Source organism: Emydura macquarii, unplaced genomic scaffold (assembly GCF_026122565.2).
Source record: "Emydura macquarii macquarii isolate MOO-44397 ecotype Brisbane River unplaced genomic scaffold, CSIRO-AGI_Emac_v2 contig_1390, whole genome shotgun sequence".
In the NCBI taxonomy this organism is placed as follows: domain Eukaryota; kingdom Metazoa; phylum Chordata; order Testudines; family Chelidae; genus Emydura; species Emydura macquarii.
Window position 1 is genome coordinate 16,346,790 of NW_027131527.1, and position 144,179 is coordinate 16,490,968.

Genomic DNA, 144,179 nt, shown 5'->3' on the forward strand with positions numbered 1-144,179 from the left:
TTTACAGTGTTTGAAAAAAGGATGGTATACAATCAGCAGAGGAAAGCATGTCAAACTATCTGTAAATAATTCAGGCAGCTGGCAGAGTGCAATACTCTCTGCTCTATAGATACTATGAACACTTACCATTTTATTCCATTTCTGTCATCCACTTTTACTTTGGTTTGGAGACTCACTGCCTTCTTGAAATATGAATCTGACAGCGTTGCCAGCACATGCTCTTCTTTTCATCAACTTTTTTCATTTCTTCCATAGTGAGCACAGAACCTGAGACCATGACTTCTGCCAGGGCAATCCTAGTAATTTCTTTTTCAAAGTGGATTTAGATTTGATACAGCACAATATTAAAAATACCCGATTTCTTGGCTTAGTGGTGAATTATTACAGCTAGCTTCACTTGGCTCCATTTCCAATGGCTGGAGGAAGCTAATCAAACTGGCAATCTGATTCCAACATCTGAGACAGAACATCTGACTCACGTTACAGCTCCATATAGCCAAATTCTGTTTTACATAAGAAGAAAAGTCATAGAATTCTACACTTTACTATATAGTGAGTCAATGACTGACAGATTCTTGTTCAGGATTTTTCAGAATTGCTATTAAAGAGATCAGCTATTTCACGTTAATCAGTTCAAATTTATTGTTTCATTGTCCTGCAGTGATTCTCATGTCTTATACCTTTTTACATTAAAGCAAATTCCAGCTACTGTGTTATAGCAAGGGCCCACAAGAGTTTATGTAAACTAGCTGTTATATCACTGATGATATCAGTTTTTTTGTTTTTGTCTCATGGCTCCAAAGGAAGTTTTAGGAAAATAATTTCCCTCATAAGAAGGGTATGACTGCTGTTTAATATCACCTGACTTTGAAGCAACTTTTGGGCTATCCAAAAAAGGATTTAAGATACAGATTTTTAAAGTGATTTAGGCACTGCTGAATTCAGCAATGGAACATCTAACTGATTTAGAAGACTCTCTTTTATAATAGGGATTTAAGCGCTTGGGAATCTAAATCCCATCAACTGATGAAATGTAGGCCTCTTAAGTGCTTAAATCACTTCAGAAGGTTTTTTAACAGCAATGTGCTAAGTTGCCTAAGTCTTTATACCATCAACAGCTCAGCAACATGCTTCAGCTAAGCATTTGCCCACTTTTGTCACCTGCAGGGTGTTCTCAGAAGCTGCCTACTGGATCAGGCCCTGCCCAAAGAACAATGGAAGCGGTAGTGATGACCCTCATGTACTGTTTGATTGGAATGCTCACCTGTGTTGTGGGATAGACCTGGGTTCAAATCCCCCTATGGTTGATTCAGAGCAGGGACTTCTAGTCTCCTGTATCCAAGTTTAGTGCCCTCACCATCAGGCACCACTCTGGCGTGTGTCTAAATCAGTCTGTCCCACTGAAGCTTTGTATTACTACTTAAATATTCATTGGAGGAAGGACAGGAACCTAGGACTCCTGGATTAGTGCTGTAATCACTGGGCTATTGTATATAAAGGGGCACCGGTAGCACCTCTTGCTCCTTGTGTGGTGTTTTTTTGTGTTTTTTCCCCCCAAGAAACTACTGACCTTTCTAGCAGTGGTTACATGGCTGTGAATCGTGAGTAGAGGAAGGCATCTCCTGCCAGCCCGGAGTAAGATGCCTAACTCTCTTCCACAGGCAGGTCTTAAGCCATAACCCTCTTCTCAGCATTTCCTACTGTAAGGCAGGATTATGAATTGGACATTTTTTATGAGCCATTTTGTTTCATGAGGCTTCATTTTGTGGTTTACTTTCTTCATGGACAATTGGTCCCCTTTTTCAAACAAAAGTGGGAAAAAGTTTCAGTGGGAAAGAGTCATGTGACTTGTAATCTGCCCAGAGACCAGTGACTATGTAAAGGCTGAGCAGACAGCTCTCAGGGCCATCCATCTGAGAGACAGGCATCCATATTTATCCACAACCATTGGATCAAGACTGAAGAAACACGATAGACGACAACTCATCTGCTTCCTGTAGATCCTGCCTGGTTCCTTCTCCTCACTCCATCATTCCTGTTCCTGTGTTTTCTTGTTGATATCCTAATTCCTGGTCCTCGATCCCCACCCGTTATTTTCCTGTGATTGTCACCTAGAAGGATGGTGATGTATTTGCTTATGATTATTGTTTTATCCTGGGGTTTGTTTTATTCTTTATACTGGGACCTTGTGTTTAAGCCTTTTGATATATCCCCTGGGCTGTTTTGTTAATAAAATCATTTAATTGTTCACAGATATACTTGTTGTCTGCTGTATGGTTACGGGGTAGATTCCACCGGTGATAGAAATGGGATTAAGGGGTGGACCTGTGGGAGGGAGGGTTCCTTTATAAATATGACCCTCCCCAAACACCCAACACTACTGGCTATCCTAGGCAGATCCCCACTCAGCGTACTGGCTTTTGTGAATTCCATTCTTAGCTGCCTAGCTCTCCCCATGCATTGTATTGGACGTGTGGGAGGCTGTCTCAGGGCTGTGGATTCCTCTAGGTGACAGGGTGCCTAAACATTAGGTGTTGCAATGATAAGCCTAAAGGCTATGTCTACATTGACCCCACTGTTTGTACTTAGAGGTGTGCACAGCAGTGTGCACCGAAGGGTCATGGTGTAACTCCCTCATGTGGATGCTTTGGGGTGCGAACCAAGAGGTTCCCATTTCACAGTAATGTAATCTTCTTTGAAGAGGATGTGAACTGGGCACCTTTCAGTTCATGCCCAGAGCATCCACACAGGGAGTTACCACACAGCACTTTGTTGCATATTGCTACTCTCACCACCATGATCTGAACTGCGGGGCTGTGTATAGAAACCCTAAATCCCCTGTATAGACCTAACCCATGGTGTGTAAATCTAAACATCTTTATTTTAAAGGTAAGGTTTCCTTTCACTAATTTTTTTTTTGAAGATTCATTTTTACCTGATTTCTCACCACTTTCCCTACATATACTACCCATTTCTACACAGTCATTTTCTTTCTCTCCTTTTTAGCATTATTACATAACTATAGTATATTTCTGTCTAGTTTAAACTTTTAAGTAAGCAAGGCTTCCTGTGAATGGCTGCATTTAATTATGCTAAGTACAGCAGTGTAATGACGGCCCTTCTTAATATTCCAAATGGAGAGGAATGTGGGGATGAAGCTTTTCCTTTTTCAGTGCAATAGTAAATTTATTTTCCAAAGCTCAGTACGATCAGCTCACCAGTGATGGGATGAGGGCAGTGGGGATACAGCAAAAGCACAAGGTATAACAAACCAAAGAGCTGTGGATAGTGCTTCACATTTCATAGAGGTGGCACAGGTGGGAGCCTGTCACAGAGTAAAGGACCCTGCAGGGATTTGAAGAACACCATCTATTTACTAGTACTTTTGCATTTCAACTGTTCATATTTCTGATTGTTTACAGAGAAGCAGCTTAGAGAGGAGAGCGACAGGAATTTATATTCATCACAAAGATGAGAGTTCATCCAGTGACAGGCTCTGTGTGATCACTGGTGCTCTGAGCAGTGTGAGATTTTTCACTGAGAGAAAAACAATTTCCCCATGGAGGATTTTATAAATATTTCCAAGGTTTCATTTTTCTAGATATTACATCCCTTCTTTCCAATGGAGAGGCAAAGAGCAAGGTCTAAATATCTGCTACATCCATCTTCTCAAAGTCCTTTCTATTTTTGAAAAGGGTTTCTGAAATCACAGTATTATTTATGTATTACATGTTTTTAAATGTACATCAATCCCTTGTAAACATTTGTTATATTCATAAATATGCATCCTATTTAAATTAATACAAACTATATTGAAGAATGACAATAATATATACAAATAAATATTTAATTCTTTCTCCAGTTTTATTTTTAAATCAAACACAACGTCAGCATCCCGATTTATACTGCTCAGCCTGTTCAGGGGGTCCTTCTGTTTATTCTGACTGCATAGCCACAAAACACCATAGGCCTTGCATGCACCCAATATCAACAGATTTCCCCCCCTTTCATATTTCCCAGCTCCTATGAACATTCTATTTGCCATTGCATCCACAGATTATTTAGACTTCCCACTCCATGTCTATGACAAGTCTCTGAACTGTAATGCTTCTCATGTAAAATTACCATTTTTAATTGTCTTTATGACTGTTGTAGGTCTCAGCATTCCTGCTAGTATTGCAGGAGTGATGTTTCAAAAGTAGCTTGTTCAGGCTACTCTCTGTAGCTCTACAGGGCTTCCATGTTACTCCAGAAAATCTGGGGCAAGTCTGAGAAGCCAATTTATAGAGTCTTGGAGGACAAGGACATTCTGCACATTCACAGTATGTGATAGCAGTCTGATATGATGTGCAGAAAGAGGGAATTGAAAGTCAAAGATCTAGAGAAGATAAAGTTGGGGACAATATAGAAACTGGAGAGAAGAAAGAGTGACTTGAGGGTAATGTGACTGAAAAGGGAAAATTGGGGACGCTTTTGGATAACTCTGTTGGATGACAAAAGGCCTAAACTAAAGGAAATGGAGGTAGGAAATTGAAGGGCAAGGATATTAAGGTAGAGATCGGGAAGCCCCAGTTTCCCAGGCAGGGCAGATTTACCAGAGAAAGGATCTGGCCCTGCATGTCTTCATTTAGATAATCTTGGTCTTTCTTTTCTTTTTTTTCCCCAACACTTGCGACTAGCCAGCATGTATGCTAGTCACCATCATATTGGTTGCTTGTGTGTTACATCCCTATTTCTAATTTTTGGCTGTTCTTGCATCTCTTGACTGTAAACTCTCTGAGTCTGAAGTGCTCTCTATATCTGGGTTTGTATAGTGCCCAATAAAATGAGACCCCCAATACTGATTATCCCTTAACTGGGATAATTGGGAATGAACACAATTCTCTGGTGGTTAATGAAAGCATCACTGTTCAATGCCAGGGATACTCCAAGTTCACCTTGTCTTCAGTGTTGGGTGATGGTCTGAGACATTTGTGTAGATGTGACCTGAATGAAGCAGCACATTGGTAGGACACTATTTTCATATTACTCTTTTCACAAAATAAAGGTCTAAAACAATAGCATGAATTTGAATAACTTAAATACTGAATTCTAATATGTTATTTACATAAATGTTTCATACAATATTTACACATTTCTGTAAATATTTTGGACAGTAGAATACAGCCCACCTTAAAATGTGGAAACCTAAGAATGTGTACCAACCATGAAACAATAAATAGATATGTACGCTTTATATATAAAATCACAATTTAAAACATGAGATTTCAAAAAGCCATAGTCGCGCACAACATTGGAAGTGCAAAATATTCATAAATAGCTGTACTATGGAAGATGCTCTTAATATCTAGGATATTTTTAATAATCCTGGCTCTCTCTAACAAATATGATCTTATGATATCTTACTGAAAATATTACTTTGTTTTCCTGAGTCTTCCAGGGCCAACGAGTTTGTTTTTTCTCCATGTGTATAAATGCAGATATCTTATGGTATGAATCATGCACTTGTTCTTTGCTAATGAGATGTAGTTTTTCATGTACTGAAATTTTGATATCCTAGGCATTTTAAAAGCTACTTACTTATAATACTTACTTATTTTACTTAGCTTTCTATAATTTTTTTTTGTATTTGGTCTATTTATTTTGTACTGTTTACTCAGAAGCTTTTATAAGAGGAGTTAATAAATGGATGTCTGAGTTATTCTTAAACAGCTATTGCCCTTATCTTTCTAATCAAGTATATTATGCCTAGTATTCGACAGTGTCATTTAACTTCCCATGAGCTGGACTTTGTCCATGATGATGTCCTGCTATTCTCCCTCAGGCAAGAATCAGTATGAGAGATATTAATAATGAAAACGATTATCACCATTGTGATATATCTGCAAATGAACTCTTTGGGATGGGTTCTGGTCACATTAATAAATGCCAGCTACTTCTCAAATTAAGATGGTAAAAAGAAATTGGGACAGTTATTGTTGGGTTATTTTCCATTCTAACCTAGGTCATTCAGCAATTGTATGTCTTAACGAAAATTTCCCACAATCAGGGACATGCTCAAGGGGAAGAGGAAGTAAGCAGGGGCACTGCTTCCACCAATAATCGGCACAGCTCCTCTGCTCCCTGGGGCCCTGGTGGGCGCTCAGAACATGCCCCTCCAAAAGTGCTGGAATTTAAATTCCTGCACACACCCTGCCCACAATGAAACTGCTGATGCATGGTAACATCTATGAAATGGACAATAATCCACCATAGATTCAAAAGACAGTAATTTGTCAAACTAAAGTCAGTGGAAGATAGAGAATATGAAATTAAAGGATAAGACGATAAGTGTAGAAACAATATGCTCCCAATGAGGAATCTTTCTATCATTTTCTTCCATCTTGTTTAGTGAACTACAGGAGAGCAGTGAACAAAACACAGGTTTTAACCTTCACTATAACAGATATGCTATATTTGTCTTTTTCAAACATCTATTTATTTTACACAATTGGCTTAAAAATACATTCATGTTCTTTAAATAGTTCTCAAACCCACTAGTAGCTCTTCTGTCTTATTTGAACTGATCCTCAGTCAGCTAGCTTTCCTGCCAATCTTGATTACAGTCAGATACAGCAAAATTCACAGATACCGCACAACGTCTGTGTCTAATGAAACTGATCGAGAAAGGAGTGTTATTAGCATACTAATGAAAGTGTAAGACAACCCATCGTGCTCTTTTCCTCTTACAGGATTCACATGCACATTTAGAGGAGAGGTGAAGGATGAGACCTTGCAATACCCTACAGGATTAGGGTCTCCTTGAGTTTTGCAGTACCCTTCTATGTGACCGGCATCTTGAAATCTTTGAGAGAGGGTTAAAAGGGGAGAGCTATTGTTCCTTGGATAAATAACTTAATACAATGTCTTTCATCAGATTAAATGGTTCAGCTCCAGCAAGTGGATAGTGATGAAGAGTTAATGCCTGATTGATAAGTGGACTCGTTGAAACAAACAAGTGGTCATGTAGCAAAATACCACATCACAGCTGGTATCTTTGTGTCTGTCTCAGGATAACTTCTATTAGTGTCAATATTTATATGTCAATGGGAGACAAGCCCTTTAGATATTAGCCAATGTTCTAGCATTGGACATGAGCTTGTGACCTTCTGGATCACCTAGAAGGATGAGTGCTTCCAAGTGAACTGTACTGACAAAAGAACTCCTTGTTCAGTGACACACGTTCTTCACAAAGCAGAGGTGATTTTTATACACTTTGCCATCTTTCTTTTTCTAAAAATTGAATGAACTTTTCCTTTCACTCTTATTTCTAACTCTGTTATTCAAGTTGGTATTCCTCCAACCAAACAGCAAAGATAAAGGATAGAATGGAAACTCTTTGTTTTACTACAATTATATGCATATTTTTATTAGATTTTTTGTCTGCAATAATTCATTTCCATGAATCAACATATTTACCAATTTCACTTATTTTCAGTAAGAAAATTCTATTAATGTTTATGTTTCACTCAGCCTGTCACAAAATCTAATTTTAAAAAAGGCCTTCACCTACATTTTGTGGGTGGGAACAATTGTGAGAAACTTATGGAAGACATTATCTCACTGAATCAGTTTATAAAAGCGGGAGCAGATGGGTAGAATGGTGCATATTTTACAGTTTCTCAGACAAGGAGTATACCCACCTATTCTCAGGAGAGGGCTGAAGCTACTTTGCACCCCACGAGATAGTTGTGATAAAGACCTGGGGCCTTGTCTCCTTAGTAGAATGCCCAAGGAAGTTCTGCTGCCGGATGTCTACAAGCAACAACTGCGCTCTCTTGTTCCCTTCCCTTCCCTTTTTGCTTTTGGATTTTCTCTCTCTTTATTTATTTCTCATCTGAACACCTTGTTTGTTGCTTTCGGGAATATATTTGGTTTGCAGTGGCTTTCTTTTTCATAACTGTCACTAAGAGACATTTCAGCTCCAGGACTGCAGCACTTCAAAAAAGATCATGATAACATAATACAAATTGTGCAGCTGAATGTAAACTGTGTTTATTTAGATTCCCTTGTCTGCTTCTTTCTTCTTTTCCTGTTTTAAAGTAGTGCAAAGGGCGAGACTTGTAATGTAACGCTTGCAATGGCAGCAGCCCTAAGACAATAGGGAGGGGGGAGAAATGCACAGCTGTGTCTCATCACTACCACCACTGTTATGTTCATGGTGCACACACAGAGAAGTTAGACTGAAAACATAAAAATACTCTTGTTGGAAGGTTGTAACGTAAAACTGCATTATTTCTCAGAATTCAAAATGAAAACAAAAAGGACCTCCCCGAAAAAGAGACAAAGCAGGCTGTTCCCTAAAACAGAGAGGCACAACTTACCCCACTTTATGATAAGCTGGCTGTCTCTACATTGACTGCTGTTGGCCCAACTGCACACTTCCCTACAGAGCCCCTTAGTGGGCAAGAAGTACAAGGCATAACCCCTGAGAGTTAAAGTGACAGTTTTATAATATTAACACAGTTTTCAACACTCCACAACCACCATCACCAAAATTATCTGATGTAGCTTAGAGGACAGCCACAGGGATCCATTCCTCCCACATCTCCAAAAGAAAGACATCTAGGGACTGAGACTCAGACCACTATCCCTGCAAAAAATTTGGAGGAGGAGGAAGAAACCCATTCCTGAATGGCATAGAATAGCTACCGGGGGGGGGGGGGAAGCCAGTGCAAAGAAGGAATATGAGATATACCCACCCCACCCCTGAAAAAAAGAAACCAGGGGCCCCTAAATATAACAAAGTAAACAGTAGTTCTCTGGGTCTTTTTAAAGATTAAGATTGGCCATTTAATCATCAATAGGCAGGGTAAGGTTCAAACCAAGTGAATTTGTGTACAAAGAGTGATGGTGTCACCTCCCTCAACTAACGTTGCCACAGCCACTAAAGGGAACTCAGCCCTCTCTAGGGAGAACAGATTCAGAGGCTCTATATGAGAAGCAAATTAGCAGGTGAGGAAAATATTCTCTTTTTGTTTCATGAGGCTGTGGAAATGGGCTCAGCAAAGCAAACACAAGATTTATATAAAAGGGCAAATAAATGTAACGGCTGCATCTGATCAGAGTTAAATGACCTACTAAAAACAACACTTGTGATTCAGATGCGGCTGCAAATATATTGCTACTTGTTACTTTAGGGAAAGAGCTTTTTTACTTGACTGTACAGTAAGTGGTAAAACTGCTAATACAGAGCGAAAGGGAGCAGACTGAGCCGCCAACAGGTATTCTGCTGACATCAGTCACAACATTACAATCTTTTCCTGCTTTTGTGATTCTGGCACTCTTCATTTGAAGACAACACATGCAGCTCAGTGGCCTTCCTGGGTGCTACAGCCATGGCATGTTAGATGGAGATAGCAGGCAATGCCACTCTGAGTAATGACTGAAGAGCTGCACCATGGCTGTCCAGCACCACCTCTTCCCCCGGAGACCTCCTGGACTATGCCTGGGGGACCCAACAGCTGGGTTGGTGCATGGGGCTCTCCACCCTTTGAACCCCTGGCTGATCTATACTTCAGCAGATGAGGGCAACCTTGTCACCCGCTTCTCGGGTTCACCCTGAGCAGGTCCTGCTAGAGCATAGTCCTCACCCGCTCCTCGCTGCAGGCCCTCCAGATCTTTTCATTGGGCCCCTACCCCATAAACCACCCCAGCCAAACCCTCCATATACCCCGCGCCATCTACTAGAACTGCAGCCAGTTTGTTTCCAAACCATGCCACAGACACAGCTGTACATGCTTGTGCTCCACACTCTCCATTTCCTTACCCTCCTGTCCCACACTGATGCCTTGCCACCTGTTGAGGGTCAGGAACCCCCATTGGCCAGTCTATATTCCACCTTGATTCCACAGCCTGCCAGGGATATTAGCTGGTGGCTCCTTCATGGAGCTGTGAGCATGGGTGTGTACCTGACATGGTTCATTCCCCCATCCCAAAACTTGCCCTTTCTATGGCGTGAGGGAGATCCTGGTACATGCTTACCTGACATGTGCCAGGCTGCAGCCCCTGTTCCGGCTCCTCCAGAACCTCCTCCTGAGGTTCTGGCTGCACTTCTCCTCACATGTCCTCCTGTATGCATACTCATTCCATGGCTTCACAAAGTCATGGGATCTTCTCCTAGCATTGGCCAAGATGGCCATTTACAATACCTGGGAGAGGATGTCGGCTGAGGTGCTCTGTGACTCATGGGCCTACTTCCGTTCCTCTGTCTGCATCTGAGCAGAGTTCCTGTGGGCCACATCCACTAACTCCTTAGACACCTTCTAGGAGCAGTGGAGGCTGTCTGGGATTCTCTGTTCAGTACCCCACTCAGGTTCCCTCCATTTAACCCTTTGATCTTCACACCTGTTCCTGTTTTCTCATTTGTTGTCCCCTGAATTTAGTTGAGTCCCAGGCTTAGTAGTTCCTCCTCTTAGGCGGGCGGGGGTGTGTGTGGAGCTTTTAGCCATGGGCGGGTCCCAAAACCCAAATATGACCACCCCTTCCCCTGGAAGTTAGCATCTATGCAATGAGGTGACGACAAAGTCATGTAGTTATAGTACCTTTCCTGACATCCATGACTGAAGGATGGGGGCTGTCTGGCTGATGACAGCTGGACCGCTCAGTTAGGGAGACAGAAAGGGGTTATGTGCACTCTCTGTCCTCCACCCCTGCAAAGGAGCTGGCAGACTGTTCCAATGTGATGCTTCCTTTCTGCTGCTATTTCTGATTTGCCTAGGTTGAAGAAGTGGGTTTTACACTTAGCTGTGTGATTGTGCTCATTCTAATCTCCTCTGGAAGGGAGTTTCACAGCCTGAGACCAGACTTTGAGAAAGATATGTTTCTTGCTTACACAAGTTTCACCCTCCAGGATGACAGTTTCATAATGTCAGAGGAGTGTAGCTGTCATCATCATCAGAGGGAGACAGGTGGCCTCTTGGGTAACTAAGACCAATTCCATGGAGGGCTCTCTCTCCCAATGCCAAAGCTATTCTCCAAATGTGTCTTTCAGATGTCACAACAAATAGTAATTTGGGTGTAAATATGCCCTTGTTAAACTATTAAGTGCATGATACATTACATCAGTGATACACATAACACCTTAATCTTTTAGGAGCAAGTGAAGTTGACTACTTTAATAAAATCCCTTTGTGTTGGCTTGCTTGTCTTATCCTTTGGAGACTAACACATGATATTAGCAGATTATTTTTCCATATCCTGTTTTGGTTCATTTAATCAGTTTGTGATTCTAGTATCACTTCATTTTCTGCAGTAATGTTGTCTAGTACTGATAAAGTCAAGACACTTTTTGCACTGATAATTAGCTCTACATTTCAGTAACTGAGTGGAGGTCCTATAATGTTTCTGTAATTGGTCACAGTTTAACTGTATGTTTTTCCCCCTGAAAAACAACCATGGTTTCACAAAGCAGCTATCTTCTTTTTAAGAACTATAAGCAGGTTATTTTTTCCCATTGCTTTTAAATCCACTGGCAAATGCAATTAAATCCCACTGGTGGGAAAAGCCATGTTACTAGTTGAAATGTATATCAGCTTCATTACTACCTGTGGCTTCATTGCTAGACAAGAAAGTACATCTAATGCTATGGAGAGCTGGTTAAATTCCTATCCAGCTGCCACCTCTAAAAATGTAAAAATACCTCTACTGGCAATAAAATAGCGTTAGAACTGCGAGCATTTCTCTTACTAGGGATTTCAGACATTACTGATTATACATGCCATATTTATAAATAATTCATCAGTGCGCAAAGAGTTTATATTATTGCTGTCATGGCTTTCCAAAAGTGATTGGGCACCCTTTCCTCTTTAACTTCCTGAAGCAACAGGGAACAGCTTCTTCTTGGGTTTTGTGACAGAGCAGACTCACTTTTTGAGTCTATGACTGACATTTTCTGGGTTTCACAGATAGGTTTTGACCTACAGTTTGTTACCTTTAATGGATATTCTTAGAGAATTGCAAAATAACATCTTTAACTGGGTCCCATTTTTATTGTATTCTTGCTAGATGCTGCAAAGAAAATGTTGTTACCCTAATGCATTTTCCATATACATACCTTCTTTCACTGATACAGTATTTACAATTTTATGAGATAATCTATCATTTTCTGGACCTCACATGTTTTGCATAGTCCATCTTTATGTCTGTTTATTAGAAATAGATTTCTATTTAATTCACAATGACCTACCACAATTCTGACTAGAACCACTTCATTCTTCCTTGCAGGGCCTTGGATTATATCAACATTTTCAACTATTGGGCATATTTTGTGGAATTTTCCCCCTTCATTTCATATGCTCACTGTTCTGGCCATTCCTTCATTAGCTTATTTTTGATTAAGTGTTTAAATTCCAGTTTGCTTAAGGAGGTAATGCTTTGCCTCAGCTAAAAATATTTATAACCTCTAACAAGGTGTAGTAACCCCACATTGGCCAGGAGAATTTGGGTTAATGAGCTACCGCAGGCTCAATCAGCTCCACAATGCTACACCTGCATCAGATGCCAGGCTTGGAAGGAGTGGGTGGGTGGGTGAGTGAGTAGTATAAAGAAATTCACACAGGCCAGGAGAGGCCTGATTGAATAGGAGATCAAATGTATAGTGCTTTTTCTGAGAGAGGGAAAAAGAAGTAGAAGGAATGGCTTCCCTGCCTGTCTTATTAGCGTGTTCTCTGTTGGAGATCCCCTGAGGGAAGGTAGGCCTGATCTGAGCATTTTGATTTGTTATAGTGATTTATCTGTTGGTCCTGACTAAGTCTGTTGCATGTGATGCTCTCCTAAATTGGGCAAGAGCTTAAAAACAATCTTCATCTCCTCCCACTTGACTGGGTAACCAGAGATAGTTTGTCCTGAGCCTAGAAGTGGCCCTGTCTCTCACACTTGCACTGTTACATCCATTCTATCACATCATTAGGAATCTAAACAGTATGTTTTGTGTCAGAGAGATGTACAAAGTTATTAAAAGTACAATCTGCTTCATCAGCCCTTGACCCATCATGCAGTGGTTCACTAATCTTTAGGATTATAATGGTTTCTATGGCTCTAACTATAGGAGTATCTACTGGTAAGTGCTTCCCAGGTATAATTAGATCTTTCAGTAGGGACCTTAGTGGACTCCATTGAGTCTTTTGCCTTTGTGGGTTATAGGAAGCTAAGATTGGGGTAGGTTTTTTATTTGCTGTTGTATCAGGCTCCTGTTGCAAATGTTATTCCAGTTCTGCTGGAAAAGTTTTTGTTTTTCTTCTACTCATTACCCTTGCTCCCATGTGCAATAGGGTTAGGAATAGGATGTTGGAAAGGGAATAACTAAAGCGTCTCCAAGCTAACAAGATCTGGAGAAGTTCACCCCTATCTTAGGGATAAATCCTGTGGTAGTTACATGTGACTGACCTGAAGGCTAACCTTTTCTGGTATCTCTGATTTTTGGTATTTTTGTTTTTCTTTTTACATCTATCATCATTATCAACCAATACATTATTCTCACACCTTACATATACACTTCTCCTGCTATTTTTATGAAGTAACTCCATGCACTGAGTATATTGCACAGTCTGTGAAGAGGTTATAGGTGAGAGTTGCCTCTACTCTAACTTTGGATTTGGAAGATTGTGTGTGGTGGGGTTTTTGTTTTGTGTGGATTTACTGAGGTTGACATGTAGAGGACTGCCACACACCGTAGGAGACGAAGCCAGATGGAGAACTTTTTGAGTGTAAGCAGATGATCACTTTGTGGGCTTTATAGAAAAGATAACATTGTGATCATTAACAGATGACCATCACAAAACCAATATGTTGCCCAAGTCCCATTTTTCTTGATTTCTTCTGTTTGGTGTTAAAGGTTTCACTGATGCCTTTACACATTTTACAGTCTTCAGTTAATTTTGAGAAGACAAACTGAAAACTTGTCCCTTCTTCAGAATGGCCTCCAGAGTTGATCTTTTCAGATGTATTATGCAACAGTTCTACTCTAGTTTCAGAAACAATGACCTCTCATGCTTTGGCGCTAGAACAGGTTAACACATTGTACAGAATCAGATGGATGTTTAATGTACATTATTTACAACTTGGGATGACTAAATATGGGTCTTTCTGAGACTGCAGATCTCTCAAATTATCTTTTTCAATATGTATTGCTTGCAAATTGTATTTTGTAATACATCCCCTGTAATTTAATCATATACTTTTCCTAATGATTGTTCAGTAATTAAATGACTCTACTTTTTCACAATGTCTTCTAAGTGCAATGCAAACTCAATGTTCATGTTGAACTTCTGAACCCATGATGTTTGAATGAATTTGGAATAAAACAAAATGTTTTGCGTCCTTTGTCACAAGCCAGGCTTGTCTTTTTTTACTAATCAGAGATCAGTCTTATTGGTATTACTTTAATGGAGTAAATACTACATAAACTATTATATAAAGAAGCCTAAAATGCTTCCTAAGTCTTCCAGGAGACACAGAGCTGTCCTTCCCTCCTCCCCCAGTGTTAAATAAAGCCTTCCAGTTGACTTACCATTATAATAGATTCAATAGAGATCTACTGGCACAGATGCTGTCAGAGTTGACTAGTCTCACAAGTTATCAGAATCCTCCTCATGGAATATTACTTCCCCCAAATCAGGAAGCATTTCTGCATCAGAATGACTCTCCTATTCATCTGGCATTCCATCTGGCTGCTCAACTTCCTGCTAAGTAGGGCCCATGCATTTCCACTAAAATCCCACAAAATTATAATATGAAAGTGCTACAGCAGGAAAAATAAACTCCATAATCCAATCACATAATTTGCTGGTAATTTATGGCAAAGAACTGTATTGTGTATGGTTGCCTTCACTGAACATTATCAGGAAGGAGAAAGTTGGAGCTGTCTCATTTGAATCGTACCACATTTAGCCGAAGAGAGAAGTAGATGAGGGTTATTTGACAGATAATAAAAGCAGTATGTGTTCTTTCTGAAATACAACATGTGGGGGGAAGACTAAATTCATGAAGGGTTAACAGTTAAAACCTAAAATATCCCAGTACCTCCAGCATTGAAGGGATGTATTCTCTGGTGGCTCCCGTAGAGGAGGGGACATTAGCACTATTGTGCTTTAGGACTAAAGAAATAAAAGCTTTATGAATATTTAAAATGTCTCTCCCCTCTTAGTTTCTTCCCTCTTTTAACTCCTCTCAAACAGCACAACTGTTCCTCCCCACAGACACAGGAGAAAGAGGGGGGGGGGGGAACCAACACATTTATTTCAAAAAGAACTGTTGGATCTATGGAACTCTCTTATGGATGTTTATTCCATGGCTCTTCCCCTACATACTCAGTAGCTTCCACACTGCTGGGTATGTTAACTAAGGATTATCTGCACTGCCTGTTTGAGGGGAAAGTGCTCCACTTAAACTTCCTGACACCCAGGAGAGCAAGCAGACAGTCACTCTGCCAATAGACATGGTAACATCAGGTGATCAACTAGCCCGGAAGGAGATAAGATTTGTAGCAGTAGGCATACAGAGTAACCAACCCTCCAAAAATGTGTGCAAAATCTGTTCCTTTTTACATTAGCATCACAATACTTTAAATTTAAGAAAATTTTCTTCCCTCTTAAAAGGGGGGCACTTTTAAATGCATTCCCATATTATTGAAACAATATTTTTTTTGAAGAAAAAACTTTGGATGTTGATTCTATTTTTTTGTCTGATTATTTATTTAACAAAAGATGAGAGACACTGGTAAACTCAAGTCAGATTTCATTGGACTGATTGCGGGGAGAGGGGGGCAGGAGGCAAAGTGAACAAGCAATGTGCTAAAAGATCAATCGTGATACAATGGAGTATGCAAGGGACTGTCTGCTGGAAGCTACCCAACTGTATAACTCCATGTACAACCAATAAGCGCTCTGAAGGTCAAAAACTGAATTAAGGAGTCTTCTGGCATAGAATTGGGACTGACCATGAAGACTAACTCCAGCCTAGTACTGATTCTCAGGCCTTATGTTTAGAATACATGCAATACTAGTGAAAATGTTAATTTAAAATTCAATTGATTTGCCTTTAACAGCCACTTTCTCTTGAAAAAAATGGAATCTAAAAATGCAAAGTCACTAATAGCAAAACTGCCATGGAATGCAATGGTAAGAAATGGCAGTCATGCATATTGCTCAAAGTAGAAATGTAATTTTTATTAAATCAAGAAGGCATTGTAAATGGAAAAAAAGCAATAAATAACTGAAAATATTTGTTTAGCTTTTAGAGTAGTTAGTCAGCTATAGAAGGGAGCTCCTGATATTGGCCCTTACTAGCAGTAGCAGTTCCTGAATAGGATGCATGATGCTTTCCAAACTATCCACGGAGCTAGCAATTCTGTAACACTACCAATGTGAAGCAGTGTCTCAAAGGAACAAGGGAGCCCACACAGAGTACCGGGGGGGGGGGAATATTTTATACTATTGTGTATATTTTTCTGTCTATTAAACTTCTTCCTGCTTTAAAAACTGTTAGCATTTGCTAGTTGACCTTATTCTGTTACCACGTATGAAGTAAAATCACTTCCGCGGCCGCCCCTCCCCCGCTCACATTTGTATAACCCCTTTCGTGCAATATTCAACCAGAGTAGACTGGTGTCTGAAAAGGTTTCCTTCCCCTGTTCATGAACTAGAGCCAGAGTTTAAATCTAAGTACCTAAGGCACTGAAGAGCTTTTTAGCAAAACAACTTAAGCACACACAACCATACTGCTTTATCTGGTCTCATTTTTAAATATTTTGCTTCTTATTTTATTTCCTACAGATGATAATAAAACTTTAGAGTTGAATGGGAGGGGAAGGAGGTTGACCACGAATTTCTCTTTTGTTATCAAACATTTATTTTTCTAAATAAAACATGACCACTTTTCCTTGTGCTGTAGATGAGGTATGTCCAATTTTAAGCCATTTAGTCTTAAATAGTTGATATGTTCCATAAAATGCATGGGTAAGCATTTTTCAGACATGCTTAAGTGATAGAACCTCAATCTCATCTCAAGTCAATGGGATGTAGGCCTCTAAGACATGACTGAAAATTTTGTTAGGGTTAACAAAATATTCCGTGGGCTATTATAGTGTCATTGTATAATAAATAGCTGCCGTATATGAGAGAAATTTCTATAGCACATTCTTAGCAGGAAGTAAATGGGATCTTCCTACAATATGACGACAAACTATCCCCAAAAAATTAAAGCTGAGAGTGGTAGAGCGAACATGCTAGTACTGACCTCATGCAAAGGAACGGGGATCCTTAACTTTTAGTTAGTGACATCTCCCACTGCAGGTAGTGAGTAATATTGAACCATTACTTAGTTTTGTATGAACCTAGGATCAAGCCCATCATTTATATGACTGGGCAAATGTATGCTGTAAGTAAGCGTTGACCTAGGAATGTGCAAGGTTCAACATATGGCTGTCATGGAGGCCCATTGCGGTTCTGATCAGCTCTTATCTTGCTCTGCCTGGATCTCAGGCAGAGTGATCAGAATACTGGATTACAGAAGTGCTCTGTAATTCTTGATATGTGCACAGTAGCATGAACATTACTTTGAAACTCCAGCAACAAGAACACTTTTCAAGATCCATTGGGCCCAAGTCAGGAGGAAGTGTGTGAGGGAAAAACTTCTTCACTCTCACCTGGCAAGGGAAGAGCAGAGAAACCATGTTGATTCATGAAGCTATTGCATGCTCATATCGAAGCAATACACAGTATCATGGAGTTATGATGATGACCCACTAGCATCACATGTTGATGAAAGTGGTGACATAAACATAGCAAAGCAATATGGGATGAATTGCAGTGTCTCTGATTTCACTGGAGTGAGCTATTAAATATTGAGTATCTGCGTCACTGTATACACTGACTTACAAAGAAAAGGCACGTGTGGCAGAAATCAAGGACAAGAAGGAATAGTTCTAAATCCTTTATCTGCTTTATAATGATACCTGATTGAGAAGTCTTTTTTCAATAAGTTGGTTGTTCTTAAAAACACTTTAGTATCGCCAATATAAATTTGAGAGAACGTAACAAAACTATCTTTTTTGAAAGTTTAGATGTAGTCCTTAATTTTTGCCCTTTTGTGTATTAGAATTGAATTTATGTACTACGTTATTCTATAATGCACAGGTGGATGCTAAAATCCATATTTGGCCATCTAAATACATGGTCTGACTTTCAGAAATGCTATATATTTATACACACATAGTAGTTACAAATCTAAACATTTGACCATGAAAGGAATTGTTATATTAACCTGTCATAGATGGCTAGTCACCTTCTTGACCTGGAACTATCAGGGAAAGGACCATTATTATACTGGAAGAGGGAGGGCTTGGCTTTGCTTTTATTGATGTCTATGGAAGTTTTTCCATGAACATCAGTGAAAGCAGAAGCAGCTGATGAAAATACTGGGAATTCTATTTGCTGCCTAATGTCATGGTCTAGAAACTATTTACACCATTCTCTTTAATTCTTTGGGTTCTTGAGAAAAGTAGGATAAAGAGGCTTCTTGTGGTTGTTGAGCACTTACAGTGCAAGCTATGCCTAAATCTTAAGATGAACAAAAGTTGCAGTCCCCTACATTTTTCTCCCTCCTAGTTTTTAATGTGGACAGCTTTCCTCTGTTTTAATCTAGTCAAAAAGACACAGGGCAGGTATTTTCATTAAGGCCAGATTATTTTGCTGATTGCAAATCCACTCCTATGGGATCTTATTGCTGTTTTTTCTTTTGAGGGAGGGACTGTTGATAGAACCAGTATGAAATGGAAATATTTTTCTTCACCAGTTTGTATGCATTGCCAAATATCTGAAGGCCGGTTCAGATGAGTCTGCAAATCTTGAGATGCTGATCCAAACACACAGGGTCTATAAAATTACATTATTAGAAGAACAGGCTTTCTTGGGAGAGTCCTATTACTTCCTCTGCTCACTCCAGAAAAGGAACATGACCAACCATTCTTGTGGTAATTTTCCATTTTCTCTACTGCTCTTTTCTGTGTGGCTGATGTGGAGATACATGCAACTATAGATAACAATTTTTAAAACAAAATAGTCTTTTACAAATATTAAGAAAGGATCCATTCTGATTAAGTTCTAATTGGAGGCTTGGTTCAGTACTTCATTTTAAGACCAGTTCATCAATTTTCCTTTTAACACAATGAGGTACTCATTGTTTTCTATACATTTCAATCTCAGACCTGAGAGAATAGCCCCAAGAAAACAGGTGTGGGCTCATTCTCAGTAGAATGGTCTGCCTTTTTATGTTCCAGACAGGTTTCTGTTGTTTTATTCTTTAACAGCTTTGCTTTCCCAGTACAACAACAGATTCTCTGTTTTGTTTTCATCAGTCTCTGACAACAGATAGGTTTGTATTAGGGTCACTAGATAAATGCTTCCAATCCCCTGCTGTTGCTAGGAAATAGAAGTTGCTTCCACAAATCTGATCTTTTATTGAAGTCAATCTGCTAGAGCTGATGCTCTGGAAAAAAATGTTTTTAGAACTTTTCTTTGGTCTTCCTGGTCATTATCCCCTTGAGTTAAAATATAATGAAATGTTCCTAAATAAGCAATGTTTTGTCAATACTTTGCAGATACTGTTGGGTTTTCTTCTCTCCTTGTGGAGGCTGATATTTGATTGTGTTGCTTTGCATATTTTCCACTACATGCTACCATTTACATTATTGACAATAAATTATTCAGCCTGGTAACTTATTTTTTGGTTCCATATGACTTGGGGGAGGGCGGGGAGGGCCAAATCATGTCTGCTGTAACGAAAATGAGATGAGTAGATTTACAATGGGGATGAATTTGTCTCTGGGAGTATTTTATTGGTGAAGCTCGACTAGATACTGCAGCTGATCCAGAATAGTAGATCCTGAAATAAAGATGGAAGAAATCAACCATGTTCTGCATTAGTCAGGAAAGAGATCTGACAGAGACACAAAGCTGGGAGAATGACATTTTCACAGATTATTTTTCAAAACAATGAATTAAAAATTTGCTGAGGCTGATAATAGCCATATATGCATGCCCCATTGCTCCTATTTGAAAGGTCTAAAATATAATTGACTAGACACAATTGCTCATCGAACTGTGACCTTAAACAGGTTGACAATGTAGCTTTAACAGACTGGTTTCTGTAGTGCATCAAGCATAAAGATGTTCTTAAGGTCCTTAAAAAGGTGTGGGGGGGGGAGGAGGGAGGAGTGTTGACAGAGCAAGAACAAAAACATCAAAAGCTGAAGGTCACTGAAAGTCTGTCATTCCATCAAACTATCATAAGCAAGGAGTGGATCAGGAAAGGCCACTGCTGGAGCTCTTGCTAGAGACTATTCTTTGAAGTTTGCAAAACAGACTAGGATAAATTCTGAGCACTCTGGCACTATACACACTGGTGATCATCCCTGCCTGAAGTCAGGCTGCTGAGAATGTGAGCCTCATTTAAAAAACAAAAACAATCCACATCTGATTCACAGACAAAAGATTAGTTTTTTGACAGGTGCTACAATTTAACACTTGGGTCTGATTCCTTGTAGAATAGCCTAGACAAAATGGTTCTTATATGTAATTATCTTGGCAGTGGGAAGGAGAAAGGAAAATAGTACTACCAAATACGTCTGGAAAAAAAATGCTGCTCCATCTGTTAAAAATCATTATCACCTTTATCTAGCTATTCTAGAATTGATTGTTGAGATCTTTTTGTTAACATTTAATGAAGTATAGGATGACACATCCTAGCGTTCAGACTGCAGTTCTACAAAGGAGGCTCAACACACTTAATGTTCAGAACTATTATTGGTTCACTAAAATCTGCCTAGATTATGGTTATCTAGTCCAAATAATGAAGCTGGGAATAGAACAATCACAGCTTAATTAAATCTCATTACAAAATCTAATGTAATTATTCAATAAAGTGTTTGAAAAATAACTATGTAGTTCCTCTCTCTCCCCCTCTATTTAATTAATCACACAGAAAGGTAACATTATTTTTTTTAAAAATTCAAGATATCAATAACTGTAGAAAAAAATGCATACTGGAAGAGCTGCTTTAAAATGCAGGAACTGCTTTTATTTGCATTTGTTTAGAAGTAAAATTGTTTAAAACAACTAATTCAGCTTATCTTAGAGAAGGTTGAGCTGTGACTTGATCACTGTGTCCAGGTACTTATACAAGAAAACATCTGATAGTGTGGGGCCTTGTTAATCTTGCCGACAAAGGCATAACAAGACACAATAACTAGAAGCTGAAGATTGACAAATTCAGCCTTGCAATAAGATGGCTTGCAAGCAGAGAGGGCAATTCAATATTGAAAGAGTTTAGCAGGGGAGGGGGTGGACTCACTGTCACTTGAAGACTTTAAGGTGAGATTAGATATCTATTTTAAAAACATGTATTATAACCCATTTTATAGGAGAAATTCTACTGTCTCTCTGGGGGGGAGTTGGGCTGACAGTGTGGTGGTCTCCTCTGGCCTTGGAGTCTGATCTGTTATTCCCCCTGTTTGTCTCAGCTCTTTGTGGGCTATAGTAAGAACAGGAAGTTCTGCATTACCCTCAGTATGCTCATAACATGCTCTGCATTAAGGTACAGACTGTAATAAAATCTCATGCTTCAGCCTGCATGGGCCAGGAAATACTTTTTTCCCCAGTGCACAGCTTGTATAGTGGATTATAGTGCTTTTGTGTTTTCTGAAGCATCAGGGATTGACCACAACTGGATATGATTTGAGAATAGGGTGGACCAATGCTCTCAGATGGTAGAAGGAATCATTTCTCTCAGGTGCTTGGTTGTTCTGTCTTGCTCACATGCCCAGGGTCAAACTGATGCCCAGATTTCAGAATGAAAAGGAATTTTTCCTCAGGTCAGATTGGCAGGGATCTTGGGGGCTTTTTCCCTTCCTCTGCAATATGATTCTAGTAGGTGATCCATATCTCACCTAATACATTCTCTAACATTGCAGGTGCCTTGGCCATTGGGGATGCTAGTCTTTCCCATTCTCAACTTGTAACATACAACAGTTCAACCTCCTGAGGACTGAAATGCTTTAGTTTTAACCCATGTTGTTAGGCTCAATGCAGGGGTAGCGGAATGAAATGTAATGGCACGTGATTATATACAGGATGTTAAACTAAATGATCTAATAGTCCCTTCTGGTCTTAAAGTCTATGAAATAGCAAATGTGACCTTCAAGCCAGAATAACTCTTCTTTTTCTGAAGAGGTGAGAATTGTCTAACAGCCCTATTTGTTGCAAATTAACCAGTAGATATTGTCTATCAGTGTTTCTTAAACTTTTTGATACTACGGACCAGCTTGCTGCCTCCTAAACTGTATCAGGGAGATCTCAGCAACCACCACTAGTCCACACACTGTCCATTGAGAAACACTGGGCTCTATTGGACAAGAAAGAGAGAGAGAGGGGAGGCAGGAGACTGAACAAAGGAAAAGGAAGTTAAAGCAAGCTTCCTCAGTTTCCATTTATTTCAACTGTAGCTATGGGACTGAGATTTAAATATGAAAGGGCAACTTAGTCAAATGAAATTTCAGGTTTATATTAAACCATGGAAAAATATTTCTCATGGTTTCATTATGTAGATCAGGTTAAATAGAATCTGGGCCTACCTAATGAACTTTTGAAAATCAGTCTTGAATTAGTAACCATTCCCAAACTGGATGAGTTTTGTCGATGCCAAGTTTCATGATAATACTATAATGAAGACATTTCTCTGTGGCTGGTTAGAATCTGGAGGTGTCTACCTAGCTGCTCTACTGTCATGTAATATCCCAGTCCTACCATGAAATCTGCATGGTGTCATCCTGACCCTGCACAGAATACTATAGACTTCAGAAGGGCTCCATGTGAGCATAGGGCTTCAGCACAGATCTTTGTGACACTAAGGATGCAGATTCTGGGCATCTGATGGTTAGAATCTGTTTCAAGGGGTGGAAGCTATAAAAGAGGGTTTTGTATGGCAGCTTTGGCTCACTAAGTGGGTACAAAGTTATGCTCCCTCCATTTGTGTCTCAATTTACAGCACCATGTTTCTGCTAGTAACATTAAATCAAATGGAATCTCATGAGTGGATACTTTCTCCCTTATGCATTCACTCCAGTTACATTAATTTTGGTACCATTAATAATTAAAGGCCAGGAGCATAAATCGCTGAAGCATTTTATCCAGTTTACCTAAAAATGGTTACAAGTTTGAATAGCCTTATTTTAATTGCTAAATTTTATCTTTGGCTATTTTCATTAAGCAAGAAAGAGATTCAAGTGCTTGGGAGAAAAAGTTAGTTATAAAAACTTTTGGAACATTTGGACTATTTGATGAACCATGGATCATGGCCTCTGACACTGCTATTGAGACTAAGTATGTTAAGTAACATTGCAAATGAGATTCATAACCTCACCAAAGATCTGTAGACAACTTGATCACAGCTGTTATCAGAATTATCTTTCAGAACTGAAAGATTGCTTTCATTTACACACTGATCATTGAAAACATTTCATTTTTATGACCGTGAGATTTGAAAGAATATAAACTGAACTAGAATAGGAAGGAATCATATCTTGCTATGTGAAATCCTTTAATAAATTATTGAACAAAAATAACCAAAATACATGACACAACTGCAAATTTAAGATCAATACACTTTCCTGTGTGCTGCCACTGAATATTTTTACATAAATTGGATGGTCCATCTCTTCATTTTATTTTTTCAAAAAACAAACTTAAAAATGAAAATCAGTACTTCAGAAATTGTTGAAGTATTGCAATCTATTGTTTGTAATTGTTTAATTGAATAAATGGCTTTTCTCCATCGATCATATTCTCTTATGGAATATAAAGAATTGAGTATTTCATATACAAATGTTAGATGCGTCAATAGAAAAGATAAAGGATAGATTAACTCATCCTATTACAAAAGGGAAATATGTATACATTTTCCATACACTTCAAAGAACCAAAACAAAAAGAGGGGATTCAGTATCAATTAGCAAGCTCAGTCTGAAGATGAACAGTTATTGTGACAGGGTAAGAATTCTTGGGCTGAAAGGTAGAGGGAGAGGCTCATGGCTTGGTGGATTGAAAATGAAATGAAAAATGAAATGAAAATGAAAATATGATTAGTGCTGTCAGAACTCCAGAAATGGAAGTAAAATTTTGGAGAAGCATAAATGGTCAAGAAAGTTAAAATATAAATGGAGATCATCTGACCTAAGGGAAATTATGGAGGTAAGGAACAAATCTGCTTTGAGGTCCTATGTGATATAGCTTCTGTGAACTTGCAGAAACAGCAAATCATACTTGATCTGGAATCAAGGAAAAAAGAATACAAATTACAAGCTTGAGGAGGATGAGTTTGAAGCTCATTGAGTTCAATGCCAAATATCATAGCTAGTTCTCTTTCTGCAGGAATGAAAGCATTTAAGGCCTAGTCCAGTGCCCATTGAAGCCAATGGAAAGATTCCCATGGACTTCAAGGCCTCTGCATGAGGGTTTTGATGCACTTGGCTTAATTTCAGTTGCCTCCACTACACAACAAGTTTATGTTTGGCCCTCTTTTTTTGTTGGGCAGGTGAAGGATGAATGTTCTCTGATTATTGAGACAAATCCAAGAAACATCCAGCTAGGGAAACAAGGCTTTTGAGGTTGCTGTGAGAGCCAAATAAAAAGAAAACTGTAAACTGTTTTTTTCAGTCACGTTCCAAAAAAAGCAAAAATCAGTGTTCAACAGGCTTAAATGTTGCATCGATGGGAATTATCCAATGTGGATAGCAGCTCCTTGCAACCTACACCTTGGAGGACCGAAGCTGTGATCTATTTTTACGTGAGAGATGTACAATGTTTATTCAGCTTGATACTAGCAAATTACTGATTCTGAGAATAGAAGATGTAAATGGTGTACCAAGAAGAGGGTGCTATTTTCAGAATATTGTATGCAAACACTTAGCATAAATAACTCACCCACCTTAATGCCAGATGTTCCCTGGCCCTCTCTGCTGAATCTTGATGAGTAACATAGGACCAGATGTTTGCAGTCTTGTGTACTGTGTGTTGGGGATGAGTGCAGAAAGCAAAGGTCCTTCACTGGTGCAGAGATTACTCAAAATGTGGTTGGGGAATGGAGCCAGGGCTCCTAGCTAATTCTGTAGGTTAAACTAGCCTCTCAACATGGTCATGGAGGGATGGGGTAATCGAAAGTCATGGAAAAGAAGTGAACGCTGCACCCAGCTAAATGGTAGCAGGGTTGTCAATGCAGCATATGCACACTAGGAATCCCAAAAGGAATTCAGTCTCTGAACTCAATTCAGGTCTGTGCCTTTTGAAGCACAATCTAGCTCATGATTTTTCAAGTAGTTTTCATCATTAGAGATGAGACCATGAACGTGAAAAGCCAAACTGTAAACAATACTTATTTTGGTATGCAAAAGATGACTAATCATCTGTTGCAGAAGAAGAGTGTGAATCTGCAGGCTTGCTGTCAAGATTGCTTTCACCAATTGTTGCAGTAAGGAGAGAATTCAGCTAAAAATGGAATACAAGGATTTGTACGCTGTGGACTGTAAACATACAGAGGCTGAATATTGTTAATGTAATGAAATAATTCTTGTCATAAATCCATATTTGCAGAAGATACTGTGCTGATCACTTGTTCTTTGTTCCACAAAGAATGGTATATAATCTATGCAGAAACACCAGTTTGCATAAATTTCAAGGTTTATTTATAATACTAAATGAGAATAAACAAGGATAAAGCAATATTGTAATTTCATTACGTTACAGTGATCTTCCAGATACTTATGCATGTGCTTAACTTTAAGCATGTGAATAGTGCAATTGACTGTAGCAGAACTACTCTCACACTGAGATAAGTATATGCATAAAAGTTTGTTTGCAGCATCAGTATCTAATTTCTTCCAAAGGAGCTTCCTGATGACCATACCTTCCTATCTGACATATTGTAAATATTATCTGAATGCCAATAATGTACTCAGCCAATGTATAGAATCAATATCACTGATGGGAAACAATTATTAAGGAGCTCTTGTCTTTAGCACTGATCTCACACATAGAATGACAGGTATTTTAACTTGGCTGCGAAATTTAACAATTAAGTATATTTAACTAATAATTTTAAGTATAGTGTGGATGCTTTTTGTGTCTGAAAAGTGCCAGGACTAGAAGTTGAAGTTCTCTGTTTATCCACAGAATGGGCATAGGCAGCAGTTAGACATGTATGCATACAGGAAAAGAAAGAGATTCTCCACACACTGATCATCCAGATGAGATCCCCAGTGGGTGCAGAGGTTACATTTCTCTCTGTTCCCAGAGTCTGGTATCTTTATCCTGATTTCTGACTTTTCCCTTTCATCTGGCTTTTGAAAGCTAATATTTCCATTTCAGGTATGACAACCCAATAAGCTTAACCAACCCCATGCCAATTGTTAACCTAGGGCTCAAACCTATAGTTCCAGGACCCTGCAGGACTGGAGGATTCAAGCCTATGTTAAACTGGGACCTAGGATCTGAGCCCTATTGCTTTCCTGAGTGCCCATGACCCCAGCTTGACCTGGGTTGCAGAAGTCTTCCCAATGTATCCCAGAGTTCCTTGGGGCAAATTCCTTAGTCATCTCTGTGCTGACAATTTGTGATGCACTCTGTTGCAAATGGCAACCACACCTGCTTTTGCGAACAGCAGCAACTCAGATCAATATTAACCCATTGTCTGCAAGCACACTGCTGGAGAGCCTGCAGGGTTTTCAACAGAGACCATTCAGAAGAAGCTTTTTTTTGCAAAGCGAGCCACTTCCTGGTCGCAAGAGCACAGCCAGATTTTTAGAGCACACTGCCGAGTTCCCCTGAATATGCAGCCCCATAGAGGGTAGAGAGCAGAATGGGGACCAAATGACTGCCCTGCAGTGAGGGGGAGTTGGCACAGCTCCTGGCTCCGCAGGGCTGGGGTAGAAATGGCCCCCAATACTCGGTGGGGCATCTGCTTGATCCCTGGTCCAGTTTCTGCCTCTCCCCCCCCACTGTCTTCCCTGGGACTGTATGTGCAGGGGCACCTGGGTAGCATATGTCGTCAGGGTGGTGAGGTGGGAGCCAGCCCCAAAACCTCCTGCAGCAATGGCTCCAGTTCCTCCTCACTGCTGAGCAGAGCTTGCCCAGAGCAGGGAGTAAAGCTGACAAGTGGGAGGTGGCTCCTAGCTCCCAGGATGGTGGGGTCATCCCACCCCTGGCTGCGCTGAGCCAGGAGCTATGCTGTTCCCCAAGCCTTCAGGGCAGCTGCTTGGTCTCACTCCGCTCTCTGGCCCTTGCTCCCAGGCCGCTCCTGCCCACTGTGGGACTGCATGTGCAGAGGCACCTAGGCGGCTGCACCATGAGGACAGTGAGTGGGAACCGTCCCCAAAACTTTCCCACAGCTCCCTGGAGATCCTCTTATCTCTACCTCTGGGGGAGCGGGGGGGGGGGGGGGTAGGGGAAGGGACATGGATAAGGGATACCTGGGGGGTGCTGGAGCACACTGCACCCCAAGCCCATGGGAGGCACTTCATTGCTCTGCAGTTAGCGGTAGCCTGACTGCGGGCGGGGGGGCGTATTTGTGCTCTGAAATCTACATTTTTATGTCAAACTTCAAAATATACACAAACCAAACAACATCTTGATTGAATGTCTCACTTTAAAAATTGAGAATTGCAAAGTTTCATGTTAATAGTTTGACAGCCCTGGAGACTGATGCCCTGATTATCCTGAGAACAGGTGCATGGGGGCATTTTTCTGCCAGTATGACTCAGCCTAGAGCTGGGGAGCCCAATTCTCAGATTAGATGGCAGTTCAGTATAAAACCTGCTCAAACTGCAGTCATTCTACTGAGACCATCACCAAAGGAGCTAGTTATGCAGTTGATGCACTCATGTGCTCCTTTGGCACACCTGTGTCCCATCAATAGCACCATCACAGTTAAGAAATGGGGTGGCCATTAGTTTTCCCACAATGCAACACATTCCTAGGGCTATAGTGCTGACACTGGGGTGGGGGTGCTAGGCCCTGTGGGATAGGTTTACTTGGACTCAGACCTGGACCTGTGCACTGCAGTGTGGACAGAGCCATAGGTTCAAAAACAGGTCGGAAAATCCTTAACCTAGGGTTAAAATGGAATGTAGATGCTCAAGCCTGAGGGTTCCCTGACATGGGTCAGCTGACTTGAATCTCCGTAACCCTAGGTTTACATGACTGTGTAGACATACCCTTTATTTCAAATTACGTCCCTGATCATTGCTTCTGGCACAGCACTTTTTCTGTGTATGCCAGAAAAAAACAAGAAGTTGTATATTTTCTTTTCATTTGGTATTTGGCTTTCCTCTCCTTGCTCCACTGGCCGCCCTGCCAGCCGTCCCGATGCACACCATCACCTGCTGCTGCTTCTCTACTGTGACCTCTGCTGGTTGGTCCCTTAAGGTTCCAGCCAGCTCATAGTGATTGTCCGCTCACAGTGATTCTTAGCTCTTGGTAGGGAACTTTATTGTTGAAGCAGGCTGGGTAGAAAATGCTGTCCCACAAGCGATTTCAGCTCTAGAGATCACTTAACAAAATAAAGACTTCTAATGAAGCCTTAATTTTTGAACGGTGGGGAGAGGTCAGTTAAACCATACCTAGGACTCTTAGGCAGAGCTGCCCCTCCTGGCAGGGACACTTGTCCCCACTGTCTCTCCCCTTTCACAGGGGTCTGGCATGAGAGCCCCTTGCTTAGCAAGTTCAGTTGAGGGTGACAGCTGAGCACAGTTCTGCTGCCCTTTAGTCAGACAACAAGGATAACATTTCATTAATCCTGCATTCAAGTGAAGCAAATTTGTAAAGAGACTTGTAATCCAACACCAGCCAAAGTTGATTAGTTTGGCGACACAGCTCTGTCTGCTGGGTACCTGTGCAGAGTGGGTGTGTTCATGTAAATACAGTCTGGTCTTGATTCCTTCACCCTTAGCAGAGAAGAGCTCATTCAGACCCTGCTTACACTGGCAATGCCGAAGACTTTAGTTTTCTGTCTGAGAGTGTCGGATGGATCCCTCTCAATAATCAATGGTTACCATTCATCTTTATAGCCTCTATAGATACAGAGACTAATGCAGACAAAAGATGAACTGGCTCTGGCTAATTTATATCAAATGTGACCTGAAAGAGATTTCAAAATGTTTGGCTTGTGCCCTTTCTTGCTACTTTGTTATATAAAGAGGGGGTAGGAAAGTAAGTATGTATGAGGTTTTCTTAAGGCTGGTTTGTTTGCTTTGCTTATATTTTACTTTGGAAGTGTCACTAATATCACTTAGGGTCTTCCCTGGGTATCTCCCCAGGATGTATATTACCTTTCGCTCCTTAATTGGAGTTCTGAGGATTTTAAATCTGTAATAGACAATTTCTCAAATGTTAATTAACCATTGAAATTATTTAGCTTTAAATTACACAGTGATTAAAAAATCTATCTCTCATCTCCTTTAGTTGCTACACTTCCACTTTTTTGACTCTTCTGGTGACACTAATTCCATCACAAGGTAGCCGGTTATCAGTGTCTTCTAAACAAGACAGGAAGTACATTTCTACTGTAAAAAGCAAAACAAGATTTTTCAGGCAATCCAGGTACATCATAAAGAGGCAGCAAATGGCACAATCTCAGTGTTTTTTCTTTAGGGTCACATTTAAGAGGCTAATGAGTACCTGTTACATGTGATTATGATATCTGTCTTCTGTGGTGCACTAGGAGATTTTTGTATTCTAGGTATGCAGTAGTCATTGGAGATCCATAGAAATGGCCATATTTTATAAATTAAATGTAATGGATGCTACCACAATCTCATATGGCCATACATGTACAGTTACACTTGCTTTAATATTAAAGGGGAAAGGCATCAAATCATCAGAATCAGGGAAGATAGTTTCTGAAACGTCCACTATCAAATGGAGAAGGTGGAAAGGATTGTGCATTTAAAAATTGGACCGCATCATTACAATCGTATCCATTAAAACGTATGTGTACATTGACTGGAACTACTGCTGCAGAATGGCACTCCATTGTAAGTATTAACAATGAGTGTGTGAGAGAGAACATGGATGAGAAAATTAAGACCTTTGTGAATAAAAACATTTTCTTCATACTAAACTTCATGTGGTAAATGAAAAATCCTAATGCATGTGTTCAGGTTACTGAACTAGCTTTATTTCATGAGGAATCTATGTAAGTAGCATGGTTAGATAAATAGCATCAACACCAAAATGGAGAGCAAGCAAAGGACTCATTTGCTAGAAAGCAGTGCAAGATGTTGTGCTGGTGAAAGCTTGGGTCTGGCTGTGAAGTGCAGTGTGTGCTGATTCCTTTTAATGTGGGATACCTCACCAGCTTTTCCAGGTGACAGCTATGAGTAAGCTCAAATTATGCCTGGCCTCTGTACAAGTGCAAGAAGTATTACCTACCCCTTGAAACCTTATCTTCTCCCAGTGTAGGGACTTGCAACACAAATGGTACCTGCAGACAAGTCATCCCCAAAAGGGGCAGTTTAGTGACTGGTCATGGAGAAGAGTGCACGGTGCACTCCATATGCTCCGCCTCCATGCGGGCGACCTTTGCATAACCACAGAGGGAATGCGGTGCCTAACAGGCCATATTTTGCCTTTTAATCCTATCTTAGATTTATAAAACTCTTCTGAGAGGTTTATTAAGTTTGTAAATTGCTATGTGAGGTGATAGTCTTGTTACATTAGAATTTAGGACAGAAACTGAGGAACAAAAGAACCTTATCTAGTTGCAACTTCATGGAGATTTTAGGTCGGCAAAACGTAATTATATGTGTTGGAATTCGGGCAGGACACCAGCATTGTCAACATTCCTATTCTTGCACCCCAAAAAAAAGCCTAGGTATTTTCACTGCAAGTGATCAGGACCTCAATTAAAATCTCATGTAGAAGACAGCACAGCATGAAACAGCACGGTGCTGGGGCATTTGTTCTGTACAGACCCAGTAAGGGAAAGGGCAATATCTGAACTGTCAACACCATTCCTGAAATGCTTGTGTGTCTCACTAAGTATAGACCCTGCCAAATGCTGCTGAGCTTGTAAGAAATGACAGAAGAACAGCCTAATATGTTATGGCTTTCAGTCCTTTGGGATTTTGATTCACCTTCACACCCACTATTGGCCTTTAGGATGTCATCCTGCAATTTATGGGCATCTTAAGAAAATCTTTGTCAGCAGGATAATAAAACATGTACTTTATGGCTAATTCAAATCAGCCTCAGCTTTGCAGAGGTAGCAAATATAAACGAAAATCTTGCTATTTTTAAAAGACTGCTGAAGTGTGTGCCCCTATTCCTGATATATACCATGTCCATCTGCTGACAGACTAAATATTTCCATTTTACTTCTAATTGTCTAAAATGTTTCTATCTTAGACTAAAAATGTTTTTCCCTCCAAGTAGGTTTCTTGGAATTTACTACTCTGATTTCTAGGTTTGAGTAATGTTTACTAAATAGTTTAGTCTAAAGACTTTTTCCATTACTGTGGGGGTGGCTTTTGAGAGAGCTGCTCTGACAACTTCAACCTTAGCATTTAGGATGTCAGAAGAAATCTATCTGAGCCAAAAATGACCAGGCAACGAAGGTTTTTTTGTGTGTTTCAGGTTCAGTGTAATTGTCACCAGTGCAGGAGGTCTGAACTCTCAATAGATTACTTTATACTTCAAACACTAGCTTAAATTCTCCCTTGTGAATTATTTTCATCTAAGGAAATGGAAACAGCATTAGTTTCAAATCTGTTTCCTACTAGCTTTTCCTGTAAGAAGCTTAAGGTGCTATCCCATTAGTACACAGGTCCACTGGAGGTAAGAAGAAACTGCAGAATCTCCTTGCTTTCCCCCTATCATCTAACTCCCTCCAGCTCCTGGACAGGCCAATCATTCTAAATCATGCTGCCCACAGGTTCCGTGGGCTGCAAAGGGGTTAACAGTGTAACATACCGTCTACTGAAATTTATACTAGCGGGGTTGAGGGAAGGGAAAATCCAATGGCGCCCTGGCTGGCCCTCTGTCATAGATTCATAGAAGATTAGGGTTGCAAGGGACCTCTGGAGGTCATCTAGTCCAACCCCCTGCTCAAAGTAGGACCAACCACAACTAAATCATCCCAGCCAGGGCTTTGTCAAGCTGCACCTTAAAAATCTTTAAGGATGGAGATTCCACCACCTCCCTAGGTAACCCATTCCAGTGCTTTACCACCCTCCCAGTGAAAGTTTTCCTAATATCCAACTTAAACAGCCCCCACTACAACTTGAGACCATTGCTCCTAGTTCTGTCATCTATTACCATTGAGAACAGTCTAGCTGCATCCTCCCTGGAAACCCCTTTCAGGTAGTTAAAGGCTGCTATCAGATCCCCTCTCATTCATCTCTTCTGCAGCCTAAACAAGCTTAGTTTCCTCAGCCTTTCCTCTTAAATCATGTGCGCCAGCCCCCTAATCACTTTTGTTGCCCTCCTCTGGACTCTTTCCAATTTGTCCACATCCTTTTCTGTAGTGGGGGGGCCCACAACTACTGTAAATGAGGCCTCACCAATGCTGAATAGAGGGGAATAATCACTTCCCTCGATCTGCTGACAATGCTCCTACTAATGCAGCCCAATATGCCATTAACCTTCTTGGAAATAAGGGGACACGGTTGACTCTCATATCCAGCTTCTTATCCGCTGAAACCCCCAGGTCCTTTTCTGCAGAATGCTGCCTAGTTAGTCAGTCCCGAGTCTGTAGTAGTGCATGGGATTCTTCCATCCTAAGTGCAGGACTCTGCATTTGTCCTCGTTGAACCTCATCAGATTTCTTTTGGCCCAATCCTCCAATTTGTGTAGGTCACTCTGTATTCTATCCCTGCCCTTCAGTGTATCTACCACTCCCCCCCCATCTTAGCATCATGTGCAAACTTGTTGAAGGTGCAATCCACCCCTTCCTCCAGATCATTAGTGAAGATGTTGAACAAAACAGACTTCAGTACTGATCCCTGGGGCACTCTGCTTGTGACCGGCTGCCAAGTGGGCATAGAGCCATTCATCACTACCCAATGAGCCTGATCTAGCCAGCTTTCTGTCAGTCTTGTGGTCCATTCCAACAACCTATATTTCTCTAACTTGTTGACAAGAATACTGTGGGAGACCATATCAAAAGATTGCTAAAGTCAAGGTATATCTCATCCACTGCTTGCCACTCTTCTCATCATAGAAGGCAAACAGATTAGTCAGACATGATTTGCCCTTGGCAAATCCATGCTGACTGTTCCTGATCACCTTCCTATCTTCCAAGTGCCTCAAAATAGATTCCTTGAGGACTTGTTCCATGATTTTTCCATGTGTGCCTACACTTGTACAAACTCATCACCTATGCAACTTGAATCCCAGAGAGCTCTGTTTAAAAAAAAAAAAAAAAAAAAAGGCTTCCATGTCCATCAAGGAATGGGGCAGTCCTCCCTCCATTCCAAGTCTAAACCTATGGGTGAACCAACTCTACTCCATTGAAATAATGGCCACTTTGTATGAAGCCTATGAGGTTGCCTTGTGACATTCAACCACTTTCAAATATATTTTGTGTGACTATCCTCTTAAGAATTCAAAAGGAGTCACCTTCTTGTGAATTAAAGATGTGAGAAGAGAATATCACTATTGTAGACAGGAATACAAAAAGCTTTTCAGGTCCTATGAACTAGCCGTGTGCTTGCTTCCTTATTCCATAGCCGAGGATAAATCTGTACTACATTGTCTTTGGGAGGTCTTGAGAAAGTATAAATGGTCACTGATCACTTCTAGTACTAGCCCAGAGTTAGAGATGTACAAAAGTTTCAGACCCATTAAGGTTTTCTTCATTTTTCCAATGTAGAATGACCCTTTCTTTTCATTGGTTGAGTCAGGGAGCATAAAGGAAGGTCTTTAGGAAAAGATAGACTAGATTACATTGCAGATTGCTAATCCAGAATCTCGAGATGGTGTTGGCTCCCCATTAGTAGATGGAAATACTTGTTGGACTTACGATTTATGAATCTCCAATGATTTCAAGGGTTGGTAATTTGGATAAGCATCCAACAGTGTAGATGATTAGGCAAATGCTACCTAATTTTTTGGGTCCTAATTATCAAAGAAACTCTGGAGAGCATTTTTGTCAAATTTAGAGTATGACTTCATCTACGCAGTGCACTAGCCTTCACAAGATGGGATGTAATAGGACAACATTAATGCTCAGTAGGCAACTTTTTAATGTAGAGCAGCAGGGCCTAAACAGACAGTTACTGTAAAGACATTGATGTGCCCTAAAATTGGTGTGCACTAACACATCATGTAGACAAGCCCTAAATTATTCTTCCAATTGAGCAGATATGTTTCTTTTTAATGGTAGTTTAGTTCTTCTGCTTCTACTGACTAGAATCAAGAAGGATTAAATAACCTATAACTAAAAGAAATAAAATCAGAAGGATAATGTAAGAGTTCAGTTAACACATGGGTTATGTTGTGGGTGAAGGTTGGGATCAGTTCTTTCTTTCTGAATGGGTTTGTCCATAGCTTTAACCGAAGTAAATCAACAAAATGTCTAGGAAGATCATATTTCACTTCAGCTGCTTTATTTTTAACAACCTGTCCAGTACCACAGAGGTTTGGTTTGCACCATGCTATCTAAAAGAAGTCAACTTTCTATTAGGATGACTTACTAAAAGCTTGCAGACTCCTGCTGCCTTTAAGAAATAAGGGTTGCATTTCCAAATATGATCACTCACTTAAGGTGCTCTGGTGGAGCTGATGGGTTTTGAAGAAAGGCTTGCATCTTCTTTCTTGGTTTCCATGCTGTTATTCAATCTAGAACTGAATACATAATCACTAACCTATGCTAAATAACACATTTTTCAAGTACATTGATTAATGTAAATTGACTTTGTAGATGTTCTTGAATATCACTTATCTTTCTCTGGGTAATGGTTGTGTTGCTTTACTGTGTGAGGCAGAAGGGAAGTTTCAGGCTTAACATTTTAACAATCTGATATCAATTGGTAGCCACTTGATTTAAAAAAAATTATTTTAGATCTCTGCTGTACCTTTAAATGTTATCCAGAAGACTTGCAATTATTATTGAGATTCTTGACATAGACATGAAATAAACAAAATGCCTTCCAGAGAGACAATGGTGCAGGAGAACAAAAATTCCAGTTGCTACAGAACTCTGGCAATCTATTTCTCAAGCTGACAATTTTTTAAATGAGTATTTCCTCTCCCTTGAAAGCACAGTCGGTGATTGTGGCAGTTGGATAAAATGGATTTACTTATAGTGGCATCCATCCCTATGGAGGATGGAGAGTTTTTTCAGCAATTCTTTCATAATTTTTATAATGTGGTGGTGGCAGTTTTAAAAAGTTTCCTATAGGAAGATAAGAAATACAATTTTTCTATTTATAGACAGCAACATAAATTCACAAATCTAATCTTTCCCGCTCCCAAGATTATATATACATATTGTCTATGTCCAAAAAAAACAACCCCAAAGGTACAGGAACACAAACTGAAAGATATTAGATTGTCTGTTTCTTTTCTGAGATAAATCAAAATCTCTCTAAGGAAAAACTACAGATGCAAAGGGAATGCCATTTAGTAATTCCATTTTTTTAGTGTTAACTTTTCTTGTCTCAGCCTACTTCTAGTATAGTCAACTTAGGTTGAAAATATTTTTGTCCTCTTCAGTTTGCAGACATTGACTGGCTTTGTTTCTAGTTCAGCAGAAGCCTACATTAATACTTGTTTGTTTACTTCTCTATCTTTAAACCAACATCATCAAAGTTGTCAGCAAGAATTTGCACAGTTCTTTAGCTCCTGGTGCTGAAGAACAGCAGGGGGAGCTCCCACACTACCTTTTGGTTTGATAATCTGGTATAATATATTCCCCTTTACTTCACTGGTGATATAACTGGGGATTTTTTAAAAAAACATACATACTTCATATGATAGCCCCCACTAAACTGATGGTGTGACTTTAAGTATCAGAAATGCTATATTAGAAGCACCATATTTCTGCTAACTCCATTAGCAATTACTCATTCTACATACTAACTGGAAAAAAAAACTACGTAAAGGTCATGTAAAAGTCACCTTCAAACTGACAAAAGCCAGGCAAGTATCAGAAAAGGTCACCAATAAAGCACCCTGCCACCCCAAATCTTTGCAGAACATGGGCCTGATTCTACATCTCTTGACCCCCCAAACTGAAGTTGCTTGAAGGCTCCAGGATCAGACTCCATATTGCTACAAATATTGGGCACATTGGCACCAGGCCCACCAGTGATCACCACTATCCATTTAGAGAGTGATGTGCCTAGCTCTTCAGGGACATCTATGTCTCACCGAACAGTGGTATTTGACCTAGCCTTCAAATTGGTGTGTGACTCTTTCTTTCATGACATCACCTTAGGAAATACCATTTCTAAATAAGATGGGGAAGTCAGGCTACTAAAGATTTGTCTTCACTGAAATTCTCATTCACAAACCAGAAATAAAATTGAACACTTGTCAAGAAACTTAATATCTTGATCTGAGACCTTTTAGGAAAGATCAAACAAAGCTATGTGGGGTAAAATTACTTTCAGATGTAGTAATTATCTCTGCTTCTGCTTTTCACCATCAAATAGCACTTTCCAATTGCTTTTGCTTACATAAAATTAACTTCCATTATTTGAACAGTCCGTAGCAACCTTTTGTATATTATGTGCTAACAGATCTCAAAATTAAATTAAATGTATGTACAGGGCAGGTGCTTTGATACAAATACTTGCAAAACGGATTTTAAAAAGGAGGCCTTGCTGTTTGTTCAAAAGTATTACTCAACAAATCCAAAAAACCCTTTGTTTTGGAACTTGTTTTATCTTTTCATTTAATTGTGAAGAGATAAAACATAGGTTAACGAAGTTCATTACAAAATCTAGTATGTTTATTCATAAAAGTTAAGGTATAAATAAAATATTCCCATTGAATATGCAAGTATAAAGAAATACCCATAGTTTGTAGAATTCTGTTTGGAAGATTATTTTCTGCCATGTGTGCTGCAAAATAAGTTGGTTTCTGACATGTACAGAATTATTTACACTTTGTTCTACAATTTGTTCTACTTTCCTTCCCCCATCACAGTTTGCCACTGAATTCAATAGGAGTCTTTCCATTGCCTTCAATAGTCATTTGACCAGACCCAGAGAAAGCAAGTATTAGAACTTCATCTAGTAGGCACAAGGACACACAGTTGCTTCTAGGAGATATATAAATCCAAGTGTAGGCCGATGGTCCTCTCTGGCCTGGTTGTTGCGGCCCTTCCTCGGGCCCAGACTCCGAGGAAGGCCACTGCACCTTCCTAAAAGGGGAATGTCTTAGCGTCTGCGCCCGAGTTTTCGCCCTGGCTCTCAGGCTGGGCGGGCTGACAAATAGTCTATGGCTTCTGGCCCTCAGGCAGGGCGAGACCAGCAAGCAAATAATCTAGGGTCTCCAACCCTCAGGCAGGGCGAGACCGGCAAGCAAATAGTCTAGGGTCTCCAACCCTCAGGCGGGGTGCGACTGACAAGCAGTGTAGGGTCTCCAACCCCCAGGTGGGGTGAGACAGGCAAGCAGTTTGTAGCCTCTGGCCCTTAGGCAGGGAGTGGGTCCACGGTCTGTAGTGGTAGGGGAGAGCACATTCTCCCAGGGTGGCTAGGCAAGGGGGGAGGGGGACGCAGGCCCACCCATCTCCACTGCGTCCCAGCCCAGGGCCCTATCAGTGGCAAAGTGTTTGCCACTGAGTCAGCAGGGCTCCCGCCACAACACACTGATGGGGTCTTGCCCCTGACTCAGCCACTTGCTATGGCTGTCCCTGGGCCACTTCCTCCCCTGGGTCCCCGGGATCACTGGGGTACTCAGCCTGTGGCAGGACCATCAGTCCCTCCTCATCAACCGGAGGCAAGTCAGGGAGCTCCTCTGTGGAGGGCTCCTGGGGTTCCTCTGTGGAGGGCAACTCCTCCAGGTCCCAGGGCTCTGGGGGTTTGGCATCAGGCAGCTCCTCCCGGTCCCTGGGGCTCAGGGGGCCTGGCCGGGTCCCTGGAGCCTGGTAAATCGGGCAATTTCAGGGGCCTCCGCTTTAGGAAGTGGTTGCTTGGGGTGGCTGCCTGGCTGGGGTCAGGCCTACGCTGCAGCCAGCGAGACAGCACGTCTGCCTCCAGCAGAAGCCTGCTTCCAACTGAGCTGCGGGGCCTGCCTTTTATACTTCCTCTCCGGGCGGAAGCTCTGCCCTTCTGTTGCTGGGCTGGCTGGCCTGCTGGACCTATCACTGTCCGGCTCCTCTGTTGCCAGGCAGACTGGCCTGCCAGACCTGTTCCTGGCCGGCCTGGTCGTTGTGGCCCTTCTTTGGGCCCAGGCTCCGAGGAAGGCCACTGCACCTTTCTACACCAAGCTTCACCCATCCTGGTAAAGTTTTCTTTGCCACCTCCTTTTGGAAGCATGAAATCCTTGCAGTCTTCTGCTAAACTTGTTTCTCTCCTGCCTTATAGCAGTTTCCAAAAAAGGAATGAAGGGGAAGACTTAACTTCCCACCTTCCCACTCTCCTCCATTAACACAAATCAAGAAGCAACAGCTTCACTGCAAACTTCAAATGACTTGGATAGCAGTGGCCCCATCACAGATGGGGGAAATACCCAGCAATCCTTTTCTCTCCCTCTGCCCCCCAATATTCAAATATTTAAATTATCTTGACAAATGCCTGACTACAAATGTCACAGCTAGACCCATGCATGTTCTGACATCTGCAGTTACTTATATGAATATGGCAAAAGGAAAATTGAGCATAAAGTCAATTGGGCAGCCAATAAATCTGACTTGTATCTTTCTCTCTCGATGGAAGGAAGGAATCTGCTATTCTGGGTTCCAAGAATGTTGCCAAACATCTTATGCAAAATAAGATTAGAAAAGATCCAAAATATCCCCAAATTTCTTGTATGGACTAATCTCTTACTCTTAAATCTTTTCCTTGATCCTCTCCATAGCCCACCAATGCTCTCTAGCCTCTGCCAGAGAGACTGAGTGAATGTCTCAACTGGAGGAGTTCCTGGATATAAAGCTTAGGTTATCTACATAGGGAACCTGAACTACACCTTCTTGACTAATCACACCACCAAAAATGATGAATTCCAAATATCAGATACTTGTACCACTTTCTATGAGCAGTACACAAATAATTCATAGTACCAAATATTGTCCTGAAACATAATTGTTGAACAGTTAGGCATAATGAACAATTTTTAAAAATGTTTGTACAATTCAGACAAAAAAAAAAAAAAGCCAAATCTGACACGTACTTCTTCAATCAATAGTGTTGACCCATTCTTCTACAGTATTTTGCTTAAAGAATCGACACAGTTTATTATATGCAGAATAGTTGTGGAAGAATCTCGTCAACAATTTTTTACTTGAACACTATTCAAGCTGTCATCACATTTACATACCAGTTAGCAACTTAGCACATCCTTACATTATCTTGACTGAATTTTTTTTCCCTATGCATCAATAATTGTTTACACCAATCTTGGCAGTGAGTTTACAGAGGCACACTCATGTCCGCAATAGACAATTTGTCATTCCTCGCATATCAAAATCAGTATTTACAGTTTTGATCTCTAGTCATCGTATCTGCACTAATGAGGAAAACGACTTTGAAAAATATTTTAATAAGTAGCAAGAGTGAGAATCTGGAATTTGTCTTTCTAGTTGAGCTATTGAACAAGTAAACATATAAGTTTAGATTTTATAAGCTAAAGGAACAGTATGATCATTGCTGTTTTCCTCTAATACACAGGGCCAGTTTTTTCTCAACAGCATATGAACTTGTATGTGCCCTCATTTGTGCTATGTGTATGCTCTACATGGGCTGGTTAGATGTACCATTACCCTTTCTGATGTTTAGAAGTCCTGATACAGACTTCCAAATACATGTGGGTTGTATGCAAAATAATTGCATGTGGAAAGTTCAAGGCTGAATCTGAATACTTTGGGGGGGGGGGGGGGCGTGTGTGTGTGTGTTTGTGTTTGTGTGTGTGTGTGTGTGTGGTGTCACGACACACTGGTGAGTATATTATAGGTCTTTCCTGTCATTCTTGTGCCTGATGAACAGAAAAGATGTTATTACAATCTCCAGCTATAGAACATGAGCTCTTTAGCTCAAGCTGTAGCAGCTTGCGATTTTAGGTCTCTGGTTCCCAGTCCCCGTTATGTAGGCCAAGAGAGTGTCTGCCCCTTGGGGATATAGTAGTACTGCTATATAGAGGTTGGACCAGATTCAAGCCAAAATCTACATTGGCTTTTGAAGCACCCAGTGGCAGAATGTTCATTCAGACCTGCTGCAAATTTTCCTCTACTACTGAAAGACACAAAACTGGCACTGTCAAACGCCAACCTACCAGCCAAGAAGAATTGAAGAGAATTCCCTTTAGCGCCTTTCAATATTGCTGCTTGTTTGAGCAGCATGAGGCATTCTTTTCTCCCTGGAACAGATAGGTAATTTGTCACTCCTCTTGGCTCTTGCTGGCTTATGGCAAGAGATACCAGGGACCAAATGCATAACTGGCATTATGTAGCTCCTCTGAAGTTGATGAAGATCACAGGCAAATTTTGATTTTTAGGACCAGTAATTAAATTTTACTTATCTTGTTTGACTCTAATGTCCACATCTTTTGGCCAAATCAGAAAACGTTACTGTGTAATAAGATATTTCATAATATGAAAAAAAAGGGGTTTATTTTGCACAACTTTTTTTAGTTTTAGTGGAACCAGGTTTTTACTAAGGTGTGGACTAAAGAATCAATATAGCTACAGAAAAGTAAGCTGTATTTTATTCAGCTTCATACATCATTAAAATAATTGGCAGTTTTCCAATTCCAGCAATTTTAGTGAAGTAATGATGTGTGGGGGATGTTTTTACTTGCTTTTCAGAGAGTAGGTTGGGCTTGCAATGCAATTAGTTAGAACAATCTTGTTTTGGCTTACACGTTGGATAAATGTAATATGAAAGTCATTACTCAAGTATGAACATGGAAGGAATACTAATGTAGCATTTGTTTGGAATCCTTTCTCTGACCTGAACACTTTAAAAAGTTAACACTTCCAATGAGACTTTCAGGAAAGTAGGTCTAACTCTGTAACCATCAATGCTATGTACTCAAAAGCTTGACCCAATGGGACATGTAATTGGAATTTTTTCTCAATCTTTCTATGGTTGTGCAAAAGAGATGTATAACATAATTTATTACTTTCTTGAAAGTTTTTAGTAGCCTTTAAACTTTGTAAGTTAATTGAATAAAAGGCAAGTAGACAAATTGGTTGGATGTGATGTATGTCTGCTTTTAGTGAAAAATAACACAATAGTCAGAGATTTAGCAGCGTAGGCTCTTTTGAGGCATCTTTGTCTCATTTATTATTACATTACAGGTATAACATGATGGGAACACTACAAGGTGGATTCATTACATGATTCCATGTATTGTAGCTTATACTTCAAGTTAGAAGGGCCTGACAAAATACATCCTAGAATACTTAATGGTTTTCTTCAGCCACTTCCTTAGGTACTATATTTGATAACTCAGGGTGGATGGGAGAGATCCCAGAGGCCTGGAACAGGGCAAATATAGTATCTATGAAAAAGGGAATAAGGACAACACAAGAATCCTAGACCAGGCAGCTTAACTTTGGTACCTAGAAAGATAATGGAGCAAATAATCAAGCAATCCATTTGTTAGCACCTAGAAGATAAAGTGATAAATCCATGTTGACTGTTGCTTATCAAAAATAAATCATGTTAAATCATATTACTATCCTTCTTTGACAGGGTAACAAGCCTCATGGATGGGGGGAACCTCAGCAGATGTGATATCTTGACCTTAGTAAGGCATTTGATATGGTCTCTCATGACTTTCTTGCAAATAAACTAGAGAAATATAGCTGAGATGAATCTACAATAAGATGGATGCACAGCTAGTTGGAAAATTGTACTCCGAATAGTTATTAGAGGTTCACAGTCAAGCTTGAAGGGCATCTCAAGTGGGGTCCTGCAGGGATCTGTCCTGGCTCCGGTTCTATTTAGTATCTTCATAAATGCTTTGCATAATGGCATAGAGAGTACACTTACAAAGTTTTACAGATATCAAGTTAAGAGGACAGGATTAAAATTCAAAATGACCTTGACAAACTGGAGAAATGGTCTGAAGTAAATAGGATGAAATTCAATAAGGATAAATGAGGAGTACTATACTTAGGAAGGAAGAATCAGTTGCATAAATACAAAATGTTGTCTAGAAAGGAATACTGCAGAAAAGGGGTTATAGTGGATTCAGAAGCTAAGTATAAGTCAACACTAACACTATTGCCAAAAAAGCAAACATCCATTTTGGATGAATCAGCAGGAGTATTGTAACCAAAACTTGGGAAGTAATTCTTCCTCTCTACTCAGCACTGATAAGGCCTCAACTGTAGTTCTGTAGTTCGGCGCACCACACTTCAGGAAAGATGTGGACAAACTGGAGACCATCTAGAGGAGAGCAACAAAAATTAAGTCTAGAAAATATGACCTACAAGGAAAGATTGAAAAGATTGTTCTGGAGAAAAGACTGAAGCGGGGATGTGATAACAATCTTCAACTATGTAAACATGTTCTTATAAAGAGAAGGGTGATAAATTGTTCTCCATAACCACTGAGGACAGGATAAAAAATTATGGGCATAAACTGAGTTTTAGGTTAGGCATTGGGAAAAATTTCCTATCTGTAAGGGTAGTTAAGCACTGGAGCGAATTACCTAGGGAATTTGTTGAATCTCTGTCACTGGAGGTTTTAAAGAACAGGTTAGACAAACTTATGGTCTAGCAGCAGACTGGACTATATGAGCTATTGAGGTGCTTTTCAGTCCTACATCTCTATGATTAATGTGCCAGTTAATTAACTCATTGGCACTCAAAATATTTAGATCTATGTGAGGCAAAGATGGACTTAATAGGAGAAGAGTTAAAAGTGGCAAAAAGTTCACTAAAGTCTAATCTTCCTCCTATTGACATCAGTTGCCAAGCTCCTATGAAGACCAAAGGACCCCAAAATGAATAAAATTAAGAACATTGGAGTTCTCACTAAGATTCAAGTTCAATGTTATGTTCATGTGAATGACAATTTTGACATGTCAGTGAGTATTCAACTGATTTAAATGTTCATTTAATTTGGTCAGAATTTGACAACGAACCTTAGAGTAGATCTCAGCTAGAGTCCTCATCTAATCTTCAACTGTGTGCAAAGTTATTCAACTGTAAAATGTTGCAACACGCTTCCCCCTTACTAAGTGTATAAATAGTTACACTGTTTTGTCTTGTAAGCATGATAAAGAGAAATCGAAGATATTTTAATACTGAAGATTACTTAATTTTTTTTCAAATAATGGTTAATCAGTTTAGAACAAAAAGGTCCAATGGGTCATATATTCGTAATACAATGCAATGGGACTTATGTTATTCCAAATATCTCCTTTCTAGACTGAACAGTGACTTACTAAAATTCTTCTATAGCATTTGATTCAAAGTGAATAGTCTTGATGATAAATCTAGCTACCGTACAATGAGAATCTACAGCCTAATTTTGATGTTTCGTGAGCTACTGATTTAGTCAGCTTTTTAAGAAAGTATAATAACATTAATCATAGATTTCAGTCCATCTCAGTTCTCTCAATTTCAGATTATATCTCTGCACAATAAAAATGAATACCTCCAATCACAAATTCAGAGCAACTGCTTTAAACAAAATTTAGTGTTTGCTCTTGTGTGTCTGTGTGCGCACACCCCATTTATTGTAAGAGTCTCTGCAGCTTTGCTGTGAAATTGTGATTTCTTTTTTTTTCTAAATAAGATTCTACATCTTTTGAGACATTATAAGCTTATTCTGTGTGCAGGATATATTTTATATCGGTAACTATATTCCAGTGAATACTCCGCTATATAGTGATCAATGGTATAAAATGCAGAGGGATTATTGTAGATGATTATCTCTTGTGTATGGACTACTGAAGCTCATTCACCAAAGAAACAACTTTTGTGGTTTTACTATTTCCTGGCATGAAGCCTAAGTGAGAGGGATCTAGCATCTTGGCAGCTGACAAGTAGCATTGGAAATTGCTTTGATCCCTCCTTTTTTTTTTTTTTTTTTTAATTGGCTTGCTTAGATAAGGGATGTTAGACATTGAGGCTGGAATTCCAGAAGGTATAACACAGAAGGCACAGCCTGGGGAAAGTGTGGTAAGATGGTTATAAACTGTCAAGCTTTGTATCCCCAGTATTCTGGGCAGCTCCCAGCATAAGTTTAAGTGCAGACCAGAATCACCATAGGAGCATGCACTATGGAGACTGCTAAACATGACACACCACTTCTGGCCCCACCCTGACACTGCACCAGAGCTTGAAAGGCAGGCCTATCCAGTGACTGGGCCAGTGATATTCTTCTTCAGTTAACTATAGAGATTTTACAGCCTCTGTACAATGGAGTAGTAGCATGCTGGGGATGCAGCTTCTCTGCAAGGTCTCAAACACTTTGATTATTGTCTTCGTGCTCGTCAGATTATGGCAAGTTTTAGTGTAGACAGCAGCTCTCCCTCATAAAATAAGTTGTTGACAATAGGGATTGCGAGTGTTCTCTGCCTAGAATGGAAGGGGTCATAGTTATAGCCTGTGACCCTGATTGCCATCAATGTTTCTGCGAGTAATGTTTCTGTGAAACCGTTCAAATTCTTGGTATTAGGTTTCTGGTGTTTTTTAGCTGCTTTCTCTGTGGCTTCAGACAACATTTCAGATGAGTGATTTTCTTTGTAATAGACCATTCCTCACAGTGGTAGGTGTTGTGTTTTTTACATTGAGTGGAGACAAGTGTAGAACTACAGAATAACTTTTATGATAAACGATTTCTGTGAAATAACCATTAGAAACAATAAATTAATCAAGTTAAGAATATTTTATCTTTTGCCTTTAAACTTTTTTTGATTTACAGAAAGCAAATTACAATGTAAAACATTAGAAAAATGTTAAGGGAAGCGCTCTTGGATAGTTCGCAGTGTCTTTTCATGTGAAAGGTAACATATTAAAAAAAAAGCTGATATTCTGATTTTCTGTGGCAGGAGCCTTTCAGATTAATAACAATGGAACACATTTTCTAATTCTACTTTGGTCTCAGTCTACTGTAAGGACTACAGGATCACTCCCATTAATTGCAGTTGGATGGGTAATAGCTGGCTGCCTAATAGGTTCCCTAATGGGCTTCAGTAGGCACATAACTTACCATTTGACAGCTGGTCCACATAATTCTGGTAATGTGTATATGTCATTTAGCTTTCTTGAAATCATGCATTACTTTTGGATGCTGAGCTTTATAAAACTGTGGAATTACACTGTAAAGAAAAAAATTCAATAGAATTGTGGGCTAGTTATAGCAAAGAATTTGGTAGATGGGTTTCTGGAAATCTCAGGAAAGGGAGCAGACCGAATGTCAGACCTGTAATGTTCTTTTCCCAAACACCCGGGTGATTCACAGGGGTGTGGGTGGGGCTGGCCAGCCACCATTTGCGGTTGTTATGATAGCCCTCTTATGATGTTTCAGCATAATTTGTTGATTCTGTTTTCCTATATTTTAACCCTTCAGAAGTTTCAGATTGGTTGGGAAAGCATTGCCGATAACTTATCATGATGACATTTGGAATAAGTCTAGCTAAGAGGACTAACTATTTAACTCAAAAGAACAATCCGCTCTGAATGTACCCTCTCCTTCTCACAGGTAGTTCAGTCACTTGGCTAGCCAACATCTTTGTCCAATGCCATTTTAACTAGAGCTGGATGGGAAACTGGTTTTCCCCTCCCATGGGAACTTTTGCCATTTTAAAAAAAATTCCCTTTCCACATCAGGAAAAAGCTGAGACTCTCCCCATCCATCCCAGAATATCGAGTAGCTTGATGGTTAAGAATATTGGAGGCATAGAAGATCCAGGTTCAGGGCCCTGTTCTACTTCATTGAAAGCAGAGATTTGAACCCAGCCCTCCCTACATTGCAGGTGAGTGCCCTAACTACTGGGCTATGGAGTCAGTTTTTCCTTTTTGGTGCAATAAATATTTATTTATACAAAGTAGAGATATTGCAAAAGAAAGATACTCTATTACCCAGGAATTAGGGCACTCGCCTGCAATGTAGGAGATCCACAATCAAGTTCTCGCTCTGCTTGACTTGAAGCATTGACTTGAATCCAGGTCCTCTCCCTGCCCCAGGTTCAATAGATAGATAATCCCCACGGTTGTGGTTTCATTCTATACTGCTCTGAAGTTTGGGCCATTGGGGTGTGAATAGAAGTGCATAAGTGCTAGACTATACTTCCTCTATGTGGACACTGTGGGTGTGAAATGAAAAGATCCTAACTTGCATTTATGTAAGCCTCTTCAAGCTGGACTACATTAATGTGAACTTGGAACCTTTCGGTTCCCCTGTGTAGTGTCCATACAGGAGAGTTACAGTGCAGCACTTTGGAGCACACTTCTATTCACACCCCGATGGTCCAAACTTCAGAGGAGTATAGACAAGCCCCAGACATGTAGTTGCAATAACTTGCTTCCTGTACTTATTGGAACAAAGCACCTTATTTCAGGCTCCTTTGTATGCTGGGTTTATGTATGCAAATATCTTTGTCTATATCTGTCTACATATAGACACACACAAAGCTATAGCTTCTGTGGGGAGGAATGTACGGGGTTTTTTTTTGTTCCAGCACCACCTAAAAGTATGAGGGCAAAATAAAATTTGCATATTACAGTGGAATAGTAATGCCTTCATCCTAAGAAAGGATCATGTAAGTATTTTGAAATGACAGGACTGGTAAATATCAGATTAAACAGTTAATACTTAATATAATTAGCTGATTATAAAGAAGTCTTTGTACTGTTATAAAGGTCTGATTCTGTTGCAAATTATATTAAAATTGTTTTTATTTAGTTTTGCACACAAAGCTATTCTTGTCTCACTGTATTATTTAAATGCAAACAGATAAGCACAATATATTTACATGACAAAGAAAGCTTAAGATGTCTTGGGAGACAGAGGCCTGACTCCCGTGAGACCACGTCTTTGAAAAACAAGTCAAGTGTGTATCTAAAATATGACAACAGGAAGAGGAAGATTATGTGCAATTAAGGATATAAGAAATATGACCATGTTTTTAGAAAGAAAAATCCAGTTTTGTTTGTCAATTTTCCCCGTAATACTTTAATGGGCAGATTAAGTAACCAGTCAGGGCACATGGGAGACTGGAATGTCCAATATGACTATTCTGGCTATTGCATAGCTACAGCTATCCATTTCTTAATATGGGTGAGCAACACTTATTCATCAAGTGGGTCAAATCCTTACCACTTTGAAGTCAATAGCTAAACTCCCAACGACTTCAATAAGGAAGTATTTGGACTAATGCACAAATGAAGGGAAAGCTAGTTGGAAATGAAAGAGCTCTAAATATACTCTTCCTGTGTGTGTGCAGCTGATGGCAGGAGCAGAGTAGATGAGACATTGGCTGAATATTTGATAGTTTCAGTGCCACTTTAAGTTTTGCAGTTTGTAATGCCTTCCTGGTAATGTTATGCCCATTAGATTGCTGGCACACAGCTATACTTTTAGTGCACACCAAGAGAGCTTGGAGATATTTTCAACTATGCCCCATCAGACCAACTTTTTGGTCCCTTTGAATACCAGAACAGCACAAATAGGCTGTAGCAGGGAGATAGGATCTGGCCCACTCATCAATAACGCAGAAAATTCCTTGTTTAAAATCCTGACAATTAGATTCTTTGAGGTTGGGTGGGTGGGTGGATTTTTTCTTTTGTCTTGTGACCATAGTCACAATACTCTGCTCATTCACAGAGGGCCTTGCCATGCATTGTTTAGACATCTGCGTGCCCAGAAGTATATTACTTTTAGTTTTGTAATCAAATAGACATTGGACTTGTTAAAAATGATGTCATAATTATGCTTATCTTCTGCCTCAAAGGTCAAATGATGTAGAAATATATTTGTTTCCCTAATGCCTGAATTAATTATTGGATCTATACGTGGCCACTCTCTGGATTAAACTTTGTTGCAGTTTGGAAGCACACTTCTAACTAAGGCTATTCCATGGGCTCATTAAACTGAAATTCTGTAGCAGGTTTGTTACTTTCTTATCCTTACTCAAGTTAGGCCAAGATGACTCAACTTTTGACACCATATCCTAATATGAAAGTAGTAAAGAATCATAGAAAATCTAAGACTGAACAATGAACTTTGCTGAAATAAGGATATCTGCATTATCCTTAAAACTCTGCTTCTCTGAACAGCTTCTACCTCCCACTTCCCCTAGATTTCTGCTACTGCTTTAGAAAAACAATAGATAGTCCTTCACTTTGTACTAAAAGCTCTGTCTCAATCCATGGTCACTCAAAATTTGGCAAAGCTGGAGCCTAATTAGGAATTTACCTGGGTTTTATTACACAATTTTTACATAACTCCAAATCTGTAGCTCATTCATAAATCTTGGGCAATGTAAAGTCAGTAAGGTAAAACCACATACACAACCTCAGATGGTACCAAAGAAATCTTAATGTTGCACTCAAGAAAAGTAATCTATGTAGCTGAACAGCCAAGAAAATACACAACTGCTGTTTCAGACAGTGGACAGGTCACTGGGGAAGATGGACTTGATCTGTGAAATTTGTCCTTTACTGTATACTTTAACATAGGCAGGCTTTGCATTCGGGGCTTGAATGCAGTGTATTGGTCAGAGTCAACATAGTGTAAACAGATGTGAATGACAATCATTTGCTATATATATTTTTCATACCTAAGCCTCTTTTCTTAAGGTGCAATGCTATACATTTTTCTTCCATAAGTACATAGAGTATAAAACAAATGTCTCATATATGTAGAAAGCTATTCTTATAGTGTAATGGATGCTTTGCTTGCCAAACTCACAAGTATTAAGTGATTGTTAATCACTTGAATGCAATAATATCTTTTCTTATGTGATAAGTGATGTGTGTCTGCTTTTATGCCTTTATACCTGAGCTGGAGGTGCAGGGTGGGAGTGGGGGCGGGGGGAGACAAGGAGTAGTAAATGCTATATCCATAGCCACTTGAATGTTTGTTGAAAGAAGTTACACTGGAACTTACTCATGAATTGCCTTGCCAAAAAGTCAAACATTTGTGACATTAGCAGAGTTTGTGAAGGCAAAAAGTTACCGGGGTAAACTAGGAATAAAGAAAACTGCACACAGTTTGCATGAGTACACTTCAGTTACTGTAAGTATTGATCCCTTTATTCCATAGGAATATCATCTTTCAACAAAGTAATAAAGCTGGACATATGTAAGTACAGGATAAATGTAATTTTAAAGGTAATTTTCCTACCCTCTGACCCACAGTGTATTTTACTGTATTAGATCATGATCCACTAAAGCACTTAAGCTTGTGTACTTAAATCTATGCACATACTTAAATGCTTTGCTTTGGATTGAGGCCTTAAGTACTAAGGTTCTTCTACTTAAAGACAAAACTATTACAGAAGGCCCTGAGAGTAATGACTACGGGACAGATTCTCTTCCAATGGTGATAATCTTTGGAGGGGAAGTTTGGGGTAGACATCTCCATGAGGAATCCCTGGACAGATTCCTCCTCCTCATGCCCTCAGGCTTTGCCCCACACAAAGAAAAAGGAGCAGGACCATTTCCAAACCTAATAGCTCCCTGGGGATCCCTGAGGCAAGAAAGTCAACATGGAAGCCCTTTGCTTCTGCACTGGCTCAGGCCTTTCATAGCTTCCTGACTCCCTGGAAGTGGTGCCTCCTTGGAGCAAGGCTAATAGGGGATTCCCCATCCCCTCTGACTATCCTAACCATCTCCAGGGGTCTCTGCATAAAAGAGAGTTTAATCCCCGGCTGTATTGTTTCCTCTGGCTGCATGGAAAAGCAATGTACATCACCATCATCCCTGCCCAGCATCCTCATCCTCTCCTGTTGGGACCCTGACCCCAGAGAAAAAAGTCTACCCTGTCCAGGCATGAGGAGGAATGTTGGATCTGAGGTGACCCTTCTGCAGAGAAGGAAGGAGATTGTGAAAGGGACATAATCCAATCTGAAATAATTGCAGGAAAATATAGTTATTGTTCAAGGCAAAGCTGTTTGACACTTTAACAAAGGTCAAGAGATTTTATGTGCATCACTGAAAAGTTGTTTGAATTGTCTTAAAATTTACACAAATGCCTTCATACAGAAGTGAAATGATATTTCTGGGAACTGCCAATCACAGTGCATTGTTGGAGGCTTACTGGGAAGTAGTGGGTACTCTGGACAGTGCTTTCTAGTTCAAACAGAAAATCTCAAATCTTCCTAATAGACTTGAGCATCAGCTGGTGTAATTCATGTCACTCCACCAAAGTCAATAGGGCTATGCTTACTTACACCAGTTGAGAATTTTTTCCAAAAAAGATTCAATATACAAGTTTATGGCAAAGCAGTAAAATGGAGCTTTATTTAAAGAACTAGTTCAAAGACAAGAACAGCTATAATGGCATCAGTTTCCTCAGATTAAGACAACTAGTTTCTTTTCCTCTTTTAAACATTACTATGCTTAATTATACTGTACGCAGCAGAAACCAGTAAGCAGTAAGAGTAACACCTGGCATGTGTATTTTTAATTCAAAGAGAAGTGTGTGAAACAGACTTTTTGTTGTTGTTTTTCTTGGGATATTTTTAATGCATGCATACCTACATACACACTTCTATATCTCTGTTAGAGAAGGCAACCTCAAAGAAATGTGCCTTGTGCTTAGAGCAGAAGGTGATGTTTGTGATGGTCCAGGTGGGAGCTAATTTCTCAAACCTGGACTGGCTCTTGAGACAACTTGGCCTGGCTCGGAGAAGAATGAGACACAAATCTTCATGTCCTGTATATTGCACAAGACAGCAGTCGGATTCACTATTTTAACCTCTTAACCATTCTGTATTTTATTCTGATGACCATTTCATCTCTTTTGTATGTTGCTGAAAATATAAAAGTAAGAATGAGTGACTGAGTGAAATTATAGAACATCGAAAAGGTCATAGTTGTTCAGTTTACTGTTATCTTTTATAGAACATATGAGGCTATAAAATTCCAATACTTCATTCTTCTGACAAAGATTGTAACAAGGACCGAAAAATAGCACAATATAAATCCAGTCTGGTGGCAATGATTGTAACAAGACCAGGAAATAATACAAACTTAATCCATTCTTGTTATAATTTTAAGACTGCAATCTTGTAGTTAACGTCTATTAAAATTTTGGATGAGTTTTAGTTTCCTTCAAGTGAACAGTTCCAAAACTGCATGTTTGTGGCTAATTCAAGGCAACTACAATGTGAGGAATTAGATTTTTCCAACATGTATGTTTTTTATTACTTCCACAATCAAGAAGCCTAGTGGTTTTAATCAAATGGATTTGGCAAAATTTGATTAATTACTTCAATTACTAACTCATCTCCTACTTGCTCTTGTACCTAAGTACCATGCCATGGTTACTTCTCAAACCAATGCTCATAAGTTGTTGTTTTATGGCTTTCAAATAAAGCAGTTTGTAGATTCTAACCACCTGTGGACTCTTCAGTATTTATGTTCTCTCAGATTTTAATTCTGGCTATTAGGGATTTTCTGCAGAAAATTAAAGTTGAATTATAATCACCAAGGGCCTGATCCCATTCCTGCTGAACTGCTGAACTGAACTGATGACCTCCTGAGGTGCCTTCCAACTCTATGATTCTATGCTTCCTATTGCAGTCACTAGGGTTTGGACTGGGATCTAAATCAGACACATTCAAATATCAATCTCAACTAAAATGACTCTTTATAATCCAGGGATGGTATCCTATAGAATGGACTTCAGGACTCTTCTTCACAACATATTTGCATTGCATGAGGCAAACAGTATCTTGTTATCCTCTGTCTGAGCAACCCTAACTCAAAACTTCTGGCTCAGCTTGGCATAAGGTGGATAAAATTGTGGGTTGTTTTGTTTTTTTTTGTAAATTAAAATAAAATAAACCACCCTTATTTATTTTTAAAGATCTATTTGAAATGGACAACCAATTAAGGCTAAACTATCTGTTAAAACTTAAATTCAACACAAACATGTTAAGCACTACATGTTTGCCACGTTATAAAGTCAAACCACTGAATTGCTAGAAGTTCCTTCCAGGAACCAGAGTCTGCTGTAGTGCTAAACCAGCTTTTGACAACAGTTGCCCCTTCTGCAGTTACAGAGAAAATACTTCTGTTTTCAGTTTATTTTCTTGTTTCAGTTCAATGACTACTTTATTCAAACTGAAGAAATCACTTGGAATAAGGAGAAAAGCTTATTTTCCTTTTCCATTCTCTGAATTAAAAATAGGGGTGAGGATGTTCTTCTAGTTCTAAAATATTAGAAGACATACTGACCAGACACATTCATTTTAATTCACTAACTACAGATAATACTTCTGTTTAATAAATCAGTTTTATATAAAAGTTTTGAAAAAATTTCTTATGAATCCCGATCATTTAATATATTTATTAATAAAAGAGGCTGTCATTCCACAGTGCCATCCTTCTGCATTTAATTTGCTGGTTGCTCTTTGTCATACTACTTCTCAATATTTGCCAAAAGAACATGTATTTTAAAATTATTTTTCTGCCACAAAGCTGGGGTGAGCAGGGAATTTCATGCCTTATTCCTTGCACGGCAAGGAGTGAACAACTTTTTAAGCAATATAAGTGAAAATAAGCAGATTTAAAATGAGACAGTAGTATACTCTAAATTGTAACTTAAAACGTGTTTGCAGATAACACATTCCAAACACGCCTATATATAGTAATCTATTTGCCTTTAAAAGAAAATAGTTACAGTATTTACATAAAGTAGTTTACTGTAACTTGGGATTGGTTTCAAAAATGAAATTCTAATGTTTTGTAACAATAGAAAAGGACTATGCCATCTGCTAGCTGTATATAATAATAATAATAAAAAAAATCCCTGTTTGATTCAACAACTTTCAAGAATGTGTTAAGTGTTCAGTTTAGATTTGTGCCATCAACTATACTTACCAAGGAACTTTTTGTCTGTGCCTTTTATATTTCTTTAATTAGTGCCATAACCCATTTTAGGTGTTTCTTGTAATATAATGCAAAGCAGCTATAAAATACCCAAAAGGTTTTTAGAGATGTCTTATTTTGTGTTGCTTCCCCCAATTCTGCACTGCTGTTCTTTTCTAATAAACTGTATCACTGCCTCTCTGCTTTTGATCTTTTTATCCAAATGATCCCTTACGGCTCTGAGTTTCATATGGGATGATCACAAAAGCAAAGGACCAAATTCTTTGACAAAGCTCGTGTAGATGTGGATAGTGATTATTCCAGATTTACTCAACAAAGCAGCATTTGGTCCCGATTGGAAGGCTATGGTAACTTCTGCTAAACATTTTAATTGCCAGGGTAAGTCGGTTGTAATCAGATCCAAGAAGCACTCCTACACACACTAGTTACTGGCACCTGACTGATGCTCAAAGGTGAGCAATTCCCTCCTGCTTTTGAAACATGCAGACAACTTTTAAATGAGTCTCAATTTGATTGTTTAGAGCCCAAATATAAACAAACTTCATGAACCTTTCTAATAACACACTACATACAAGGCAGGTACATAACTTAAGTTTCACTGAACAAGGCAAGGAAATTTAGTGGGTCCCAGCCAAAAGCATTCCATCCTTTTGAATGGCTCTGAAATAAAACTAAGACATTAAAATGAGGAGAGGCCAGGCAGTCCCAAAGATCACCTTCCCATTAATGTCCCCCTTAAGCAGTAGAGAAAGAAGGATCATAGATTAGGGTTGGAAGGGACCTCAGGAGGTCATGTAGTCCAACCCCCTGCTCAAAGCAGGACCAACCCCACTAAATTATCCCAGCCAGGACTTTGTCAAGCTAGACCTTAAAAACCTCTAAGGATGGACATTCCACCACCTCTCTAGGCAACCTTTGGATAACTCAAAAGACCAGCAATATCCATTACAATGTGACAAGCTGGGTTTGAGGGGGTGGGAATTAACTTTCCCAAATAAAACTGTATTCTTGGAATACCATTCCACATAGTTTATGGGTAATTGTAAACCTGCACAAAACCAGGATCTGTTGCTTAATAAATTTAGCTAGAGATCTTGCTATTCTATGGTCTTTGTTAGATAGCTGGGAAGGATTCTGCCAATCACCATGGTAACTTCGTTTATGGATTATCGTAATTAGACTGCTTATTACTGGGAAAACAGACACCTCACAAAAGGTGGTTTACACCTTTACAATCTCCCCTGAGTAAGGGGTGGTGAATAGCTGCAGCGCCCCACGAACAGGACTCTGAAGGAGGGAGTTACAGTTCCTTGCTGCTCCCTCTTTTGCTCAGAGGTTGTGTCAGGGGGCAGAATGTGTTTTCCTACTCTTTTTTGGGATGGATATGCTCACTCCACCCATGTGCTCTGCCACCAATTTGTCAGCCAGAATAGGTGAATGCAGAATAAGGATTCTTTTCATTTCCCACAATTCTCCTTCACCTCCCTGCTCAGAGCTCCTCCTGCTCCATCCTTGCATCTGAGACCACCATCTGAGCAGCTATCATTTAGCTCTTATTTGACCATGCAGCGGCCAATCTACCCTAAGTAAAAGAAACCTATGAGACTGATGTTCCGAATATGGATCCATATACGTTTATAAAGGCTTTTGTCTTGTGCTGCATCATGATCCTGTACTAATGGAAGTGTGAGCTTGTATGTGGATGTAATCCTTAACTGTACCCTGTTACTTCAACCTGTTTTTAAAGTGTGTTTGAGAGAGAACTTATTATGCTAGGTACATTTCATCACTCATCTCACTACACTGTCCATTGAACTATTTCAGTTTGGTTCTGGTACCTCAACAGGCTAATATTCATTAATTTTTCACACGTGTGTTCTATATATTAGATCAAGGCTCATCTAACAGCCCCACTGCTATAAACTGCAGCAAAGTTCAACCTCAAATATCTCTGATGTAATGAAAAGCAGAAAGTCACAACATAAATTGAACACAAGCAGACCTAGATGTTCTAGCCTTATAGGATCTGTAAGTGCTTGTAGTTCATAAAATGAACTTTAGAGAGGCAGGCAAAGTTATTACTGATGTCCTGCCCAGGGTCATTGAGTTTTAATGTATTGCTGTGTATAAAAAGAGAAGCAGCTTTAGTGAATGTGCTGGCTGTTGACTTGAGAAAAGCAGTTGTCTCCAATGGCAGTTCTGAATAATATGTTATACCCCTCTCCCTTTCATCTCCTCTTATACACCATTTTAAAATCTCAGGATAAAATGCAGGTAAGCAGAACATCCTGGTGCAGTTATGCATTACATTTGGGGTAATAAAAATTTGGGTGTGCCCACATTCTCTCTTAACACAGAACATGTAGGAAATTCTACATGAACAATGTGGTTCAGCTTGTTCAACCCTACTACTAGGAAACTGCAATAGGGTTCTTGTTAGGATTTTAACATTCCTATTGTATTTCAATTCTCTGAAGCTTAAGGCATCATTTCATAAGATTCATACAGTACAATATAGGGTGATCAGATGTCCCAATTTTATAGGGACAGTCCCAATATTTGGGGCTTTGTCTTATATAGGCGCTTATTACTTCCCACTTCCTCTCCTGATTTTTCACACTTGCTATCTGGTCCCCGTAATAGGATATGAATCAAAATCAATACTACGTAGTTTACAAACAGATTGACAGTGACCATTTTCTCCTTGTCAAAGTGCTAACAAATCAGAATTCCTATCTTAAGAACAAAATTTAATGTATGTTGTACTACCTAAATTCTTTTGTTCTCTTTGTTTCAACTTCAGAAATAAACATAGATTCAGTTTCAAGCAATCCAAATTTCTAGTTTCATTGTAATTATGAGTTTTATTTCTAGAGGGAGAGCTACTTGAATGGTTACACAGGAATGTCCTAGTCCCCTGATCATCTATGAACGATAGGAAAGCATCTGATAATATGAAGGTAAATCCACATTTGTGAATAAACTGAACAGCATATTCAAAATCTGAAGTATTTTCTCATTCTATACCAACTCATATTTTTAGCAAGTTACATAAAAACTATAATGAAAGTACATGTACTTGATGTTTAGCTTGACTTATGGAGTGGTGTACAAAACTGAATAAATAATTACATCTGAAATTTTAAAATAGGATAATTTATTAGAGTAAATATTTTCCAAGTTAAAGTTCTATGTTTAGAAATATAACAAGCACATGCAAGTATACTGCATATTTAATTTCCATGGTATTACAAGAATGAAATAATTAGTGCTTAGCATCTGCCACTTTTTTTAAAAATTACAAGCTAATGTAATATTTGTTTGTGGCTAATATCGTTCTCACTGAAAATGATGATAAACTGTGGAATATAGTGTAATTGAAACAAAAGGACAATAAAATACTTGTAAATGACATTATGGGAGACTCAGACTATTAGTTATATTTAGCAAGGTAGAGACTGAATGGGCCACATAGCCAAAAGACAATCTCCTGAACTGTTAGCTATTAAGTGTGTATGTTTCTACTGATCTATTGATAGGAAACCCATCCCCCACATATGGAATTTTGTGTCCTTCACTTGAACTTTTGTTGAACCATGTCTATAGCTATACTAAAGCTATACTAAAGCATATGTTAGTTCAGAAGAGTAATTAACTGTTTTTTGGGGTTTTTTTTTACTATTTTACTATTAAAGGAATCCAGAATTCATTATTTAACACACCAATTTTAGTTCTTTAGTGAATAAAAACACTAATTAGGAGCTTGTCTGACTTTAAGTGTGGTAATCATTTTTCTCCCACATGACTTATTTCTCCCATGTGACTCGTCAGTCATTTAAATAACTTCACAACATTAATGCTGTTTTGATCAGTATTAAACAAGATGTGCAAAAAGGGATTTCATCTATAAATATGCATGGTATTAAGCACAAAAATGGTTTAAATGTTAGATCATTTCGGTACCGTTCCTAACTTTAAAAACAATTTTTTATCAGAAAGTTGATGTCGCTAATTTAAGCTGCTGCTTAGTGCAATTAATAACTAAGTACTCAGACCTACTCCCATTGAGGTCAGTGGCAAAACTCCTGTTGACTTGAGTGGAATCGGGACCAGACCCTGTGTTGCTAGTTGAATTGTTACTTACTTACACTCCTCTTCTGCTGTGTAAGAATACCTCTGCTGCTATAAGATTTCAAGGGTGCTCAGCACCTTGCAGAATTGAGTCCACTATCTTGAAAATAGCAAATATCAGTTAATCAAAGGAGGTTGTTCAAAAGAAATGCCAGAAAAAAGTGTGCTTCAGAGCTGGTCACTAAAGCAACTTGCAAATCGAAGCACATTCCGGAACCTGATCTTAAATTTAGCTGTGGATATTGGGGTAGTAACAAACGTGTCCCTGTCATGATCTAATCATCACCTACTCTAGTTTGAGATTAGGGCTTTATAAACTGCCTTCCAGGGCAGAAAAGCAAAAGTCTTCCTGTTGGAGTAGGTAATATAGTGCCATAATCTGGATGTTCATTTTTATGCTAATGATCGTGCTACTTCAGTGCCTATAAAACACTTGATATCTGACAAGTAGTTAAAACTGCAGCTGAGTGAATATTTTGTAATGAATAATTTATCTGATAAGTTGAACCTCTTTTTTGTTCAGTGTCTGTTAAGAGTGGTTTTCAAACTTAATCACTCTTTGAAATGACTAGACACACATTTTTTTCCTGGGTTTCACTTATTTTTCTTTTTTTAAATCTAAAATGGAAGAGACTCACTGCTTTGATTGGTCACAAGTCATATAGTATTTTTTCAGTTTCCTGATTGGATGGGCATAATTCTTATAATCAGATTTCAGGTGTGATTGCTTGCAATAAACATATATAACAGTTTTCTCTCCAGGAGTATTCAGTTGTGCAAGCATAAAACTTACTTTCTAAAAGCATTCATGTCAGTAAATTCAATTGCACAAATCTTCATTGAATGTGTGAACACACAAGGGGCAGTGATACACCCAAAGTGAACTTCCTTACAAATTCAAATGAATATTTACAGACAGGTTGTACTACTTCTAACACAATCTGAAGTTTACTTAGGCAACAAATCAACTGTTCCCCTTCCTTTCTTTATATTTGATGCTGATTACATAGTGCTGTAAAAAAAAACTGAAGTCCTCTCCTGCTTCCAGCTCTTTGAGGCATAATTGAATCAGGTGCCAAACATTGTGTTCCATCAACAGAAGAAATATGATCAGTTTTAAATTGTTTTCTTCTTATCACCACTGCTGTCTGTTCAGACTTTCTTTACTTCATGTATTGATTATTATTGCAATTCTTGCTTGCAAAATTTTGTCATGGGCTGACTTCCAATCTGTGACATATGATAAATAAAACTAGAATTCCTTATTCCAGAATACTTTTTTGAGAGAACTTCAGCTATTTCAGGACACAACAGCAAAGATAACAGAATAAATGTGATCCTCCTATGTAATCTATCCTTCAGTTATTGCATATGTCTTCAATATGTTTTAAACTGGTTTATTTAAGTGTTAAGGTTTTTTTGTTTTTTGTTTTTAAATCAAACACAGTGGATAAGACAATTCATGGTCACACTTGTTACTTAGCTGTTCTTTTAGGCATGATGTTGCATCTTGCACTTCATGTTCTTTGGATACTGTTCAGATTCAAAAGGACCAATGCCAGGACCTTTGTTAACTAATCACAGGGACAAAATTAGTGATGTTTCTAAGAATATATGAAGGGTATGGACAGATAGAAGGATGGATATGGCTGTGGGCCTGTGGAAGCATTATTCCTCTAGGGGGACATTCTTCCTCAAGTAATGCTGCTTGGAGTGTTTGTGATAGGTCTAAGAGCCAATTAGAGCACCTGTGGTTGATAGCTCCAGCCACTGTAGTCAGGAGGCAAGGTAAGGATCATTAGGCACCTGGGCCTTGTAAGGAACCAGTTCTGGGAGGAGAAAGGAAAAGAAGAAAAAGACAAGACTCAGTTATGTAGAGAAACCTGCAGAAAGCAGGTCAGGCTTGGGGTGGTTGTGAGCCTGAGGATAGGAGTTGAACAGGCAAGAATGATCTCCTGGGGAGAAGGTCCTGATTTGGGATCAGGTGAAAGCATTTCAGTGGAGTCCAGTAGGGGTGGAAGAGTGCTCCTTTCATTAGAGAAAGGAAAAGCTGGGAGGATCTAGAAAAAAACCAGAGACCTGAGAATCAAAGGATGCGCTGATGGGGATGCAGAACAAGAAGGCTTGGAGGTAGGAAGTGGCCTAGGGAAACAACAACATATCTGGGGAAGCAGTTAAATACAGTATGCTGGGGCTAGAACACATAATAGAGGGTGATCCTGCATTCTTCTACCAGCCCTGAGGAAAGGGCATGCAAGCTCAACAGAAGGAATACTTTATCCCAGGGTGGAGCAGAAGACTGCTCTCTCCCCTCCTGCCCCCCAGGCTGGGCTGAGGAATAGCCTAAGAAAGTGGCCAAAAGCTCTTTTGTCTTTTGACACTTAGTGAACTCTTAGTTGTATGTTGCTTCTTGGACGAAAGAGCCAGGGAGAGTCAGATGGTCTCGCAAGAGGCGGTGGAGATAAGGACTCCTTGCAGTATCACACCCGGACACAACAGGGTGCTATGGATGTGAGTACAAACTATCTTACAATGTCATTACCTGACGTGCTCTCCCCTTTGCTGTTCAACTGCTGCTCATTGCCTGATTTCTAAAGGCACCAGCGGGCATGCCATATTGCTGTGAGAGCGACACAGGGTTCAGTGATAGACTGCTGAATTTAGAAGCTAAACCCAGTGATCATTGTTATCCATTATTTAAATGGGATGATCTGGGAGAATATTTACTTAGCTTTCCTTGCAAGTAACACTGCAAGGCAATAAAACCTGCTACTATTAACTAAAGTGAAAGAAACTAAATTGAGTATTAAACTGAACTAATATCAAGTGAAAAACCAAAAAAATCTTACTAGTATGAATATCTGGTCCGAGAGAGACCACATAGTATAGAAATATGCAAATTAGAAATAAAAAAATATACCATTAGTAGACGCAAAATTATTTTTCATTCTTAACGTTAACCTATAATAATCCTTTAAACGTCTATATGTAAAGTTGGAATGTAATATGCATTTTGTGATGTGTTCCTGATGTTAGAATCAGCTGCATAGCAATTCTTACGTTCTTATTTTGAACAGAAGTCAATTTTCCAGTATCTAGTTCTACAAAAGTCATCAGTCCTCTTTTTTGCCAGGTAGACTGTTATTCCAGTAAGGGTTTTCAGAAATTCTTGTTTATCTATGCAATATATTTTTCATTGCAAGAGTTCTTTGAGATGTTCTACATGTGCTTTGCAATTACGTGGTTTTTAATATGCACTCACTTTGCTAATAAATGCGTATTAGAAAGAAATAACACTTTAAAAATAGTAGTATTTTAAAAACCATGGCCATATATTACTGAAATATTTATAGGAATATTTTTCAAGAAGTAGCACAGTAAAAATAAGTGTTTGATGATGATCTGCAAGGAAATATCCTGTGAATTTGTCATAGACTCAGATGGTTACAGAGTCTTTGAGATAGTTTTGGTCTCCTTAACAGGCGACCACACCAGGAATGAGCTGTCTCTGAGTCTGGCAAACTCTATCTCCTTCCCTGGGGGGTTGGTCTCCAGATGATTCTCCATCTCTCTGTTCTGTGGTGATCTGTGCAGGCTCTCTCCAGGTATTGTGTCAGTTCATAAGTGCCTCCTGTTCTTTGGATCACTTGTCCTTTTTGTGTTGTCACCTTGTATGAAGGTGCCAGTGCACCCCCACTGAGCTCCCTTAGTCAGTTCCTTCTGGTGCCTTTCTAATGGATGGATTCTCAAAGAAGTTTCTGTCTCCAGGGCGAGTAGGTCCTTGACTGACCTGTCGTACTTTTAGTGCCTGCTTTCTCTGATTGTTGGCCATTTCCTTATTGTGGTGTCGCTGTCATTCTGACTGCAAGAGCTCTTCCCTCATTGGTAGCAGGGTTTTGGTCCTCTGTCCCTTCACTGCCTGCACTGGTTTGTTTTGGCACCCCTGTGATTTGGTATTCCTGTATGCAGAACCCCTTGATAACATTTTTTGAACAAGAAGAGACAGCCCTGTGTAACGCTCTCTTAACTGTTTTCACAGCCAGTTCCACCTTACCATTATATTGGGTAGAAGGTTTTGTAGTCAAACTCCAAGTTGTTTGCAAACTCCCATACTTCTAAGGAAAATTGGGGTCTGTCAGTGGATACAATGTCTGGAATACCATATCTCACAAGTGCACTTTCAGTTTGCCAGTCACTGATTTGCTTCTGGTATCAGGAAAGGCATTGATAGCCCACTGTAATCAAGTACTGCTTTTCCTTAAAGGAAAAAAAGTCTTCTCTCATCTCTTACCATGTTCAGGTGGGCAGCACATGTAGTGAATCTAATTTTGCTAGCTGTTACCACATGAAGGGCAGGTGCCTCACCCTTCTATCAAGTTTTGGCAAGATGTCCTTGATTGAGGACACTAGATAGTATAATCTTTTTTTCAATGCCCAGTTCAGTGGCTATGGGTTAATGCAGAGGTTTCTGATGGCTTCTTTGCCACCACCATGCTGCTTACTTCTAAAATGGCACCGCTTGCTATGTTCCTTGCAGTGTTATCCTAGTGCAAGGCACTTCTCCTGTACCTGCCCATGCTGTCTCCCACAGTATAGAACCCTAGCCACCTAGGATGACCACTTTTCAAAAGGCAAAAGTGGGGCACAGGCAGGAGTACCATCCTCTGGACAGGCTGGAAGCCGGAGTCAGGCCATGGTAAGAGTCGCCTATAGAGTGCGGCAGCTATGGGGAGACCCAGACCCCTTCTGGGGAGATGAGGGAAAGGGGGTGAGGTCTCATAGTGAGGGAGGGCAAAGGCCCACTTCAGCCCCCATATGGGGAAGAGGCTGGCACCACCCCTGAGTCTCGTGCAGATGCGGAGTGGTGCTGCAGGGAAACTGGGACAAATGCTGTCCCAGTCATTCAGCCAGGGACCCTATAAAATGGTACATCTGGTCACCCTGGCTCTAGGGGGCTTCAGAGGGAATTCCATGGCTCACATTGCCAGCTGTTGTGCTTCAGAGAACTTGAAACACGGTGGCAGCATCAGAACTGCATTAGCAAAGAGTGAAACTGAATGTGGGTTAAGTTGAACAAGTGGAATTGTATTAAACTCTGTGCACTGCTTTCTCTATGTGGCTGAGTTGCTTCCAGCACAGTTCTTGTATTTTCTATTTTCCTGGTGTCCCCTCAATAAGTCCTTCCAAGAAGCATGGGCCCTCTGATTCCAGTTCCACTGATCCTGACACAGGCCCTATTTTGGACACTTGGTCATTCTCAGATCAAGAAGGAAGAAGTGTGGTTTGGTTCATAAACTGTTCAAACTAGAAGATGTTTTTTTGTGGTGTTTATATAAAGAGCATCAACATTTGGTGAAATGGCTAAACACTTTTTCCTAGTAACAAGCTCTCTCAACTATTCAGATGGCTTCCTGTGCATAGGAGGGGAAACTCATTAGTATAAAAAGGAGATTATATATTTGCTGAAATGAATAAAGAATGAGGGGGATCAGAATGTTACACCTGAAAAGGCAGTGGCTGGATGCCTAGGGACTGGATCCTCAGAGCATCTGAGCACCCCCAACTCTGACTGAAGTCAGGAAAATACTCCTTGTGATACAGTAGATTTTCCTTGCAGTTGCGCTGTTGCTTTCTGGACTGAGTTCACAGGTTCAGTTTCTTGGTGGAATAAATTCCTAACCAATAGGATAATTCATTTGCTGTTTACTCACTTAAGTATCTCTCTGTATTCTGCTATAGCCTTTTGAAGCTATATGGTTTTCATATTTATTAATTGCTTGTAGTAGCTGTCAGAAAGAGAGGAGATACTGAGGACTGGACAGTTAAAAAGTGGTTCGCTTTTTAAAATCTAATTCATACAGACATATATTTTCCCTTTTTTTTTTTTTAAACATTTTCTTTTTTTAAAAAAAGTAAGGAAAATCAAATGGGAGGAAAAACCAGAAAACCCTAAGCTAATGCTGTGTCAAAGGGCCAAGATATTCAGCAGGTTCTAATCTGGCATAGCTCCATTATAATTTCTATAGTTGCTATAATTGCACTTCTTGGGACATGAAATAATTTCATTTTCTTGAAATAATGAGATGCTTAGAATGTTGGTGTGTGTTACTTCTGGGAATATATTCCAGCGCTTTTAATAGCATGGACTTGATCCTGCAGCAAACAGTCACATGACCTCATTCAGTGCAGTGTTCAAATGACTACAGGCTGAAATCTTGAGGCCTATCTGTGTATTGTAGGTTAGCTTTTGAAAATAGCTTGCCAAACAGTCAATGCTGACCCCCACCCGCCACCCCTCAAAAAATCATGTTGATGATGCTGCTATAACCAATTCCAATGTACATACAAATCCAGATGCAACACTCCATTTTATGCCAATGAGGGCTGAGACAGTCTCAGATGGTACAGAATCTAGAACTTCTGCCCACGTATTTAGAGGAGAGGCATATTTATAGTGCCTTGCAGTCCAGTGGTAAAATGCCAGGATTACAGCTGTGCATGCATGTAGAAAGACACACATGCTACTCTAAACGTTGGTAGACTATAAACTATACAGGCAATGCTCTGCTTTGGGCACCACAGAAAGTGCCACTGTTGCAGAGCACCTTTCTAGCAGTTGCTGCATCTGTGGGGCTTCAATAGCTCTCACGGCCCTAATGCTTCTCAGTGGCTGAGGGATCCACAAAGGGTGTTCTAGGCTCATCCCCATCTACCACATCTGCCCCCTGATCACAGAGAGCCCACCAGAGCAAATATCTGTCCTCAACAGGGTTGGTACATCACATGCTTGCTTCCACAAACTTTGGTCTATTTTTGCCCCTAATGATCTCACCCATTACAGAACTTAGTCTCCTGGAAGTGAAAAAAGTGGTTTTCTGCCCCTTGCAGAGGTGGGTAGTAGCAGGTGCCCCAGTGGGGTAGGGTTAAAGCAGTGGTTCTCATCCTGTTCACTACTGTGGGCCGCATATGCAGCTCTCTGTTGTGGGCCGCATCCGCACAATATATATGCTACGAGTATGGCCCTGAGGATGTCACATGGGCTGCAGCTGTGTGCTGGTTGGGCCATAGGTTGAGAACCACTGGGTTAAGTTTCAGATATAACCATTAGCTTTGGCATTTTCTCACTTTTGGGTGCTTCACCAGGCAACTTTCACCTTGTTTATTTGTTTTTTGTCATGTGTGTGTGCATGGTTTTTCTTTTCTGGTCTGTGATGATTGTCTTGGAAAGCCCTAAACAAGAGATAAGGATCAATTTTCATCTCTCAGCATTTCAGGACCTACAGCTTGTCAATACATCAAAGATGCCATTTCATGATGCTTAAGGGAACATAGCTATCCAAAAATAAGAAAGTGAAACTGAAATCCTAGCAGGAATCATGAGTGGAATAATTTACTCTTACTTTTTTAGTGAAGTAACACCAACTAAAACAAATCCTACATTAAATAGAATTATACACATCTTTCTGTACATAGTAATCAATGATTTTGGAAACTATTTCATAATCTGTGAAATCTATTCTTTTCTTCATGTATTTCAAACAGTTTTGGAAGATGTGTATTATATTTAAATGCAGGCCAAAGCTAAAATTAAGTAGGGTTTAAAACAACCCTAATTTTTGTGGCTGTAGGAGCATCTGTGCAGGAAACATCTGAAATATCCTCAGATTTGGACACTGAATCCAATTTTATTTAGCATTCCAAAAAAATCAAGTAATTATTTAAATGTAAATTCTCTCTCTTTCTAAATATAGATCAAATGTGTCTACACTGAAGTCAAAGGAGCTACACTGGTTGACACCAGCTGAGGATCTTGCCTGGTTTCTTCAGCAGTTCTAAACAATGTTGGGCAAAATCCTGAAATAACATTGTTCCCATTGCATTTTGATAAAATCCTATATAATGTTACCAGACCCATGCAGAGTATACGAATTATGCCCTTCCTCTAATATTTGCATAGAATGCTCTTTGTGTTAGATTTATTTTTCCACCTGAAAGCAAAAATGTTATATAACACATGGTAATGTAGCTAGACCATTACCTTGGGACTGTTAATTATTTAATCTAATCTAATGCATACTTTTTCTTAGATACAAAATAGAGAACAGCAAGTAGCAACTTCATTCATTAAAATACAGACTCACAATGGCATTGCCCCCAGCGTTTTATAAAAATGAAGATCCTCCCAAATGCAGATAAAGCTCACATTTTAGAACCCAATATGTAGCTGCTGGTGGTTATACAGAAGATTAATAGTGCTTGGCATTATAACAAGGACCTTCCTAGAGAAGAAAACCTTCACATTTGTATTGGATAAAAGACCAATGGTAAAACCTTGTCCTTATGATTAAGTGCTAATAGGTCATGGATACTCCATAGGTACCGAGGAAAGGAATTCATTGCTCACTGAAAGGTCACAACTTCAGAATGTAAAGCCTTTTCAGACAGGGAATTCTATGGTGCTCTGTCTCAGGCTGTGATGTAGCTATGTGCTTGGCTTCAAAGGCTACTAATGTGCTTGAAGTTTTGGTATATGCTTAAGGACTTCATTGGATTAGGGCCTCAGAGCATTAGTTCTCAGCTGTAATGATAAATTTGTGGATTCGGTTTAGCCATCTAAAAAATTGGGTAGATGTGATCATCAGTAGCAACTGACCATAGGCTAACTCCTGTGCTGATCAAACAGGGGGCAATGCTTGTGTATGCAGGGAGAAAAGTTGCCATGGAGCATCTGATGTTACTATTTCTCCCAGCTAATGATAGCTGCCTCAGTTGCAACTCTGCAGTCACTTCTCGCAGGGAGAGGAGCTGTCCTGATTGCAAATAGGGACTAGATGAAAGAGAGTCCTCCTGCTACAGAACCAGTAGTTTCAGCTTTCTGTAACTAATATAGTCATGGAGGCCATTGGGGCTGCTACTACCGAAGAAGAACTGGCAAGTTTTCATTGTAAAAATACTAATACACTACACTCAGCAAAACCATAGGAGCTACCTGGAGTATTTCCCATAAAACAGAAAAACAGGCTATAAAAGACAGCTTTTGGGTTTAGGGGTAGTTTTTTTTTTTTTTAAAGTCCATTTCAAACCAAAGTAGTTTTACCTCTTTCTAATCTATGGGGAAACTACTCCATCTGCAATCAGATCCGCTAAACTTCCCTTATCCTTCAGAATCAGATCACTGAGGTGCCTGATATATACAGTAAGTGTAAGGAATGGGAATGGTATGACTTGACCACTTTGTCTTGTGTAAAACCACTACAAATTTTAATTTACTGTGTCTCCCTTCATCTTCGCTCTTCTGTCTATCTCTCTAGTGTTCCCCCCGCCCCTTCTAGGTCTACCTGACTCTTTTCTCTCCCTTCCCTCCACTCCTAGTCTCTTTTACTTTTAGTTTTCCATCCAAATAACTTTCCTACCCTTTGAAGTTATCTGGGCTAAAAGACCCAGTTCAAATATGGTAATGCTCTGGTGTGATTAAAGCTAGGGCTGATAATAAAATAGAAAAATAATTTTGAAAAGCATTTTTTTGAATGTTTTCATTCAGTGGGGGTTGAAATTGAACCATGTTTTGTACTTTAAAATGTTTTTTTTTTTCATTCAAATTTCTTATTTAAAAACCATTATTTTTCCTTTCTTCCCCCTTTTCTTTTTCACTGGTCATTTTTTGGGGAAAAATACCAATATTTGAAGCAAAATGAGTGTAGAGATGTTTCTTTATTTGGGATGAGGTATACCAAAAATGCCCAATTAGCATATGGCTTTGGATTCTGCAAGTTGTTCAGTACTCTGTAATCTCAGGTCCAAAACTGAACAGCCACCCATCTCCAGAGGGTGTTTGTTCTCCATAAGCTAAAATTGTACACTCTTCAGACTCTAAAGATGTTTGTGCATTCTCAGGGTAGTTGTACCACTGTTGGTCCTAGGATATTTGAGAGACAAGGGGGGTGAAGTGAAACCAGCCAATCACTATGCTCTCAAATGAAATCTCACAAGAAAGTGATAAAAAATACACACCCTATCACCTTTGAACACTTTTTTTTTTTTTTTCCACAAGGCGATCACTCTATATCTGACCTATCAGTCCTCATCCTCAAAGGAAACCCATACAACTCTTTCCAAAAATGAGCCTGGGAGCTTAAATTCATTACTCTGCCAGACACGAATGCTATGTCTACACTTACAAGCTTACCACAGTAGAGCTGTACTGATACAACTGTGCTGCTGTAAAACTGCTTGTGTAGCCACATTATGCTGATAAGAGACATCTCTCCTGTCAACATCATAAAACCAGCTCAATGAGTGGCAGTGGCTATGTCGGTGGGGGAGTGTTTTCCACTGACATAGCACTGTCCACATGAGCACTTATGCTGGCAAAACTCATGTCACTCACGGGTGTGGGGTTTTTGTTTCCCCCCCCCACACACACCCCCCCCCCCCTGGAACAACAAGTTTTGCTGACATAAGTACTAGTGTAGACAAGGCCTTAGTGATCCAACAGAGCTCAACCTTACTAAGTTTCTGGACACAAAGCAAGACAGGTTTATTTAGTGTAGGGCTTCCTTGAAGTTTGGTTTTTGGCTTGTTTGTTGTTTCTTTCATTTCTAACATGGGTTCTGACACTATTGTACACTTCAGCAGTTTTTCAATACCATTGATTATAGGTAATTACTGTAAATTGTTGAACTCTTAAAAAAGCACCTAGCTGTTAGAACAATTGATAGCCTATGTGTTAATAAAAGCACAAGTAAAATGTGTTGTAGCAAGTTACAATATATTGATGACTTCATTTTTATTCATTTTAACTTTTTGTTTATGGAGCCTCATAAAATACTAATTTCATTTTCATGTAAATCAGTCTTTGGCTTCAGGCATTAACTAGTCTCAATACTTCAATTTCTCCAACATTTTCATTAATAGGCCCCAGTGTTCACTATACGATGTGTGCGTAACACGTGCGCACGCACACAATTGCCCCCAAGTTTGACCTAGTGTTGTGTCTCTGCCAAGGCTTTTTCTGCTTCCTGCTAGAGGAGAAATCAATGATAGGAAGTCAAGGTATAGTCTAGGTGTAACTTATTTTATTAACGTGTACCCTGGATCAGAACTGATCACAAACTACATCTGAGATTCCAGGAATCTTAGTCCAAGCCCAATTCTCATTCTTGAGCATCTCTGCCTCAAATATTGACTCCCATCAGATGGAGAGAGAGAGAAAATGCTCCTGTTACTAGCACAGCTCCCTGTCCACTGAACCTTGTATAACAAACCTAACCCCACATCAGGTCTTCTCAAGACTAAAGAGGTGCTCACATACTATGTCCACATCTGGAGCTGGAGATGTAAATGTCAGTCCAAGAAGACTTGCCCACGCTAGTTCTGATCTAGCTAAGGCATTATAAATAATGTAGCCACAATAGCACAAGCTGCGGGCACAGCTAGCTGCCTTGAGTATGTGCCCAGCATCTCAGATGGGTACGTACTCGGTGGGTAGCCCTTCCTCAGCTGGCACCACCAGGGCTATGCTCTAGCTCAACCAGAGCTAAAATAGGTTTATCTCCTTGAACTGGAATTTACACCCACCAGCTTAAAGTGAAGACACACCCTATGTGTATCCGTGCCACCAAATGACACCTACCTTAATAATTTGAGATAAGATGCCAAAATTGATTTTTTGGAGAAAATCAGAGCAACCAAAACCTTCTCTCTATATTCACAGATGTCAAATCAGGATTTAATTGTAGTGAGATTGAGTAGGATTTTTCAAAAGCACTCAGCATTAGCCTAATTCTTCTCCCCCCAAAACCAATTTCATTTCACTTCAGTGAGAGCAGAGTCACGCTAGTGCTTGAGCACGTCTAAAAATCCCACCTAACGGCATCACGGGACACTGAAGGAGGGACTAACAGGAACACGGGGCCTCTGTAAAAGAGCATTGAGGAAAAAATGTTCCCTAGGGGGATTTGGGCCTTTGACTCCAAAGCTGCAAACAATAAAACCACTGTAGTTCATCTGCATAACGTAAGGCTGAAGTTCTTATAGAGATGCTGGAAATGGGGCACGGCCAGAGTCGCCACTGTGATAGTTACTCTAGTCTTCATTCCACCACAGGAAGGACTACTTCAGCCATTGTGTTGGAGCAGCTTCTGTGGAGTGTCTGCTGAGATCGTGGGATGAATTCTTAATGCTAGGCTGCTTGGTGTTCAACCTGCATACTCAGGCTGATCACTGGGCTTTGGATTTTTTCTTATGTGAAACTTTAATGGAGTTAATTGCCCATGATGCACAGCAAGGAGAGCTCAGAGATAGATAACCACAGGATTGAGACAATTCTGCCAGAAATTGCAATTCTCTCTAAGGGACTAGATCCTGAAGTAATAAATGAAGCAAGATCCAGAGAACTGATCACACACATGGAAGAAGAGAAACAATCAAAAACTTAATTCTGTGAGTTATGGCTAAAGAAAGGATACACAAATGCTGGGTAGAACTACCTATGTACTGCTGACCCACAGAGAAATAAAAGAGAAAATTACTGACTTCAAACAATTAATGGTTCAAGCAGGGCATTTGGTCAGGGCCTGATTTATAGAGAAGCACTCGATACGATTCTTAACAGAGACACAGTGCTACAACTTGGTGTGGGAGAACAGAGACTGATTCTAATTAATGAAGAGTGATAAACTAGAGAAAACAATAATAAAGAGCTACTGAAGGAAGTGGGAAAAAGTTCAGGCAATTTTAACTCTTGGGAGTCTAGGGGAAAACATAAGAATAAAGAGGGAGTGCAGAACAAGAGCTGGATGGGAGGGCAAGGCAAGGGGGGGGGGGTGAAGGAGCGGGGGCTTGAAACAATAATAGGGACTGAAATAATGTTTCTCTTGAAGAGTTTCCAAGTTAGTGAATCCCAGTCCCTTACAAGTAAATAACAAGATTACTGGTAACTTTTAACAACGTGGCCACAATATCTTCTGGTCTAGGTATATGGGAAAACAGTGATGGTTTTGCATATCATGCTGCAGGATCAGCAAGAGCTGAGGTTTTGGTAACACCGATCACTTTTCTGTATCTCCCAGAGTTGGAGCCACAAGTCTAGGTTGCCTTATCTCACAACAACTTGATTTTAAAAATGAATTGAAAGTTGTTTCAATTGATTCTTATCTTCATTATTAAACCTGAGTTTAATTTCAGTAAAGTTAGCGTTAATATAAGGAAAAACAGAGGATCATCAGATAATTTAAAGTGTGATGTAGAATATAGTACATAGATGATTTTCTTTTGATCAAAATTGGAACATTTATCCATGGTGTAAACCAACTGAAACTAAAGGAGTTGCATCAAGGATGAACTTCAACTAACGATTTTATTCAAGTTAAAAATGTTAACATTACTATGCATTCCTATTTTATGAGAACAGACTTTCCCATGAAACAATTGGATTAAACAAGCACTTCTTGATATGGGCTGGCTCAGAGGTTCTGTGACAATAGCCTTTCTCGGAGTATTCCATTTCTCCACTTCTAACCCAGCCATACCTACAAAAACAAATTGTCCAACCAGATAGAGGTTCTAGTTCAATAAAGTTTGATTTATGAGCAAAGGTGGTTGTTCTTGTATTAGTCAGATATTTTCTATCTCTACTAAAGTTAGGCCAACCACTGAACCATCATAAATAGTATTTAATTAGATTCTGGAACTTCTGAATTTTGAACTGATGCACCTTGTTGCAGGCAAATTAACATAAGTGAAAGACAGCTAACATGCTGTAAAAGAATAAGTAGTGCGGAATCCAGATCCATTTGATTAAAGAAAAATTCTTAGATACAAAAGCCAGAGTTAGTATAGTTTTACATATCCATAGATAAAATACCCTGTGTGTACATAATGCTATATAAATTTGCAGTGCAGTGAGGATCTAATGAGCATGCTCATGTTTAACAACTGGCCAACTTTGTTCCTTTTATTTTATTAATAAGGCAACAAACAAGGGAGATGAGAAACAAACAAGTGTGACCTTAAGTAAGAAGGGACATAACTTTGATGTGTTTTTGGAAAAACTGCAACTCCAAACACTGTTTTACATCTTCCCATTTATAATGCCATGGAACTTCTAAGACTGTCTCAAATCTAACCAGCAATTAAAATAATTCTAAATGGCAATACTGATGCTATGAGGTGCATGTTTAATTGGTTCTATAAAAATGTTCAACAAACACTAGAGTTCTTAACTAATCAGGAGAAGCAAAAAAAGGCAATGGAGAAAAAAGAGGTGACTATGAAGGTACTTCTACTGAATCAGTACATTTAAACATATTTGCTCTGAATTTTAAGTGTTGAAAAAAATACTTTGTTCATGACATGAAGAATAGTGGACAATTAAGATGTCTTCATGATTTATTTTTTGAAATATTTACCTAAAGCTTTTTCAGGTGAGTGAAAAGCTATGGGAAATGCCCTAACAAATGCTGTGCTATGTCTTCTTTCATGTTCTGCATACGCTGAGGGATTAACAACCTTCAGAAGAATTGCTGTTGTAATGCAAGAACAAAAATTACACAGTTTTAACAAATTACAATTATAGAATGACAGTACAATGGGGGAAAACTAAGGCCCACAGCTGCAACAAGAATTTGGCTATTAGAATGTAAAACATTCTATTTGGCACCAAAATATTGGATGAAAAAGAAAGAAATAGGAGAAAGGAAGACCTGCTGGATAATAGTGCATACTGTGAAGATTTCAGAGACATTTGATTCCAGTTTTTCCTTCAAACTTGACTGAAGCTGAGGTTTGACTATATAGTGATCTTTGGGGAATTATTTCTCCTACAGTTTTCAGTGTTCAAATATTTGTATAGTACATTTCCACTTTATTTTTAAGTCCATTTTAACTAAATTATCTCTGATCTGTAACCGTCTAATAACATACACAAAGTTTTTAATTGTCATAATTCTGTACTAGTGTTGAATGTTTGATTTTTAGTTTGTATTCGTCACATTAAACTTCTACGGTGTAGTTTAGAAGCACTCGTACTAACTGTAAGCAGCTACCATTATTGTTAGACTTACTTAAATTGAGATGTGGATTATGGAGCCTTGTTATATGTAGGGATTCTATTTAAAGGCTTAATACTTCCTGCTGGGGGATGTGAGTGGGGGGGGGGAACACTCTATTTCTAACCTTTTCCCCCAACCATTCCCAAAATTCAGTTTAGTGTCAAAAATCTTGCTTAATACAAATGTCTCCACCTGGCTCGATACAATCTTGTTTGTGCTGCTGGTTGATTGGTCAGTGACACAAAATCAGAGACCATTAGCAGTCAAACTGCTGCAAAATGAGGCCCCAGTTTTGAAAACACTTACCCTCAGGAGTATCTCTACATATGGGAACAATCCTATGCAATGAATAAATGGAATGAGATTATTCACGTGTATAAAATTACTTGTGTATCTGCAGGAACTGGGCCTACTAAGCCTTCAAAGTGTTGCTAAGTATCCACTACTGCCCCAATAACAGGCAAGCTGCCTGAGGTCGTCCCACCAAAACAGTGCACCTTCTTTGTGTTAGTCTCCCCCCATGAATGTTGCAATGTTGCAGAATACACACTGAAGATACAACTGATGATCATGTCAATTTATTTGAATAAGACCCATTGTATATGTATTTTTAGTTCCTTTGAGAAAGTATCAAATGCTACATAAAATCATCAACCTTTTCATAACTTTTCCAATCCTCCCACCCCTAATCAATAAATACACCATAATAGCAGGCCAAATCCTGGTCTGTGCCGCAGCTTCTTGCACCACAAGAGTGAAAGAAAAGCATGTTAAAGCTGCCAAAAAATAGATTCTCCTGGTGTAGAGGCTTATGTAAGGTAAAGGCTATACCATTCCTTCCTAGCCTCCTATGATGTATAAGATGCATGCTGAAAGCATAAAGGGTAGTGGTTGGAGTACACGAACATTCATCCTCCTTAAGGGCCATTATAGACACAACACATTAGAGGAGCTTGAAGGTTGGAACCTGAATCTCCACAAACTCAATGGGGGGAGTTCTGGGTTTTATCCAAACCTCTCAGACAACCATAGGGTAGATTTATTTTTTTAATCACTCAAAGAGTGAATTCCTCTTCATTTTCATTAGAAGTATGTTAGTTGATGAGCATCCAGTTTCTTACAGGAAAATGAGGCAATATCATGAGCAGTATGTCTCATTTAAATCATGTCCTGGTTTCACATTTCCAGGTATGTTCCCTTTCTAGGTATATAGCATGTTAAAATTACATTGAATAAATGTATTGGAAATTTTAAAATTGTCTAAGTTTAAGTAACTCTTTCAATAGTATCTGATTCACTTGAATCAATACCAACCCCTCTACAATTACACCACCCTTTAGTCTAAATAAATACATACATCTCTGCAGCATTCACTAAGAAACCATGAACAAATTGTTTATGTGACTCTGCACAATCAATTTGTAGTTAATTTTATCAAATTACCCTTTCTCTTGTTCCTACTGGATAAATAGAACAGGATTTTCCTCAACTAGGGCAGCTAATTTCTTTGAGCCTTCTGGTCAGTGAACTCTGGATTTTTCTTTTTCCAACATACAAAGAGTTTTCAGATAAAATTACAGTGATGTTGGTTACACTTTAGCTAGAAAATGAGCTTAAATGCCAAATTAGTTGCACAATTTTTAATTTTTGCAGGAAAAAATCAGTATCTCTTTAGGTCTGATTCATCCACCCTTATTCATGTGAGTAATCCCATTGCTTAGGCATTGCAGTATTGAGTCTGTAGTCACCCAGGGTGTGTTTAAAACTGGAAACATGGTTGTGGTCAGTCAAAAAGAGGGTGTGTCAAGGGAAATATCTCACTAGAGCTACGTCTACACTATAGGCTAGGGCTATGATTCCCATCTCGTGTGTGTGTGTGTGTGTGTGTGTGTGTGTGTGTGTGTGTGTGTGTGTGTGTGTTTGTTTATAATATATATATTTAATCATGTTAACTCTGAGCTAGTTTGCTGAAAATAGTAGCGCAGGCAGCAGAAGTAGCACAGGCTTATTGCCCTAAGTCCAGACCTGCCTGAACCCTACGGTACATGCTCAGGGCAGTTATCTCATGCCATTGTCACCACAGCCCATGCTGCTATGGCTGCTCTACTATCTTTAGCACACAAGCTCAAATGAGAGCGAACATGTATAAGTGATCTGGGAATCACACCCCAACTCGTAGTGTAGGCATACCTTAAGGCAATTCAGTGGTTCTGTAGGCAGCTGAGATGTGATTAACAGGAAGGAGTATCATACAGCAGAACCTTCTTCCCTCACTTCCTGCCCTCCACACTATATCACAATATTATTGATAATTTGTAGTACCATAGCAGTTAGGAGGGGCCAGGAACCCACTGTGCTAGGCACTGTACAAACACAGAACAAAAAGACCGTTCCTTTCCCAAAGAGCTTACAATCTACATATCAGATAGTCAATAGATGGATAGGAACAGACCACTGGGAGAGTGCAAAGAAATAATGACCATGTTGGTCAGCATGATATGCAGTGCATATTAGCAGCTTAAATGTTGTCAAGGGGTTTTTTAAGCTAAATGGCAAAGTAGAGTTTTAAGGAGAGATTTGGAGGAGGATTAATTAGCTCTGTGGATGTTTACAGGGAGCTTCTCCCCATCATCAGTGGCAGTATGGGAGGAAACACAAAGGTGTCTGTTTCAAAGTTTAACAGGTGGGTAATGGAGGATGGTATCATAGGCCAGTTGGAGGTGGGAGTCAACCTTTCAGTACTGACTGAGAGATTGTAGGTAGGCTATAGACTCTGTAGCACATGAACAGGATACAGACTCCTAGTGCTGTAAAGAAAAGGCAAACACATGAAAGGTTCAAGACTGAAAGGTTTTATATATATTTTTTTAATGTATGTATGTCATAGGTATACCTGAGTTATATTTTTAGTATATCTATATATGTTAAACGTATAGATAATATATTGTTTATGCTCATGTATTTTTTATGTTCCTCTACTGGATTTACTTCTATGATTTTTCTTAACATATCAACAAAATATCATAGTAAGATGTCTTATCGCTGTGTGTTTTTACATTTTATCTATATATAACTTACAGTGGAAGCAGTGTGGCCTTATGAATAGAGCCCTGGACTGGGACTTTGAAATGCTGATTTTTATTCCTGGTTCTGCCGCTGGTTTGCTGTGACCTGGGGCAAGTTGCTTCAACACTCTGTGCCTCAGTTTGAGTTGTAAAATGGGGAATAATACTGCTCTTCTGCATGAAGTGAGATCTACTAGTGAAAAGTTCTGTGCAAGAGTGAGGTATTGTTAGCTTGTTTTGTTATACAATCATTTTTACACAATTTACAGTAATAAATCGTTATCTCTTAAGCTACATAGTTTATATATTATAAAAAATGTTCCAGTGTTACATTAAGTTAAATATTGACAGTGTATACTATCAGAAATATCTCTTTGATGGCTTTGAAAACCTCAACCCAAAATCTGTTTCTTCTATAGAGAGGATTGTGATGATCCTGGATTCCTTGTGTGTAATGGTGTAACAATGTGGTTACTTTGCGTGATGGTCAGTGCTAAAAGGTGGTTGGTTTTGGGGTTTTTTTTTCTGCCGGGGATCCTCGTGTTGAGTGACTTCACTGGGAGCTGAGGACCTTTCTGAAGGTAATCGGCAGTTTGCAGAATTGAGCCTTTTAAAGGCCTGCTTCAAATATTGTTGAAGTCAGTAGGTGTCTTTCCAGTCCTTGGAAGTCAACTCTCTCCACTTGCCAAGGCCTGAAGGTCAGCTGTTTAAAAAAGGTTCAGATTTTCAATCAGGCCCTAATCCTGCACTATTTAAGGGTATGGGACTCTTTTGATTGACTTAATTGCAGGGTGAATCTGCTTTGTAAGGAGCAGAAACAATAATGTGGGATCAATTGCACAAGACAGATAGTCTGGACGTTATTTATCCTCGCTCTTCATTGAGTTCTTAAAAGATATGGATAACAAACACATTCAACTCAGTTGAGATCAGCTCACAAATAACTTACAGAAAAGAGGGCTATGTTCATTGCATATTTGATTCATAACACACAATTTGAGCAGGTTTGCTAACTATTATTCTGAGGATACCATAAGATCACTTCATCTCCTTTAGAGTCCAAACTCTCTAAATATAGGGTTTCAAAGTGTACCAGAAATACAGCCACAAGCTGCTGTTTTTAATAACTGGGTCAACCCAAAGCAAACAGCAACAGTTTTATGAAAGATTCAGGTGAAGCAACCTTAATTTCTGCATTTTCCAGAGCAGCAGAGCATGTTAGAGGTGAGAATCAGATTCTGAGGAGACAGTGCCAGCCTCCTCTCCTCCTGGCTTCAACAATCCATAGGCTGGCAACATCTGCACACATGCTTTGTTTAAAGATGAAAATCAAGGCTGGGCAATGAGAAGTGAAGGGAATGAGGAAACAATTCCTCAGTGACGGGAGGGATGAATTATCCAGGAAATCCATTGCTGTACAACATGCAAAATTTAAATGTCATGAAAAGAGGCTGATTATATACTACTTTAAATATTTTTACATTGTCATATTTTATTCATACACCTAATACATGTTTTTAGCTAATTACCAAATACATGAAGAATCTGTATTTTGACCTCTGGGCTTCCCCATAGAGAGACTGGAATTCATTCCAATCCATTCTAATGCATCCATATTCCTCAGCACATAGGCATAATTGAGCACCTTAGCCTCTTAATGAATCCTATTGTGGATAAATGTTAGAGGACATAAGGCATGTTTCACCATGAACTGCTGTCTTCATTGCTTTTATTGGTTTGTGTAAGAATCTTTATGGTCTTTTTATGAAACTTTTGGAGGATGCAGACTTTTTCAGCCTGTACTGTGTATTGTGCACAGCACAGAGAAATGAATTGAATTCTATACTGTACAGAAAACAGGGTTGAAAATTAAAGAAGGAACAAATTAAAGTATTGAAATGAAAGGCAATTTGGTGCTGAATTGATGATGTTTTGGGCATGCACACATGAATTCTGCCAATTTAATAATGATATAGTCGGGAACTCTTCCTGAAATTCTTTGTGGGTGACATTAAGACCAACACAGGGCCTGCATTAGGTCATCTTCACCTTGAGCCCTCCTTAGTGTTGACTTTCAGTGATGAACAGGAACTTCTGCAATCCTTCTGTATAGGGATGATTTTCATCCTAAATCTTGGTCTTCTCTTCCTATATACTTCATAGGTCACACAAACAAATCACTACCTATGAGTCTCCAAACTCCCCAGTGTTTTAATGTGTAAGAAGTTATTTGATCTCCTCCCTGGAACTAGCCAAACTCCTTCTAAGTAATCCAAATTCCATAGTTTTCACACAAATGTAAACAGACTTGAAATAAATTTGATTCCATGGAAAAAAAATTGAAATGCTTAATTAAAATTACAAGAGCAGTATCTCTTCATGAATAATTATGATCTCAACTCTTTCATTTCACTTTCTAATTTCTGACTTAATAAAAGTTAATAGGAATAGGAAAAGTCTCATCTTTATAAGATATAGAGTGATCTAGAAGTTTTTCAAGATACTTTTGTTCAATAAAAAGCTATTTTTAAAATGAATTAATATCTGGTCTCACAGTCCTCAATCTAGCAAAGCGCTTAACATTTGACTTCAGTGGGACGACTCTCATATTTCAAATTACATACATGCTTAAGTGCTTTGCTGGAGCTGGGCCATATTTCAGATGATTGGATGGATCTTCCAGGTATGCTCTATTGGTTGGGTTTGGCTCTCTTTTCAACTTTGCTCTCTCCTGCTTCTGTGATACCAAGTCTCACTCTTGCCATTTTAATCTCCTTGCTTCATGGGCATTACTCAGTTGCCTGTTTTGTTTCCAGGTGGTTTAACAAAACTTTTAAAAAGATTTTACGTAGCTCATATATTAGACACTGGCATAAATTTACATCAACAGGTAAAGGTCAGAATTGCAGGGCACAGCCAAGCAATAAGTGATTAAATTTGGTGCAAAGTGAGGAAGAGATGAAAGAGCAAACAGATCGTTTGTTTGTTTTTAATTGCTCTATGTGATGTTTCTGCCTTACACTTGAGGAAAATTCACTGTAGGAGCCATTCTGGGTAGTGGAAAATCACCAGTTTATTAAGCCCAACACAGACACATACAAAACACAACCATGATTCTAACACCAACCTCTCTTGGAGGAATAGAGAAGTCCTAATTTAACAACAAATGGTTAGATTAAAAACTGGATCATTTTGTAAATCTGAAAAATCTGCTATCCTAAAAATGACCCGTGCCTCATATTTAGATGGTATGTAATTAACACTTGTCAGTTATGTGGCAAAGATTATGTCCAAACAAACTCAATATAATTTTCCCCATACTAGTACCTTTTCCTTTAATCGGGATTTAGGGCCCACTCCTGCAAAGAGTTACGGCATGTGCTTAATTTTAAACATTTGAGTATTCTCATTGAACCCTTATGTTGCAACTCCTCTAGCATCATGATTTTAAATGCACATCACTGGTGCCTAAAGTCTCAGATAAGTGCTTTTTGATGTGGAGTTGATTTTTGGAATTGAAATAAAAATAAATGTGTGTGTGTTAAGTATTTGACTGAATCTATGGACTCAACAAATTCATATTTATACCATTAGTTTTTCATTGTTCCATATAAATAAGCTTCTAAAATATTAACAGGAAAAAACCTCTATCCTAATCATCATTACGTGGTGTGTAAAGTTTGGAGACACTGGTGTTTATGCTGATGGCATAGAAGTTAGATAAAGAGACAATACTCTTGCTGGAAGGTTGCAATGTAACACTACTTTATTTATTAGAATTGAGAATGATAGCACACAAGAACCCAAAACCAGGATGTTCCCTAAAACAGAGAGGCACAGCTCACACCATCTTACTCCAGGCTGTCTGTCTGCAAAGTGACTGCTGCTAGATTGCATACTTTGCTACAGAGCCCTATAACCTGCAAGCAAGACAAGAAACTGCCCCCTTCCCCTTTTAAGTCTTTTGGGGTTTTGTAAATCATATCATTAGTGAATGCACTGTTTGGCCTTTCAAAACCTTAACTGGATCTTGAAACAAAAATGTGTGGTTTTGGAATATACTGTGGTATTTGACCAAGTGTGGATTAGTGTCCCAAATCAATCTTGTCTGGACATTAGTGAAAATTCATTGTTTAATAGCTGGAAGAGATGTGAAGAAATATATCCAAAATATTACATTGCTTTCTGACTGTTTTTATTGAATTTTGAACTTTTGCTCAATGTCCTGAGAATGCACAAAATGGTGCATAAGGAGGCATATCGTGAACAATAATTGGTGTCAGATATAATTCATTACTACTTCTAGGATTTCTCATGACAATGGATGAGAAACAAATTGTGATCAATGGTCTCAAACTCTGCGTGGCTTCCAGTTGATTGATTAGTTATTGCATGAAAAACCTGATATAAATACTCCCAGTGTCATTAATAGAGAGATCCACAATAAGTTCAGTTATGGAACTTTTAAAATTCCTGAATTTAAGCCTAGAAGAAATATAGTTGGTTGTAAAAGTAAATGTTTGACTGTCAAAAAGAAGACGAGATAAACATCAGAAAAGATTTCTTGGTAGTACAATATGAATATCTTGTATGAACTATGATGTTCATAAAAGATTTTTTCCTGATTATCTTATGTTTTGTCTTACACCATTGGGACAAAAATGTTTAGAGATAGCTTTAGCTTGCGGAGGGGTATTTTCCACCCATTCTCCCCTTTAAATAATATGCTATGATTCTTAGAGCTTGCCTGAAAGTACTAGACTCAAAAGTGATCTATTTTCCCATCCATGTTAATTGAGACACACAAGGGACAGACATCCGCCATTTGGGCTTTTTACTGCCTTCAGTGGTGCAAAATTAGTGGAGCAAAGAGCAAATACAGCACAGGCAACGTTACTATAAGGTTCTTATACTTCCCCACCATGTGGTTCAATAGCTATTAAGAAAAGACTAAATTTAAGTTCATATCTGCACATACAAAGCTGCAGTGGTGCAGCTGTACTGATGCAGCTGCGCTACTGTAGTGCGTTTGGTGAAGATACTCTATACCGATGGGAGAGAGCTCTCCTGTCAGCATAAAAACATATGCTCTGCGAGTGACATAGTGCTGTGTACATGATCACTTATGTCGGTGTAACTTACATCATTCAGGGAGGTGGACTAGTCCCCCCCCCAAGTGACATAAGTTTTGCCAACATAAGCAGTAGTGTAGACATAACCTAAGTGTATTAAGGTTACTGCAACTCAAGTAGCTGCTGAAGGGGTCTTGGTAGACCATTTCTACCAACCTGCCAAGATCATACCTATTCTGTTTTAGGCTGAATACTCTTGTTGGTTATTTAGACATCTTAGTTATTTTGTTGATTGTTATTTGGTTGGTTATTTTGTTGGTTATTTAAACAAGTTGATTCCAATTAGATGGCTTTTAAAAGTACATTTTCTAAAATCAAATTACCTGCTTTTAAGAAATTTCTTCATGACTTTTTGTGTCTCAATATCTGATCATATCAGCACCAAACATGACAAACTTGAATAAACTATTTTGGCTTCTTAAGATGTGTGTTATGTAACAAAGGACAGTATTTGGAAAATTAGAAATATTCTTTTTTAAATCTTAAGTTTTACATACTCCAAGTTTCTCAAAGTTGCTGAATTACTTTTTTCTGATAAGAGGTAGGAATTTGTGCTAAAGTTTATAGAAAAGCACCTCTGTCATGAACAGTGACTAAGACATACTTTAAAAATCTTTATTTAATTTTTATAAGAGATAATTATAAAAATGAGAAGAAAGAAAAGGAGATTCTTAGTTCCTGAAAGTGTCTTCAAACTTTCCAATGAGTCCCACTCCTCAGTAGGCAAAATAACTGTGTGACATCAAATTCCTTCACCCTTGCCATCTTCAAAGTAATTCCTTTCCCAGGGCCAGGTAATGGGGCCAGGTTTAGGGTAGATGGGTAGGGTGGGGCTAAGGGAGTTTATTGACATTATCTTACGTGGTGAAGGAACCAAAGAAAAAAGCCATGCCATCTTACATTATTCTAGGCAATGCCTCAGAATTTTCTCCAGTGCCTCTCTCATAGAAGAATTTTATATTAACCTCTCTCAAAGGCAAAACCTTGCACAATTTATGTTCTTGGGAGAAGAGCAGTAGTGCTTTCCAAATAGAACATCCAGAAGAGAAGTCAATGGAATTGCACCCACATTCACCACCTGTCTGAATTTGGCCTGTGGTTTCTATTACTATATTTCCAGGGGGAAATTTTAAATTCATTTGGATACAATTTATTTTAGATTACATTGAAATGTAAAGAGATTTACAGTGAATTATCACTCTGATGGTTAAAACATTTCCCATGCAATTCCATTTGTCATTTGAAATGCGTAAGTAAAACTTTCATATAAATCAATTAATGCAGTTGAACAAATAACTGATGCATTTTGTCTGAGCTGTTTTAGTTTTTTGTAAAAATAACTGTTTAATGCCAGCAAACCACGCCGCCCCTTCTTCCTCCTTTCCGGTTAAAATAAGCATAAAAATCCCAAACCTCTCTTTATAGGCAAAATTGTGGTAGCCTTATTCACACTGAACACTTCTTTGTCATTAACATTTCCATTAGATTCATTGGCCTTACTTGTGAAGCAAGTATTAATCAATGTGAGTACAGGTATTAGTCTGGCTCCAGACATATTTCTCCATGAACTAATGAAATTGTACCCAGCAGGTGTTTATAATATATGCATAGTACCTACTAAGTATACTCCTTTAAGGATGTTTTTTAAAAAAAAAAGTTCTTATGATCTTCCCAGACTACACGTAAAAGGAAAGCGTTCACAGAGATTTTAATGACTTTTAAAAAAGTTGAGTAAATAACATATGTAACTACTCTGTAGGGAAATACTGTTTAACTAAAGTACAAAGTCATTCTATTAGCATACACACCTGCTGCTCTTATGGTTCATTTCTTCCAGAAATAACTGAATTACTGAATAGAGATTGTTCTATAGTTCACCTACTTAGAATATCTGCTTCAGCATTTTGTCTTTGTCCTCCTGCTGTTGGTTCATTGTTTGCTTAAAAATAGTTACACGACATGCAGATACAGATTTGTTGGGGCTCAGCCACCATTTGTGTAAGAATACAGTTTATCTTGATTGTTTAAGGTGCAAAATTACCTACATCCTTTATAGATTTCATAGATGTCATCTGTGGAAAAGCTATACATATAAACTGCACTTCATACTGAACACAAAGGCAAATCTTCTACTTCTCACATAGACTCTGCTGTCAGCCAATAAGTATGGCAAACATGCAATTTCCTGGAAGAGTTTCTGAAAAGCCAGTTACTATAAAGAGACTAATGTTTAGTAGTCCCTGTTCAGGGACCTAAAAATACCTTTTACCTGACAAAATACTAATATACAGATGGGCCAAAATCCCTGTGGGAAAACTTCTCCTGAATGCTGGAACCCACTGTCCAGTTGCCTTGAGCTCAATGGTGAGTCTTTAGACTTACCCATACTTAAACCCACCCTCCCCCAGAACTCGAAGTGTGAAGCTTCTGGTTTACGGTTTAACAGTCTGGGAGGGGGGCACATGATAATTGTGAAGCTGGTAAAATGTTCGTTCACTTTGGCCAGGGTCTAACACACTTTTGCTCTTTTCTTGATAACATAAGGCACAGAAGACTACATATCAAGTAGAATGCAATAAAATCCAATATGCAATTCCCTGCCTCGGTTTCCTCACCACTTCAGGGCATTGTGTGGGCTAGAATCACAGAACATTAGGGTTGGAAGGGACCTCAGGAGATCATCTAGTCCAATCCCCTGCTCAAAGCAGGACCAACCCCAACTAAATTAGAATCCCTGGTGTTGTATGGCTTGTGGGCTGGAACATGGAGCTTTCATCCCCCTGTATCAGTTTGTTTCCTTTACCCTTACCAGTCTGGCCCTCTCTGTTCCTGTGTGGTTTGCAATTTTATCTCCCCCTTCCAATACCTGTCTTCCTCTGTTTTGTTTATGGGTAACTTTCACACCGCCCCCCACCTCCCTGGATAAGATAAAACTGGTTTTCCATTAATGCAGCTACTTTTTAGTAAATAGTACTATTGTGACCAAAGTACTGTACCTTCCTGTTCTCCTTAGTCAGAGGCTAGGTCTATATTACAAGTGCTACAACAGCGCAGTTGCAGGTATGCTGTTGTAGCATTGTAGTGTAGATCTGTGCTACAGTGATGGAAGGGGATTTTCCCTTGCTGTAATAATTCCATCCCCTCAAGAGACAATAGTTAGTTTAAAAAAAAAAAGCTTTTGCCTGATATAGCAATGTCTATATCAGGGCTTATTTCCTCTTAAGTCTCTTGGGGGTCTGCATTTTTCACACCCCTGACTGATGTAGCTAGGTACCTGACTTTTGTAGGTGTGGAGCAGTTCACAGGAAGACATGCTTTTCAGGCTGGCAAGCCCTGGGGGTTACACATACAGAGAGGCAGTCATGATAGAGTAGATTTACTAATACAACTTCATGATAATTTCATAATATCAAATAGAATACATAAACTGTATAGATTACCAAATCATCACCGTGTTGCTTCTTTTAAGTCCTGCGTAGCTTGCACCTAGCTACTTCAAAGATTTTCTCTTTATTACTGTCCTGTCCTAACAGCTGCGATCAGCTGATACACTCAAAATCAGTCCTAGATTTTGAATGCTGGGGCATGTTCAAGGGCAATTTCAGCAGAAGACACTTGTCTCTAGAACTCACTTTCCCTCATGATTCAGACAAAAGCCCAAACCTGTTGAAATTCAAGTATTTGCAAATCTCATTTCTTTCTCTAACTTTCTCCGTGAGAGGGTGAGGAATGGAGCAGAAGAATTTATTTGACTGGCGGGTGGAATTTTTGTTTGGTGCAAAGAAAATGCACATGTGCCCAGAGATGTTTGTAGCTGGTACGTTTTTTCAACTGAAAATAAAAAAATCTCTAGTTTGGGAAATATGCATTTTGCCCAAAGAGCACCAAAAATGTGTTACACCTACTGAGAGCTGTTTTGTTTTGATTTCCCTCATTAGCAGTTCACTGATTACGTTCAGCTACATTTTATTTCCTTTAGCTCTAATGCAAATTCCAAAATGAGACGAAAATTAAATGTTTTCTATCTGCAGTAGATTTTGAATTTAAATTTCAAGTTAATACATGTAATCCATTCTCTTCTAAATACTAATCAGTGTGTAGTTAAATTTTTACAAAAACAGGAACATTAAGTGATTTATGTTAATTAGAGCTCTGCATTACCCCTCAGAAAGTAGGCAAGCAATCTCCTGATGTATTTTCCATCAGTGATTGCACAAACCTGACACTCCCTCTTCAAGAGAGTCCTTTTCTATATGTTTTCATCAGATACAGGAACTGGAAACAGCAGCTTGATGCAACATGATGTTCGGGTACATTAGAACCTCATTAATCCGCACATTAAAAAGGTGGTTTCTCCCCAGTTTTCATTAGACTGAATTAACTCAAAGTGATGTTAATGCTCATTATTCATAACATTTAAAAAAACTACAGTAAACTTACTATCATTATATATAGTAGAAAAATATACTACAATTGTAAAACCGAATACACAAAGTACATTTCAGTATCCATTAGCCTTGGGGGATTTTTTTTGTCTGTTTGCTCATTGACTTGCTAACTTGCAAAATTCATTAATTCATGATGAGTTTCCATCCCATTGTGAATAAGTGAGGTTCTACAGTGTGTCAAACCATGTATAGGAGGCTGTGAACCTACATAATGGCAAACTGTTAGCTTAGCATGATAACTTAAACAAGCTATGATACTCCTACAGCATGGAGGTTTGGGGGAAAGCAGAGGGCGTTAGACATCAACGGGCTTGAAGTTCTGCACAGCTTGTTTTAGAAATTTGATGTAAACAAAAATACATTTAAATTCACCCAATTGGTGCTCTGGAACACTGACTGTGCTAGCCTAGTCTTTCTCCACCTTCCAGGTATTCCAGCATTCTCTCATGGGGTGTTGACTGGCTGGATTCAACTTTTCTTGCTGCCTGGGAATGGTTCCATAGGAGCTTTGGTGGAAGAGGCTGATGAAAGTGTGTGCTATAGGATCCTTTTAGATTCCTTGCTACTGCTGAATGCTCAGACTATAGCACTTGTCCAATAGGTTAGTGTAGCCCCGTCCATATGACTAAGGATAAGATTTTTGTCATGGAAGTCACAGATTCTGTGACTTCCAGACACCTCTGTAAAATTATGCTCTTCAGCTTCTGGGGGCTGCAGGGAAGCCGGAGCTCTCAGCTGCCATAGGCAGCGAGGATCCTGGAGCTCTAACTGCAGGGGACCCAGAGCTCCAAGCTGCTGCTAGCAGCAGAGTCCACTGCTGTATGCTGGTGTGAGCAGCAGGAACCCCTTGGCTCCGAGCTGCTGCAGGCAGCAAGGACCCCGCCAGCCCCCAGCCACTGCAGGCGGCCCCACAGCCATGAGCTGAGGTGGCAGTAAGGGGACTCTGGAGCACCAAGCTGCGGCAGGAACCCCATGGCTCTAAGCTGCTATCAGCAGCAGAATCAGCGGCGGACACCAGAGACATCACCCATGACCACAGTGGACACCGGAGCCCTGAGACAGGAGACCCTGGAGCAGGGAGCCACAGTGCACAGTGGAGGACCCAAAGCTAGTCCCCATGATTGCTGCACCCTCCCCCTCCCGCAGTGGGGCTAGGGCTCTCATCCTCCCCCCTCGAGCATTTGGTCAGCCCCTTCGCCCCTTTATTTTTAGCAGAAGTCACAGACAAGTCATAGCTTCCGTGAATTTTTGTGTATTGCTTCTGACCTGTCCGTGACTTTCACTAAAAATAACAGTGACAAAATCTTAACCTTACCTATGACTGTGTAATGTCCGGACTGGAATACCACACCTATGCCATATCACATAAGCACTGTGCCCATTTTTTTTTCTTTTTAAAAACAGCTTCACCCAGTCCTGATTGCAGACACCTCAGTTGCACTCTAGCTTTTCATTCAGGTCACTTTATTAATCAGGTAACAGCTCTTGGCCCACGCTGGCCAGTTCCAGACTCCTGGGCTTTATGCACAGGATGATACTGCAGTTCCAATTCATGTCAAACACCAGACAATTTATATACATCTTTCCTAGCTACTAACATCTTATTGCATGTAAGGACCAATCCCTTTGCAGAGATTCAATAACCTCCCTAGGTAATTAGTTCCAATGCTTAACTACCCAAACCATTAGGAAGTTTTTCCAAGTGTCTAACCTAAATCTCCCTTGCTGCAATTTATGCCCACTACTTCTTGTTCTGTCCTCAGCAGTTAAGGAGAACAATTTATCACCCTTCTCTTTAGAACAACCTATTTATATAGTTGAAGATTCACTCTCCCCACCCTGACTCAGTCTTCTCTTCTCCATACTAAATAAACCTAATTTTTTCAATCTTTCCTGGTAGATCATGTTTTCTAGACTTTTAATCATTTTTGTTGCTCTCCTCTGAATTGTTTCCAGTTTGTCCACATCTTCCCTGAAGTGCGGTACCCAGAACTCAATGCAATATTCCAGCTGAGGCCTTATCAATACTGAGTAGGGGGAAGAATTACTTCTCGAGTCTTGAGGGGGTTTTTTGACACCAGTATTACATTGTTGACCCATATTTAGTTTATAATCCACTATAACCCCCCAGATCCCTTTCTGCAATACTCCTTCCTAGGCAGTCCTTTCTCATTTTGTATTTGTGGGGCTTTTTCAGCAGTTACTTCTTCAGGCTTTTCTTGTCTTAGCTGACATGAGCAGACCCAAGTTACATTAGCCCTACACACATCACCCATTAAAGTCTTGGTCCTACACTTAAAGGTCCTCCATGGAACAGGCCCAAGGTACTTGAACAAGAGCATCTCTGTCTTTATAATGATTCTATCTCCACTAGCTGAGTTCCTCTGGAATGATAATGCTATCAACCTCAAAATGAGACTTCTTAGAGCAAAAAAGAGGGCTTTTCCAGCAACAGGGAAAAGTCTTTGGAATATGCTACCAAAAGAGTTTTAAGGTGACACAAAATCTGTGTCTTCAGTGCCCAATCCGCTCTTGTGACTTAGCTTTACTGATCCAAGGTAGTACCACAGTAATTCACATCCACTACACTGCTTCTGGGTGCATGCAAAAAAGGTACAGCAGTCACATAAAATGGCAAAATAATTGGGTCACCAAACCTGCCTACTGCTCACCATCATCATAATAGCCCTTCTCTGCACCTGTTACAGTTTGAATTAATTTTTTTTAAACATGGGGGACCAGAACTGCACAGTATTACCGACAGGGTCTCACCAGTGCTTTGTATAACAGTACTAACACCTCCCCTATCTCTACTGGAAATACCTCATCTGATGCATCCTAGGACCTCATTAGCTTTTTTCACGGCCACATCACATTGGTGGCTCATAATGATCCTGAGAGCAACAAATACACCCAGGTCCTTCTCCTCTTCACTCACTCTCCACAACTGGTTCGTCCACAGTTTATAGCAAAAATTTTTATTGGTCCCTAAATGGATGACCTTACATTTTCTGCTATTAAATTTCATCCTATTTCTATTACTCCAGTTTACAAGATCATCCAGATCTTCCTGTACGATATCCTGGTCCTTCTCTGTATTAGAAATACCTCCCAACTTTGTGTCATCCGCATACTTTATTAGCACATTCCCACTTTTTGTGTCAAAGTGAGTAATTAAAAGGGTTAAAAGACCAATCCCTGAGGAATTCCACTAGTAACGTCCCGCCAGCCTGACAGAACTTTCTTTATCTTTTCTCTTTCTGTAGACTGGAACTTAAGTCACATCTTGTGGGCATGATTAGTGGTTCAGTGTCTGGAAATCCAGGATGTGTGTGTGTTTGTGAGATCAGATAAGTTTCATCACAAATTCTGAGGCCTCTTGATCAGAGAAACAGAAGAACAGATGTACACAAGTGTCTCCCTCCCTCCCTACCTAACATCCTATTGTTGAAGGTGTCATATGTAGATAATGTTGACTTTAAGCATACTGGTATTCTACCTGCTGCTGACATATCACAAAATATCTGGTTGGTATTCATAGTGACATTTGTACAATTGCTAACTAGTAGAAGCCTCAGTGGAAAAAGTGGAACCTTCCTAATCTGCAAGTCAGAAAATCATACTTTTCTTTGTTTTGTTTACCTAATATTAATTTAAAAAATGTTAAAATGTTTCTGGGCATTTGTTACTGAGTTCTCTAGCTGTATCCTTTATCTTACATGCCTTCTGTTTGTATTTTTGTGGGTGACCTGCAAATGGGCAGGAAGGGTGATCTTATGGTAAAGCATGGAATTATGTCCAGTTCTTGTCTCTGCCACAAATGTCCTGCTTGACCTTATATAAATCACTTACTCTTTTTGCCTCAGTTTCACATCTATAAAATGGGGATAATGACACTTCTCTACTTCACAGGGCCGTTGAGCGCCTACATACATTAATTTCTATGAGGTGCTCAGATAATATGATGAGGATTATATGTGAAATATTGTGTTTCCTGCCATGTAATTACACCATGGGATGTCTGGTGTACTTGTTGCTAATTATGAATATCCTAGCATGAAAATCTAGCTTCTCCTGAGTGTACTCTTTCCTGACAACTGTGGAATAAAATAAAGTAAAATATTTGAAACCGTATTTATGGTATACCATACACTCTATTTATTAACTACCATCAAGTACATGCTTGTTTTCAACTCCAAGGTATAAACATGAAACCATTAGATGAAATCTCTTTATGACAGGCTTGTGTGTGTCACTAATTCCAGCCCATTCATCTTATATCATCGTTTCATAAAAACTGGCATGTTGCGAAGAGGGAAAAGTGAAGGGAGACCATAAAAAGGACAAAATTAACAAAGCCTCAGATTGTGGCTCCCTCTGCAAAGCTACACAAGATAGAGGAAGTTGTCACCTGCTGCAAAGATATCAAGGATTTGAGTGCAAGAACTGCCCCCAACAACAGTACCCACCCTATAGTAAAAGCAACCTTCAATCTTCCCCAGCCACTGGAGTGGGGCCACCATGGCCAATAAAAGGCTCTGCACCAGTTCAAAGGATGGCAGTCTTTGCTGCCCTCACATCTGCTCTTTTATGACAAATTGTGACTGAGCTGACAGAGTTTCTCCAGGGATTCCATTAGCATCATATCCTCTTTGCACACCTTCCCCACAAACAGAGCAGGCCGTGGAGTAAAGCCAGAATCTGTACACTAAGAACTTTGTTCTAATATAAATCATGCATATATTTTGTTACTAGCATTGCTGCCTGGAGCAGTGTTTGCACTCAATTTTCAGTCTCTGTACAGAGCTGACTCTCCTAACATGCACATTTTTGTATGGCCTGTCTCAATATATACTAAATATAAATAACATGCTACATATTCCAAAATTCAGGTTCTTTGCTGTGTGGTTCCTTCCCCCTCCCTCCTCCGTGTACAGTTTGTTCTCATCTGGGCCTGGTATCCATTATCTGTTTGGCACTGACCTGCAGTATTACAGAACAGCGCCACTTACAAATCTGTTCTTCGCTTTTCTCCTGTCCCTGTTTGTTATTTCAACTCACTAGCAATAAAAACCTGCAGTAAATCAGCTTTGTCTTCACCCTCAATAACAGATCTGCCCCAGGCCACGTTTTAGTGTTGAACAGACCTCACTGTGGTAGACAGCATTAATAGTTTATAATTGCCACAAGAGTAGAGTCTATTATGCTCCAAATTGAAATGGGCTGAGGGGAGAAATGAAAATATTACAGACTGAAACTGCACAAAGGGGAACAGCCATATGATAGTGAAGCCTTGCAGACACATCCCTATTGTTTCCCCCCAATGGTTGCACCTATGCAAAATTGCATAAATGTTGCTATAAAGAGAGAGCCACCCTTAGTAGCCTTGTAAGTTGCAGTCTTTGTGGTAGTGTTTTTATCCCAGATGCAGAACATAGGCATCAGTCTGATATTTCATCCCATATACTGTATATAATGTGCACTTTTTATGCTTGGTAATGTAAGTGCCATATTGAGCTCAATAGAGGAAGGCAGACTGTTCACTGAAGTAACACCATTGAATTCAATAGCCTTATTCCAGGGCTGAATTTTGCTCAATGAGTTCTTCATTCCAAACTGCATGTCCATATCTGTTTGCCAGACATTAAGCAGGTGGCATTTTAAAGCATTTATGTACAGTACTTTGACTTTCATATGTAAGGGACAGCACAGATATGCTTTGTGCAATTTGTTGTTAAATGATATTCAATACAAAGCTACTGCTTTATTTGGGAAAATATTTTAATTTAATCCACAGCAACACAGAAATGAGAGCTAGCTCTTGGCATTGGCATTCTTATCATCCAAGAAAAGTGATTCCAACACACCTCTCACTGGCTTTTGATTTGAAAAATGGATAGTAGCCTAGCATAAAAACTGTGGTGGCAGATACAGACGTTATCCATGCAACAAGGCTCACTTGGGGGAATTATTTTAAATCAAAGTGCAGTTCTGTAGTTATTTCAGCTATGCAACTAACCACAGAGGGAGGCCAGTTCCTCAACATACAGAGCACTTCAGAACCAAATCTGTCCCAGCAGATTCCGGTGACACATCTGAATCTGGATAATACAAATAAACATCCAAACTTCTACCCATTTCATATATATCTTCACAGTGTGGAGCAATCCAGTCATAAATATTTAATGGCTGTAATCAATGTAGTGTATTATGTCAACATTTAGTTTGATATGGAATAACTCTGTACATTAAGAGCCCTCACACAGTTAGAATTTTACTTATAGTTAATCAACAAGTAAATTTGACTGCATTTTTTTAGATTAGAATTTCTAAGTACAATTAAATTAGTCTCCTTTGCAAATTGATAGACAATAATAGCGTTTTCTCTTTGGGAGGAAAAGCTATATAATACTGATTTACTGCCTATTGACTTCATAATCAGGTAGGATGAAGAATTGCCCATTCTGGGGGTAAATGTTGGATTAGGCATGTAATTCTTTTTAGCCATAGGAATTAGGCATTCATTTTGCTGCATGTAGTGCTGTTAATATTCGACCAAACAGTCTTTAAAGGTTTCATGATCTGGGTGGTAATTTTCTCAAACTGCACAAAAAATACATTTGTTTTGGCACTGCATCAGCCTACATGCCATGCAGGATGCACTAAGAGGGCAATTGCTTTAATTGCTGTTTTATGAAATACAAGTGACATGAGATAAACCAGCTATTAACCTGCACATCACTTCTAGCAATAAGATAATCAATTAGCTGAGACCAGATTGTATTCCTAATGTCTAACATTAAGTTGACAGTCTGACTACAATACAGAATACAAAAAATTCATAAGAATAGCAAACATGCTGACATGTCTCATGCTAGATGGTTTTACAGTTTGAAATCTCCTGGGTCCCTGTCATAATTTGGGAGATTTATCAGATTTCCTGTTCTGAGGCATGCAGTCAAATATTTCACATTGTTTTCCATACTAGATTAACGGAAGATCAGCAACATTGACCCTTTTGATGAGTTTTACATGATTTGCAATGATTTGTTATCTCCTTTAACATCTTTCTTTTTATTTCCATTACATTCTGAAAGTTTGAGTTCATAGTCTCAGAAATGTATCAATCATAGACTTTTTTCATACCACATTTTAAATGTTCATCTTTTATGTATCTATATATGTATCTTATGTATATTGTATGTATGTATCTTGTATGTTCTTCCACCTTAGTAACTTTATAGCCTTGATAAAGTTTTAATTAAACTATTTATTAATAATTATTTATCTAGTTTGAAAAAGATCTACCATTTTCTTAGAGTAGGTGCAGATACACTTTCCAACAAAAGTCCATTATCGTATTCCACTTTGTTGTAAATATTCAGTGGAGTTGAATATTGTTGTGCTGTAATACAGGAGTTCACAAACTATCTGAAGCAGAGGTCCTCATTGCATGATAATATCTTGGACAGCCCTACTAAATGTATTTGCCTAATTGCAAATTTTATAGAAGAAATTTTGGATCCAATTGGAGAAATTTTTCTGTAATCTCTTGGCTGGAGTGTGTGCATGTTACTGTCCTCTCTGGGATGAAATTAGAGCTGCTCAGAGGTTCTGCTTTGCCTTTTACTTGGTTGGCCCATTTAGGAGGATACAAAAACCAAATTTTAAAGGTATTTAGGCACATAAAGATGCAGAGAGGCACCTAGTGGGATTTTCAAAAGCCCCAAGGTGCTTAATTCAATGGGAGTTAGGTGTATAGAAACGTCTCAACATTACAGCAGATTCCTATCTGCATCTTTGTGCCTAAATGCCTTTAAATATTAGCTCCAAGTCCCTATAGTAGCAGCTAATGGAAATTCTTCTTTCTATCACAGATAGAGATGGGATTAGTGAAGAATTTAAATCTAGATCTTAATATTGAAGTACTGCAGTTGTGTTGTCCAGCTCTGTGAATTTGATTCTATTGATTACAAAGATAGGAGCCAGCTGTGAAATCTGGATTCCCATTTCAAAATCTCCTACAAAACTATAGGATTGTAAATCCTGGGTTTTGATTAAGGCCTATGTATTTGAGTATGTGAATATAGATGAAATTTTGAAAATGGTGGGACAATAAAAGTACATGTTAAATATTTTTAATAGATAGGTGAATCTTTAGTATGTGCTCTTTGAAATGAAGGTTCTGTGACACCAACAGTCAGTGCCCTTTTGAAAATCTGGCCACATCCCTGAGGTGTCTAAATGGGAGATACTGGGTTCTGAATGAGTTTGAAAGCTTATATCTTAAAAGAGATCATAAAAGTGGTTAGTTATAAGCAGTTTAGAAAACCTTAATCTCAAATTCCACATATTGAAACAAAAATGGCTTATTTTGAAATTCTAATATCAGACAACTGCTTTTTTGCCCCTGCTATTTCTAAAAACAAAAATTTGTATGCTTGTCTCTTATATTAATAACTTTCATTTCCCTTTTGTTTAAGATTGAGGTAACTCTGCTATGTTTCCTTTATTATTTTTAAATACACTTTACAGTTTCTTTGTGCTGTATTGTAATTGATATGTTCCTAAAAGTTACTGTGCTTTGCTAATTTCCCTGAGTAGTTTTATTACAATTTTCCCTATTTTTCATCTGCACTGGCTTTCTGTACCTTCCATTCCTCAAGTGTGTTGTGCATTTTTGTCCATAACACACAATCTGATTCACTTCCTATTCTAAACACTATGGACCAAATTCTGCTCTCAACTACGTTGGTGTTAAGACAGAGAAACAACATTAAAGCCCTGGAGTTGCCCTGGTAAGCGCTAACAGAATTTAGCCAGTTGTAGTTAGTCACTTGTTCTGTCGTGTTGTGGCTTTATCTTAACACATTTTTTTTCTCAAATTCTAGTGTGTATCCTGACATAAATTAGATACGTTTTTAAAAACCCTATAAAAATTGACCTTCATTAACGGAACATGTCTGTTAGTCACTTCCCTGAAGGCTTTCATAAGTGCTGAAATGCAGTAATATATCTGTTAAGAACTAACAGTGCAGAAGCTGCTAATATGACAATGAACTGTAAGTGTAATAGATCCATTATGTTAGCAATGAGAAGTCAGGTAGTACCCTGGGTGTGTGTGTGAGAGAGAGACAAACCTTCAAAGTAGCTGTAACAGTACAGTTGCCAAGTTAGTGGAGAACACTGATCACATGTGGCAGGCTGACAGTGTAAATATTATTGTAAAATGAAATTATGACAAATTATCATTCGTTCAGGCACATTGCTACTGTACTGCATTAATAACAAAACAGTGTAATGCCCACCGTTTTTGTCCTGGTGGAAATAAAATAGACTGCAGTGAATGCTTTCAGTGATACAAATTAAATGTAGTAGACATTAATTATTTACATTCTAATCACATTTTAAATATTAAATGTATGGAGAGTCACAGTATTTCCCCTGGAGAGCTAACAGTCTTCAGGGCCTGATGCCGACAAAATTACCTTTCCCTGCTGCTAGTCCGGGGGAGTTCTCTGAGCTGCTGGGGCTCCCTTAGCATGTGGAGCAATAAACAGGGAGGTGGTGAGCCGGGATGTCCCAACCCTCTAAGGCTGAATTAATTTCCCAGAGAGACCTACTCATTCCTTACTACTCCTTGGTTGTGGAAATTCCCTTTAAAGAGAAACTGGGGAAGCACTAGATAGGGGATGATTTTACTGGAGCTGCACTGCCAGGTGACCCTAGAAATGGTGGAGGGACAGGGCCTCTACGCAGAGCGCTACAGTTTCTGGCAGAGCTCCTTGAGGTTTGTGCAGATCCTCAGATGGACCCATCTCAGCTTCGTTGGTGTGGGGAAGGGGGCACACTCGGTTCCTTTCATAGATGGATTCAGAAAATAACTCTGTAAGGGAACTATTCTCCACATAGCACTATGGGACAAAGATTTCAGTGAGACCTTTGCCTTAGTAAAAGCTGCGGGACTGGGGACAAACAAAGGATTTTGATCTTCAAGGTTAATCTCAGAACACTGAATTCATTTAAAATAAAGAATTCAATTTTTTTTTTTTAAAGGAAAGGATTGGCAGTACTATGTGCTATTCCCAAATCCACTCCAAATAAAGTGGAGCAATTTCTGTCTTAGCTGAACACAAATCAATCATTCAAACATGAAAGGCACAGGGCCAATGATTTCCCATCAGATCAACACTAAGCTACAAAGGAAGCACAGCAACATCTGCAGTAGGCTGAATCCTGCTGCTTTTACTCTATTGGAATCAGAGACCACTCAGAGGAGTTGGGTAAACAGGACTCAGCCTATTATGTCACCTCTTGAAAAATCAATATCCGGTTATTTTAAAATGTGTCCATAAATGTCTTCAAGTCTGAATTCAAAACAGCTCAGTCAAAACACACCCATTCCTATAAAGGATAACTTAGGGATTTCTCTTTACATATACAAAAGAAGCTTTTACAGCATGATTAGTCCAATAGCCTCTTTCTCTGTGCTCATTTACAGAAAAATTATGCCTCCTGCTGAATTCTCTGGACCATTCATGGGATCACCTTTCACTTTAACTTGCAGAGCCATGAGAAATATTGTTTTTGATGGCATCAACCACAGAACCAAATTAGATGCTTTGGATTGAAATTGTAAGGGATGCAATTGGCCTGTCAAACAGTATTGCTAGAAATGAAAGGTTCTCAGACCTGCATTTTACTTGGAGTGGGGAATTTATCAGATTTTAACACTCCATTCTCTTATTCTGCAACATAAATAACTAAGGGTCTTATGGAAAGCAACAGAGGAACATGTGTTAAAAATGACATCTAAAGGTTATGCTAAATATATATTAGGTTTATGTTGTTATATGCACTGCAATGTACTGATAGCCAAGCTGGTCTTTTCATTACATTGCATCAAGTGCAGGGTAGTTTTAGGAAGATAATGAGCAAATTGATATTGGTTGACTTGTGGCACACACAATCCTGACTAGCAGATCAACAGACCTCCAGGCTTTATATCATGAATGATTGTTTACCAAGGGGGGTTATTTTTTTCTTCACTTTTCACCTGCTTGAAATTAATTTTGTTCATGTATGACACTTTCATTTCCAGTGGACTAAGCCTGAGAAAAAACACTGTCCATGGGTTTTGGGTAGATACTCCAAAAAACAATTCATGAAGATACATTTGAATAAAAATTACAAACTCACTTTTAGGGTGTTTGGGTCCCTTTTTATATTCTTTTCTGTGAATATTTATATTGCAGACCTTAACCCTGTGATTAAAAAAAGTCGGTCTGTCCTGTTGAAGCTCTTTCACTTTGTACAAATACTTAATTGGTGCAGGGGCTGAAACCAGTCTCTGCCAGGAGAGTGCACTAACCACTAGGCTATAGTCCTTTCTCTCTCTCTTTTTTCCTCTGGTCTAATGAATACTTAAATATTTTATAAAAAATGGAATAGCTCCAACAGGGGAGACCGAGAAGACCCATCCCAGAATACCCAATAGCTCAGTGGGTAGGACACTAACCTGAGAGATGGGAGACAAGATCAAATGCCGGTTCTGAATCGGGCTGAAAAGTCCTGATTTGAACCTCTATCTTTTGCGTCTTGGATAAGTGCTCTAACCACTGGGATTTTGGGCATAAGAGGGGACAAATGCCATCATCACTGTTTTTGCAAGAATGGGCTGACATGGTTTAGATGTGTAACTCCACAGGAATGTGGAGATAGGTGCCTAAGTCCTCTGAGGGACAGGCTTTCCTCAACATTCCCTACTGGCTAGCCTACATGGTTCCATGGCTAGGCTTCATGGCTTCTGAAGATCAGTTTCTTAGGTGACCAACTCTCCCCATGTGTTGTATAGAGAGCCTGAGCACTCCCTAACTTTGAGCTGAAGATTCCAGGGGATAGCATGCTGCCTAAAATTAGGTTCAGCACACACAACACACAAATCCCATTTGGTTGTTCTAATTGGCCACCCCAAGTATGTGTCCATCTGTGACATAACCTGGGCTACAATCTGAGTCCCCTCAATTTTCCAGCCTGTAATGCCTTTTACTCCACTTCAATATAAGAGCAACCACTCTGGGTCTGCTCATGCACAACCTCCAGCATGTACAATAAAACCGGAGAGTTACGAACTGACCAGTTAACCACACACCTCGTTTGGAATCGGAAGTACACAGTCAGGCAGCAGCAAAGACTCACCCTCCCCTCCCCCCGTGCAAAAAAAAAAAAAAAAAAAAAAAAAAAAAAAAAAAAAAAAAGCAAATACAGCACTTCTTTAAATGTAACCCACTAAAAAAATTTAAGGGATAGTTTAAAATAAAAGATTTGATAACGTAGAGAAATGTTTCTGTGCTTGTTTCATTTAAATTAAGATGGTTAAATGTAGACATTTTTTCTGCATCATAAAGTTTCAAAGCTGTATGAAATTCAGGTTCAGTTGTAAACTTATGAAAGAACAAACACTTTTTTTTCCAGTTACAAACAGTTGAGTTATGAAAAACCTCCATTCCTGAGGTGTTTGTAACTCTGAGGTTCTACTGTAGACCACACCCAGCTATACTGTATGAGTGCTATAGTCTGCTACTCATGACATTACGCGGCAACACCAGCCAATTCCCGGTCCCAGACTTCCCCCAGAAATGTGCGTCTTGTACTGTCCAGTAGCATCCTGGAAAATACAAGCTCATATAAAGTCTCTCATTTAGTAACAGAAAATGTTCTGCACAAATTTTGTTATCCCAGATGGAATTTCCCAAAATGTCAGTCCAAACATACTAATTTACATAAAACAAAAAAACTCCAAATTTAATAATTACAGAAAGATAGATTTTAAGTGACTACAAGTAATGAGGCATACAAGTCAGCATTGATTGCAAGGAAATAAAAGGTCAAATGCAACTAACACCTAAATTAACAAGCAAAGTGAATACAAAGCAAAGATCTCTCTCCCCACATGTTCCAGCAGTCTTACTGGCTGAACCTCTTTCATAGAATAGAATCATAGAAGATTAGAATTGGGAGGGACCTCAGGAGGTCATCTAGTCCAACCCCCTGCTCAAAGCAGGACTAACCTCAGCTAAATCATCCCAGCCAGGGTTTTGTCAAGCCGCCGCTTAAAAACCTCTAAAGATGGAAATTCCACCACCTCTCTTGGTAACCCATTCCAGTGCTTCACCACCCTCCTAGTAAAAAAAACTTTTTCCTAATATCCAATCTAGACCTCCCCCGCTGCAACTTGAGACCAGTGCTCCTTGTTCTAGCTCCTAGCTCCATCCTTCCTGGAACCCCCTTTCAGGTAGTTAGAGGCTGCTATCAAATCCCCCCCGCCTCCCCTATTCTTCTCTTTTTGCAGACTAAACAAGCCTAGTTCCCTCAGCCTCTCCTCATAAGTCTTGTGCTCCAGCCCCCTAATCATTTCAATCAGGATCTCCCACACAGATCAATGCTGCTTCCTTTGTTGTTCAGGTGTTGATGATGCTGTGGGTAGAAAGCAAGGGAGACATGACTTGGAGCCTCTGTCCTCGCCTATTATAGTCCTTTCTCTTGCACAAGAATAATCTCTACCTGATGCTCAGGTAGAAATTCAGCATGGCCAGGAACCTTAAACTGCTTCTTTGTCAAAATGTAGTTTTTTGGGGTTTTTTTCCCACACCCTCTCTTCTGCCAAGCATGGCAATTTAATCAGGTGTGGTCCCTTTGATCTCATTGACACCTGGCTAAGGCCTGGGATAGCCTTTTGTCTCTGGGGAACTTGTTTGTGACTGACCTCCAGAACGTGTTGGAACATGTCTTGGTAATATCATACAGTGGAATCTTATATCTTTACATACAGTGTTGCCACACATATTTTACCAGGACAATAATGATTAGTAAAGCATGAGTTTTCAAATGATACCTTACACAATATGCTTTGTATAAAATTTAACAGTCTTGTAAAAGGGGTGAACATAGTGGTACAGACTGTCACACCATCTGAGACCTTTGGCACATATTCAGGGCAGCTAATCCATCCCACCACATGCGCTGCCTTGGGTACATTCTATTTTTAGGACATGTCTATCCTTCAAGGTTGGGATGTGATTCCCAACTCAAGGAGACATACCCATAGATTCATACAAAAATACAGAGATTTGGGGTTCAAATGAACCTAAATTCAAGTGACATTTTGCGTTAGCCCAGGTTCTCTGGAAATCAGGAAGACGTTTATAAGGCTTAGTCAACAGATCTAGTGTGAGTTTTCAAATATTTAACACAATCTGAAACCAGTTGACTTTTTTGTGGCTTTGGGGTTTGTGAAGAAATCTTCACTTAGTCATTAATAGTCCTAATTAATTTACTCTGTAAGTAAAAATTCCTGAAGTTGATCTGTTAGATGTCCAGTGGAGAATAAATATTCATTCAATGAAAAACTGGTTATTTAAAATTTGCAGCTCTTTGAAGGTTTAAGCACTCTACAGAGATTTACATAAATACCTATGTAAATATAGCCCTGCAGAGAGTGTTACTCTTACATTATACAAATTATTAACTCACTGTGGGAGCTATTTAAGACATTATCTCCATGAGTCTCTAATCAAAAGCAATAGAAACGACAGCACAAATGTACAGGTGAAGCAAAATCATGTAGAGAGTCTCAGAAGAGCTAACAGAAATCATAGATGGGGTTCCTAGGGAGTCATACAACAAATAATTTTCCTTCATCCCCCACACCCCATTTTATAGGCATGTGAAAATAGTGGATTATAATGTTTTACAACCCAAAATCGCACTTCTTGCTATTGGTGTGACTATTACCTCCACCTCCCACGCTTTTCCAACTTACGTAGGCTTGACAAAATTCAATTTTTATTTTTTTCATAATTTCAACAGATAATTTCAATTATTTTTAAATATGTACTGAATTTTTAAATATGTACTATTTTTAAATACTGAATTTCTATCCATTTAAATTTTCACAGTTGCAGGCAATTTTGGGAAACAATACAATAGGGAGGTCAGACAATCCTTATTTACTGACAGTAAATGATGAGATTTCCAAAAGTAAGCTTTATAACCGTTAAAGCATAAATAGTCAACATCACATGCCAGAATATACAAAATAATTATCTATAACTCAAACTCTAAAGCTCTGAAAAGCATTTTCTTAGCTTGTCTATCTGTAAATTTTGATTATCATCGATGGCAATAGTTTCTTCAGTTTGTGTGTATATGATGAAATCACAGTTTCAAATTGCATTTTCACAATAATTTAGCTGTGGTGACTAATGCCTTTCTGAACATGTATAGACAGTTCTTGGATTATTACCTGTGTAAGATTGGTTTTCTTGTTGCCATTGTCATAAACAGTGTATGTTATTTACCTTTTTGGGGGTAACTCTTGTGTTATCAGCTGTGAAGCATGTATTGTGACAGTCAGACCTGGATGATTGAAGGCATCAATATCAGGCTTAGACTGGTTAAAGTTTTTGGGTTTTTTTTACCCCCCTATGAACTGAAAGAGGTTACCTCAGGTTAATTTTGGACACCTGAATCTAATTAAGGACAGCCTTTAACCTTTACAAACCTCTTCCAGTGAAAGAGAGAAAAAGGAGAAGAGAGAACCTGGAAGCTGTGGAAGGGTGGTATTCAGTGACAGGAAAAGGTTTCTCTGAGGTAAAGAGCTATTTCTATGTGGGAAGGGCATAGCTGGGCCCAGAATTGGTTAGAGACGTTAGTTGGTGATTGGTATCTAACATAAGAAGAGGGATTTAGGAAATGCTGGCTTTGTTTGTTTGTTTGTTTAAAAAAGCCTTTGTGCCAACCCTAAGGCCTATCCTATAAATATTGTACATATATCAATATGAAGTATTAAACCTCCAGAGTGGGACTGATTTAGGTCCCCTCCATGCCAGAGGGAGAAGTGTTGTTAAGCCCTGATATGATGAAGGAGCTGTGCTGTTACAGTATCTTTGATGTATTTATTTAATGTATTTTAATGGCTTAACATTCAAATGTACTAAGGTTTTATATGGGTGATGTTCCTGGGGTTTGTGGGAGCGAAATATTTCTGCCAGCCAAGTGGCTGAGTGCAGGGCTGCAGCACAAGTCTCTCTTTGTGGCTGCTGCCACCCCTACTGCTGACTCTAGACCTACTACAATCTGTGTATATGTAGTTACGGATCCAATGCGCTTCCACTATCCCATCTCCAGTGCTGCTCCCTGTGCTGGCCTGTTTGGGATGGTGCAGGACCCAATCTCTGATATGCTTGCCATCTTCCAGGAGTCCATCTCTTCACCCAGTGAAGGGCAAATTGAAGTTTAGTTGCCAATGGAATTTCTGGGCATGTAAGCCAGATAGACAGAGGTCACAGTGGAGACAAAAAGGTGGTTGTTCTCTAGTCAAGGCTATCTGGTCAAATCAAGAGTATCTGCATGTTTCTGCCAAAATAGTGAGGAAGAGTAGAGTTTAACAATGTCTAACATTTTTATTTTAATTAGGTTTCAGAGTTAACACCTACTCCATGTGATTAGGCTCAGGCTAGTTACTGTTTCTGCCTGTCTTTAGACTCAAGAAGACAATTTGGCAGTAGGTCATATTAGGACTGGAGCAATTTGTTTGCAACTAGAGGGACTGTAAATTTGGAGCCAGAATATCAGCCAGTGTAAATCACCATTGATCCAAAGTTAAATTACTCTCATGTTCGTCAGCTGAGAATCCAGCCTTTATTTTATTTTACGTGAAAGCCTATTTTAAATTCTATAGGAGCCACCAGAGACTCACTGACACAACATACCCAATCATTCCCACCCCTCTTACTAAAATTCAACACCTTTGGAAGCCTTAACAAGCACAAATTTCCGAAAGGCCATTTCAGCTACGTGGGGCCATCAACATATAATTCACAGGTTTATTTATAAATTTGTAAAATAAATAAGGTTAGATATTTATGAATTTTCAATAATAAATGTACTAATGTATGTTTAGTACATTAATGCAAGTACCACTGACTTGACTGGTCATGGATTCTAATCTATGGGGAAAAAACCTTACATTTAAAGAATAGATCTTGCATTTCTTTATGTCACTATGTTTTAGAGGCTGAGAGAAAAGAAGAAATTACCATTGGGATACCATATAGCACAGTTGAGAGTAAAACAGGAATGTTTAGCTTATAATGAACTACAACTTTCTCTGAGGAGAAGGGAGGGGCTGCTGCCTTAATTGTGGCTAGTTCAGAGGTTTCCAATAACTAAAGCCATAAGTCAGACAGAAGTGACACATTTTTGACAGAAACTGCAGATTTTCAAGGCCGCTAATGCTTCTGAGGGATTTTAAATTCACTACAAGAAATAAAACATTATTTTTTGCAACAATATAGTAATATTATGGTGATAATGAGATGACTAAACTGCAAGGAATTTTATGGATCTCTGGGATAGTCATTATAATGGATTAATATCTATTCTAAACCATGACTTCCAGTTATTTTGGGGCAATCAAGCAAAAGTACTCAAACATGTACATAAAGTACATTTATCTCAATGAAAGCAAGAGTGAAATTTAATTAAAAATTGCTCCTTTGATTGCTCATTGAAACGTATTGACAAAATGAGATTTGCTATATTTTAGAATATAGTACAATTTATTAATCTTTCAATATATCTTATTAGTGTCTAAATTGTATTGAGCCATAACTATTATGTAAATGCATATTTGAATTTAGTTTGCTTTTGGATGAGCATTGGGTAAGAAGAGAGATCTTTTTGGTTAAGATAAGATGAGCATACCATTGCAATGCAAGAAAATTGATCCTTTTATGTGACTAAATGTCATGAGTATGTGAAAGGGAATGTTAGTATTAAAACCTTTTGGCATTAACAAGTCAGGATTCAGATAAATATTTTAAATTAAGCAGTATATTTTCAGTTCAATGAACAGGGTAATGATTGGTTTATATTAGCCATGCAAGTACAATTAACATTAATGGATTATTAATTTGATCTAAGACAGTTATTGTGTGCTAACTTAAGTATACCATTCAAACCTGTATGTTTCATTACTTTAGTGATATGAAGGCAACTGAAAACTGGATACAAATCCAGTCAATTGTCCGAAGAATATAAACCAGCCTGTGGAATTCTTCTAATTTCGCAACAAGCATCAGAAAAGTGGAGTAATTGTAGTAAGTGGAGATCTCCTTGGATTCAACTGCATCCAGACCAGTCCTAGCAGAGGCCTTTCATGTTTTTGAGGGATGGTTAGACGTATACATGTTGTTGTGTTTTTAGAGAAGGTAATGTAAAAGAAATGGTCCTTGTGCTTGGAGCGGATGATTGTGGAGAAAGGCTCGAAAACATGACCCCTAGAGGCTCACAAACCAGCAGGCAAAATAAAAGAACCCCAACATAAAAATAATTACAGTTTAAATATATTAAAGTCAATCATGATCCCACCCCCTTATTTATGAGTACTGATCATTGTTATTGGGGCTCTGCCTCTGAAATTCATTCCTCCTGGCAGTCCCTCTGAGACCTAGCTTAACAACTTTAATCCTAACAAAGATGGTACCTAGCTTCCACCATGTCAGGGCCTTAGACTAGAACATAGTAAACTTATAACTCCTGCATTTTTCCCTGAAAATTGGTACATATACTCATAGAATGAAGTGCTAATTTTATATTAAAAATACAAATAAACCTTGATTTTTTTTTTATGAGAGAGATAGCACATGGAAGTTCTTTTTATTTGTTAAATTAGATGGTGTGGGTGGAAACCTCTTCTCATGAACCTGGTTTTATGGTTCAATTAATTTGGGGGGCAGGGGTAGGGGCGGGTGGAAGGGAAGGGCAGCCTCTGTCTTGGTAGTTCCTTCATAAACTCATGGATGAACTGAAATATTATTGAACGTTCCCTAATATGTATTTTCTTATTTTGTACCCAAAGGAAGATGAAACTGATGAGTGGAAATACTTCACAGACAACAGTGAAGTACACTGGCTAGACTTTCTTTGAGTAGCAATTTATTGTCACTGTCAGCAAAATAAATAAAGAAAACGTTTTCATCCAAAATGCATTAAATCTGTAATTAAATGCAAGTGTTGTACACACTGTGATATTACAGATGCCCATCTGTATACCACACTATAATAATTTTACAACAAACTTCACATGCCATAAACATTTACTTCAATAAATGTTAGATACATAAAAAACTAAAGCAGCATTAAGATGACTAAATGCTTCAATAAAGATTAAGACATATATACTGGTCTAATAATGTTTTTATGTAATAACATTGACAGTCCGAGAACCAGGGACACCCAGCTATCTGGTAATGAATTGCAGGTGGCTTAACCAGTTCAAGTCTATCCCAATTCTTTAATGTTCTGAAATCTGATAATTGACATGCAAGATGGCATTAAAAAGCTCATGACTCACTGGTTATTAAAATTGTGTAATGTAGGTGCCAACAATTGATGCAAAGTTATGGGCATAAACTGAAATTATTATTCTGAAAATGCGTTTCCCAGTTAAGCTGAAGTTACCTCACTTTAGACAAATGAATGTAGTTCCCTCCCACCTGAAAATTGCTTCCAAAGTATTTTGGGAGATAATGAGAATGTATTTACATATTTCATAAACAGACCTAACAAGGGGTGGAGGTAAATCTCACACTATCATGGCAGTGGAGGAGATTGACAGTCACATGTCTAATGTTCATTCAGTCGCACCAGAGGGGCGAGGAACTAAATAATATGCATTTTAGCAGACAACTCTCAGCACTGGAAGGAACAGCAGGGTGCTTCCTTCAAGACAGACTACAACTGTAAGGTGGGCATCTTGAAAATATACTTTTATCTGTAGGTATCCTTCAGAAGAATCCATTTAAAGATTCAATGGATTGGGTAAAAGAGAAGGGTGTAAAATCCCAAGTTATCTATCTTTCACCTAGATGACAAAGGTACCAGCCCTTTGCCTTTGGGAGCTAGTTCCTGACACAGGAGTTGGGTCAGCCATCTTGATGGAAATGTGGTGAGGATTTTACCTTGAACCTAGACTAGCTTGTTAAGTTTTAGTTATTACAAAGCATTTTATCTTTGTTTTGAATTGCACCCCAGAATGCAACAAACGTCCTTACAAATTATCTAAAAATAATGTGTAAGTGTTCAGCAATATATAGTTCAATTGTCTGGGATTTTGAGTGTTTGAGACAGAAAGAAGGGAGCATACCTTTGGAAAATTAGGGCTCCATTCTCAGGAATCATAAGTCTTCAGTGAACTCCAAGCTGTGGTGGTCCGTTTATTTCCAAATTCTGCTAAGTTTTGTACTTTGTCATACTAAACACTAACCGTTGCAGTGCACACAATGCTAGTTTTCCTGCTGCGTCATTTCACCATTTGACATTCTTTTTGAAGTCTATGGGAGTTTGGAGCAAACCAGGAGTGAATCTCAAGAATCAGTGTGTACAGAGACTCACCTATAACTCTGTTTTTATATTTCTGGCCATCACTTCCTGAAGTTTGGACTTACAAATGAATATAGTAGGTGTGTTTAACAACTCCTAAGATTAAAAATATTACCATATAGTTGCTATATTGTGTCCTAACAAAATAATTTGACAGCTGCTAAAGTATGATCAGCTACATTTTTAATTACCCTACTCTTAATTTTCTACACCTGGTTGAATGATCAGTTCCTTAATTGTTTGTTTATTGACCCACTGTATCAGAGATTCTATTTTTTTTAATCGACAAACTAAGAAATGTATTTTCTGTCCCATGTTGCATGCATGTGAGAGTGTCAAAGCAGTGAGATCCCATGGGGAGGCACAGAACTACAAACTTTATTGATTTATATCTGTGCTGCTGTATTCTGTTGCCATTGAAATGAATGAGTCTTTTGCCATCCTATTCAAATGGAACAATGACTAAGGGCCTGAGGTGCTGAGTGCTTTCTGGGAGAGGCTGAATGCTGTGGGCTCCCTTTGAAATCAACTGGAGTCCTTGCAAAACGAAGCCATAAACTCCCTGATTTCAGTATACTCATGCAGTAGATTCAGTGTAAAACTTGGGAAGGATTCTCTGGGAAACCAACTTTTCTTTGGTTGTTTAACAGTTTGGTCAGGAGTCGGGAGTGAAAGTCCCCAATATATTAAATCTTTCTGTTGTATTTCATTGAGATTGCTGTTTTTCGAAAAGTGAGAGCCATTGGGACAGAGAGTTCCTCATTCTGGCTAGAAATCGATGGAAAAAGCAGTCAGGTTTCAATGTGAACTCTCAGAGCACATCCTGCATCACCTTAGTACCTCAGCATCTCCCAAGTATTTATGGATGAATCTGCACAGCACCTGCATAAAGAAGGGAAATTCTGATACCTGTTTTAACCTGAGTGGTTAGCCAAACTTCAGGGCACTGTGGAATCTTTAGGAGGAGAAATTGAAGCTGGTCAGGTATTTCTTTGATAGCAGATCTGTTGATTTACAAAGAACCTGTTTCCCCAAACACAGAGGAATTAAACAGGAGAGTTTCTTTGCTCACAGCTATAAGCCCCTTTCAGCCAGAACTCAGCCCAAAAGCACATTCTCTAGGCTTTTCTCTGGGCTATACTCTCTGTGCTTCTTCAGGCTGTCTATCTTTTTGCTCCTTCTCTGTCTATTTTCTATAGTGTTTCTCCTACTTCTTTCTCACAAACACATCTGTTAAAACAAGACTCAGGCCTGGTCTACACTGGCAATGGACATCAACATAATGCTGCTTAGGTCGACCCCCTAAAGTATGCGTCTCCACTGGCACACAAGTTCCATCAATTTAAAGTGCAGTAAAAGTTGACCTAATAAAACCACCTCTGCAAGTGGCGTAGCACGGAATTTGAATTCCATGGGTCGAATTTGCAATCGTATAAGCAGAGCACAACGTAAATCAATGCCATTGGCCTCTGGGAGGTATCCCATAATGCCCCGTTGTGACCGCTCTGGACATTCACGCTCTGCTATAACGTGGCCACGTAAACAGGAAATAGCTCCTCCTCTCAAGCCCTGGGAAATTTTGAATTTCCATTTCTGGTTTAGACAGCATGCTCAGTTTAAGACATTCCATGGTTATTTCCCCTGTTGATTTAAAACAGCTCACTCTGTCATCATCTGATTGAACCTTGATATCTATCTAGTTTGTTTAAAAACACCATTTGATATAATATTTCCATCTATATTAATGGCTTTTGATGGTTAGAATGTTTGGCTCATTTATCACGTCACTGTTGTTTAAAGATCTCTCTTGCTCTCTCCTCCCCCCATTATGCAGGTATGTTTTCAAAGCTCTTTGACATATTCCATGAGAGATGTAATATATAGATTTCACAATGATGTGTCTCATAGTCCCGAGAAAGAACATTTACGGCCCAGTCCTGCAACATGCCAAGCACCTCCTGTGATGTGTTCAGTATCCCTAACTCTCACTGAGGGCACTCAACACCTAATAGGAGATACTTAACAACTTGCCAGGTTCAGATTCTTAGTGAATAAAAATTCACTACTATAGGGAAAGGAGACCTAATTACAAAGTTGGGCTCTGTCTATAATTTTCTTGGTTTTGTCATAAATGTTACAGATATCATACTTCTCATATTACATATAGCTACTTCATCCTTCTTCCCTCCATTTTCTTTAAAGTCTGGATAACATTGTCTTGGAACTTGATGTAGCTAGTTAAAATTAAACAATGCATTGACAGATCTGTTAGCTGCATGCACTGCCCTGTAGATGATTGGTACCTGGGTAGATGTTTGTCAGAACACTCAATTTTTAAATAAAATGCATTGACTCAGGACAGCAAAGAGTGTATTATTTTATTGCTCAGCATAATCACTATCAAAATAATTTGCCTCTTTTTCCTACAATCACTTAGCATAATGAGTTGCCTAATATGCATCTTTTATTATGAGCTAATTAATTCTTTTGAAAAAAAGATGATATGATCATTGGTGTCAAATGCTAAAATTAAAATAAATCAGAAAACATATTTGGCAGGGTAATGCTGATTAAAGTAGGAATTTGAGTTCTAAATGAAACAACGTATAGTTCAACTACTGCATTTACAATAAATAATTGCATTTACAATAAATAATTGTACAGAGGATGAACCGCCTCATAATGTTTTCTGTGAAGTAGTGAACAAAAATAGCTTCTCAACTACAATGTTGTGTTTGGTCTACATTCAATGACTTGCTTTCATTTCTCTTCTCTGTTGCATACTTCAGGTTGCTTTCTGAAGTTAAGCTTTGTGAACAAGACGTGTGTGACTTTATATAAAGCTATTCCATGACTATGACCTCTGCCAAACATTACTGTTGAGGTATTTCTTTCTTTGCAAATGTGCTACTTGCCATTAAAAAGTCAGTTCAGTCACTAGAGCTAAGCCAGCTTTTCATGTCTTAAAGTTGACAGTCCAACCATTTCATCATAAAGAAGACAGACATGATTTTTATTTAACTTTACATTCTATCTTTAAAAATCAACTGAGTAGAACTACCAACCGAGTGGAATATATAAGAGCTTAATCATAACTGCAGATCTTATGCAGTTCCTGTCACTCTGATATCTGAAGAATGTGAGAACAAAATGTGTGGTTGGGATGCCTCATTAAAGACCCCACAGTGTATTAAGGTACATTAGAGGAGCTGTAGGCTAAATGACAGCACATACAAGCATTGGAAATTCTGGGTAAAAGTTACTGCCACAGCAGGCTCTAGCTCAGTTTACATCTAGCAAAAGCCTACGTTCGGGTCAAAGAGGCTCCTTTGGCTCCTTCACACAAGGAGATTATTCATAATCCCTCAACCCCCAAAAATATTATCATTTTCCTCTCCAAAAAGAACAAGCCAAAACAAAACTAATTTTCAGAAGTCCCAACAGCCAAGAACTCACCACCATCCTTCAAAAATGGAAAGACACTGCACATTTTCAAAAGAGACCAAATTTGTATTCAGAGTAGTCAAACTGATTTCATATGAAGAGCTTTTGCAAAGAAGAGGAAAGTGACTGAAGCTAGTAGACTTGGAAACTCATGTCACATAAGCAGTTCAATCAGTAGGATTAACTTTTTCTGAAATTTCTTTATTAAGGTATTCAGATTGGTTCCCAGAGTACAGGATGCATCAGTGCTTTTTGCCCTTGCTTTGCTACCTGTCACTTTCCAAGGCATCTGTTCATCCAGCTTGTCTTGCTTCCTTCTCCTTTGGATTCTCTTGGCTGCTTATTCCAGCTGGGCAGGCTTTGGATGTTCTCAATATTTAGTTGTGTCATTGAAACTGCTCTTTCAGTGAAGACTTCAAGCTAGACAGGGTACAGACTGTAGCCTAACTGATGTCTTGTTTAATCCTGACTCTGTGCCTCTCTGACTTTCTTCCATCTAGCATAAATCACAAAGGGAGATGTCTGCACATTGTCATGAAAGTAAGCTCTTGAAGCAGGTATACAAATAGTTTCCAGGGCTTTTTAGTTAAGTTTCAAATGTTTCCATGTGGGAATTACTTGTTCCTTGTAAAGTATGCAAACGCATGTACACATCTGCTAACAAACAAGCTGTCAGCCCATCAGGACTAACACAACAAATTGTATAATCTAGGGACCCTTGCCACCAGTTTTAAAGGAAATATAAACATGTTGAACTGCATTCAAGAGGCCATATTTGAATTTACAAAATCCAGAGATGAATTTTCATTTGTGCATACAACTTCCATTCCTTTCCAGGCAATGAAATACAGACTGACAAATTTTACTCCTCTACTAAGTACTGTAGTTTTTGACTGGAGGAAGAAAGGGATGTCATCTGTTGTAAACGTCCATGATTTTAAAATACAGAAAGCTGAATTAAAGGATAACAGGTATTGAAACATTTATGAGAGTGAACTGTCTTCTGCACATGTACACACACAATCTACTTCTCACTGCTGCAGTACGTGACCCTCTAATTATTCTTTCCTTACACTGACTAACAGTTTCCCAAATTTCAAACAAAGATCTGAGATGAATAGTTGATTAGGCAGGATTTGTTACAAATATAGCAGAGTAAAATTCTTCCGTGTTTTAGTGGAAAGGAGGGGATTAATCCAGGGAAGGCACACATGCAAGGGCGATATGACAAACATGCATGTCCCTTCCATGCAGCAGGAGACAAGAAATAAGGTTCTCACAATGGCAGTTAATTTCTTTATATGTATTATTTTACGGGGGAATAACTCCTTCCTTCCCCCCATAAACTGTCTGGTGAAAGTTTTAGAGCTGCTGCTCCCAATTATCCCTGGTGGGGCCATTGGAACTTGAGCAAACCCTACATGCATCTGGCTGTTGGGTATCACCTTGCAACAACAGGCTCAAGCTAACATTCCTGCTAAACAGCTGGTTCTCTTCTGGAGTGGTGACTGGCACCCCTCTCACCTTTCAAAAGTTCCACTACCTTTATGAGAAAGAGTGGGCATAGCAGGTGGTACAAAAGCTATCTTATCAGTGCATGGAGGGAAGATGCCTTAGCGATGCTGGCTAGCAGCTGCTAAGAGTAGAATACAAAGTATCCAGATGGGAAGATTGAACACCAACAGGCCACCTTTGGGCTCCACCACAAGAACAACAGGAAACAATGGATGTGGTTTAATAAGGGTACAACTTTATTAACATAACATCTTTGAGTACCTAGCCATAAATTGTACAGTGCAGGTCCTCATCATTTTAAAATAATTCCCAATCGGCTCCCAGCCAGCCTGTTGACAGGAGCTGCCTTTCTTCCTTAGAGAGCTAAGGGAGCTAGACAACCTGGGGATTGGCTCCTCACTGTACCTGCTGTAGGCACCCACACCCTCTATTCCCCAGTTTCCAGAACCTTTCCTTTAAATCCTTTTTCAATCCATGTGATCCAATAACTTTCTCTCTTCCACAACAAGTATGTGCACTGGACATCTGCCACAAAGAGACACCAGCAGCTTCCACCTGCATGCTAGGTTGTCATATGTTCAGATTCCTTCCTCAACATTGGATAAAAATATATCCACTCTTCAGGTGAGTAGATGTATCCTATACTCCCTGAATAACTTGGCTGCCCAATATGATCTGTCCAGATGAGTAATTACTAATTCCTTTTGGTCACCTATGAATTTAACCATCCCCCTATATTCACATACCCTCTAGCCTTATCAATCCAAAGAGGCTACATGGCTCCCCACCATGCTCTCTGTGATGGTATACAGAATGCCTTGGAGTTGGGATACCACTAAGCTCTCTGCTGACCAGCTTGGGCTCCCTCTAATGCTGTGAAAAGCCACAAACCCCAGGCAGGTATTGTACTTACCCAGCCCTCCACAGTCAGGGACCACACCCAGCTCAATGAATGCTTACCAGTCACTCACGAACCAATGATAGAGAAACTCAGATGGCTCCTCAGCCCAAAACCCCAGGACTATACCACCTACCCTGGTCAAAAAGCCTGACCAGTGGAGATTATTATCTAGTCCGTGTATCCCTTAAAGTGGAAGGAATGTGCACCAGCTTTTATTACTGAGCAGTTTGTCTAAATGCTTCACTTAAAGAAACACTAGTTAAGATAAAACATTAAACAAGTTTATTAACTACAGAAAAATAGATGTTAAGTGGTTATAAGTGACAAGTGTAAAGAGATTAAAAGAAATTACCAAATGAAATACACAGAAGATCACAGTCTAAATTCTACACACTAACATGCTCTTGAATTAGCAATGTCTCACTATTGTTAGCCGGTACAAACAATTTCTTAGACACAGGCTGTGCAACCTTCCCTGCCTGGGACTCCACGTTCCTCTTTCAAAGTCATTTTATTTTCCAGACAACTCTTCACGTATTCAGGTGTATGGAAGTGAAGCCAAGTTATGATGTCACTCCGCTTTGTTTCCAGTCCATTCCAGCTTGCTAGAACAATCCATGCATGTGACATGGGGGACTACTTCCCACTGGTCAATCAGTATCCCATTGTGTACATGCTTTCTTGGTGAAGTCTCCAGGAGTGGGGGTTGAGAGAGTGCGGATCCTCCTTGTTGAGCCATTAGCAGGTTGGCCACTTCATTGTTGTACCTGAATATCTAATTTAAGTGTTCCCCATCTCACAACATGTTGTAGTAGCATTTATGACAATATTTTATAACTTCATATACAATGGTAGCACATACAATCCAACAGGATGTTAATGTTTAGTATAGCAAGACTTTTAAAATGATATCAAACAAGGTGTACCTTGTACAGAACATACCATAATTACATGACATTGGTGACTATGGAGTTTCCATGGTGGTGTTCTCAAACAGAGTGTCACACCCTCCATTGCAACTCCATTCAAATCAAATAATCATTCCTAGGAGAATCCTGGATCTACCCCAAATCCCTCTTAGTTGTGGTTAGCAAGGCAACCATTTACTCATTTCTAAATTGTTTCAATGACATGAAAAATTAATTAATTCTAGCCTGTGCCAGGTTGCCAAATGTGTATAAAGGGCATCAGCTGGTCCCAGAACATGCCCCTCCTTGATCCATTCCCTTGCTGTCTGCAAAGCACCCTTCCATCCATGCTGACTCAAACTTTCTCATTGCAGAGGCTCAGGAGCGAAGCTGTGTACTGAAAGAAAAACAGTATTTTGCCCATGTTAAGAAAAAAGTCTGACCTTTTCTTTCCCCCATACTTTGGAGCAGGGACTTGAAATTTGATGGAGCGGTGATCTTTGTGTCATAGATGTGCCTTTTTGTTATCCCTGAGAAAATCTGCCCAAATTTAGTGATGTTATAAGCCTTTGCAAAATTCTCACATGCTCAATAGAGTCTTGCTGAATTACCCAGAGAGCCTGTCTACACTCAATAAGACTGGGCAGGACTTTCCCTGCATTTGCAGCTCTGGGCTGCTGAGACTCATGCCAGGCACTGGAACTGAGAACACAGAATCTATCTTATCTGTGCAGTCAGTGGCTGTCCTCTCCCCCTCCCCCACTACAAGGCAGGCACTGTGAAGGCAGAGCCTGCCTGATTTGAATGCAAAAGACAAGAGGCATATCGAGGGAGGGGCAAAGGAAGTAGATTGAAACTGAAGACTGGTGTAGAAAAGGAAGGGAGAGGGAAACGGGGGTTTGGGGTGGGTGGGAGACTGGGATTCATTGGGCAAGGACAGTGTGAACTGGGGGCATTGGATGAAAGACTAGTTTGGATGAAAAGCTGGGAGGAGGGTGGCAGTGGGCACCAGATAAGGCAATTAGGACTAGAAACTAGTGGGGTAGAGAGAAGTAAGTGGTGGAGAAGAGAGACAGATCTCATGAGGAACAGAGGCGGAACTGGGCCTAGGTGGGCAAAGAGACTGGGACAGGGTAGCAAGAATGGGAGGGCATTGCAATTGGACAAGGAAATCAGGACGAGAGATTTGGAGACAATGGGGAAGGGGAACATGTGAAGGCAAGCAAAGCCCGAGGTTGGAGAGAGAGCCAGTTTAGATCCATTTGTTCTGGTGTCCACATAGGTGCCTAACTTAATTAACTCCTCTGCCTCCCTGGTATTTATCCTGCTGATGTATTTATAGCAAGCAATCATAACTCCCCTCAACCTTCTTTTGGTGAGGCTAAACAAGCCAAGTTCTCTGAGTATCCTCTCATAAGGTAGATTTTTCCATTTCTTGGCTCATGCTAGTATCCCATTTCCATGTGTTTCAGTTTGAATTCATCTTTCTTAAACATGGGAGACCAGAACTGAACATAGTATTCCAGATTAGGTCTCACCAGTGCCTTGTATAATGGAAATATCACTTCCCCATCTCTACTGGAAATGCCTCACCTGAGGCAGCCTGGGACTGCTTTTGACTTTTTCGTAGCCGCATAACATTGGTGACTCATACTCAACATGCGATCAACCAATACAACCAGGTCTTTCTCCTCCTCTGTCTCTTCCAACTGATAAATTCCCAGTTTATAGCAAAATTCTTCTTGTTAGTCCCAAAGTGCATCTTCCACTATTACATTTCATCCAGTTTCTATTAGTCCAGTTTTTAAGGTCATCCAGATCTGTATTGGCAATATCTCCCAACTTTGTGTCATCTACAAACTTCATTAGCACACACTCACTTTTTGTGCCAAGATCAGTAATAAAAGGTTAAATAAGATTGGTCCCAAGACCGATTCCTGAGGAACTACAGTAGTAACCGCCCTCCACCTGACAGTTCACCTTTCAGTATGACCCATTGTAGTCTCCCCTGTAACCAGTTCCTTATTCACCTTCTTCTTCAATTTAATTAATAGTTTCCCATGTGGAACTGTATCAAATGCCTTACTGAAATCCAGGTATCTTAGATCTACTGCATTTCTTTTGTCTAAAAAATCAGTTGTCTTCTCAAAAAAGGAGATCGGTTTGGTCTGGCATGATTTACCTTTTATATTTTATCTGAATTACCATTTACCTCTGTGTCTTTTAAGTACTTCCTCTTTCAGAATTTGTTCAAAGATCTTGCATACTACTGATGTCAAACTAACAGGTCTCTAGTTTCCCAGATCACTTTTTTTCCTTTTTTAAAAAATTGGATTTATATTAGTAGCTCTCCAGTCATAGAGGACTAGTTTACAGACTCTTTACAAATCCTTGCGATTGGGCTTGCAATTTCATGTGCCAGTTCCTTTAATATTTTTGGATGGAGAGTATATCCCCTCCCCTGATTTAGTCCCATTCAGGTGGCAAAAGGTATCAGCACTGCTAATGACCGGGGATGTCACTGTGACACACGCAAGAATTTGTGTTTTCTGTTTGCTTTTTTAAAAAACATAGATCATTGCACACACAAACTACATTAAAAGACCTTTATTAAGATTGCAAAAACAATCTCTTAAAAAATCAGAAATGCCAGAATTAAGGTTTTCTATACAATCTTCATTGTAGCACTTGCATGTGTGCATTATGATGCACTCTTTAATTACATGATCACTGTGACCCAGGGACCCTTGGGTGCCAACTGGATGAGGATATAAGGGATGCATATGGTTTAACAGGAATCCCCTAGATCAGCTCTACATGTTAATTGGGGTGAGAGATCTACTGAGAGCCAGTATCATACTGGTCATCATAATCATTGCAGAATAAGGAATTATGTATCTATACTAAAAATTACATGCTTAAGGTCTTGGAGGTGACATAGCTTAGAAATGTTCCTGTCAGGCAGGAAGTAATAGACACTTATGTACCTGTCTGGTCACTGTTTATTGTATGCCTATTTGAATAGGGAGGCACTGGCAAAGGAAGAGATTGTGAAATGTACAAGAGAAGAAATCTACAGGAATAAACAAACAGCATGGGATACCCTGTTTATGGATAAAGACAAAGGATTGTTCAGGTATATCCTGGAGTGCAAAACTATACTGTATCCTTCATCTAGACTGACAGTGTGCTTGTCTCATAAAAGGAAGATTGCAGAGAGAAAGGATTGTTGGTGAGCAATACTCTACACACATGAGTGTTTGGAATCAGGGTCTGCAACAAACCCAGTCTCCAGGCAACCTAAGGAGTGCAGCAATCTCGCTGATTGGCTATTCTGCCTGATTGGTTGCAAGAGTCAGCAGACTGGCTCTTAAGCCTATCAGCAGCAATTGCTCAAAGTATTTGCCCATGTCTGTGATAGCCCCTGCACCTGCTTGTTCCCATCTCTTCTCCTGTCTTGACTCACTCCAGGTAACTTGGTCCTGACCCTTAGCTTCAATTCCTGACTTTGGCTCTGACCCTTTACTCTTGCATCTGGTCTCTGACCCTGGGTCCTGACTAATGACCCCCTGCTCTAATCACTAGGCCTGACACCTGCTCTAACTCCTGGGCACAACTGCCCATGTCCCAGTCACTAACAATGAGAGACTCTAGATAATTGACTGTAAGCCCCAGAATGAATGAATGCTATGATTTTATTTTCTATGTAACCATTTGTTTGCAATACTTGCTATTACTTGACTGTCTGTGCTTTGTTAAATAAACTTATACCTGATTTCATTATCAACATATGTAAGTACTGTGTGCCAAGCAGGGTGGTGATCTATGGTGGAAGTGGTAAGCTGGGGGTGTACTGTTTCTTCGGGAGCAGCAAATCTGTGGCTACTACAAGTGTCCAGTGGACCCTGGACGCTTCAGGGAGACGCTCGGCAGGCTGGAGGGTTGGTGTGTGTCAATCAATAATTTGTGGAGTAACAGCAGGGCCTGCGTAGGCCTAGAGAGTTGGGGAGCTGAACCCCGGCAAGCATAGATAAGGCCAGGGGTTAGTGAGGTACCTCGCAACCCTGGATACCACTTGGAAGAATCACAATCCCATACTGATTTTCCCATGATATCCCTGCCTTGTTCAGTGCACAGAGTGGATCTGCTCTAGGGATGAATCCGGCTTGCGTAGAAAAGGAGATTGCTGTCTGTAGGACGTTTGCCTCATTTGTTGCAGAAGAGGAAGGGTGTGTCTGGGAAACTGCAGGCTTAAGCCTGCCCATAGCTCAAGGCCACCTCCTCTTAGCTGGGTGGGAGGGAGTGCCAGTGGACCCAAATCACAACTGAATACTGAGGACAATAAATGAAAAAATAGGGGCAGGAGTGAAGGTCACAGGGTGAAAATCAGGTAAACAGAAGGGGACATGAATCAGATAGCCCCCCAACAGTGCCCCCTGCTCATCTAAGGAGTCAGAGGACGCTGCCCAGAGGAACTCTGCTCAGAGGCATGACTGAACGAGGGAACGGAAATAGGCTCTGCAGTCACAGGGTTGACTGGTATGAGGGATGGCTGTCTTGGCCAGTGCCAGGAGGAGGCCTTGTGATTTTGTGGGGCTGCAAATGGGATGTGCTAGGATCAGAAGGTGTGGGGAAAAGTTCAGCTAGAACCTCGGTAAGAGGTTCTGGAGGGAGGAGTCTCATCCTAGCTCTGTTCATCAGCAGATCTCAAAGATCTCAGGATTTTACAGGTAGGGAAACTGAGGTACAATGAGAGGAAGTGATTTGCCCAGAGTCACACAGTAGGCTAGACGTAGAACCAGGAAGAGAACCCAGTTCTCCTAAATCCCAGTTCAGTGCACTATTCACTACATCATACTGCCTCCACCTTGAAAGGTGTGTAATGAGTGAGGCAGGGGATTGCAGTGAGAGAAAGGATGGTTGCATGGTAAAGGTAGTTGAATGCTGCCCTAATAAACTGGATTGTGTCTTGGACTCTGCAACAGAGATTCTATATGATGCTCATTAAATGACTGAAACCAAACTTTTCACAAGTTGCTATTTTCCTCGTTGCTAAATTTTCCTCATTTTCTGAATTCCTAACTTGAGATTCTGGGTCTGATTTGCAGAAGGGCTCAGCACTCACAACTGCAACTGAAGTCAATAGGTGTTGACTTGTGTTTTGAACATATAAAGTGCTATCTAATGTTAAGTATTCTTAAAAAATACATCTCAAATTGGGCACCCAAAATTAGTGGACACTTTTGGCCTTAATCTCACTATGCCCCTATTCCCCATTTGTAAAATGGGGATGATACAATAGTGGTATCTTTCAGGGGTGTTGTGAAAATAAATTCATTAATATATGTTAAGGGCTCAGAAACTATGGTGATGAGCACCATAGGGGGAAAAAATGAGGAAATGAATTATTCTGTCTTCGGAGCAGGGTTTGAATAGTGTGCAGAAAATAAGGCATGGGGTCATACACTGATCAACAAGTAGAAAACAAAATATTGAATTGTTGCTCATTCTGTGAGCACAGTCCCTGCTGTACTCTCTGAAAGCAACAGTTAAGACCATTTTATCGGATGCACTGGTGCAGCTGAAGAACAATTAGTTTTACAGCACAAAGCATCTTTTATGTGCAGAGTTTTATTTTCAGGATTGTTCAGTCAGTCCTGCAGTCTTATTGTGTGAGCATACTTCAGTGCTTTATACCTGTCAGAGTTTTACATTTAATATTTCATGTTTCTGAAAACTTACTCGGCAAAGTAATTAAGGGAGAAATTCTGTCCATAGAGCTAAATACTCAAGTAGCATGTTAGCCAGCTGTATATCTGGTATAAAAGGCGTTTGTTTATAGTAGGATAGGGTGTCTCACAGGCAGATGCAGAGAAGGGAATGTTACTGCTTTCTAATTGCCTTTGTAGCCCTTGCTGTTACTAGAAGCATGCACACTGACAAGCTAATCACATCAGGTTTCCAGTGTTCCCTGACCTGAAGAGAACACGATGTGTGTCCTGCTGTTATAGCCTTATATAACTCCCAGTACACTCTGGAGATGGAGATGTTTGCTTGACTATTTACACAGAAAGAGAAAGCTCTGAATGTTCCTTCCCCCTACAATTAGTGCTCATTTAAGTTACATACGTCTTTGTCCAACTCAGGATTTTCTGTGTCTTTGCTCTGAAGATATGCCCTGCTTTTTTAATCCCATCATGGATTTTTTGCATTGCCTTCCACAGCAGTCACATTCATCACTGCCTTCACATGCTACACAGCTCTATCCCATCTGCATCTCATACATTTCAAGTTGATGAGCTTCTTCTCAGTGAGGATGGCCCAGACTTTACTTAATCATGTTCCAGTTGTAGGAACACTAGCTTGCAACAAATAGCAGCCATGATGTGTCTAATTCAGTCAGTACACAGTATAGAAGAAGTTGACGTTGCTCTTTTACTTGTCCAATTTAATCTCACTGAACTCTTGCAGGAATAGAACTAAGCATGCAAGGAAAAAATATCAGGACTGGGGTCTGATCCTGAGAAGTGTGGAGCACTTGCAACTGGCAGGTTGAAATTGCAAGTCCATTAGCAAGGATTTTTTAATGAATCTGCAAACTCAAGGGTTGTATCACATGATAGGAGAATTGCTAACATAGTTCCTATTTTTAAGAAAGGAAGAAAAAAGTGATTTGTGTAATTACAGGCCTGTTAGTTTGACATCAGTAGTAGGCAAGGTCAGAGGGATAAATCAGAGGGATAAATACCAGAGAGGGAAAGGAGTTATTTAAGTTCAGCACCAATGTGGACACAAGAACTAATGGATATAAACTGGCCATCAGGAAGTTTAGATTTGAAATGAGATGAAGGTTTCTAACCATCAGAGGAGTGAACTTCTCGAACAACCTTCCAACAGGAGGAATGGGGCAAAAAACCTAAATGGCTTTGAGACTGAGTCTGATAAGTTTATGGAGGGGATGGTATGATGGGACAGCCTAATTTGGCAATTAACTGATCTTTGACGACTAGCAGTAAATATAATATGCCTAATGACCTGTAATGGGATGTTAGACATGGTGGTTTCTGAGTTACTACAGAGAATTCTTTCCGGCGTCTTGCTGGTGAGCTTGCCCCATGCTCAGGGTTTAGCTGATCACCATATTTGTGGTTAGGAAGAAATTTTTCCCCCTGGTTAGATAGACAGAGACTCTGGGGGGTTTTAACCTTCCTCTGTACCAAGGGACACGGATCACTTGCTGGTGGATTCTCTGTATCTTGAAATCTTTAAACCATTATTTGAGGACTTCAGTAACTCAGTCATAGATTAGGGGTCTATTATCAGAGTGGGTGGCTGAGGTTCTATGGCCTGCATTGTGCAAGAGGTCAGACTAGATGATCATATTGGTCCCTTCTGACCTTAAAATCTATGAGTCTATGCACTGTGAAGAGCGCTTTTTAGGAAAATGTCATAAGTGGGGAAGTCTCTAGAGCTTGGGGCACACTTATATTACAGTAGGAATAATCAGATATTGACTGTTGAGGTGAATTTCAAGATGTGTTGTTCTTCAGTGTAAATAGTGATCTTAAGTTTGCCTCAGTAACTATTTACCTTGAATCTTAATGTTCACCACACCAGGAAATCAATATATGGATTTTTTTAAAAATATTCTCTAGGTGTTAATCACAAACATCTAGATATTTTTCTGTTATGACCGTGGACTTTGAAGTGTAATGATTTTAACCTGGTTTGAGAGACAGAGAAAAATTACTATTAAGCTCTGAGAACTGAATTATATTTTTGCCTTAATTCAGCTGCTGACTATCGAGTTGCCCTCCTATGCACATGTGAGATGATTAATTGAAGATGTTCCTTACTTCAGTATTGTTGTTTGCAGTATTCTTGTAGCAATATTGGTCCCAGAATGTGAGAAAGTAAAGGTAGATGATGTGCCTTGTACCTTTCACCAACAAAAGTTGGTCCAATAAAAGGTATTTTCTCACCTACTTAATATTATTGACTCTGAGGAGGAGGTAACCTGTAGAACTTACTGATATAACATGATTGTTTTTAACCAACCATGAGCTAGGATTTTCTTCTCTGTAACAAATGTCACTTAAGGAATAATGTGTCAGCTTGACTGGAAAAGCAATCTTACTGTTGCTACGTTTTCTGCGAAGTGTGTGCACCTCAGTATAAGAAAATACATTCCTATGATATGCAAGACTTATCCATTCTGAGCTTTGAAAGACAATATCTACTCGTGGTTTTTCTGAAATTGCTTTAACCTGAAATACATTCTGGTGGCCAAATCAAAAACAAACAGCTCTGCATAAAATAATACAGTTTTGTAAAATGTATTGGAGATAAAGTTTAAGTAAAATCAATAAGAGCTGAGTAGCAGGTTTTAAAAGAAAAGATTTATTCTACAACGCCAATGAGAAACTATTTGATTGGAAGCATAGGGCCTGATTCTCCATAGCCTTGAATAGTCATTTCCACCTGTTCAAATATTATCATTTTAGGCCCTGATTCCGCAAACATTTATACATACTGTTAATTTTAGTCACACTCAGTCCTTTTGAAATCAACAGGATTATACGCAAGAGTAAAGATAAGCACATGTACAATTATTTTCAGGACTGGGAAACTAATTTGGTAACATTTTATACTCACTTGCTCAGGAATTAATGACTGACTCTACATGATGTAAGGTACTGGAGAATTACATCTATTGTACATAATGACACCATTTGTATAATGTAAGACTAAATAAATGTTTTAAGAAATTTGTTAAATGGTTCAACTTCAGGCTATGGCTACCCTACGATGTCTCTGCTCCCTTACAAGTACTCATAGTAGCTAGCATAAGTATAAAGAATAGTGTAGCCATGATAGCAGAGGCAGCATGGCTTGGCAAGGCAGAGTACAAGCCTACCTGAAACCTATGGGTACATATTCGCCACTGCAGCTACCTGTGCTATTGCACTACACTGCTATTTATGCTTGCACTAGCTCGATGAGAACTATGGCAAGTATGTTACGTGGAATCGCATCCCTAGGTCATACTGCAGACAACTTAAGTGTCTCTCGCTGATCTACATGAATTCTACATGAAAGCTGTATTTTAATGTTGTCTGATTGAATAAACATTACATTAATTCATTACTTTTTAAAGTTTTTTAGTTTCTTTGTAGAAAAACTTGAAAAGAGAACAGGAGGAGGTTTCATGTCAGAGAAGGCCAGCTCACAAAGTAAGAGTAGTAATCGGAAAGATGACTTGTATGATTAAAGAACTCATTTAAAGCTATTGGGGAAAAGAGGGCAGCATTCCCCATTTTAAAACATCAAAGGAAAAGAGAACAAAAGAGGATTATGAAGAAAAGTTGGAAGGGTGTAATAAACACATTAGGAAAACCTAAACTGACTACGAGAGAAGTATTGCCCTTGAAATAAACAGAAATAATAAGATTATTTAAAATGATCAGTGAGTTAACACATCAATTGGCTAGGAGACAGATGAGAGGAAAAAATGAGAGCTGAAAAATTAAAATCAGTTGCTCTATGTAACTCCCATTGCCTTTAATCTTTGACATCCCAACTGTATGAGTAACTACTGGATACATTTAAAATATGCTATATTATCTTCCTATAAAAATGAGGAGTTAACTGTTATATAAATCCACAAAAATAAATAAAACCACATAGAAACAGGTACTAAACACTAAGAAATCTATTCTTCTAATGCATGCAGAGCACCTCCATTGATCAGTTGGGTACTGCCAAATGTGATACCATACAAGGTGCATAATTCACTTCACAAGTGCTCTCCCATCTACCATGTAAGGGGCTTTGTTTTGAAGAACTGATGCTCCAAGGAATGCACTCTGCTTCTGCTGCAGAACAGAAGCATCAGCACAACACAACAGTGAAGCAGTTATTGTTAACGAAAGGTAAACACCTGTAGTGAGAAGAGATTATACCCCTAAATTAGGAATAGTCTGCATGCTGATATTTAATATGAGTGTAACCTTGTTCAGCCTGATGTGTGATCTGTTAATGGGCTCTGTACATTGGAAATCATTGTGAATTGATGAATATAGGTGAATAAGGATCACTGAATGATCTGATCCTTAGGGTATTTTTATGAACTTTCCTTTATGTGATAATGTTTGTACTGTAGTGCATAGAATAGTGACAATTTATAGTGGGTGCGCTTAGAAAGTTCTCCTAGAGTCTACTGTTTTCCACAGTACTTCCCATCTATACAAAAGAACCCAGGGGTTATAGACAAGTCAGCCTACTCTAGATACCTGGACAGATACAGGAACATATTAGTAAAAATCAGTTTGTAAGCACCTACAGGATAATCAGATTATAAGGAATAGTGAGCATGGAATTGTCAAGAACAAATCATGCAAAATGAACTTAAATTCCTTCTTTGACACTGGTCTATTGGATAAGTGGGATGTAGTAGATGTGATATACCTTGATTTTTAGTAAGGCTTTTGGCAGTCCCACATGACATTCTCATAAGAAAATTAGGGAGATGCAGTCTAGATTAAATTACTATAAAGTGAGTGTACAACTGGTTGAAAGACTATACTCAAAGAGTAGTTATAATGGTTCGCTTGCAGGATGCAAGTATCAAACTTGCAGGATCTGTCTAGTGAGATCCTGAAGGGGTGAGTCCTGGGTCCAGTACTATCCTATATTTTTATTAATGACTGATAGTGGAATTGAGGGTATGCTTATACATTTTGCAGATGACACCAAGATGGGAGAGGTTGCAAGTACTTTGGAAGACAGGATTAGAATTCAAAATGACTTGAGAATGATCTCTGTGTGACCAGAGTACATCTGCCCTGTCCCTTTGTGAACTAGCAAAGTGTTAAATTTCCTCATTAGGCAGAAAGGAAGAATGTTGCTTTTAAAGATAGGTTGAGCTGCAGACCAGGAGCTGGCTCAGATGTGACTGGTTAGGCAGTTGGGAGATGGAAATAACAGCTGTATCTCTAAGTGGGGGAAGCCATAAAAAGAAGCAGAAGGCTCTAGCAAGAGAGAAGGTGTTATCCATTCTCTTCTTACTGCAGGAGGTTACTTTTTCAGATCCTGGGTAAGGAAATGGAGGAATAGGGAAATTACTTCTTAGTATAAGGCAAGTGAGTAGAGTGGTTCCCAGATAGTGTAATCCCAATAAGTGCTGTTTATTTGTTTTCCTTCTGTTGGATGCTTGCTTGAAGGAAGCAGCCCTGTTTGTTTGTTAGTATTTGTACTAAACAGAAGGAAGTCACTTTGCATTTGTTTTGGTTATTTTTAGACTTGTGGCTAAGAGAAGCTAGCCTGTGGCTATTTTATTTTCTGTGGCTGAAAATGGAATGCTTTCTGTTCTAGGACTTTCCTTAAAGGGGCAGCACCTCAAACACTAGTTAAAGTATACTTCTTCAAAAAGGCCTCTAAACCCTCCCTTTCATTTTTGGTGAGACTTTAACATAATGAAAGCTAGAAAAATCTAACGCACACGCACGCGCGCACAAACACACACACACACACACACACACACATACACACACGCTAAATAAAAATGGTAATACAATCTAGTCATGTTCTTCACTCCACTGCTCAAACTATCAATTTTATATAACAAGATCTTTTATCTGTGGGGCATCTTATTTGCCACTGTAATTAGCATCTAGCATACTTTAGTGCCTGTATAAATGATATTTCTCCTAAAGATGGAAAAAGCAAAGGGGATAGTTATAGGATCAGTTAAAGGATTTAGTTAAAGGAAATAGTAGTGCTAAGCTCCCCAACAGCAACTGTGGGGTCTTGCCCACACTCTTCCATATGCATTCGCTAGCCGAACTAGGTCAGCGCAACATATTGCATGCTTTCAAAAGGTTTAATCTGTAACTGTGGGTCTTGTATCTAGAGAGAACAAGCATGACTCTCTAATCCTTAACACCTCTGCATAACGAAGGCAAAGTAGGTATAAAATGCTACCTATATGTCTTTTTCCCTCATACAGAGACCATACAGTGAGCGAGGATGGATGTTTTTCAGCAACTGTTTTGGATCTGGCATAGGGGGAAAAAGGAGCAAAAGTTAACAATGCATCAGCTGCCCCATCTCCCTGTCTCCTTCCCACCTACCTTATTAGTAAGGTCCTCCATGGACTTGCCTTTCCTGGCCACATAGTAATTATACAGGCAGCTCAGAAGGATAGTCTCCCCTTCTCCCAAGATGGCAATAATATGGCTTGATGGGCACAGCTGTTGCACTTCTGACCATACTTCATACCACAGCGGGGAAAAAGGCTAGGATCTAGCCTTTCATAGGAAATAGAGGGTTTTTGGTGGACCTCACCACAAGTTAGATAATGTGGCAGGATAAGATTTGACAAGCTTGTAAGTGTCCCTTCAGTCTGTATTATGCCTGTGTCCTTATGAAATAGCTGTTAGATCTGAAGTTGACATTATTGAATGGAACTTTCTAGTAATTAGATATCTCTGCTCTGGTGGTGCCCTGATATGCACATGAGTAGCTGCATTCCTTTTAGCAAATTACAGAAAATCCAGCTTTCATTGATCATCAGTTATACTGTACTCCTTGAACCATTATTAAATGACATTTCTGACTCATCAGATGAAGTACAACAGACCACAGATATAAAAGAGCAAGGAGAAAAAGTGCTTATACAGAGTAGTCATGGCATTAGATGTTTTAAAATTTCACCTCTCAAGATGATTTATATGGCATTGCTGTATTTTTATTTTTCTCTTGCGCACTAAAACTGGCTGTCTAATCCAAATTTGAAATCCCCATGTGTGCTCATTGATTTGAATTCTGTTCTGATTAACAGCCTGTGCAACCCCATTGACTTCAGATGACACCCTAACTGATCTGTCTACCCCTCCCATTAGCATGCTTATTTTAGAAGGGTCAAAAACTAATTTTTCATACCCGATGCAGTAATTATTTTTGTTAAACCAGCTAGAATTTAAACATCCCTCTCCAAAGCCATTGTTACACTACAGCCACCCTGGGGTCTGTATCTGTCTGGGGAAAACCAAGGATTTTTTAAAATCCTACCCTGTTTCCAGGCTTGTGACGTTTGGGGAGAGTTTGAAGTTTTAAACTTGAAAGCGAAACTGCTGAGTTAGAAATTATCTGCAAACTTGACACATTCAAACTGGGTTTAAACAGGGATTTGGAATGGCTATCTCATTACAAGAAGTAATTTGCTCTGATCACCCATTCTCACCTCCTACTCAATGGTTGTCATTATGCCTCAAGTACCTGGCTTTTATCCACCTACCCCATTGTTATCTATGCCCTTGGATATGCATATGTTGCCTTGTATATATGTTTCCTATTTGCTGTATCATTTCTACCAACTGCATCTGAGGAAATGAGCTGAAGCTCACGAAAGCTTATGCTGGCTGAAATTAAATTTGTTAGTCTTTAAAGTGCTACAGAACTCTCGTTAAAACTATAATGCAAGTAGAGGTAAGTAAAGAAATTTAAAGCTTGCTTTAAAATGGGCTTTGCACAACAGCTGACCCCTACAATTTTTGGCTTGAGTCCTAATGGTCATAATAGTTAGCATAAAGCCACATTTGGCCTAGTATAAGTGAGCATAAATAACCAGTATTAGATCAGAAGGTTTAGCTATATATATCTTGTGATAAACTTGAACACAAAGTCTTTATTTAGCCAGACTTCCTTAACCTCAATGTATAGAGAATCATCTATATGCACAAATGCTTACAATAGTTGCCACTCCTGCTATCCATTGTTGGGGTTTTGACAAGTATGGACAGGGGGCCAAGACTTAATCAAATATAATCTTGGAAATAGGTGGGTGTAAGGAATAGGTGCATACAAAAGAGTCAAACCCAACCCCCAAGAGAACCTCAGAGTGACAGATTGGTGCCAACCCAAATGCTTATCTCACCTGAAGGAGACCCCACAGCTCCGTGAGTGTATGTGATATGGAGTCTGCTGCTGTTGTTTATCTTGTTTTTTTAGTACTGTGATTTTGCTTATATTGATCATGGTTTTAGTAAAACTCAGGAAGTCTGTTGTGTCTGACCAGTCATTTTCTTTATAATTAATGTTTACGTAGCCACCAAAGAACAAACACATTATTAGTGACACATGCATTTTGCACCCCGATTTAATCAGAAGTCTACGCCGTTGATGGAGTCACTCAACTATAAGAGAAGAATTTGGGCTGAGCGTTTTCCCCTATGGAAGCAGACAGAAAGCAATCTACAAAATATATGGTTTTCTGCTTAAGCAAGTTCTATAAAGTTGATATATAATTAGCTATATTATTCATGTATTTGATTCTTTTCTTACAGGGAGACAAATTGTCTACCTGTGTTATCAGAGGTTCCCTCATAACTCACCTGAGCACAGAAAGGCATTAATTTCCCTTTTGGCTCTCTAACTGTTCTTTGTCCAGTTCCCCTCTCATGTTTCTACCCACAGTCATTCATTTCCATAGCTGTCCTCAGACTAACAACCACACTTGCTCTCCCCCCACCCCCGACTATCTGCTTATTCTTCTGTGGCAATACATTTTGCAACAGCTTGTCAAACCTGCATCAGGAGCCAAGTGGCCATGAGATCCAGAGACCATGTGACCAATTCCCCAGATTTGTGAGTCTTGAACTATTTGAATCAAGAACTATAGTAAAATAAAGTGCTTTGTGAAAAGATCTGAGCTGGGATTACTCCAGCTCTACAATGTTCATTAAATACGATTGTAATTAGATGTGGCTTAGGTTGTTTAAGAACGTATGAAAAAGATAACCATTTTTATGTTCCTGTGTATTCTTAAAACCATTTTGCCTTCCATAATTCATAAAGTTACTTTGTATTTTTTCATCTCCTGATGTTTACCAGTATAATTTTAATTGAAACTATGTCAACTCTTGTTTAATCTCTTTGCTCCATCTAAACTCCTGATCATCTCATGAGATTATTTATTTTCAGTGCAGTTAAAGATGAGCTTTACAACCATCACAAGCTTTTTTCCCTCATAACACAACTAAAAGCATGTAAACTGACAATCTTAAACTATCAACTTTTCCCTTTCTTCCTCATCCTCTGACGTATAAACCCTTGGCAAAGGGCCTGTGAAGTTATCTTAAGAATCTCTCTCTGGGTGTTGCATTAAATAATTGAGATAGGAACTGATTTATTCAGTGCACTCAGTGCTCAAACAGCATAAAATCTGGGTTTATAAAATTGCCAGTTTTAGTAATAGGAAGGAATGTGAGATTTTCCATTTTACTAATTGCTTGCTTTAGGGTCGCAGTGTTGTTCATTGCAACATACTAAACTAATGTATCTGTTGCTGAGCAAAGTATAACTATAAAATAGCAATTATTATATTCTACCCTTGCTGTAGCTCCATGTAAGTCAGTAGAGTAACAACAAGCACAAATATGGCTCAGTATGATACAGGAGGGTAATAGCTTTCACTAGCAACACTTTTCTAATGCAAATTCTAAGCCATAAAAATGTCTGTCATACCTTCTCATTACTAAATTCAAAATTATTCCCTTTTACATTTGTGATGTTTATTTAAATTATGCACACGTTTCCCTTCAGACTTAATTTCTCCATTCATGACCTATTGCAGGCTTCACCAGATCTAAAACAACATTTTTTAACTATTTTATTATCTGTATTGCAATAGTGCCTTAGAAGTCCCAGTCCTGGGCCAAGTGCTTCATTGTGCTAGAAGCTGTACAAACGCTTAACAAAAAGACAGCCTCTGCCCCCAAAAGCTTATACTCTGACCTTCTCACATTGACATAGATATTTTGTATTATGTTTTGTTTCTGATGTGTACGTGAGCAATTTATATAGTGCACCTCTCGTTTATGGTTGTCCAGCATTTATGTTAGTATTACAGAAATGCCTAGAGGCTCCAGCTGAGACGAGGGCTGTCTATACTCATAAAAGACAGTTCATGTCCCAGAGAGTTCACTATATGATCTGTATAATGTTTGGACCCTATTCATCTCCTCTGCAGCATTGAAAGAGAGCAAAAGGATCAGGAAAAGGGTATATAAAGAGTGAAGTAGAACCAGTGAAGCATCATTTCCTCTTTCCCACTTCTTAAATCAAGTCTATTGACACAATTATTTTATCATTTATAACATTCCTACTGTGATATATTTACCACTTTTTGCTAGCAGTGCAAGTTACATTGCCTTGCCTTCCAAGACCAGATCATCATAATCGGATACTTTACAAGTAGGAGAATTGTGTGACTACATTAGCCATGCCATAGTTCCTGCTCTTTCATTTGTGGTGTTTGCAACTTCAGAAGAAGCCCCTACTCCAGCTTGTACCTCCCATAGACTCTTAAACAGTCCTGTGTCCCAGCTATCATGTCTCTCTCCTGCCAAGAGTAAAAGTTTCCAAAGCCTTGATCCTAGTTCATGGTGCAGCACCTGCTTTGTTCATTTGTGTAACAAAGTATTTTTGACTTCTCATCATTGGTGTACAAGTGTGTGCACACATGCAGGGAAGGCTGTTTTTATTTTAAGATCTGTGACTATATTTTTATGCACAGGAAGAAAAATACTATTGACATTATGTCAGAGAGAATAGTCCGTATTCACGTTTAGAATGTGACAGCTCATCCACTGAAACTCAAATTAGATTGCTCTTCTGATAGTTTTCAATGAAGACAAAATGTAAAGCAATTTTGTTGGTTAAAATGGAGTACTCTTTTTGAACAGGTTAGATTAACTTTATTTTAGTGTTTGGAACAACTCAAAATACTTTCTACTCCTATCACACCAAAACGCTATTCATATAACTTTTCTAAAGTGAATAGCTCAAACTGAGTTTTATATTTTTTAAAGGCTGTGTAATAATTGGAGGAGACATTGTGTAGGGAGTCAGCCCTGCAGTATAGTGGCATGAGAAAGATCCAGGTTCATATCTTGAACACTCCAACATGGAACACTGCAATGACAGTAAACACAAGCCCTGAAGGAAGGGATAACTTTTGTTCTTCCGACCAACCCATGGTCACTATAGACAGACCGTGGAGGCTGTTTTCAGTCCTGACATAGGATGGAGCCTGCCTGTGTGAGGCCTTTCAGAGTATCTAGGGAAATTAATACCTCCCCCAAAATGTTTCTGATTTGATATCTTTGCCCAACCAGAAATATACTGTGTGGGGGTATTGATTACATTGGTCTATTGGACTTATCAGTCTATCACCTGAAGGCATGTAAGTCTGACAGTTTAGTGCTGTTGGCAGTCTCTCATCAATGAGGAGATGACATCTTCATATTTACCATGATTTTTTTTGGCACTTAGTGAATAAACAATTTTTATGAGCAGCTCATTACTAGTGGAATAAGAAAGGAGATGAATATATGAGCCATAGTAATGTTGGAGAATTTACATTCCAGTTGCTTGCATTATGGTAATCATTAACATTGCTAACACATTGACTATTACTAGAAGTATTATGCTCCCCAATTTAAGAAAGGGGAAGAGGAGGGGAGGGAAAGAAAACTATTGTGTTTTGAATAAAGTGCAGGAACTTTCTGTATTTATTACATACAACTTTGTTAATATATTTTAGGGATTATTTTAGGGATTTCTAGGTAGTATACATTTTTGAGGAAAATCACTCTTCATCAGGGTGGATAAGAATCACCTTTTTAATAAAATCAAACAACTGGATTTTGATTTAAATCAGATTTTTTTTCATTTTGTTATTTAAATTATGTTTATTTCTTTTAAAAAATAAACCCTGTATAAAATGAAATCTGAATTTAATACAAAACATGTTAAGATCTAAACTTATTATATATAACCTCTTAACATTTAAATAAAAATAAATATGCTGAATCCATGAGCCTCTATCAAAAACTTTGAGTTAAAGGCTGCTTTTCTACATAAAGAAAGAATCCGAAACATATAACTTTTGAGGTCAAGCTTTGTAAATATAGCGTGATAGGTCAGCTTCAGTAACTTAGGAGACTGTCTCATTTTTGAGAGATTTGGGTGAATGAGAATTTAAGCTCCAATCGTCTTCACTTAGGCATATTTGAAAATTTTTCCAGGCTGATCTGAAATAATCAGTTTAATTCCCTCACTTCAGTTAAACCTTCTGTTTCGTAAATCATTTAGTTGTAAGTGTGAAACATGTTTTGATAAGAGAAGTTTGTGTCCAAAATATTTAAGGTTATTTTGTGTAATAAAAATAAATGTTATATGCCGTTTTGTGTTTAATTATATTCTGGTTACCATCCTAATGCTGCTTGACACCAGTCATCAGCAAAAAATTAATTATCTAGTAAATATGCAATTAACTATTTTCTAACATACTAAAATGTACAGTTAATAAGAAATGGAAAATATTAATCTATATAATAGCTTAAATAATGGCATATACTTTAAATTACTCTCCTGGGTAACAAAAATATGTCCCAAATCTAATGTAAAGGCTCTATTTAGTTGTAAATCAACCTGTTTTAATGGTTATGTGAACCAATAAGAGTGCACCTTTCTTCAGAAAATAACTGAAGTACAAATGGAAAAATAGATTAAAATCAATTATTTAAATGGAAGCTTTTTACTTGGTGATTTAAATCAATTCATCCTGCTCTTCATATTAATATTCACTGTTTTCATTACCTTTTCTTCAAGTAACACCTTTCTGTATAAACAGACATCCTAGTTCTTTGTTGCTTTATTCTTTTGCTTGGGATGGAGGGGGGATGTTAAAATGGCTTTAAATCACCTTTGTTCTTTTATTCTGAGGCTGTGGCTGGCCCTTGCTAGAAGGTAGAGCAGCTCTGAGGTTGATCTAATTTAAGCCCTGCTACAGGCCTTATGAAGCAGAGAATAGATACGTGTAGTTCCTAGAGTGCAAGCCACTGTTCTGACATGGTCCCCATTACAGAGTTCTTACACCGACTCTAGAGTCTCCTGTTTTATACATCCAACCAGCCAAAGGTAGCCCTCTTGGTCACAGTTTTGCACTAAGAGTTCATATTCAGCTAAATCTTTTGCAGAATCACAGCTTCCCAGGACAAAGTCTCCCATCTTGTAAGTATGCATTCTTTATTTCTAGATCTATACATTTTACACTTATATTTATTAAAACACACATTTACATTTATTAAAACACACGTTTGCTTGCGCCTAGTTTATCAAGCAGTCTGTATCAATGACCCGTCTCCTTCATTATTTATCAGTCCTCCAATCACTGTGTCATCTGCAAACATTAACAGTGATGATTTTATGTTTTCTTCCAGATAAAAATGCTAAATAGTGCAGGGCCAAGAACCTATCATTTTGGGAGCCCATTAGAATCGTACCTGTTTGATGATGATTTCCCGTTTACAATTATATTTTGAGACCTATCAGTTAGCCAGTTTTTTAATCCATTTAATGGGTGCCATGCTAATTTTGTATTCTAGTTTTTTAATCAAAAAGTTTAGCAATACCTACTTGAACAGAGTACAGAAGTCTAAGTATATTACATCAACACTATTACTTTTATCAGCTAAACTTGTGATCTCATCCAGAAATATATATCAAGTTAGTATGAGAAGATCAATTTTCCATAAACCAGTGTTGATTGGCATTAATTATTACCTTTCTTTAATTTTTATTAATTGAGTCCCATATTAGCCATACCATTATGTTGCCTGGGATTGATGTTCATAGCTTTCATGTAGTGCAAAATAAAGGTATGAAAATTTGTTAAAATCTTCAGTGAAAAGCATACGTAAGCTCAATCTTAAGAAAAACTTACTAGTGTATATAAAAGAAATATTTTTCAGTAATGCTTTTCATTCAAACAGCAATGAAAGGGAAAAGGGAAATAGCTACATTGACTCTTGAGTGCCTCATGTTTACATACTTCTTATAGAAATAATGAAAATTAAACAAGGGAAACATGTTCCCCAAAATCTACTCTTTAGAGAATATAATCTTTTTTTTTTTTTTCTTGGCAAGTTGACATTCCACAGTGTGACTTGAAGCCATAGAAGTTTTCTGATGAAACTTTTTTTAATTTATTTTGTTTATGTATTTTAAGAGTCTGTATACAGAGTCTGTTTTTAAAGAGCTATAAAGTTTAAAGAGGAAAAATTAAATCTGAACAGACGGTTTGTGTACTTCTTCCACTGTTCTCATCACATGGAACCAAATTTTGTTATCCTGTACTCTGCAAGTAATCCTACTGAAGACTTTTATATTATCAGAATTTTTTTTTAAATAACCAAATGACTAATAGCCAAATTGTGGTGTTGTATTAATAGAATTGTAAGGTGTAACTTATTGTTCTGTGTGTTGTTTCTAATGGAGCACTTTGTTTCTTTTTGTACCATGTGTCCTTACAACAGTTTTTAAAAAAGAACGGTGGAAAGAAGAGAGTTGATTGGGAATGCCCCTGATAGGACAAGGACAAATAGAGAAGAATAATATGTTATTCTTAAGATAGCTCAATAAAGTCTGAATGACTTTGATATATGAATGAATGCTTTAATTAATTGCTAAATAATTTTATTCATCTCTTTATTCCTGTATTAAGTGAATTTTATTTAATCTCTTATTTTATGTCTAAAGTGTTTTCCAAGCTTTGTTGGCATGGACAACCGTCTTATCCGTGAACACATATATGGATCATGAGAGTTTCTTGAAGCTGGCGTAAGTAGAGTTGGTTGTGAATTTTTCACTGAAATCCTTTTTTGGTCAGAAGATGCCAATTCGTTGAAACCAAATTATTTTTTTGAAGAAATGTGTTGGTTTAGATGAAAATTTTCTCAGGAAGCTGTCTCAAGTCCAGGATGAAATTTCTGGTCAAATGTGTTGAGCAAGGAGGAGTCAGGTGAAAGAAGAGAGAGACTGTGGCCAAAGCCCAGTACTAAGACCTAGGTTGAAGTCCCTCTCCAAATCAGTCTCTCACATCCTAGGTGAGTGATCTAGGCACTTAGCTATACAGTCAAACATGTTTTGTGAAATGTTTTGTGAAACATGTTTTGTGAAATGGAATTCTTGTTTTCCAGATAGACCTATTGATACTATACATTGTTATACTGATTTCTAACTCCTTGTTTTCTTGCCTATGTTAAATAAAAGTTAACTGTTTTTCTAAGTAAATGTAAGCATGCAATTTTCAGTATACAAAGTAAAACAGTTTTTGATGTGAAGTCACTGTAACAACTCTTGGGCTTTTCACAGCTTATTTATTAGAGAAGAAAAAATAACAAGCTACTGGCATTGGGTACTTGCTTTGCTACTGTTTTTTCTCATGTCATCAAGTGGTAAGCATCCAGTTTATCACAGCAGATGGACAGATACCAATCAAACATAAACATAAAAGACTCAAGGAAAAAAACAAAAGATTTTTCTAAGCTTTGGAAAACAGTGCTTCAAAATGTTTTTCCTCCTTGGACATTGTAGCAAGGTGCTGTGGCCTTTCTTGGAGCCTGGGACTGAGGAAGGGTTGCGATGCCCCTGCTGGGCAGAACAGGGACCTACAGGCCAAACTTCCTGGCAACAGACGGGCGGAGCCAAGGCAGGAAGGGGAACTATAAAAGGCTGGCCTAGCAGCTCAGTAGGGAGGAAGCTGCTGCCGGAGGCAGATGTGTCTTCCCAGAGGCTGCGGCCTAGGCCTGACCCTGTGGTGGCTGTTTGGAGCAACCGCCCCACCGAGCAGAGCATCCAAAACCTGCCCAGATTGCTGGGCCCCAGTGATTGGGTGGGGCCGCCGAGCCCTAGTAGCTGGAATGAGCCACCTGAGACTCATGGGTAGGAAATACCCCCGGAGCCCGGCCCTGACCTGGAGGAGCTGCCTGACGCCGAGGACCCCCAGGAGTTGACTGAACCCTGTGGAGTGGAGGACCTCTGGGACCTGGAGGTGCTGCCCTCCGTTGACGACACAGAGGAGTTCCTGGACCTGCCACCGGTTGATGGTGAGGGACTTGTGGGACTGTTGCTCGCCTTCTACCCCTGAGCCCCGGAAGGAGACTGCTCCCTGCAGGTACCCGGGGATAGGGTGGGAGGAAGTGGCCCAAGGACAGCCAACTAGCAAGTGGCTGAGATGGGGCTAAACCCTGTCAACATGTTATGGTTGAATTGCCACTGACTCAGTGGCAAAGGGCCCTGGGCTGGGACGCAATGGAGTCGGGTGGGCCTGTGTCACCCCTCCCCCTTCCCTAACCACCCTGGGAGTGCCTGATGCCCTCGGAGCTTGCATTACTGAGGATATTGAGTGCTGCTGGCCCCACCTGCCTGCAAGGCCATGGGCTCCAGACTGCTTTGCTAGCCCCGCCTGTGGGAAGGCCGGGGGCTGTAGATGCTTTGCCTGCCCTGCCCTGCCTGAGGGCCAGGGGCACCAGACTGCTTGCTAGCCTGCATCGCTGGGAGGCCGGGGCTAAAGACTTGTAAATGGGCACTGTTTATTCCCCTAAAGGAAGGCGCTGCGGCCTTCCTCAGAGCCTGGGCCCAAGGAAGGATCGCGACGTCCCAGCTGGACCGTGCCTTTGGTTTACAGACATATATAAAAAATCTGAGTGAGAGGAGTCAGGAAAAGGGTGCCAACAAGCTGTACTGCCTCTAGAACATAAACATGACTACTGATTAGAGCTATGTGAAGAATGTTGCAAGAGCAAGAAATAAAAAGTTAGTTTGCTTAGGGTAATGGAAAAATGAGTATATTTTGCCCACCTCTCCTGCTTATTTGCAACAATAGTCTTCAGCATGGAACCTTAAAAAATGTGGGGCCTTATCCTGAAATCCTTATGTACTGATTCTAGAGACTGAACTGCTTTAGGAGGTTGACAGTGGCAGGGAGAGAGGAGGTCTGCATCAGGAAGAAATTCTTTGAAGATTCAGGTTGTTTCTGGTAAAAATTCCCATTGACTTGTACGGTGCAGCAAACACTAAATGATATAATTTCATTTAGTGCCTCAGACAGACAAGATTTAAGGGCAAAGTAAGTGTTGATAAATATTTTATAAAAGGCAGTTTTCCTCTTGAATTACCTCTGAAAATGCTGTTCTTGAACAATTTCTCTCTAGTATGAACTTGTGACAAGGCTGTTGTCATGTGGTTAATATGCCATGTACTATAAGTGCTGGACACAGACCTCAGAGCTGCCTAGGGACCAATCTGCCTTTCTCATTTCTCATATATAACTTGATATGTTTTGCTACCTTTTAGTTAATTCTCATCTTTTTGGTCAAACACATATTACCTCCAGATATTGTGATGGATCAATGTGTCTGTACAAGTCTATATCAAATTATGACCTTCACTTGACATTATAATCACCATTTTGAGCAATCTGATTTATATTTTGTGTGCAACTGCAACTGCCTAGATATGTCAAGGACAGACCGAGGCTGTTTATTGTGATGTCGGACACCTCTCTGAAGTACTAAGATAAAAGTCATCAACAGTGATTGTCTTAACATGTGATTTTACTACAGGGAGTGAAAGGCTAAAATAAATTGGTTTTCCCAGATCGATTCCAGGGAGGCTGGAACTTGGACCATTTGACTGGGGCTCTGAAGCTAGTCAGATGCTCACTCATCTGACAGAGGGGACCAACCTTATTTAAGGGCAGGATCTGTCCAGTCTCTCTCTCTCTCTGGCTGTACGTTTCCAGACAGACTGTAAGAGATAGAGGGCAGAAAGCACCTAGTGACTCACAAGAAGGGATAAGCATGGACTCAGGAGAAATCTCAGCATACTGATAGGCAGAGGGATTCATATTCTTTTGTTTCCTAAGAGATCGGAAGCCACATAGTGTAGAGATAGCTGCTACTTTCTTAATTTCTTATTTAGTCTGGCAACTTCTCACACTTGAAATGATGAAGTGAGCATGCATAATTAAGAGCTGGCCCCAGGCTGCTTTAATTTTTCTTTGTCACCTTCTCTGCTCTTGGCATTTCTTCTTTCTTATATGGTGGCTTTGACATTGTCTTGACAGGATTCAGAGCTGAATGGAGGCAGTTGAAAACCAGGATCTAGCAGAGAAAAGAAACTGTGCCAGGGTCGGGGCCTCAACTGCTAATTTGGAATCTTTTATGAATGAATGCACTCCAAGCCTAAGGAAAAATTGTGTTGTATTAACTTGGGTCCACAGTCCTTTTACTAAGCTGGTTGGAAATTTTCCAGTGAAACAGGATTTCACTGGAAAATGCTACTTTATAAATGTTATGTTTGATGAACATCCAATGAATCACAGGCAGGATTCCATCAGAAACCTGCCTGGTTTCCTGCCAGATTGCCCAGGAAGCTGTTGGGGACTGTGGGCTTCCAGGGCCCATGACTCCAGGGCAGCTCTACCATGTAGTCTGCCCCAGGCCTGTAATTCCAGTTTTTGAGCCGCTTTACCTATTATGAGTAAATATACACCTTGTTGTTTTAAGAATTAATAAGACATTCAGGTGATTTATCAGGGTGTAATCTGATTGTACCCCAAAATGTGTTTCACAAAAGACATAGGACTTGTCATGTTGGGTCTGGCCAGTGATGTGTAGTCTTTCTCCAATAGTGGCTAGTACCAGATGGTGTAGGGGAAAGTGCGAGGAATCCCATAGTGTACAATTCTGAAATAATCTTATCCATGGGGGACATTTCTTCCAAATGCTCATTAATCAGTGGTTTTCCCCTGCCCTGAAATATGAGCGTGACTTTTCAGGAGGGATTTAAATAAAGAGAGAGTGGTGAGTTTGTGGAGCAGAGTAAGGAAATCATTTCATGTGTAGAAGGACTCTATGAAGATGCTTGTTGAAGAAAAGGGTGAATTGCAGGGGTAGAGGCTGGCCTCAGAGGTACAGTGGATGAGGGGGGTATCACACCATAACAGGAGAAGTCAAGTAAATGGGGAATGGTGAAATTATGTTGGATCAGCACAAACTTTAAAGACAAGTATGCAAGAGGGAAACTGACACTAAGGTTAGTACAGTCTTTTAGGTTACTCCAAGTGTCTACAGAAACTGTCATAGACTTCCATTATGTCCCCTGGGGCAATATGGATTTTTGAGAAAATTCACATTCCATGTGCTATTCTGAGCTGCACTCTCCCCCCTTAGTTTATGCATGGCTCTTGGTGTTCAGACAGATTGTCCCTAAGGGCATGGGAATTTTTTTTGGGGCCTCTCAAGAATCCCCTCTCCACAATCTGTTATTGAGCTGCACACTCCTATGTGATTTTCTGACGGCTCTTAATGTCTGAGGACAGACTGTATGTTTGTATAAACAGTGCTCCCTATTAACCCTTTAAATTGTGGTGTTGTAAGTGTCTGGATGCTTGGTTTCAATGAGCTTTCTCATAGCTGACATCAGAAGCCTGATGTAGCATTCTACTGGGCAACTTCTGCTTTACAAATTTGATATCCAGCTGTTTGTTGTATATCATAAGATATGTAATATTTTATACTGACATGTTGTTCTGTGATTCTTCTTATTGTTAATAGTTCTGTCTCGTATTGATTTTAAAATAGCCACAGGGACGACAATAGCTGATTTCAAATGTTGACTTGAATGAATAAACCCACAAACAAGCAGGACAGATATATTTGTGTGTTGACAGGGTTCCATTAGAAGCCTTTGTTGTTAACGCCAAAGACGTAGCTACAGCAACACTGTACAAAGTTTGTATTTTAAAAGTGGTGACAGTAGTTTTTCAGTTATTGTACCTGAGTGAATCTAATTGCAATCAAAGAGAATAGAAGTAGAAATCTATTCCTGGTTGGTATTTGTCAAATCTCTTATGTATGTTAAATCATAGAATCATAGAGTTGGAAGGGACCTCAGGAGGTCAGCTAGTCCAACCCCCTGCTCAAAGCAGGACTAACCTCAGCTAAATAATCCCAGCAAGGGTTTTGTCAAGCCACAGCCTAAAAACCTCTAAAGATGGAGATTCCACCACCTCCCTAGGTAACCCATTCCAGTGCTTCACCACCCTCCTAGTGAAAAACTTTTTCCTAATGTCCAACCTAGACCTCCCTCACTGCAACTTGAGACCATTGCTCCTAGTTCTGTCATCTGCCACCACTGAGAACAGCCTAGCTCCATCCTCCCTGGAACCCTCTTTCAGGTAGTTAAAGGCTGCTATCAAATCCCCCCTCATTCTTCTCTTCTGTAGACTAAACAAGTCTAGTTCCCTCAGCCTCTCCTCATAAGTCTTGTGCTCCAGTCCCCTAATCATTTTTGTTGCCCTCTGCTGGACTCTTTACAGCTTCTCCACATCCTTTTTGTAGTGGGGGGCCCAAAACTGGACACACTACTCCAAATGCAGCCTCACCAATGCCAAATAGACGGGAATAATCACTTCCTGTGATCTGCTGGCAATGCTCCTACTAATGCAGCCCAATATGCTATTAGCCTTCTTGGCAACCAGGGCATACTGCTGACTCGTATCCAGATTCTTATCCACTGTAACCCCCAGGTCCTTTTCTGCAGAACTGCTGCCTAGCTCGTCGGTCCCCAGTCTGTAGCTGTGCATGGGATTCTTCCATCCTAAGAGCAGGACTCTCCACTTGTCCTTGTTGAACCTCATCAGATTTCTTTTGGCCCAATCCTCCAGTTTGTTTAGGTTCTTCTGTATCCTATCCCTACCTTCCAGTGTATCTACCACTCCCCCTAGCTTAGCGTCATCTGCAAACTTGCTGAGGGTGCAATCTACCCAATCCTCCAGATCATTAATGAAGATGTTGAACAAAACCGGCCCCAGGACCGACCCCTGGGGCACTTCACTTGTGACCGGCTGCCAGCTAGACATGAAGCCATTGATTACTATTCGTTGAGCCCTATGCTCTAGCCAGTTCTCTATCCATTTTATAGTCCATTCATCCAACCCATACAACTTTCACAGTATTCTCATCAGCAAGTTCGAGATTGTATCAAAAGCTTTGCTAAAGTCAAGGTATATCACGCCCACCACTTTCCCCACATCCACAGAGTGAGTCACCTCTTCATAGAAAGCAATCAGGTTGGTCAGGCATGACTTTCCCTTGGTGAATCCGTGTTGACTGTTCCTGATCACCTTCCTCTCTTCTAAGTGCCTTAAAATTGATTTCTTGAGGACCTGCTCCATTATTTTTCCAGGGATTGAGGTGAGGCTGACCGGTCTGTAGTTCTCTGGATCCTCTTTCCTCCCTTTCTTGAAGATGGGCAATATATTTGCTTTTTTCCAGTCATCAGGGACCTCCCCCAATTGCCACGAGCTTTCAAAGATAATAGCCAGTGGCTCTGAAATCACATCAGCCAACTCCTTCAGCACCCTTTGGTGCATTACATCTGGCCCCATGGACTTGTGTATGTCCAATATTTCTAAGTAGTCTTGGCCCTGTTCCTTCAGCACTGCAGGATGTTCACCTCATTCCCATTCTGTGCCACCCAGTGCAGTAGTCTGGGAGCTTACTTTGTCTGTGAAGACAGAAGCAAAAAAGGCATTGAGTACTTCAACTTTCTCCACATCCTCTGTCACTAGGTTGCCTCCCCCATTCTGTAAAGGGCCCACACTTTCCCTAATATTCCTCTTGTTGGTAACATACCTGTAGAAACCCTTTTTGTTCCCCTTCATGTCCCTTGCTAGCTGCAACTCTAATTGTGCTTGGGCCTTCATGATTTTATTCCTGCATGTTCAAGCAGTATTTTTATAATCCTCCTTAGTCATCTGACCAAGATTCCACTTCTTGTAAGCTTCTTTTTTGTGTTTAAGTTCACCAAATACTTTTTTGTTAAGCTAAGCTTAACATTTATTCTAGTTGTTGGGGGGGGGGGGAGAGAGAGCAGGACTTCTTGTAATTGTAGAACCACAAGTAAGACGACCCTTCTCTCATGAATGCCAGTTTTAGAGACATAATATTAGTTCATATGTATAAATTCATTCCTTTGCAGATGACCAGATTAAGGCCCATGCATCATTTAAGACTGGTTTTGTGGGTACTAGTGGGACTTAGAGGTACATAGGCCTTGTTCAGGCCTTCTGCACTGGAGAGAATGAACACTTGTAAAATGTTTAAATAACCATTTTAATTCTCTGGAATATCAGGAGGTCTTTTAATAATGCAACTTTGTTTATGATTGAGGATAGTGGTCTTGCTTATCTCGCTGTCTTTTTTTTTTTTTTTTTTTGTAGGGAGGCCAACTTTTCTGATGCTAGTATACCATCAATTACCTGCTGTGGGCCATGTATCTGTTTTCTTAACTGCAATGAAATCATTTATGCCAACTAATGCCACATTACAACAGCATAATTTAATTTCATTATAGTTCTATTACCTTCAGCTTTGGCACCCTCCCAGAAAAGGACCCCTGAGTAGCAGATTAGATAGTTTTCTGAAGTGATAAAAATGCACCCCACACAGTGCACTGCCGGTTCTTTTTTGCAGCAGCATTTTGGCAAATTATATTTCCTGACTACCATGTATGTCATGTCATCCTTCCCCCCCTATTCAAAAAAGTGTTTTTCCTTAGATTTTTTCAACCTTCGATTGTAATCTCATCTTCATTCTAACTTAATTATGTGGCACTGCAAAACAAAATAATTTTTAAAGAGCACTACAAATGTTCTTTACTTCCAACCAGTAGAGCTTTTAACTTGAAACCCATACAGAATTATACACTACATTAATACAAGCCAAAACTAAGAAGTTAAAGGTGCTTCAAGAAAATTCTCTAATGAGAATAGTAATGGAACTGGAACTGTGAGTGTTTGGTTTGTTGTAATAATTTGAATCTAATGAACATGGCTTTTCAGGCATTTACTCTTGTTACACTTTAAGGCATTAGCATACAGAACCCAATTTATAAATTCACTCTTCTGTTGCACTGAATATATTTATGGTAAACCTTTACAATGAATTAAAAGCAAATGGTTTAAAAAAAAAATAGATTTATTTCTGAAATCATAAATGTCAAGTATACTGTTACACAAGCCTTGTATTATTTAGGTTACTACCCCAAAGAATATTTAAGTGATTGGAAAAAGGAAGTTTATCAAAGCCTCAGCTGGTGGTCTTTGCACTTTCCTGTTTATGTAAATTGTTACATCATATATGAAACTAGGAGAAGAAAGCCACATATTAGGAGCAAGGAGTCTTGGAGAGTCAATCATTTTCACCAAGTTTCCTCTTTGCCTACCAGTACTTTCAAGGGAAAAAAATTCTTCAAAGACAAACCAGTCCCTTCCCCCCAATTAAAAACAGTGCTAGGGAAGCGTTTCAAAGGTACATAGGGCAGATGGAAACCAGGTCAGGAAATAGCAGTTGGGTGCCTAACTCATCTTTGAAAAATTCCCCTGTGATCTTCAAGTTGCTTCTGGATCATTAGGAATCTGCAGGAGGGGCTCCTTTTACTAGATTACATAAAGGGACCTGTCTCTTCCCCACAAAATAATCCACAGGAAGAGGAAATCTCTGTAAGAATTCTCTAGGAGAAATCCCCCTATGCCATTCCTTTGGGAGTGGGGTTTTGATCTCTCTGTGGAAAAGGACCCAGAACCTACCTCAAAATCCTACAGATAACATGAGATCCATGAGAGGCCAAGATGATCAGCAGCTTCTCAGGTCCCCAGTACAAACCTCTATCCACCTCTGGCAGTGTCAGGGGTCTTGTCTGACATAAGAGCTATATACGGAGCAGCCCTGGTGCATATCAATCTGGGAATGACAGTTCCACTTTTTGTTTTTCCTTTAGTCCTTTGCTTTACTTCAGCACTGATATAGTGCATGTTTTTATTGTGTCTAACCTGAATATCTCTTTTTGGTTGAATTTCATTAGTGTATCTCTTCATACTTTAATTCTGTAAAAATAAATAAATACAGCAGCAAATTGATGATTATCTTAAAGAGAACAAGAATTTGTGCATGGAAAAAAGATTCACTAAAAATGCATAGAAATAGAGATGTGAAAATAATACTTAATTGTTCCCAGGAAAAGTGCATTCAGTATTCTTACTAGAGCGAGCGGATGTATACTTAACTGCCCCTAAAAGCAGTAGCATCCAGTCTCAGGGCAATTGTCATCCCTGTTAATAAATAAATAAATAAATAAATCTGTTGATCAGGCCACACAGTAACTGGCAGATAGGGAAAATATATTAGAAGGATCCTATGTGTGAAGACAGAATAGATGGCCAGAACCAGCACTACAGACCGGAAAAGTAGTCCTGTGGTAAGTGATATAGATGGAGGAACTGTATCTTGGGAACTTCTAGAACTGGGGAAATAGACTAGGGGAAAAAAAAAACAAACAAACCCCAAAGCCTTTAAATACATTTGCTGCAATGCTTAATTTGTAATGAAAGTGGTGTGGGGGCTCAAGCAATTTTTTTACATTCATAACTGATACAGCAAGCCCAGAAGTCCTGGGGTTCTGAACTGCCAAGCCCAGAGGTATCAAGGCTCAGCCCTGGCACAAATTAAGCACTGATTTGCTGTGATGGGTTCAGTTAGCACCATTTCTGTGTTCTCTTCTTATGAATATTTAGCGAGTCAGCTGAATAGCATGATATTTGTGAAAGGAGAGAATGTTAAGTGTATATTGCAGAATATTAACAAAGCAAAATTCTAAATCATATTCTTGGGTATTTGCACTGGAAACCTCATTGTAGTTTTGCTCATTCAATCAGGGAACAAAAACATATCCATACCTAGAGTCAAAACAGCTTGAATTAAGAATACCAAATATAACAGATTGACATTATACGCTCCTTGAGACCAAAAATTATTTGCAGAATTTATTAAGCAAATAATTTTGAGAAAACAGCAAAAAACCTGTTCAGACAAATTGCAAACAGAAGAGATTAAATTAGGCCAAAAATTATTCACCCAGCTCTAGTGATGATCATTTAACTACAGTACAACATGTACTGTAAGAGCATGTTTTGCAAATTAGTTGGTAATTACAACTAGTATCTCCAAAAGGTGACTACTCTGCAATCTGAACCCTAGATAAGAAAACTGAAATAACTAGTGTTAGGTCTTCAGTCGTGACATGTACTTATTATGTGAATCTCCTGATACACAATGGCACTTCCTATGTAGTGTTAATGTAAAACCTTTGTATTACAAATATAAGGGCATTTATATAAAATACCAATATACTACAATAAAATAGGGGTTTATTTTTAAACAAGTATTAAAGAACGTCTCACGTACTGAGAAATTCTGCCACCACCAATGCTTTAATTTGCATGTGTCAGCTGCCTCTACTTGTTAAGATTATCAACATAGTGTAGAACTGTTAGTTTGCATTGGCTTTATTTCACACATTCAGTGTGCTCTAGGTATTTGCATTTGTTTATTTCAAATTTAACAAAAATGAACATAAACAGCTGGAAGAGCAGGGATGAGATGACCACCCCTAGGCAGCATGTTCATTGTGCTTCTGCTTCCTCTCTCTGGGCCAGATCCTTAGCTCCAGATGAGCTATAGTCAGCACAGAACCTGAAAAGGGAGGGGGACAATATGACATCTTTCTGTTTCCTTTAATTGGGGGTATCCAATTTATGTCCCATTACATTTATGTGGAATCAAAATATCTCCATACGTCACTGAAACAAAGTTTTATCTGAACTAGGCTCAGACCTTGCTGTTCCCTTAATTTCTCCTCTTGGGTTTTTTCAGATATTGCCCCAAACTCATGTTCAAGTTACAATATTTCTCCTTAGGCATCTGGCTTATTAAAACATAGTTAAAATGTCATCTTAAACCAAAACAAGTCTTTTCCCGAGTTACCAGTACCATGCCTTAGGACCCCTTTTGTTCCTTGGGAGTATGCTTCAGAAATGACAGGCCTGCCTTCCTACACCTTTCTCCATTTGGAACCACTCTGAGTGGATCTTTAGGCAGTGTCCCCCTTATCTCTCAACTGAGT

The 144,179-nt window shown here is 39.3% G+C and overlaps 1 long non-coding RNA gene across 5 annotated transcripts; it reads left to right on the plus strand.

The window, feature by feature from the left end:
• Positions 1 to 12,609: 12,609 nt before the first annotated feature.
• On the plus strand, positions 12,610 to 104,210 carry LOC137156233 (uncharacterized). Of its 5 annotated transcripts, XR_010920710.1 has the most exons (5): positions 59,279 to 59,526; positions 59,782 to 59,907; positions 100,663 to 100,742; positions 103,136 to 103,252; positions 104,014 to 104,210. It is a non-coding gene; the product is annotated as an uncharacterized lncRNA (long non-coding RNA). The 5 variants fall into 5 exon arrangements; XR_010920708.1 differs by lacking the exons at positions 59,279 to 59,526; positions 59,782 to 59,907 and adding an exon at positions 12,610 to 12,731 and having other exon boundaries at positions 104,014 to 104,196; XR_010920711.1 differs by lacking the exon at positions 59,782 to 59,907 and having other exon boundaries at positions 59,295 to 59,526; positions 104,014 to 104,197.
• The last annotated feature ends 39,969 nt before the right edge of the window (positions 104,211 to 144,179 follow it).